Source organism: Melanostigma gelatinosum, assembly GCF_949748355.1.
Source record: "Melanostigma gelatinosum genome assembly, chromosome: 1".
Lineage (NCBI taxonomy): Eukaryota > Metazoa > Chordata > Actinopteri > Perciformes > Zoarcidae > Melanostigma > Melanostigma gelatinosum.
Window position 1 is genome coordinate 9,707,787 of NC_136634.1, and position 121,406 is coordinate 9,829,192.

A 121,406-nucleotide genomic window follows, 5' to 3' on the forward strand; every position below is an offset into this window, starting at 1 on the left:
ACATGCATACTGTCTTTTCAAAATAAACTTCCATCTTCACAGGAAACAACGAAGGTTTAGGCGATGAAACTACTTAGTTAGGTTTAGGAAAAGATCGTGGTTTGCGTTAAAATATCTACGGAAGTGGCGTTGCTTAAGTACGGAAGTCACGTCACAAATAAATCAACATTGGCTTCTCGTTTCACACACGGCACAAACTGCGGCCTCCTGGAGGAAACACCAGTGTTTGTTCGACCCATCCACCTCTCCTCATCCCACCCGTCCTGTGTGGAATTCTACTCATGTTGTCGCTCGCTAGCTATAGCATGTAGCATCCTGGGCATCACTGGGAATCAAAACGCCGCGGCCTTGAGAGCACTTGTTTGCAATTGCGCATTAACGTGATTAACCAATGATTTAACTTGCAAGCTAGGACAACTGATTCGCCAAACCTGCTTGCTTGCACCACAGTCCCCCGACGCTGTTCTCATGATTCATGTTTTTTCTAAAGATAGATTTGATTTTGTAGCGAGTAACGAAGGTTTCCGGGGAAATGTATCGGAGTAAAAGTATCAGTTTTCTTTGCAAAATGTAGTGAAGTAAAAGTCAACAGAAATATAAATAGCAAAGTACAGATATCCAAAAAAAACGACTTAAGTATAGTAACAAAGTATTTCTACTTCGTTACTATACACACCACTGGTCATTAATTCACATTATGTTAAGCATCACTTTACTGAAGCTGTAATTCCTGATGGAATTTCATGCAGACTGTCAAATTCACTGAGACTGATCACCACATTTTAGGCATTTGTTAATTCATGAAGCAGCCATACCTACAATCTGATAATATGAACGTTAATAATTTGCAATAACCCTGGTTTCAGTTTATTTACGTTTACTAACTAACCCAAAATACTTCAGGGATAAGGGCGTTCATTCATTTTACATCAATATCTCGATAAAAAAGTTGCTTGCTATGAGCAGCATGCCACTCTCACTTTTTAATCTTAAAAAAATAAATATTGCTCCCACCAAACCACAACTCAGAAATGAATAAGTTTCTGTTTCCTATTCTGTAAGCACAACAAAGGGCCGCATGCAATTTGAGAAAAGGAACATGCTTGACTGCCAAAGTATAAGCAAGTGAGTTCTCAATTTACATACACAAAGGTTCAACCGACAGTTTAAAATGCTATGCATCAGTTAGAAAAGCACACAATTCTTGTTTAAGTAGATAAATAAATGAACTAATCTTCCCCTCTCATGAAACAGGACATGGATAAAAAGTATACCATAATTAAAGCACACAGTGCAGTGTATCACCAACTGAAACATGAAATATGGCAGTTGACATTTAAAAGATTATTCTTACTACAGAATGTGTGTCAAAGTTTGTTAAAGATTAACACAAATAGAGCTATGGAGATTGAGAGTGAGAGTGATAGGATGCATTATGAAGCCGATGTACTGTATGAGGATGACATGTTGTCATAATCAACCTATTCATGGTCGTGATCTTAATGGAGACAAAAACCACAATGGTTGACACCCAAAACCCCTCCTTAACTGCAAACACCTAATGAAATATATAACATGACATTGGTAGTGCGGGACCAGTTAGCTCAACCATCCCTGTCAGGACAGGGACTACTCAAGGATCATGAGAACAGCCAGGATACCACTTGAATGGGTAATACCATGGCTCACCCTCTACCTTGGACTATCAGCAGCCAGCAGTGGTATGTACAGTCAATGGCATACAAAGAGAGCTGCATATATCAAATCCAACCTTATTGCGTAAACTGGATAATACTTTTGTCTGATATTATTGATAATGTGTCTTTCTTTTTTCAGGCATGAGTCAGATGGTTCCCACAATATCTGGATTTGAAGGTAATTTCTTTTTTCAAAGATAAAGGATAAAATACCAAAAAGTCATGTTTGAATACAGTTTGAACTACAGTGTAATGGATATTTATTTTTCTCCTTAATCAAGACGTGATACCCGCTCACAAGAACCAGATCTGCAGTACATGGGGAAACTATCACTTTAAGACTTTCGATGGAGATTTCTTCCAGCTTCCCTCTACTTGCAACTACATCCTTGCGTCCCATTGTAAAGGAAGCTATGAAAGTTTCGATATTCAGATCAAACGGCAGGAGATACATGGGACCAGCACAATTGAAAAGGTCACTCTGAAACTGGATGGGGCCTTTGTGGAATTAGTCAAGACTTCAATCAAAGTCAATGAAGAGATGTGAGTCTGTTTTTGCTTTTTTATGTCTTTTTTTATTTATGACAATATGTCACATTATAAGAACAGTGAGCAAAAAGCAAATAAGAAACAACAACTCAAACAAATATGAGGTAACGGGATGATCAGTAAATCAAGGCTAAGTTGCCAAATATAAAATAAAATAGAGCACATGGTACCTCAAATAATTATGAAAGATCTCTCTCATTAGTTAAATAAGCACACCACCGTTGTTCTCCCAATTGTGTTTTGAGTCGAATGGAGTCGGTCAACTGTTATAGATGTAGGTGTTTAATAATATTTACAAAAAGCCAGTATTTAGTCATGCCATTTTTGCTGCCAGCAAGACCTACAGGAGTTAGGTATCATCTTTGCTGAGCCCATCAGGGATTTGTCCAAGAAAGAGGGGTGTTAATGTCAAACTGATACTAAAACATAGGGGTTTTGAGATGATTTTTGCTAAATCCTTCCAGAAAGTCTTAATAGTGGGACAAGACCACAAAACATGAGCGTGATCAACCATAATTTCTCTATCGTACCTCCAGCAGCATATCTGAGTGCCAGTTTATTTGGACTTCTGTTTGAACGTGATATAAAAGTGAATACAGTTTTTCCATCAGAAGTCTTCCCAAGTTTTTTAAAACAATCTTGCATTATGGAAGTGATACCAGAATAGAGCCCTTGTCTGTGTCTATGATCTCGCATTGCTGAAGTAAAATTGGGGTCATATACCGGCTATCCAGGTAATTTAATCTCTTTTTGGAGTTGGAAAAAATTCACCACTTCCACCCATACTTTCAGTGAAAGCCGTTGACTCACCGTCTGCAATATTTCCTTCTCTGTACCAACACATGTATCCATTAAATATAACTCCATAGTCTTCCATTTGGCTACACAAGATGGGTTACACCCAGAGGTCTGAATTCTGTCGCATTGCTTGGGCCAGAGGTTTAATAACTGAGTCGGTGTTGATAATGTGACTTTTTATTACCAGCTGATGATCTGGTTCCAGTGATGGTTAATGTCTTATCCCCTCCCCTTCCCCCTCCCCCTCTCCCTATAGCATCACTATGCCATACAGCAAGGTTGGCATTTCGATTGAAAGAGTCGTGTCCTACGTGAAAATCGAGGCAAAGCTGGGTTTGGTCGTCATGTGGAATGAAGATGACTCCCTCTGGGTATGTGTATTCATTATGTCCTCGTACATTGCATGCACGTATAAATAATACCTCAAAATTGCTTTGTATTATTATTGTTGATAACTTACACTTATTTAGTTTTACTGCTGTTTGGGAGATTAGAGAATTGACTGTGGGGGCATAAAGATGAATCCATATTAAATCAAAGGGAAGTCATTTTGAAATAAAGTGCATAATATCAACAGTAGTTACGAGATTTCTTAATTAACTTATTTATTTGAACTCAAATTCTCACCTGGTTTTAAGGTTGAGCTGGATGCAAAATTCAAGAATCAGGTCTGTGGCCTGTGTGGTGACTACAATGGAGTCCGGGTTTACGACGAGTTCATCAAAGAAGGTGAATATATAATAAAGGCAAAAGAATCTGTGCTCAAAATCAGTCTTCACATACGCTAAAACCTCTTTCTCCTCTTGAAACAGGAGAGTCTGTAAGTCCTGAAGATTTTGGGAATCCTTGGATAGTCAATGGTCCTAATGAAGAGTGTGAAAGCATCCCCTCTCACGTCACAGAGACCTGTGGAAATCAAGTATGTAAAAATGGATCTGCCTTTCACATAATTCTATACATAACAACAGTCAAGGTACATTTTGAATACATCATATACTTTGCCCCGCAGAATGAACTCTGTGAAAACCTGCTGAAAGGAACTGCATTCCTCAGCTGTCAAACGCTGATTGATACTGACTCCTTTATCGAAGCCTGTCAGAAGGACCTGTGCCACTGTAGTAGCACCTCATGCTTGTGTTCAACCACATCAGAGTATTCTCGTCAGTGCGCTCATGCAGGCGGGGTACCACAGCAATGGAAGACAGCAAAACTGTGTGGTAAGAACATTAATGGTTGCGCTTAGACGTTTTTTACTGTAGTTGAATCAGAATCACTGTTTCTAAATGTTGCTTTTTTTATGTGTTGAATAGCAAAAACATGCCCTTCCAACATGCAGTATAAAGAATGTGGCAGTCCCTGTGGTGACACCTGCAGCAACCCCCAGAGAAGTCAAGTGTGTGAGGATCACTGCTTAGATGGATGCTTTTGTCCAACTGGTAAGTTTCCTGATATTAAAACCAGCTCAGATGATGTTTGTAGTCCAGTAGATATCAGAGGGTTTGCGTCCGTTCACACATGATTAATGTATGCTCTCTAATTACTTCATTTGTGCTCTTGACTTTTGAAATTAGTGTGCAAAATGAGGAATTCATGCTTTTAAATTACCATCAAGTTGTTATAACAACAGAAGCAGGAGTTATAGATTAGGCGGCAGGCTAGGACTTGTGTGTATTTAGTTGCCTACAAATACTGAATCAATTACGTCACGTTAATATAGTGAGTTTATCATTCATTACAGTTGTCCTTGTCCTCTCAACACTCTTCTTTGTACAGTTGAGATGCTACATTGTACATAACTTTGGCTGCAATCAGTTAGGTGCACTTATACAACTGTGTAGACTAATGTACCGCAAATGAATAGAGAAAGTTGTCAGGCCATGGACAATGAAATGTAAATGAGGTGCTTGCATTTTATGCAGTTTTGTGTTGATCTTGGATGCAGATAAACGATGTTGTTATCTTTTACATCCCTTAAATTTATGTTAAAATGGCAAAAATAAAGTTTATGTTGTTAATGCATATGCATAAATTATTAATGGGGTTAGCATTGTGTAGAACTGTTTACTTTACTAGACTAATCATGTCATTATGTTTCTCCCAAGGGACTGTCTTTGATGACATTACACAAAGGGGGTGTGTTGCTGCTGACACATGCTCCTGCTTACACAATGGCAAGCCATACAAACCAGGGGAATCATACTCGATGGCATGTCGAACTTGGTAATTACTCACTATGTTCAATATAATGTTCATAACATGTGCATTTAAGGTGATCTGTACATTTGGACTGACTGAACTCTGTTGACAGCACCTGTACCCAGACTCATTGGCGCTGTGAGAATATAGACTGTCCTGGTATCTGCTCCATGCTGGGAGGCTCCCACATCTCCACCTATGATGACAAAATGTATTCTTTCCATGGAGAGTGCTCTTACATTCTCTCCAAGGTGAGGCATTTCAAATTAAATTAATTCATCATGTAATCCACATACAGAGGTACAATGCTTGTTAATAAGCAAACTGTTTGTAATTAAGTGCATTTTTATCTTCTGGACTTTAGGATACTAACGGGACTTTCAGCATCCTTGGTGACCTGGCCAAATGTACAACTTCAGATAAGTCTATTTGTCTGACTGCAGTCACCCTACTACTGCCTAAATCCGTGGTAAATGAACAGTATATTATGGTTTTCTCTTAATAAAGAGAACTTTTTAGGATTTTCTCCATTTCACATCTGCTGGAAAGGTTTATAAGGTTTTTTGACATATTGTCCTTTTTCTCCCACTGCAGATGGTTGTAGTTGAAGCTAATGGACATGTTTTTCATAACAAACTGAACACTCCGCTGCCTATTATCACGGGTAAGTGGTTGGTTCTTTTTAGTGCTCATTCGCCGATGATATCGCAACATTTAATTGAGTTTGCTCAAATGAAATCTCTTTTTTCAATGTGAAAATATTTTCCCTTGCAGATGACATAAGAGTCTTCAGTCCATCGACATTCTTCATTGTAATCCACACCAACTATGGGCTTCTTCTCGAGATTCAGCTTTCCCCCATGATGCAGGTCTACATCAAAGCCAATGTTTCCAATAAGGGAAAACTCAGGGGTATGTTTCACTTCTTTTCATTATAGTGTAAATTATCCGCCTTTTGCAATAAGTATTGTAGAAAGTATTAAGTACCATTACCTTTATCCAGGTCTTTGTGGAAATTTTAATGATGTGGAAGTTGATGACTTCAAGACCACAAATGGACTGACTGAGGGAACGGCTAGGGCATTTGTCAACACATGGAAGACCAGACCAAGCTGCTCCGATGTGACAAACATACTTGGGGACCCCTGCATTTTGAACATAAACAAGGGTAGGTCACAGTCGTTGTACTTCATATCTTGATATCATTGTTTTTAACATTTTACCAATAGACATGTTTATTTGTCTTTGTAGAGAAATATGCCCAACACTGGTGTGGCTTGCTGTCAGACCCAAAAGCGATATTTGCAAAGTGCCATTCTGTAATAAGTCCAGAAGACTATGAAGCTGTAAGCAGTGATTTATTTTTGTATGCAGTATAATGTATGTGTGTATGTATTTGTGTTATTTTACCTATTTAACAATTTAACGTTTCACCTATTAATTGAGCTTGTTTCTGCTTCTCTCTACAGTCTTGTATTTATGACACCTGTGCCTGTGATAACAGCGAGAAGTGCATGTGTGCTGCTATATACTCTTATGTCCATGCATGTGCTGCTGAAGGTGTCTTATTGAATGGATGGAGGAACACTGTATGCAGTAAGTTAAACCTAAATTATCAAATGTAAAATAAATGAAGTCCATTTTCATTGATAATATTTAAACACGAAGTGAACCTGTTTCCTTTCAAAAGAGAAATACATGACTGGCTGCCCTTCTACATTTGTGTATGGCTACCAAATGACAAGCTGTGGTCGCACCTGCCGCTCTCTTAGTCAGTCAGACTCAACATGTGATATTGAGTTTACCCAGCTTGATGGCTGTGGCTGTGCTGAAGGAACGTACCTCAATGAGAATGGGCAGTGTGTGCCAGCCTTAAGCTGCTCCTGTTATATGGGAAACCAGCTGATACTCCCCGAGCATGGGATTAAAGTCAATGGAAAAACTTGGTGAGTTTTTCAATATTTCAAGTAAAATGTAAGCAGAACAATAGTTTTTAATGATTATTATTGGGTTATTTTAGACTTTTATTTGTCAGCTGATGAAAACGAGAAGAGAGAGAGATGGGTTATGACAGGGGTCTCAAACTCCCGGCCCGCCACGTTATTTTATGTGGCCCGCGAATCTGCCAGCAAAAAAAGTTTAAAAGATTTTTTATTTTTTTAAAGTTAGACTTGATAATAAAAATATCCCCATTGTCGGAATTATGAGATTGAAAGTCAAAATTATGAGATTGAAAGTCAAAAGTATGAGATTGAAAGTCAAAATTATGAGATAGAAAGTCAAAATGATGAGATACTTAAACACAGTCACAGAAGCAGCTCTTTGGCTGGTTACTGTACACTTGAAATGGAAATGTATTGTGAGTACATTGAAGACTACTTTAAACGTGGCTTTAAAACACATGAAATACTTCATGTGGGATTGTGCAAACGCACCCTTGAAAGGATTTTAAGCATTGAACAAAGTTATTGTAATAACTTGTGTTTGATATTTGTCTTTGATATTTTCTTTAATAGTTTGATCTTTGATAGAGTAATGTGGGTTTCTGAACCCTAAATTAAAAGGATTTAAGTTATAATAACAGAAATGTGCTGAAATATATTTTTACACTTGAATAAACAATAATCAAATGCAGAGAGTTATTTATCAATATGTTACGAGTAGTTACATTTACAACCGGCCCTTTGTGGGCGGCCATGATGCTGATGTGGCCCGGAGTGAAAATGAGTTTGAGACCCCTGGGTTATGACATGTATCAAAAGTCCAGAGCAGGAGGAGAACAGGGAATATTGCGGGTCATCGTAGGTGCCATCAGGGCTCCCCTGGAGCATTTCATTTTAAAATCATCCTGGATTAGTGGGTCTCAAGTGTGGGTCAACTTTGTCAACTTTTAAAGTGTAATGTTTATCTCGGACAGTGTTTTATTTTTATTTTGAAGTGCCGATTCCCACAAGTGGCTTCCCTTTGTTCATTTGTATTTTCATTTTAAAAGTGTGTCACATTGGTTCAGTGGACAGCAAAAAGGTTCTGGGTTTGACCTTCCGGATTATTTCCCAAGTATTAAGTGATTGGAATCAATAAACTGCCCACATGAATCTGTTTGCATGTGTGATAGACCAGTGATCAGTTTCAATGAATTGAAGAGAATTACAGATCTAAAAGCTACAAGTTGGGAGACACTGTCCACTGACCACTGTTTTTGCTTTGCAAGAAATTGAGCAGAAACGAGTAAGAATTAACCTTGCGTGTCTTTCTATGTGTTTCAGCTCATGCCATAGTGGAAAACTAGAATGTACAGGAACCCAAATAACTAAATGTAGGTACAAAGCACTCAGATCCTCATAGTAATCCTTCTATAACGAAGCACAGTAAAACCAACACCAAGCATACAGTGGTGTCCTTTGTAACACACTATCATTGTCATCAGCATGCACAGAGCCAATGATTTTCTTCGACTGCTCAAGCGCAAAGCCAGGTGTCACGGGGTCCGAGTGCCAGAAAAGCTGCCAAATACTGGACACAGAATGTGTAAGATTGAGAGACTGGTTCATAACTGTTGTTGAATATTCTATACATGTATATTAAAGCAGTATGTTGAATTATTTACTGTCACACTGTATAGGTCAGCACACAGTGTATATCAGGCTGCGTATGTCCTGCTGACCTGCTGTCTGATGGTGAAGGAGGCTGTATTAAGAAGGAGCACTGTCCCTGCACATATAATGGAGATTCCTATAATTCTGGACAGACTGTCACTGTAGACTGCAATACCTGGTAAGCCCTTTATTCTTCCCATACTAATGTAGGACTGTATCAGGTCACTGTTGTGTTTGTTGTTGTTTTTTTAGAGGATAACTGACTTGACATCACTTAATCTATTTAAATCCCAGCACCTGCAAAAGCATAAAATGGGAATGCACAGATCATGATTGTGGTGGAACCTGTAACATATATGGAGATGGGCATTACATCACTTTTGATGACAAGAAATTCTCCTTTAATGGGGACTGTGGCTACGTCTTCACTCAGGTATTGCATAGACTTATATACAGTAGACTTTGTGATTTGTCAAAAGTCAGTGTTGTAATACTGACATCAATATCTTGCAGGATTACTGCGAGGGTGATATGAAGGGTACCTTTCGGGTCCTGACTGAGCGCATCCCATGTGGAACAACTGAAAGCATCTGCTCCACTGCTATCAAACTCCACCTAGGGGTACAAAACACTATTATATGCATTTAGAATTACTTTTTTAATGCTGAAAATAATATTTCAGGGTTACAAATAAGCATGTTTTGTTTCTTTCAGAACAATGAAATTGTTCTTTCAGAGGAAAATGTGAGAGTTTTCAAACAAAGCAAAGGGCTGGACATACCCTTTAAAGTCCACACTATGGGCATATACCTTGTCATTGAGGCAAAGAATGGTCTTGTTCTCATTTGGAATAAGAAGACAACAATCATGATCAAACTCAAGTCCACATTCAAGGTGGGTGAGGAGATATACAGGCATTCAGATACATGTTAATAAGGTTGCCATTTTACAAATTAACTAGATCTCATTTCACCCCAGGGAAAAGTATGTGGTCTTTGTGGGAATTACGATGGAAATATCAGGAACGATTTTACCACCAGAAACAAAGAAGTTGTTGTTGAAGCCCTTGACTTTGGCAACAGCTGGAAAGTGTCACCTACCTGCCCTAATGCTAAAACACACAAAAATCCCTGCAGTCTGTACTCACACAGGCAAGCATGGGCATTTAAACACTGCAGCATTATCAATAGTGTAGCATTCGCTGGTTGCCATCCAAAGGTAAGAAATCTGCCAAATAACAGTCTACTCAATTACTGTCTGTATAATTAGCAATCAGAATATAATCCAGACTCTACTTGCATTTACAATGGTTTCTTTCAAAAAGGTGGATCCACAAAACTATTATAATACTTGTGTGAAAGACACTTGTTCCTGCAACACAGGAGGAGACTGTGAATGTTTCTGCTCGTCTGTAGCAGCCTACGCTGCAGCCTGTACTAAGGCCGGAGCCTGCGTGAAATGGAGGACTCCCACAATCTGCCGTGAGTGTTTTATTTGTGTTTCTTTCAGGACATAAACCAAAAAATGAATGTGATTGTAATCACCATCTGTCATTAGTCATTTCAAATATTGAATTTACAAAAAAAGTCTGACTTGCATTTTATTATGAAGATTTTATATATGAATAAGCAATCTTATGTTGTATATTTTTAATATTCCTTTCTTTTGTTTCATTAGCTCTGTTCTGTGATTTTTACAACCCTGATGGCAAGTGTGAATGGCACTATGAGCCCTGTGGAAAACCATGCATGAAGACATGCAGCAATCCCTCAGGAACATGCTACAATCACATTCCAGCACTAGAAGGTAGAAATTACATAAATGTAATAGTGTATGTATTTTTAAGATTTTTAATCAAAGAGTAAACCATGTTTGGTGTTTTCTAGTAAAGCACACTGGTTAAGCACAATTGTGCTTAATGTTAAAGATTTTTCTTTCACCGCACAGAGATTCTCACTTGATTTACACTAGACTTCCTGTCTGTACCCTTTGGGTGCTAGTTCTGCAATTTACAATAACATTTCATTTTTTAAGGTTGCTATCCAAATTGCCCGCCTGAACGACCTTATTTGGAAGAAGATACAATGCAGTGTGTGTCTCAGGAAAACTGTGGCTGCTATGATAACGAAGGGAAGCATTATAAAGAAGGGGCGCTCATGCCTCCTCAGGAAAACTGTCACAAGTGGTAGGTCACTTTTCATCTTAATAATTATATTCATATCATACAATATATACTATATTTGTGAAATAAATTAAGGTAATTGTGAAAAAAACAAATAAGACAATAACATAAGGGCAATCACTATTGCAAATGCAAATACATTTTATTCATCATCACAATCCATACAATAACCATTTACAGTTAAAAACGTGTTTGTTGCTAGTTGTACTCTATTTTTTATTTATGTTTGAGTTGGTCAGATTTCTTTGACATGGAAAAATAATTGCTGACAAGATGCAAAGAATTAGATGCTTAACCTTCATATTGCAACATAAGAATTAGTCTGGCAATGATCCTCTTTTGTTTCTGAGAACACCAACCTAAGGTTAACCATGAACAATCTATATGACATACAGTCACTAAAAAGGGCGTCATTGTAGGCTACCAGGAATGAAAGATGGCAGTATGTAATTTTTGTTCTTTCATCTGGCTGAAAAATGTAGACTAAAAGTGGAAACATAAGCAAAATGTGAAGACATTGGGTATTATATGAATGCACCTTCACCAAATTAAGTGGCCAAGATATTAGGGGCGCTTCTCCTCACACTTGGCGTAAAGCAATTTACTAAGATACCAAACCAGCACTGATAACAGATTACACAGAAATCCATCGTGTAAGTCTTCAAGTATTGCATGTTTGTCCAGCAAGCCAGTACATGGACCGATCAGCGTCCTGTGAGGAGCTCTGGAATAATGTAATATCATAATTCTAATTATTTACTCTATCGATAGATTGATCAACAACTAAAAAAGGCCCACTGTGTAATTGCTTTTAAATTTTCCCTCTCTTGTCTACCTTTTAGTTCTTGTTCTTCAACAAAGATGGAGTGCATCTCTGATATCCAATGTAAGTATGGTTATGACCATTTCTGTGATGTGATCATAACACACGGATTAATTAAAAGACAATAGAATGAATCTATGAAAAAAACGATGATTAATGATGATTTATTTTGCAGCTTGCACTTGTACATACATAGGAGATTTGTACAAGTATGGAGATACAGTCTATGACACACATGATGGAAATGGAAGCTGTATCACGGCTGTTTGTGGAGCAAAAGGAAATATTACAAGAACCATAGAGACTTGCTCTACAAGTGCACCCACCCAGATACCAACAACAACAGGCTTTATTTTTGTCACGACGGGTAAGAATAAAAAGCTATAAAAATGCAAAGGTGTGTCCGATTTCCAAAATACGCAGTGTCTGTGACAGTTTATTCTTTTTTTGACAATCATAGAGAGTCTGACCACAACAATCACACAAGAGTCCGCAACAACAGGAATGCCCACCATTTCAACAACAACCGAAAAGGCAACGACAATGATCACAGGACATCACATGACATCCCCAGTAAGAACCACAGAAAAGCCTACCAAACAGACAACCCAAACTCTAACAGAAACACCCACAATCACAGAAGAATCCACAACAACAACTACCATTACAGAAAAATCCACCACAATACCCGTAGGAACGCCCAGCACTACTGCTGCCACAACCACAGAAAAACCTACCACAACAGCCGCTGACTGCAATGTTTGTGAGTGGTCAGATTGGATAGACAATGATTACCCTGGTGATAAAGATGGTGGAGATTATGAACTCATTGAAAACATTACTCATCCGGATCTGAGTGTTTGCAGTAAACCTCTGGAAATAGAATGTCGAGCAAAACAATACAAGGAAATGTCTTTGAAGGACCTCGGTCAAATTGTAACATGCAACCCAACTGTTGGACTAATCTGTCTTGACAAAGATCAAGGTATACCTCCTGCATGTCATAACTATGAAATACGAGTGAAATGTTGCGTCAACCACTGTAAACCTTCAACCACAACTGCACCCTCAACAACAACTATAACAACCGAAGGAAGGTCTACTACAACCTCAACAAAAATCACAGAAAAACCCACCACAACAACTACAATCACAGAAAAACCCACCCCAGCAAAGAAACAAACTACAGCTGCCACAACAACTGAAGAACCCAGCACCCCAGTAAAAACCACAGAAAATCCCATTACTACTGCTGTTACAACAACTAAAAAGCCTGCCACAACAACCCCTAAAGTTGTAACAAATACAGTGTTTACAACAGCACCATCAACAGGACCCATGGTCACGATTACAACTACAAAAGCCACAGAAGAATCCACCACAATACCCTTAGGAACGCCCAGCACTACTGCTGCCACAACCACAGAAAAACCTACCACAACAGCCGCTGACTGCAATGTTTGTGAGTGGTCAGATTGGATAGACAATGATTACCCTGGTGATAAAGATGGTGGAGATTATGAACTCATTGAAAACATTACTCATCCGGATCTGAGTGTTTGCAGTAAACCTCTGGAAATAGAATGTCGAGCAAAACAATACAAGGAAATGTCTTTGAAGGACCTCGGTCAAATTGTAACATGCAACCCAACTGTTGGACTAATCTGTCTTGACAAAGATCAAGGTATACCTCCTGCATGTCATAACTATGAAATACGAGTGAAATGTTGCGTCAACCACTGTAAACCTTCAACCACAACTGCACCCTCAACAACAACTATAACAACCGAAGGAAGGTCTACTACAACCTCAACAAAAATCACAGAAAAACCCACCACAACAACTACAATCACAGAAAAACCCACCCCAGCAAAGAAACAAACTACAGCTGCCACAACAACTGAAGAACCCAGCACCCCAGTAAAAACCACAGAAAATCCCATTACTACTGCTGTTACAACAACTAAAAAGCCTGCCGCAACAACCCCTAAAGTTGTAACAAATACAGTGTTTACAACAGCACCATCAACAGGACCCATGGTCACGATTACAACTACAAAAGCCACAGAAGAATCCACCACAATACCCTTAGGAACGCCCAGCACTACTGCTGCCACAACCACAGAAAAACCTACCACAACAGCCGCTGACTGCAATGTTTGTGAGTGGTCAGATTGGATAGACAATGATTACCCTGGTGATAAAGATGGTGGAGATTATGAACTCATTGAAAACATTACTCATCCGGATCTGAGTGTTTGCAGTAAACCCCTGGAAATAGAATGTCGAGCAAAACAATACAAGGAAATGTCTTTGAAGGACCTCGGTCAAATTGTAACATGCAACCCAACTGTTGGACTAATCTGTCTTGACAAAGATCAAGGTATACCTCCTGCATGTCATAACTATGAAATACGAGTGAAATGTTGCGTCAACCACTGTAAACCTTCAACCACAACTGCACCCTCAACAACAACTACAACAACCGAAGGAAGGTCTACTACAACCTCAACAAAAATCACAGAAAAACCCACTACAACAACTACAATCACAGAAAAACCCACCCCAGCAAAGAAACAAACTACAGCTGCCACAACAACTGAAGAACCCAGCACCCCAGTAAAAACCACAGAAAATCCCATTACTACTGCTGTTACAACAACTAAAAAGCCTGCCACAACAACCCCTAAAGTTGTAACAAATACAGTGTTTACAACAGCACCATCAACAGGACCCATGGTCACGATTACAACTACAAAAGCCACAGAAGAATCCACCACAATACCCTTAGGAACGCCCAGCACTACTGCTGCCACAACCACAGAAAAACCTACCACAACAGCCGCTGACTGCAATGTTTGTGAGTGGTCAGATTGGATAGACAATGATTACCCTGGTGATAAAGATGGTGGAGATTATGAACTCATTGAAAACATTACTCATCCGGATCTGAGTGTTTGCAGTAAACCTCTGGAAATAGAATGTCGAGCAAAACAATACAAGGAAATGTCTTTGAAGGACCTCGGTCAAATTGTAACATGCAACCCAACTGTTGGACTAATCTGTCTTGACAAAGATCAAGGTATACCTCCTGCATGTCATAACTATGAAATACGAGTGAAATGTTGCGTCAACCACTGTAAACCTTCAACCACAACTGCACCCTCAACAACAACTATAACAACCGAAGGAAGGTCTACTACAACCTCAACAAAAATCACAGAAAAACCCACCACAACAACTACAATCACAGAAAAACCCACCCCAGCAAAGAAACAAACTACAGCTGCCACAACAACTGAAGAACCCAGCACCCCAGTAAAAACCACAGAAAATCCCATTACTACTGCTGTTACAACAACTAAAAAGCCTGCCACAACAACCCCTAAAGTTGTAACAAATACAGTGTTTACAACAGCACCATCAACAGGACCCATGGTCACGATTACAACTACAAAAGCCACAGAAGAATCCACCACAATACCCTTAGGAACGCCCAGCACTACTGCTGCCACAACAACAGAAAAACCTACCACAACAGCCGCTGACTGCAATGTTTGTGAGTGGTCAGATTGGATAGACAATGATTACCCTGGTGATAAAGATGGTGGAGATTATGAACTCATTGAAAACATTACTCATCCGGATCTGAGTGTTTGCAGTAAACCTCTGGAAATAGAATGTCGAGCAAAACAATACAAGGAAATGTCTTTGAAGGACCTCGGTCAAATTGTAACATGCAACCCAACTGTTGGACTAATCTGTCTTGACAAAGATCAAGGTATACCTCCTGCATGTCATAACTATGAAATACGAGTGAAATGTTGCGTCAACCACTGTAAACCTTCAACCACAACTGCACCCTCAACAACAACTACAACAACCGAAGGAAGGTCTACTACAACCTCAACAAAAATCACAGAAAAACCCACCACAACAACTACAATCACAGAAAAACCCACCCCAGCAAAGAAACAAACTACAGCTGCCACAACAACTGAAGAACCCAGCACCCCAGTAAAAACCACAGAAAATCCCATTACTACTGCTGTTACAACAACTAAAAAGCCTGCCGCAACAACCCCTAAAGTTGTAACAAATACAGTGTTTACAACAGCACCATCAACAGGACCCATGGTCACGATTACAACTACAAAAGCCACAGAAGAATCCACCACAATACCCGTAGGAACGCCCAGCACTACTGCTGCCACAACCACAGAAAAACCTACCACAACAGCCGCTGACTGCAATGTTTGTGAGTGGTCAGATTGGATAGACAATGATTACCCTGGTGATAAAGATGGTGGAGATTATGAACTCATTGAAAACATTATTCATCCGGATCTGAGTGTTTGCAGTAAACCTCTGGAAATAGAATGTCGAGCAAAACAATACAAGGAAATGTCTTTGAAGGACCTCGGTCAAATTGTAACATGCAACCCAACTGTTGGACTAATCTGTCTTGACAAAGATCAAGGTATACCTCCTGCATGTCATAACTATGAAATACGAGTGAAATGTTGCGTCAACCACTGTAAACCTTCAACCACAACTGCACCCTCAACAACAACTATAACAACCGAAGGAAGGTCTACTACAACCTCAACAAAAATCACAGAAAAACCCACCACAACAACTACAATCACAGAAAAACCCACCCCAGCAAAGAAACAAACTACAGCTGCCACAACAACTGAAGAACCCAGCACCCCAGTAAAAACCACAGAAAATCCCATTACTACTGCTGTTACAACAACTAAAAAGCCTGCCGCAACAACCCCTAAAGTTGTAACAAATACAGTGTTTACAACAGCACCATCAACAGGACCCATGGTCACGATTACAACTACAAAAGCCACAGAAGAATCCACCACAATACCCTTAGGAACGCCCAGCACTACTGCTGCCACAACAACAGAAAAACCTACCACAACAGCCGCTGACTGCAATGTTTGTGAGTGGTCAGATTGGATAGACAATGATTACCCTGGTGATAAAGATGGTGGAGATTATGAACTCATTGAAAACATTACTCATCCGGATCTGAGTGTTTGCAGTAAACCTCTGGAAATAGAATGTCGAGCAAAACAATACAAGGAAATGTCTTTGAAGGACCTCGGTCAAATTGTAACATGCAACCCAACTGTTGGACTAATCTGTCTTGACAAAGATCAAGGTATACCTCCTGCATGTCATAACTATGAAATACGAGTGAAATGTTGCGTCAACCACTGTAAACCTTCAACCACAACTGCACCCTCAACAACAACTACAACAACCGAAGGAAGGTCTACTACAACCTCAACAAAAATCACAGAAAAACCCACCACAACAACTACAATCACAGAAAAACCCACCCCAGCAAAGAAACAAACTACAGCTGCCACAACAACTGAAGAACCCAGCACCCCAGTAAAAACCACAGAAAATCCCATTACTACTGCTGTTACAACAACTAAAAAGCCTGCCGCAACAACCCCTAAAGTTGTAACAAATACAGTGTTTACAACAGCACCATCAACAGGACCCATGGTCACGATTACAACTACAAAAGCCACAGAAGAATCCACCACAATACCCGTAGGAACGCCCAGCACTACTGCTGCCACAACCACAGAAAAACCTACCACAACAGCCGCTGACTGCAATGTTTGTGAGTGGTCAGATTGGATAGACAATGATTACCCTGGTGATAAAGATGGTGGAGATTATGAACTCATTGAAAACATTATTCATCCGGATCTGAGTGTTTGCAGTAAACCTCTGGAAATAGAATGTCGAGCAAAACAATACAAGGAAATGTCTTTGAAGGACCTCGGTCAAATTGTAACATGCAACCCAACTGTTGGACTAATCTGTCTTGACAAAGATCAAGGTATACCTCCTGCATGTCATAACTATGAAATACGAGTGAAATGTTGCGTCAACCACTGTAAACCTTCAACCACAACTGCACCCTCAACAACAACTATAACAACCGAAGGAAGGTCTACTACAACCTCAACAAAAATCACAGAAAAACCCACCACAACAACTACAATCACAGAAAAACCCACCCCAGCAAAGAAACAAACTACAGCTGCCACAACAACTGAAGAACCCAGCACCCCAGTAAAAACCACAGAAAATCCCATTACTACTGCTGTTACAACAACTAAAAAGCCTGCCACAACAACCCCTAAAGTTGTAACAAATACAGTGTTTACAACAGCACCATCAACAGGAGGACCCTTGGTCACGATTACACCTACAAAAGCCACAGAAGAATCCACCACAATACCCTTAGGAACGCCCAGCACTACTGCTGCCACAACCACAGAAAAACCTACCACAACAGCCGCTGACTGCAATGTTTGTGAGTGGTCAGATTGGATAGACAATGATTACCCTGGTGATAAAGATGGTGGAGATTATGAACTCATTGAAAACATTACTCATCCGGATCTGAGTGTTTGCAGTAAACCTCTGGAAATAGAATGTCGAGCAAAACAATACAAGGAAATGTCTTTGAAGGACCTCGGTCAAATTGTAACATGCAACCCAACTGTTGGACTAATCTGTCTTGACAAAGATCAAGGTATACCTCCTGCATGTCATAACTATGAAATACGAGTGAAATGTTGCGTCAACCACTGTAAACCTTCAACCACAACTGCACCCTCAACAACAACTATAACAACCGAAGGAAGGTCTACTACAACCTCAACAAAAATCACAGAAAAACCCACCACAACAACTACAATCACAGAAAAACCCACCCCAGCAAAGAAACAAACTACAGCTGCCACAACAACTGAAGAACCCAGCACCCCAGTAAAAACCACAGAAAATCCCATTACTACTGCTGTTACAACAACTAAAAAGCCTGCCGCAACAACCCCTAAAGTTGTAACAAATACAGTGTTTACAACAGCACCATCAACAGGACCCATGGTCACGATTACAACTACAAAAGCCACAGAAGAATCCACCACAATACCCTTAGGAACGCCCAGCACTACTGCTGCCACAACAACAGAAAAACCTACCACAACAGCCGCTGACTGCAATGTTTGTGAGTGGTCAGATTGGATAGACAATGATTACCCTGGTGATAAAGATGGTGGAGATTATGAACTCATTGAAAATATTACTCATCCGGATCTGAGTGTTTGCAGTAAACCTCTGGAAATAGAATGTCGAGCAAAACAATACAAGGAAATGTCTTTGAAGGACCTCGGTCAAATTGTAACATGCAACCCAACTGTTGGACTAATCTGTCTTGACAAAGATCAAGGTATACCTCCTGCATGTCATAACTATGAAATACGAGTGAAATGTTGCGTCAACCACTGTAAACCTTCAACCACAACTGCACCCTCAACAACAACTACAACAACCGAAGGAAGGTCTACTACAACCTCAACAAAAATCACAGAAAAACCCACCACAACAACTACAATCACAGAAAAACCCACCCCAGCAAAGAAACAAACTACAGCTGCCACAACAACTGAAGAACCCAGCACCCCAGTAAAAACCACAGAAAATCCCATTACTACTGCTGTTACAACAACTAAAAAGCCTGCCGCAACAACCCCTAAAGTTGTAACAAATACAGTGTTTACAACAGCACCATCAACAGGACCCATGGTCACGATTACAACTACAAAAGCCACAGAAGAATCCACCACAATACCCTTAGGAACGCCCAGCACTACTGCTGCCACAACCACAGAAAAACCTACCACAACAGCCGCTGACTGCAATGTTTGTGAGTGGTCAGATTGGATAGACAATGATTACCCTGGTGATAAAGATGGTGGAGATTATGAACTCATTGAAAACATTACTCATCCGGATCTGAGTGTTTGCAGTAAACCTCTGGAAATAGAATGTCGAGCAAAACAATACAAGGAAATGTCTTTGAAGGACCTCGGTCAAATTGTAACATGCAACCCAACTGTTGGACTAATCTGTCTTGACAAAGATCAAGGTATACCTCCTGCATGTCATAACTATGAAATACGAGTGAAATGTTGCGTCAACCACTGTAAACCTTCAACCACAACTGCACCCTCAACAACAACTACAACAACCGAAGGAAGGTCTACTACAACCTCAACAAAAATCACAGAAAAACCCACCACAACAACTACAATCACAGAAAAACCCACCCCAGCAAAGAAACAAACTACAGCTGCCACAACAACTGAAGAACCCAGCACCCCAGTAAAAACCACAGAAAATCCCATTACTACTGCTGTTACAACAACTAAAAAGCCTGCCACAACAACCCCTAAAGTTGTAACAAATACAGTGTTTACAACAGCACCATCAACAGGACCCATGGTCACGATTACAACTACAAAAGCCACAGAAGAATCCACCACAATACCCGTAGGAACGCCCAGCACTACTGCTGCCACAACCACAGAAAAACCTACCACAACAGCCGCTGACTGCAATGTTTGTGAGTGGTCAGATTGGATAGACAATGATTACCCTGGTGATAAAGATGGTGGAGATTATGAACTCATTGAAAACATTACTCATCCGGATCTGAGTGTTTGCAGTAAACCTCTGGAAATAGAATGTCGAGCAAAACAATACAAGGAAATGTCTTTGAAGGACCTCGGTCAAATTGTAACATGCAACCCAACTGTTGGACTAATCTGTCTTGACAAAGATCAAGGTATACCTCCTGCATGTCATAACTATGAAATACGAGTGAAATGTTGCGTCAACCACTGTAAACCTTCAACCACAACTGCACCCTCAACAACAACTATAACAACCGAAGGAAGGTCTACTACAACCTCAACAAAAATCACAGAAAAACCCACCACAACAACTACAATCACAGAAAAACCCACCCCAGCAAAGAAACAAACTACAGCTGCCACAACAACTGAAGAACCCAGCACCCCAGTAAAAACCACAGAAAATCCCATTACTACTGCTGTTACAACAACTAAAAAGCCTGCCACAACAACCCCTAAAGTTGTAACAAATACAGTGTTTACAACAGCACCATCAACAGGACCCATGGTCACGATTACAACTACAAAAGCCACAGAAGAATCCACCACAATACCCTTAGGAACGCCCAGCACTACTGCTGCCACAACAACAGAAAAACCTACCACAACAGCCGCTGACTGCAATGTTTGTGAGTGGTCAGATTGGATAGACAATGATTACCCTGGTGATAAAGATGGTGGAGATTATGAACTCATTGAAAATATTACTCATCCGGATCTGAGTGTTTGCAGTAAACCTCTGGAAATAGAATGTCGAGCAAAACAATACAAGGAAATGTCTTTGAAGGACCTCGGTCAAATTGTAACATGCAACCCAACTGTTGGACTAATCTGTCTTGACAAAGATCAAGGTATACCTCCTGCATGTCATAACTATGAAATACGAGTGAAATGTTGCGTCAACCACTGTAAACCTTCAACCACAACTGCACCCTCAACAACAACTACAACAACCGAAGGAAGGTCTACTACAACCTCAACAAAAATCACAGAAAAACCCACCACAACAACTACAATCACAGAAAAACCCACCCCAGCAAAGAAACAAACTACAGCTGCCACAACAACTGAAGAACCCAGCACCCCAGTAAAAACCACAGAAAATCCCATTACTACTGCTGTTACAACAACTAAAAAGCCTGCCGCAACAACCCCTAAAGTTGTAACAAATACAGTGTTTACAACAGCACCATCAACAGGACCCATGGTCACGATTACAACTACAAAAGCCACAGAAGAATCCACCACAATACCCTTAGGAACGCCCAGCACTACTGCTGCCACAACCACAGAAAAACCTACCACAACAGCCGCTGACTGCAATGTTTGTGAGTGGTCAGATTGGATAGACAATGATTACCCTGGTGATAAAGATGGTGGAGATTATGAACTCATTGAAAACATTACTCATCCGGATCTGAGTGTTTGCAGTAAACCTCTGGAAATAGAATGTCGAGCAAAACAATACAAGGAAATGTCTTTGAAGGACCTCGGTCAAATTGTAACATGCAACCCAACTGTTGGACTAATCTGTCTTGACAAAGATCAAGGTATACCTCCTGCATGTCATAACTATGAAATACGAGTGAAATGTTGCGTCAACCACTGTAAACCTTCAACCACAACTGCACCCTCAACAACAACTACAACAACCGAAGGAAGGTCTACTACAACCTCAACAAAAATCACAGAAAAACCCACCACAACAACTACAATCACAGAAAAACCCACCCCAGCAAAGAAACAAACTACAGCTGCCACAACAACTGAAGAACCCAGCACCCCAGTAAAAACCACAGAAAATCCCATTACTACTGCTGTTACAACAACTAAAAAGCCTGCCGCAACAACCCCTAAAGTTGTAACAAATACAGTGTTTACAACAGCACCATCAACAGGACCCATGGTCACGATTACAACTACAAAAGCCACAGAAGAATCCACCACAATACCCTTAGGAACGCCCAGCACTACTGCTGCCACAACAACAGAAAAACCTACCACAACAGCCGCTGACTGCAATGTTTGTGAGTGGTCAGATTGGATAGACAATGATTACCCTGGTGATAAAGATGGTGGAGATTATGAACTCATTGAAAATATTACTCATCCGGATCTGAGTGTTTGCAGTAAACCTCTGGAAATAGAATGTCGAGCAAAACAATACAAGGAAATGTCTTTGAAGGACCTCGGTCAAATTGTAACATGCAACCCAACTGTTGGACTAATCTGTCTTGACAAAGATCAAGGTATACCTCCTGCATGTCATAACTATGAAATACGAGTGAAATGTTGCGTCAACCACTGTAAACCTTCAACCACAACTGCACCCTCAACAACAACTACAACAACCGAAGGAAGGTCTACTACAACCTCAACAAAAATCACAGAAAAACCCACCACAACAACTACAATCACAGAAAAACCCACCCCAGCAAAGAAACAAACTACAGCTGCCACAACAACTGAAGAACCCAGCACCCCAGTAAAAACCACAGAAAATCCCATTACTACTGCTGTTACAACAACTAAAAAGCCTGCCGCAACAACCCCTAAAGTTGTAACAAATACAGTGTTTACAACAGCACCATCAACAGGACCCATGGTCACGATTACAACTACAAAAGCCACAGAAGAATCCACCACAATACCCTTAGGAACGCCCAGCACTACTGCTGCCACAACCACAGAAAAACCTACCACAACAGCCGCTGACTGCAATGTTTGTGAGTGGTCAGATTGGATAGACAATGATTACCCTGGTGATAAAGATGGTGGAGATTATGAACTCATTGAAAACATTACTCATCCGGATCTGAGTGTTTGCAGTAAACCTCTGGAAATAGAATGTCGAGCAAAACAATACAAGGAAATGTCTTTGAAGGACCTCGGTCAAATTGTAACATGCAACCCAACTGTTGGACTAATCTGTCTTGACAAAGATCAAGGTATACCTCCTGCATGTCATAACTATGAAATACGAGTGAAATGTTGCGTCAACCACTGTAAACCTTCAACCACAACTGCACCCTCAACAACAACTACAACAACCGAAGGAAGGTCTACTACAACCTCAACAAAAATCACAGAAAAACCCACCACAACAACTACAATCACAGAAAAACCCACCCCAGCAAAGAAACAAACTACAGCTGCCACAACAACTGAAGAACCCAGCACCCCAGTAAAAACCACAGAAAATCCCATTACTACTGCTGTTACAACTAAAAAGCCTGCCGCAACAACCCCTAAAGTTGTAACAAATACAGTGTTTACAACAGCACCATCAACAGGACCCATGGTCACGATTACAACTACAAAAGCCACAGAAGAATCCACCACAATACCCTTAGGAACGCCCAGCACTACTGCTGCCACAACCACAGAAAAACCTACCACAACAGCCGCTGACTGCAATGTTTGTGAGTGGTCAGATTGGATAGACAATGATTACCCTGGTGATAAAGATGGTGGAGATTATGAACTCATTGAAAACATTACTCATCCGGATCTGAGTGTTTGCAGTAAACCTCTGGAAATAGAATGTCGAGCAAAACAATACAAGGAAATGTCTTTGAAGGACCTCGGTCAAATTGTAACATGCAACCCAACTGTTGGACTAATCTGTCTTGACAAAGATCAAGGTATACCTCCTGCATGTCATAACTATGAAATACGAGTGAAATGTTGCGTCAACCACTGTAAACCTTCAACCACAACTGCACCCTCAACAACAACTATAACAACCGAAGGAAGGTCTACTACAACCTCAACAAAAATCACAGAAAAACCCACCACAACAACTACAATCACAGAAAAACCCACCCCAGCAAAGAAACAAACTACAGCTGCCACAACAACTGAAGAACCCAGCACCCCAGTAAAAACCACAGAAAATCCCATTACTACTGCTGTTACAACAACTAAAAAGCCTGCCACAACAACCCCTAAAGTTGTAACAAATACAGTGTTTACAACAGCACCATCAACAGGACCCATGGTCACGATTACAACTACAAAAGCCACAGAAGAATCCACCACAATACCCTTAGGAACGCCCAGCACTACTGCTGCCACAACAACAGAAAAACCTACCACAACAGCCGCTGACTGCAATGTTTGTGAGTGGTCAGATTGGATAGACAATGATTACCCTGGTGATAAAGATGGTGGAGATTATGAACTCATTGAAAATATTACTCATCCGGATCTGAGTGTTTGCAGTAAACCTCTGGAAATAGAATGTCGAGCAAAACAATACAAGGAAATGTCTTTGAAGGACCTCGGTCAAATTGTAACATGCAACCCAACTGTTGGACTAATCTGTCTTGACAAAGATCAAGGTATACCTCCTGCATGTCATAACTATGAAATACGAGTGAAATGTTGCGTCAACCACTGTAAACCTTCAACCACAACTGCACCCTCAACAACAACTACAACAACCGAAGGAAGGTCTACTACAACCTCAACAAAAATCACAGAAAAACCCACCACAACAACTACAATCACAGAAAAACCCACCCCAGCAAAGAAACAAACTACAGCTGCCACAACAACTGAAGAACCCAGCACCCCAGTAAAAACCACAGAAAATCCCATTACTACTGCTGTTACAACAACTAAAAAGCCTGCCGCAACAACCCCTAAAGTTGTAACAAATACAGTGTTTACAACAGCACCATCAACAGGACCCATGGTCACGATTACAACTACAAAAGCCACAGAAGAATCCACCACAATACCCTTAGGAACGCCCAGCACTACTGCTGCCACAACAACAGAAAAACCTACCACAACAGCCGCTGACTGCAATGTTTGTGAGTGGTCAGATTGGATAGACAATGATTACCCTGGTGATAAAGATGGTGGAGATTATGAACTCATTGAAAACATTACTCATCCGGATCTGAGTGTTTGCAGTAAACCTCTGGAAATAGAATGTCGAGCAAAACAATACAAGGAAATGTCTTTGAAGGACCTCGGTCAAATTGTAACATGCAACCCAACTGTTGGACTAATCTGTCTTGACAAAGATCAAGGTATACCTCCTGCATGTCATAACTATGAAATACGAGTGAAATGTTGCGTCAACCACTGTAAACCTTCAACCACAACTGCACCCTCAACAACAACTATAACAACCGAAGGAAGGTCTACTACAACCTCAACAAAAATCACAGAAAAACCCACCACAACAACTACAATCACAGAAAAACCCACCCCAGCAAAGAAACAAACTACAGCTGCCACAACAACTGAAGAACCCAGCACCCCAGTAAAAACCACAGAAAATCCCATTACTACTGCTGTTACAACAACTAAAAAGCCTGCCACAACAACCCCTAAAGTTGTAACAAATACAGTGTTTACAACAGCACCATCAACAGGACCCATGGTCACGATTACAACTACAAAAGCCACAGAAGAATCCACCACAATACCCTTAGGAACGCCCAGCACTACTGCTGCCACAACCACAGAAAAACCTACCACAACAGCCGCTGACTGCAATGTTTGTGAGTGGTCAGATTGGATAGACAATGATTACCCTGGTGATAAAGATGGTGGAGATTATGAACTCATTGAAAACATTACTCATCCGGATCTGAGTGTTTGCAGTAAACCTCTGGAAATAGAATGTCGAGCAAAACAATACAAGGAAATGTCTTTGAAGGACCTCGGTCAAATTGTAACATGCAACCCAACTGTTGGACTAATCTGTCTTGACAAAGATCAAGGTATACCTCCTGCATGTCATAACTATGAAATACGAGTGAAATGTTGCGTCAACCACTGTAAACCTTCAACCACAACTGCACCCTCAACAACAACTACAACAACCGAAGGAAGGTCTACTACAACCTCAACAAAAATCACAGAAAAACCCACCACAACAACTACAATCACAGAAAAACCCACCCCAGCAAAGAAACAAACTACAGCTGCCACAACAACTGAAGAACCCAGCACCCCAGTAAAAACCACAGAAAATCCCATTACTACTGCTGTTACAACAACTAAAAAGCCTGCCGCAACAACCCCTAAAGTTGTAACAAATACAGTGTTTACAACAGCACCATCAACAGGACCCATGGTCACGATTACAACTACAAAAGCCACAGAAGAATCCACCACAATACCCTTAGGAACGCCCAGCACTACTGCTGCCACAACCACAGAAAAACCTACCACAACAGCCGCTGACTGCAATGTTTGTGAGTGGTCAGATTGGATAGACAATGATTACCCTGGTGATAAAGATGGTGGAGATTATGAACTCATTGAAAACATTACTCATCCGGATCTGAGTGTTTGCAGTAAACCTCTGGAAATAGAATGTCGAGCAAAACAATACAAGGAAATGTCTTTGAAGGACCTCGGTCAAATTGTAACATGCAACCCAACTGTTGGACTAATCTGTCTTGACAAAGATCAAGGTATACCTCCTGCATGTCATAACTATGAAATACGAGTGAAATGTTGCGTCAACCACTGTAAACCTTCAACCACAACTGCACCCTCAACAACAACTACAACAACCGAAGGAAGGTCTACTACAACCTCAACAAAAATCACAGAAAAACCCACCACAACAACTACAATCACAGAAAAACCCACCACAACAACTCCCATTACAGAAAAACCCACCACTTTAATTCTTCAGTCTTCAACAACAGGCGGAACAACGTTATGTTCCTGCAAGTACATGGAGCAATTGTTTTCTCCTGGTAAGCAATTGGTTATTGCCTCACTTGTTGTTCATTTTATCATTATTAATATTTTGGTCATGGTTACACCTGTCCTTAGAATGCAACTTGGCACATCTAATTCAAATTGCAGCCTAAACTCCAAGGTATTCATTCTCAAATCTTATTTGCATTGAGATCTATAATCATAATCCACAGTCTGATTTACCCTTCATCCCTTTTGGATCTTGTACAAAACGCGATTTGGTAAAATTGATGTACATAAGCGCAGTCCATGCGTTCCAAAAAAAAACCAATGCACTTTATTCTCTTCATGGAAGATGTTTTTCACCTTTTTCCATGCTTATAGTTGGGAATGGCACCTGCACAGTGAAGGGATAAGTTATCACTGAAACTGGAAAATTCAGTCACGACTACATTCCTACTGATGTCTATTGCCAAAATGGGGCAATTAGAACTATTGATGATAATGTACAATTAAGTTAGTTCTGATCATGGATCCAGACATGTACTTTATATTGTAGTGTCCATTTAGAAAACTTTAATGTGAATAGACTCGTATTCAGAAATGTTGCATTATAAAGACAGCTGTAACCCTGGCACTGTAACTTGTTTTTCTCACACATTAGTCATTTTGGATTTAACTGCCTTGGTTTTATTCTCATATAGGTAACTTCATGTACAATAAGACTGATGGAGAAGGCTGGTGTTTCACTGCATATTGCAATTTGACATGCAATGTCGAGAAGCTTGTTAGACCATGTCACCATACGACTCCACCAACTCCTACCACCACAACAAACTATGGCACTACAAAACAAATTGGCTCTACAACTGCTTCATCCACAGTGAAGCCTCGCAAAGACTGTTCATATCTGGAGCCATCTCGAGAGGTATTTGAATTTAGTTAAACAAGGAACAAATCATCTTAACTGGCATTGTTTACGGAGTGTCTATTCTGAGAGAGCGCCTGAAACGAGGTCTTTGATTCCTTTGGTATAAAAGAAAGGCATTTTAATGCATATTCTGCACACTCTCATTGGTATTTTAAGCTCTCAATGAAACCATAAACATGAAAGTGCAACCGTAGTCGATAAATTCCACATGCAATTACTGATTCATTTGAAAAGCCTCAAATACATCCATATTATTGATGGGTGCTTCTTTGTTGATTTTCACACCTTAGGTCTTCCCTGGAAAAAATCTCCAGTCGAGTAGAAGTATCTTATATCAATAGATATTTTCCCCCAGTAGTTGCAGAATATTGGAACAAAGGTCAATGGATTTTTAATATAATTTAATTCATTAGTGTCCCCATTAGCTCAATTAAAACAGAGGGTAATCTCTTTAGGGTCTTATCACAAACCACATTAACAAACAACATAAAAACACTTTCATACACACCATAAGACCAACTCACAACATACGAAACTAGAGAAACTAACATAATGAGATATTGACACATAAACAAAACAAATAGCACCATAAATAAAATGATTTACATATAAGTAATATAACTTTACTGTGTCGCTCATATATCACTACAGGTTACATCTACAAATAAATCCAACATAACAATTATTAAAGAATGTCAACCTATTAATGGGATTGATAATAACATCTACGCATATACTGTGTCTCATTAGCACTGATCAATGTAAAATCATAGGATAGTATTTATTTCACTGGTAGTAGATTACTAAAAGTATTACTTTGCCATTTACAGGATGGTGAGTCCTGGAGTTCAAACAACTGCACCACAGAAACATGTGACAATGGAAGAGTAACAACAGAATATGTGCCATGTGAACCAGTGACCATGCCTGTATGTGTAAATGGGCATCCACCAGTCAGGGTTTATGATGAAGGAGGCTGCTGTTTCCACTATGACTGCTTATGTAAGTGAAAACCTTTTAACATTTCATATTCAAGCAACATCTTTAAATACCACAATAAAACGTACAGTATAATTATTTTTCTTTTTTTGTAAAACTCAATGTTATTTCAATCTAATATTTGCAGGTGTTTGCAGTGGCTGGGGAGATCGTCATTATCTGACATTTGATGGCCAGCACTACAACTTCCAGAAAAACTGCACATACGTCCTTGTCAAAGAGATCGTTCCTCGACACAATTTTAAAATTCTTATCGACAACGAAAACTGTAATCCCGAAGGAACTGTGACCTGTGCTAAATCCTTGATCGTGTATTACAAAAACTATGAAGTTATTCTTAAACAGGAGAGACACCCAATTGTAAATAAGGTACATTACCACACAAAGTTAAACTTATTTAAATTACATTTTTCAAATATATTTAAATTATATGCAGTGCTAATGATGATGAAAATTGTTTAGGTATTCATCAACGGCAAGCTGGTAATCCCAACCTACTCCAATGATGACTTCATCATAACAACTACAGCAATTGAGATGCTTTTGAGAATTCCGGAAATCGAAGCCGTTGTGATGTTCAAATCGCTTTTTTTCAGCATTGACCTGTCGTTTTCCATTTTCCACCACAACACAGAGGGACAGTGTGGTAAGATGACAATCAATTTGTTGTTAGAATAACACAGAAAATGAGGCTGCATGTTACGTTCATAGAGGAAAATATGTAAACAGTCCTAGATTTAATATGTAAGTGCCAATGGATGTACCACATGTGGTAACACATGGGCTGTAATATCTGTCATTTTACTATTTACTTTCACAAGGTTACTGTGACAATAACAGGACAAATGACTGCAGATTACCAAATGGCCAGATTAATCCCGCATGCTCTCAAATGGCACAGTGGCGTATACTGGATAAGAATAAACCATATTGTGAGAACCCATCTCCTCCATCAACACCAAAACCAACAGCTACAGAAAAACCCTGCCACCCTGATATCTGTGAAATTCTGATCAGCAAGTAAGAATTTACAGAATAGATATGAACACAATATGTCAATTAATTCTTGAGTATCACTCTGATTAACAGCTGTCTTCCTTCTGATTTGTACATTAAGAGTGTTTGAGGAATGCCACAAAGTAATCCCACCAACACCATTTTACGAGAGCTGTAAATTGGATGTTTGCCACATGGAAAGTTCCACCATTGGTTGTTCCAGTATGGAGACGTATGCCATGATGTGTGCTGAAGTATCTGTCTGTACACCCTGGAGGAATGCTACAAACGGACAGTGTGGTAGGAGAGGTTCAGTTCAGTAGAAAGCTAACTCAATCTTTTCATAATTTTGATGTTTAAATCGATTTTTCTCTTGTCGTAGAACTTGAATGTCCACACAATATGGTATACAAGTCTTGCGGGCCAACTGTTGTTCCAACTTGCAATGCAAGGTACAGTAATCGCTCAGTTTTATTATCAATATCATGAGTCAAATAATGTCAGCAGCTTGTAATTTAACAAGACTTATTTTCTATAGCCATGCTAGCGACTCTGAGAGGCTGTAATTAGGCTGAACCAAATGCAAACATCAGCATGCATAACATGCACACAATGACAATGCAAACATGCTGATGTTAAGCAGTGATTTTTGCCATTATCACCATCTTAGTTTTGCGTGTCAGCCAGCTAGGGATGTAATTCGTTTTGCAGGTATTTGGTGATAAATCAAAACAAATAAAAATGTTGACTTGATGATAGGGGTCGATGAAAAGTGAATGGATTACCAAAGTCATTACAAACTAATCCTGAGGGGTTCTTGGATGTCTGTACCAAATGACACTGCAATCCACCCAATAGTTTTGATAGTTTTCACTTAAATCCACAAATGTCAACCTCGTGGTTGCTGTAGAGGGAAAGTCGGGATAAACAAAGGCATTAGGATTCATCCTCTGGGGACCATGAATGTCTGTACAACTGTTTAAAAGAGTTGTTGAAATATTTCAGTGTGGACCAAAGTGGTGGACCAACAGACCAACACTGCTATCTATAGAGCCATACCACTAGCATGGCAAAAAAACAAAACAATACTGCATTATACTCATCACTGATGCATTATTTATTAATTTATACTTTTATTTTTCTGAAATAATTATGTGGTTTTTTTCACCATCAATTGTCTTCACATTTAGAGCCAATGAGAGGCAAGCACAACAATGCCAGGAAAGAAATGGCCAAAAAAACGAAGCTTGTGATGGCATCATAGAGGGATGTTTCTGCCCAGAGGGGATGACCCTGTTCAGCACAAGTTCTGACCTCTGTGTCTCCTCCTGTAAGATCATTTTATTGTTGTGAAGAAAAATCGGATTCTTTGAGAATTAATTAATGTTTCGGAAAACTAATTGTTTTGTATTGTTAAAGGTTGCACAGGACCTGACGGCCAGCCTAAACAGGTAAATGCTACCATACGTGACTGATAATCATTATTCACAGAGTATTTGTTGCTGACACGTTACGAACTCTGTTCCGTCTTAAAACAGATTGGTGAGACTTGGCAGACCGACTGTATGCAGTGTACTTGTGATGAGGACACTCAGAGTGTTCAGTGTAAGCCTCTCACATGTCCCCCTGAAGAGCCAATAACCTGTACCGAGGAAGGTGAGGTGTTGGTGAAGAGCAAAGTGGACTGCTGCGATAGACAGACCTGTGGTGAGTGATTCAAAGTAACACACCTTCATCTGCCGACTATTTTCAATGGAAGGATCTTTAGATGATTTCGTGGGAACTTCACTCATTGTATACATAAATATCAGTTTTCTCATAATAAGGAGTACTACTCCTTATTATTAGTTTGTGAAAACAGTTGCAACTATCTTATTTCCTCTTCTGCATAATAGCTTTCCAAAGCCAGAGAAAATACACTCAGATGCCAGTTTATTGGGTTGTCTTTGCTAAACCGAATGCCGTCTAATACAACTATTCTGCTATAAATCCGAAATACCTCAATGTAGGTTAAAATGTTCAATGTTATGTTGTAACTGTTTCAGAGAGTTGATTGAATTTCATATGAACTGAATATACTGTATCAGTATCATACAGGATACTCAAAGTGCCTTATTAGTAGGTAACAGGAAGTAATCGTCTATTTTACAGGTGTACATTTTAATAGTTAATTTGTTTGTCATACTTACCAGCCTTTGAAAAGTCTTTCCTTTTAACCAACAGAATGTCATAGGGACCTCTGTTTGTTGCATGAACAGAAGTGCAAACTAGGATTTGAGTTGGAGGTCCAAACGTCAAGTGACAGTTGCTGCCCGTCTCACAGCTGTGGTAAGCTTTCCATATAAGTTTCAGTTCCATTTGCTTCGTGTTAGTGTGTGAAAGACTTCAAACTAAACTATGCATAAGCCTTTAATGTAATCATATTTGTCATTATTTTAATCTAGTACCCAAAGGCGTCTGTGTCTTCAATGATACTGAGTACAAGGTAAGGAATAATATTCTGTATATATCTTAAATGTGCACAAATAATACTTGTTTGTTAAAGTGTTACTAAAACACTGCAATCTTTAAATTAACTCTACGATAAATTAAGTATTATCTTAACAATAGTATTTAAGTTAAACATAGATGTTGTTAGACAATAGTGACATTTAATTTGCTGGCCTTTATATGAAATACAGCTAAGACTCTGCGTTTCATTGTTTACAGCCAGGTATGGATTTCTCCAAAGGCCCATGTGAATCATGCCACTGTACTACCCATCAGGATCCCACAAGCATGTTGAACAACCTTGAGTGTGCTGTGATGTACTGTGACCTATTTTGTCCAGAGGTACGTTTGTATGTAACTATCAGCAGCATTGCAGTTTTTAATTAAATAGGAAGTAAAGGTATATAGTCTACAAAAATGTTTACCATGAGAGCACATGCTTTTGTGTTGATGATCTGTTTACCATTTGCAGATGCATAGACTTTGCTCTTTATGTGCACATGACGACAGGTTTGAAGATGTGTTTTGTTCGAGTTTAAGAAAAAGAAAAAAACGAAACAAAACGACAAGATTTTTTTTTACTTATCCGTGTTATGTCTAGTCTCTAGTCATGCAAATGTTTCGGTCGTATTTGCACAGGTTTGAGACATCTGTCTCTGAGATTTCTGCCGCCTTCCAAATTTAAACAAAAGGGGAATGTAATGACAAAAAAATGTAGTGTTTTGAGCACCACAAACCAAACTACATTCACCCCAATTTGGGTGGCAGCAAGAATCTCAGAGATGGATATCTTAAACCTTTAACATCAGAATGGCTTGATATAACTTTTGGGGTAAGTGAGATACAAGTTCTTTATGTAATTTGGATGAACGAGACAGTATAGTAAATACTACTTATTAGTTATTATGTATACATTTAATTGAGTGGAAGTTGCACACTATTTTGATTTGTGCTTTTTTCCCTAATAGGGCTATGTGCATGAAAACCAACCTGGACAATGTTGTGGATTGTGTAAAAAAAACAGCTGTGTTGTGGAGGTCCCAAGCTTCACTTCTCCGATAATCATTAAAGTAAGTACAGTGTAATGGGAACATCTTCAGAAATCTGTCACCTTAAATTTTGGGACCAGTCAATGTTTATGTTCACTAATTGACCTCTTCTACACCTCTGACAGCCTTCTCAGTCTTGGTCACCGCCAAATGATAAGTGTGTCAAGTATGATTGCCAAAAGGTGAAGGATGACTTCATAACCTCTAAAAGTCTAACAACATGTCCTGCATTTCATCCAGAAAACTGCATTCCTGTGAGTATAATCCAGTCCTGAAACAAGCAGAAGTTCTTATTTCTGTCAGCTATAATCTTTGTAAATAACTCTGAACTGGTGCTGACTCATCCTACAGTGCACTTTACATCCAAACTGTAGAATATGGGGTTAGTTTAGCTATTTCTGTTGATGCATCAAGTACCATGCACAAAAAGGATTTCCATTTCTGATCGTAGACTTTTGGTAAATGGGATGAAATTAGATAAATGGGCAATGAGAAATATGAGAGACATCAATACACAAAATGTGCTGAAATACACAAATACAGAGTGAAGAAGAAATTGCATTATATATTGCACCAGCAATACTGTACACATTACTCATAAGAGACTCTATATCAGTCTGTGTTGTTTATCTGCATATTTTACAATACATAATGTTTATATTACAGGGAACTGAACAAATTGATGCCATCGGTTGTTGCATAACTTGTAAGTATGAGTCAATAAAATTAATTCAAATTACACAATATCACTGTCATCCTCTGTTACTCATAACGTGCGTCAACTGTGGTAAAAAAAATTATCCGAAGACTATTTTCACTATTGATTAATATGTTGATATTTTCTAAAAATGTTTATAATTCAGAAGCTGGATTCTTTTTCATTTGAATTAAAAGTAAACTCAAATGATTACTAGATTACCCATGATGCAGTTTTTGCATAAAAACAGAGCCTAAAACTCCACATATTAGAGGTTTTACTTTATTTTGCCACTGAAATGACACAATGTTTTGCAGCAAGATGAAGAAAATGTTCATGTGCCATTCACAGGTACTCCAAAAACCAACTGTCAAATGATCAGGAACACCATCTATCTGCAGACAAAGGACTGCAAGTCAGTTGTGCCAGTGGAAATCACAGCCTGTGCAGGATCTTGTGGAGCGTCCTCATCAATGTGAGATTTATAACAAAATATCTGAGAGACGTACACTACTTACTCAATCATGCTGAAATCACCTGCTCAGTGTTCATGTGTAGTTTCAAGATATATGTTTTGTTGACATTGAACAGCAAGTGACTGACACTGATCCCGTCTGAAACTGCCTCTATTTACAGGTACTCTGCGGAAAAAGAGCTTTTGATGCATTCATGCTCATGCTGTCAAGAAACGACCACCAGTAAGAAGGAGGTGGAGATGACCTGTATCGATGGCAGCAAGATAAAGCACTCCTACATTTCAGTTGACATGTGTGGTTGCCAAGTCGCTAAATGTCAGGACAACTCAGACTGATGTAAAAATTAAGCAAGACAACATTGAAAACTAAGCTTAGTTGAAGGAGAAAATTAACTAATATACTTACATAAACTTTAACAAATCCTCTCCAAAAACTATTAACGAGTCGAGACTCAATATGTGAAGACCCACACCTCTGTGTATTCAGCATGAGGGTAGATACGTTTCACCTTTTAAACAGCAGAGTTGTTGTGGTCGAACTTTTGTAAACCCCTGGAAGTTGTCCCTTTACACTCATCATCTTCTCATTTATTGGCAGGGAGGCAGGTCCACATAGTGTCCTGTCATGTCAGCACATATTTGTGTCCTGGTGTCTCTTTTAGCTTTTGAAGAGGATTTTCCTTTTATGGAAACTTAACAATGTGGTGTTTTTAATCTTAGAGGGTGTTTCTCTTAGCAATATTTTCTTTTGGGGAAAGGGATTATATTCGTGGTAAAATGTGAAAGCTTTGAAACATGGATTTGAATTTTATATTGTTGGTCATTATTTTAAGCAGCTCCATCTATGTTGATGACACAGGCTATCTTTGCCCTGCATCTTATGTGTCAAACTTCTGCAAATATGAATGTCTTTATTGTCATTAAAATCTAATGTTTACTCGCCATTCTGTGTTCTTGTTTTTGTTTTTTATATGGATTTGTCTTGAAGTGTTTGCATGATGCACTGTTGGTAGCGAGAAGAATATATTAATTTTGCCTATGGCAGTGTACCATCATTTATAGTTGTATATGTATTAAATAGTAATTGTATATGTAGTCAGTCACCATCAAACACATACTTTGAGTCACATTCATTTCAATAATGAATCAACTCAAGAAATATATTTTTTCCAAGTAATACTTCTAAAATAAAAAAGCATAACTTTTCCCCAACATACAGGAATCAAAACATTGTATTTACTCGTGTACTGTATTCTCTAGTAGGCTTAGCACTGGGTGCACAATCAAAACTTGGGGAGCATAGTTGTTGCTAACACATTGTGTTGTCTTGGTTGAATTAACAAGGTTGCTGTCAATACACTGGACTAGACTGACCATACACATGCACTTTACAAAAAGGCTCAGAGCAGACTCTATCTGCTGAGGAGTGCAGGGAGCACTCCTGAGGACCTTCTTGGACTCTGTGGTGGCATCAGCCATTTTTTATGGAGTGGTCTGCTGGGGCAGCAGCATCTCGACAGCTGACAGGAAGTGACTAAACAAACGTATCAAGAAGGCCAGCAGTGTGCTGGGCTGTCCACTGGATATGGTGGAAGTGGTGGGAAAAAGGAGGATGATGGCTAAGCAATGTGGCAGCTCGGTGCAGCTCCTTCAACCACCGGTTAATTCACCCCCGGTGTGTGGAGACTGGAGAGGTACTGCGGCTGTCAGGCTGCACAACCAGCTGTGCTCCCAGTAGACCACACAACACTAAAAATCTGTGCAATATAAATACACTGTGCAATACAAAATGCTGCTGTCTGTATATATCATATTTTTAGTTATATTTTAACTGTTGCGGATTTTTACTTTTTTACTGAGTTAATATTCTTTACTGTTTAATATTATTTACTTATTTATAATACTTGTTTTTACTATGTCCCTTGTTTGCACTATGCTGCTGTAATCCTGTAAATTTCGCCGCTGCGGGACTAATAAAGGATTATCTTATTTTATCTTATCTTATCCGTAAATTAAATAAACACAACTTTATTCAGGAATATACACCGAAATATAAACTAAAGTATAGACAGAAAACTATTTTGACAGAGTGCCCCTTACAAGTAAAGGGCCAAAAGATTATGTAATTTATACTCAATCGTAGAGTAACTAGACATTTACCTGGAATCAGTGGCAAGTATTGTATATTATCCAAATTTACCCCAACCTTTTTTCTGGCAGCGTCCAACCATTTGGAAGCAACAATAAATAAATTAAAATAATGAATTAATACTATATGAATTAATTAAATACAAAGGGAATACAATGCATGATATTACAATTTAATATTAATAAAGACTAATATTTATGCTTGCCGAATTATATTGCACCAAATTTTACCAATATAGGCTTTTTCAAACAAGTTTAACATCATCGTTTATTTTATTTTATTATTAGGAGAATTGGTTAAATTGTTCAATACATATACTTTTTGACGGAACTGATTATGATTTTTCCCGTTTTCCAATCGGTACGTTTTGAATGAAACACACCGCCTGGCAGTCATGTCGGCGGTGAAGTCGGGACGCTCGCTGTTAGAGTAGTCAAAATTCCGTTTGAAATAACTCATTCAGTTATTTTTATATTCAAGAATACATTAGTTTGAGATTACGTGTTGAAGAAAAGCGAAGTGTCCGTTGCAGTATCGATTTATTAACGTTAAAGTAAGTTTATTGCGGACTTCTCCGACAGGTTTCTTCTTCTTGATTGTTAACGTTAGCTAACGTGACGCTAGTTAGCTAAGTTAATATGATAAAACCGTCAACACATCAGTATGGGGTTGGATTACGTTACATGGCAGAAGGGCGCACGACATTTATTCAGGACGTTGTAGTGAAGTCAGCTAAAATAGTTCGTGCTTGCATCTCATACAAAGTGCTCGATATCTAAGTCATGGTAACGTTACTGTTACTGCAAGTCAAGTAACGACTAGGTCGGTTAGTCATAGCGGTAAATACTTTGTTAGTGAGGTAACATAGTTCTTTATCCTTTTATCAGTGAGATTAATTCGATTAGATCCGTATCTCTGTGCAGGACATGATTATTAATGATGAATAACTCCTTTCAGTTGGAGCCATGGCATCATTATCAGAGGAGGTGCTGCTGGTGCTGAAGAAGGTTCGCCAGAGGAAGCAGGATGGCACACTTTACCTGATGGCTGAACGGATAGCCTGGGGACCAGAGGGTAAAGACCGCTTCACAGTCAGCCACTTGTACGCCGATATTCGCTGTGAGTACTTGATACCATCCTATTACAATGAATGCTATAATAATGATGTGTTGGTCGAGCTTCACTTCATGTGTTCTCTGTACAGGTCAGAAGATCAGCCCAGATGGTAAATCTAAAATTCAGCTGCAGCTGGTGCTTCACACTGGCGAGAGTACCACATTCCACTTTTCCAATGACAGCAGTGCACTCAAAGATAGAGATGCCGCCAAGGAGCTGCTGCAGCAGCTGCTGCCCAAGTTCAAGAAGAAAGCCAACAAGGAACTGGAGGAGAAAAACAGGTGAGACAGAGGTGTTTCAATAGATCCTCCTTAAAGGATATGTCTGGCAATATTCTATGTCATTAAATTTCATTAAAGACAAAAACCAGCAACTAATGTATCATTCAGACAAGTGTTGTCTGTGTAACTGAAATAAAAAAAGTGTTATTGCGTGTGGAAAACACAGATGAGCCACACTGTTGCACTGGGTGATATGTCCCTTCATTGTAATTTATTTTGAGTCAGTCCCACTCACATGCATTGTTCGCCTGCATGTCTTACGCAATAGGCCACCAAATCTGACCACAACAAAAACACACTTTACTCCCTTTTGAGTGATTCAGAACAATTCATTTACATGCTCTGAACAAATAGACTTGGGTCTGAGAGCTCTAAACAGGGTGGGGGAGTCGGGAAGTATATGATGTTCAGGTTGTTGTAAATTGAGTATGAGAGTTCAATGTTGACTTTAGGGACTAAATGTGTGACTAATAATCTAAACTCAAGTTCCTCCTACTTGATGCTGTTTTTGAGAGGTGTTGATTCAACTTTTTTGTCATTTTGGAGGCTGCAGTTTGAGTTAAATCGAGGAGTGTTTCTAATATTCAGTCTCGTCTCATTGGTGTGAATGTAGTCGACAAAATACAGTTCAACAATATCACAAACTACAGCCTTTAAAATGACCATACAGTTAAGGCAATAATGAATATTAAAACCTTCTTGAGGTAGGAAATATTGCAGGACTGCTGTATTAGACTGCTTCAGAAACGTTCTGGGATTTCCTTTTTTGTATACTGTGATTAAGTATTTTCCTGGTCCTGGATGTGTTACAGTAAAGCAATACCTAACAGGAAGTTATAAATCAATGCCTTCCTCTTGATATCACCAATGAAGGTTTTAGGAATTTATTAATTACTAATGTATTAATCTATTCATTAATAATTTACTTCTTAAAATATTGTTATTGTGTTTTCCCCTGTAGGATGCTTCAAGAAGATCCAGTGCTTTTCCAGTTGTATAAAGATCTGGTTGTGAGTCAGGTGATCAATGCAGATGAATTCTGGGCGAACCGGTTAGGAGACACAAACCACGCAGACTCGTCTTTATCCAACAACAAACAGGAAGTTGGAATATCTGGAGCCTTTCTGGTGAGTACATCCACTCTGACACAACTAGACCTTACATTTTGAAAACAAATATCTTAAATTTCCCAATTGATTGAGCATTGACAACTTCCGCAGTAACAACATAGTTTTAAATGTAACTTTTGTGCATTACAGGCAGACATTAGACCTCAGACAGATGGCTGCAATGGCTTGAGATATAATCTGACTGCTGACATTATTGAATCCATCTTCAGAACATACCCTACAGGTAAACGATAACATCTTAAAGGAACAGTGTAGAGGATATAGGGGAATTTATTTGGCAGAAATATAATATAATATTTGGACCTGTGTTTTCATTAGTGTACAATGACCTCAAACTAAGAATTGTTATGTTTGCTGAGAAAGAGTCATTCATATCTAGAGTCATTCATATCTAAAGAGTCATTCATATCTAAAGAGTCATTCATATCTAAAGAGTCATTCATATCTACATAGTTAGAGGGGCGTCTTCCACAGAGTCCGCCATGTTTCTACAGCAGCCCAGAAGGGACAAACCAAACACTGGCTCGATCGAGAGCCTTTTGTGTTTTCATGTTACCTGAAGGGAGGAATGGGTACCAAAACCTGGTATTAAAGTGGACCCCGCTGCTGAATTATGAATTATAAATCCGGAGTATGGATAAGCTACGAAGTTGCCGCTTCTTTTTAATGTTTTGGTGTAATTTACTATCTCGCTGCAGCATGCATCTCCTCTGCTCTCTGGGTCGGGGCTGAGCTCCTCCAACCACACGCACGCACACACACACACACACACACACACACACACACACGGAGCAGAGAGGCCGAGGTGAACCAGGTGATGTGAAGAATACTCGAGTTAGTGACAACTACGCTCGTTAATGTTACTGTTTAATAAAACATGTGCAAGTAAAAAGCCAATATTGCAAGCAGTTATTAAGTCATGAAAAATAAATGATAAGACTATCGATTAAAGTAGCTCCTAGTAGAAATGATATCCTAATGATACTTCTAGGCCACCGTAGTTCAGCGACACGCTTGGAAAGGGAGGGCTGAGTGGAGGAGTATTCAGTTGGATGCGATCTGCCACCTCATCACTAGATGCCACTAAATCTTACACACTGATCCTTTATGTCAGCAAACTTACCGTAGTGATATTACCAGATGCAAAAGTATTGATAGACCAGGAAAAGGCTGCTGAAAGCTCAGATGTGTATTTCAACTAAGAAATACAACAGTGATTTCACTGCCAGAGAGGAGGAATTGTTTTGTGACATCAGCTGTTACCTCTTTAGATAAACAGTTCAGTGCATTCCTGGTCACCTCAGTCACTGATCCTAAATATGCAGCTAGTGCAAATACATTACAATATATTCATGTCGACTTACATTGTACTTGCAGTGAAACAGAAGTATTGTGAAAATGTGCCTCATAACCTGACGGAGAAGGAGTTCTGGACCCGCTTTTTCCAGTCCCATTATTTTCACAGAGACCGCATCAACACAGGAACACAGGATATCTTCTCCGAGTGTGCCAAGCAGGACGACCAGGGTAGGAGCTTTAAAGCGTTTTCACATGCAAATCTCCCATTTTCTAGCGATGTCAGTAAACCGCTAAGCCACAAATCTGTTTTCATATGTTTTTAAATCTGTCCCATGCAGGGTTAAGGGCTATGGTGGTTCAAGGAGTGAAGAATCCTTTGGTGGACCTCCTGTCGTTGGAGGATAAAACATTAGACGAGGTGAGTTTTAATGATTAGCCAATCACAGCGACGTCGTACTACTCAAACGTTATTTACTTGCACAGCTTTCTTTTCCGTCTTTCTCCTTGGACCTCAAGACTTGGTGTTTTTGTGACGCAGGGTTACGGAGTTTGTACAACATTTCCCTCAACTTCCAATTCGAACCGGACGGTGAAGGAGAGCAGCAACTCTGCCATCATCAAGCGCTTCAACCATCACAGTGCCATGGTGCTGGCAGCCGGCTCACGTAAGGGGTAAAGAAATAGCTTTAGAAAAAGTATAACTTGCTTTATCTCTTAATTTGTTTTGCTAACTGTGTCAGTTTTAAAGGGAAACACCAGCTGACCACGCCAGTGAGACCAGCAGTACAGATGGAAACTCGAGGGAGTCTGACTTCTTCCAGCCTCCTGTAAAGAAGGTGACGATGGCTCTGCAGCTTCAACAGACGCTTTCAAAATGTGTTACTTTGTAACAGACTGCGTCACTTTTTTTCTGTTGGCAAACCTCCGTAGGTTAAATTACAAGAAGCCATAGCATATGAAGATCTGCAAAGGGAAAACAGACCGAAAACAGTCGCGTTAAACCTCAAGAAGTCCGACAGGTACAGTTTGTGTTCTTTGTTCTTTGTTCCGTAGAGGGTGACTTCAAATTGTTGACTCTGAATGGCAGCGATTCATGAAACACTTTTTATAGATTTATATGTTCATCTAACACCTTTTAAAATCATACATTTACAGACGGTTCATCTTTAGAAACTGTTTGTTGTTTGACAAACTGTCACAAAAGTTAGTATTCAATTTATAATAGATGAAACTGAAAAAAGTAAACCGATTTTGTACATATTTTTGTCTTTTTATTTCATAATTCACTTTCAAAGAAGCAGTTAAAAATCAATTTTGTTTTGAATTTTCTTTCGATCAACGAAAGAGAGACTAAAAAAATCAATTGAGAAGTTGCTCCAGCCAGGCCTCTTATCTCATGAGACATTTTGAACTGATTCAAAATAGATATTTTATTTTACAGGTCAGATTTTTTGCTTCCACTGTGTTAAAGTTCCTGCCAGTGGCTATAACCCTAGAATGTCTCTTCAGCACATAAAGTGAATATATGAATTGTTTTGCAGCCCCAACTTCATGCTTTTAAACAGCCGAATTCGGGGTGACGTGTTTTAACATAATGCTTCTCTCGCCCTCTTTTTATTTATAAGGTATGCTCATGGTCCAGTGCCACTTCAGTCCCAACAGTATACGACAAGCCAGGATATCATCAACTCTGTCAACTACATCCGGCACGAGATGGCCAATTACAAACCCAACCTCACTCAGGTTAGATCCTACAGAACACACAGCCGTTGTTGTGAATCAACAATCACTGAGTTTTTCTCTATTTATTCACGGCTCACAAGTCCTCAGGTTAAGATCAGGAAGGCTGGTCCTCCAGTCAGATACCTGCAGGTTTCCCACTCCTTTAAAGCTTACAGCATTGATTGACATTTTGTTCGTGACTCCTCGGCTCTGATTGGTTGTTTTCTTGGGACGCGGTGCCATCGGGAGAACTCAAAGATGGTTCAGACTGGGACAAATTAGGATCTGCTGATTCTCACTCCATCATGACAATTTAACAAATATAGCAAACTGTTTTTAAAAATAATCCAGATTTTCAGTTTTCCGAAAAAGTCAAAGAATATGTAAAAACAACTATGAATGGTGCCTTCAAAGTGTTAAACACAGCAATACTCTCTGCAGGTGTTGTCCAACACAACCGCTAGTTCTGCCATTGCAGCACTTTCTTCAGGTGGCATCCTCATGCAGGCAGCAACACAGCAAGCCATAAATCGTAAGTGTGTCGTACAACTGTTAAATATCATTATTACATATTATGGACGTGGGTGAGTGTAGCACATCTGTAGTGTGTTTGATTGCATAAGACTGTCTTCTAATCTCTTAATTTGCTTAAACCGGAACCAATCGTGACAGATGTTCATTTAAACTAGCAGTACTTTATTTTGTATTCCATCTTTGTTTCTCTTTTCTTTTCAGAGATGGTACCTTCTGAGGTTCAAGGAGAGTTGAGGCATCTTTATGCAGCTGCTGGAGAGTTGCTGAGACACTTCTGGTCCTGTTTTCCTGTAAACACACCATTTTTGGAGGAGAAGGTGACTGATAATAACTTTATTGGAAGGATGTCACATTGTTATTGTCCCACACAGAAACGTATTCCCGCCTTCCCTGTCTTGACCACCAATGACTTTAACAACAACAACAAAGCACTTCTACTCCTCGTCTAATAGCACATACAAATTGAATTATTCACATTTATGTGTGGTTTAAAGGAATATAAAGCACAGCTGCCCATTACAGTGTGGGCAACAGAGAGTAAATTCATAATACAAAACATAATGTTGATCAAAGTATTCAAGCCCCTTGGATTCTGTCTTGTTTTATTGTTTTACAACATTGAATCAAAGTAGATGTCAGCAAAACTTTCCGGCACTAATCCCAGTGTTTTGTGGATACTTAATTTACATTAATTTATAGATAACCAAAGTGGCTGTCACTAATCAGTATCATAACTTAGTATAGTATATATCTGATGTATAGTTCCTCACCAACACTACAGGGGCCAGTCTCCCTTCATAGAAAGCAAGAAGGGTTTTTTTTTACCAGATTTTCCTGATGTGTTTTTTTCCTTCAGATTTGTTCTCATCACCTCATACTTTTTTCTAAATATATATATATAGGTGATGAAAATGAAGTCGAACCTCGAGAGATTCCAGATGACCAAGCTTTGTCCTTTTCAGGAGAAGATTCAGCGTCAGTACTTGAGTACAAATGTAAGTCTGACCTGTAAATGATGACACGGTGTCTTGTACCCGGTGGGCATTGTATTAACGTCTTTCACTCCCCCACAGCTCACAGGGCATTTGGAGGAGATGCTGCAGACAGCCTATAGCAAGTTCCACGTCTGGCAAACCCGTCGCATGTTGAGGAAAACCTGAGGTCCGGTGTTTTTGTCAAAGAGAGGACAATGAAGAGATCACAGGATATGGACAAGTGACCTGAGAGGGTTCTCTACTAAGAGAAGAGACCACAGATCACAGCCTGATGGGACGAGACTCACACGGGTTTGATGAGGATGTAGATGAACGCTGCTACATCCCAAACTGTTCAACCGACATCTCGGTCACAGATATCTATCATTTGTTTCTTTCTCTTTTGTTCGTATTTTCTCAACGGTTGAGAGATTGGTGCCAATAATGGTTAAAGGGGACTTTTTAAAACGGTGTAATATGACCAAATTTCAAATGGAAATTCGGAAAGGCCCGCTGGACGATGTGTGAAATGCAAGCAGAGGATTGCCAACATGCGTTTCATCAGTTTGCAGAGCAGAGAAAGAGAGCTCGGCCCGACAAGGAGCCCCTCGGAGCCCCGGGTCGATTTCGTAGGACCAAAGTTCCAGAAAATCCGAAGCAAAAAGGTGACGTGAATATAGCAATACTGTAAAGACATGTCGCACCGAGTGTATTAGTGTATGTGTGTGTGCCTCAAATCACACTGTCACTGGTTTGTAATGTCTGCACCTTTTTGTTTGCACTGAAGACAAAAATGTCACTGCATTAAAGTGAGCTTTTTGTTCATGCCACTTTCTTTTTGAAACTTCAGTATTTCATTAAGTCCATGAATTGGTTTTTATTTCAGGTTTTAGCGACAGATTTTCCGCCGTGGTGCTTTATAGACTACAAGAGAAGCGTCGGATGTTGCCTCTTCTAAATGCGTAGCTGCTTTGGAGAATATGGACGATATGTGTCGTTGTGTCAAAGTCAGGCATTCAGCCAGGAAGTGTCCTCACATCAGCTGAGTGGAGCCGTGACAGCTCGGCTAGCTGCCCGTCACAGAGACGGCGTGAGACGTACCGCAGACTTTCTCCACAAATATAAGTGAAGGGAACCAGCGATGTAAACCAACGGTTGGGTGTGGATTTGTAGTCGGTAAGTGTCACGCGACCATTTAGTGAGTTTTAATGGCTAAAACGAATAGTCAATGAAAACACCGCTGTCTTAGCTAGCTAGCATGATTGCTAACGTGTTGTAAACAGTGACACAGAGGCGCACTGAACTTCAGTCCATGATTCGAATTACCGTAATATATATTTAGCATACCCATGCCCTGCTACTATTGTCTTTAAAGGTTTCTGAGCTATAGTTTTGATAGAAACGCGAGCATCAGTGTCAGCTGACGGGTCTCGTGATGCAGACAGATTGAATCGCCCCTTTTAGCTTTAGAAACTTAATATTACTGATGTTAATGTGTATTTTCAACTAAAACTACAATCATGAAACTAAGGGCTTTAAAGGCTAAGCGCGAGAGACAGAATGTTTACGGTCATGACAGTTTACTTTGGGACCTTGTGGTAACTTAACGATTATTAAAACCTATGTTTTAGTACTTTTAACGCCACTCTGTATGTAGGATATGTATTGGGTACTTTCACTGGGTATTTCCATGTCGTGCCACTTTATACTTTTACTCGACTCCACCAACTACTTCTGACTGACGTATACATTTTGCTCATGTATTTTGACAAATCGAGTCACTTTAACGTGATACAATTTTACATATAGAAAACTCAATGAGTTTCTAAAATATGGTTTACACTCCAACAGTATGGAAAATAAGATTTAAAAAAGCTCCACTTAGATCTGCGAACTAAAACAATAAAACGCTCATTAAATGGTTTAACCCTCACATAAGTGGGTTTCCTGTATTGATTACTTTTGATACTTGATACATTTTTTTCAATGTGTTACTTCAACTTTTTACAACTGTAGTATTTGTACAATGTATTACTTCTACTTTTACTCTTAAGTAGGGGATCTGAATACTTCCTCACCACATTACAACCATAGATTACAACTACATGTTAAACCTGAGGGCTCTGACAGAGATAATCAGCAATAACCCACAAGAAGAAAGGCTTTCTTAGAGATCCTCAGGTTCAACATGTCATAATGTGATTAAGGGCAATTTTGTTTGTCAGAGAGCAAAATTCAAGCACAATCATTTGCAATAAACAGCCTTATGAGTGCCTTCCCATGTGCATGTGTGCCCTAGGTCTCTTCAGCAGGACAATTCAGCTGTGTTAACGTTCCTGTTGCAGTGGAGTGTTAACAAATAGAGGGAGAAGTCAGAGTTGACTGTTACTTCTTTTGAGATACTTGTGTCAAGTACTTTAAAGCTCAGGCGCAATTATGATCCGTCATTTAGTTTTAAAACATTTTTGTTGCACACACATTGATGTATTTTGCCAGCCGTATCTGATTATTCTAATGATCTGCTTAGTGTTGCTTCTGCTTCCTCATACTTTCACCTAAAACCAAAACAAGTAAATCAAAGACATGCTGCATGTTGAGCTGAATGGTGTCCTCCGGTCCTGTCGAAAAGGTCTTTCTGGATAAATGAAATGGCCGCTCTAGGACGAGAGGCATTTGAAAACCCGAATGGTACACTGGAGATGATAACATGTTTATTTTTTTAACCAGAGTGGAATGTGAAGTGAAGTCATGACTGGTCAATTTGAGAGGGTAGGTGAACTACTGAAAGTCATGTGATGCCACGCGGCTGAGGGCCGTAGTGTGTGAGGAAGCAGAGTGGGGACTCTCGACGTCTTAACGTTGCTGAATGCCGTTTCTCTCTCAGTTGTAGAGGATCACCAGTCAACATGCCTCTGATACCAGTCGTGCCAGAGAACCACAGTCACGTACTGGCAGAGTTTGACTGCCTCGATCCACTTCTGTCTGCTCTCCGTTTGGACTCGGGCCGGCTCAAGGTAGGTTTCACCATCACATGACGGAGTCGGCCTTGTAATTGAATCACACATGGATGATTTATATTAGCTTATTCTCTGATGTCTTTAAAGTACTTCAGAGTGAAAAAAATACTGACGTGTTACTATGAACAGTTATTGGGTCTGCACCTCTAAAAATGGATTAAACCAAAGAATGGTATAGCTACGTGAACAGATGATTAAATACTGTGTCCTCTGCGTTGCAGTGTACCTGTTTGGCAGTGTCAAGGAAGTGGCTCGCTTTAGGAACATCAGCAGGAGGGTTGCACCTGATCCAGAAGGAGGGCTGGAAGCAAAGGCTCATCCTCACTCACAAGGTATCATGTGACTATTGTGGTCTTCTATCCACCGATAAAGCTGCACATAGTAAGGGACACCCATCATGCACTCTTTTTCAGGAGGGATCTATCGCTCAGGTGGCTTGTTGCCCTCATGACGAAGACTTCATCGCTGTTGCAACAAGGTCAGAGTCTCTCCAATAAGTGAAGAAGTCTATCTGTGTGTTCGGTTTTGTTGCCCGTGTGTTCACGTCGTTGTCTGTGCTCCAGTCAGGGTCTGGTGGTGGTGTGGGAGCTGCAGCTGGAGCGACGGGGTCGTCCGGAGAGAGTCGGTGTGTCCTGGGAGCACAGAGGTCAGGCCATCACTGCACTCTGCTGGGACTCCAGCACGCTCAGAGTTTTTGCCGGGGACACGGGAGGCAAGGTGTCCTTCCTCCGTGCAGGATCCTCCAAGATGGGCAAGGTAGTGACTGCTGATTCAAAGTGGAGATAGTTTGTTTCCTAAATAATAATGTGCATATATACACAGTATGTATATGGCTTTTTGGTAATTACTGCATATTTGATGTTGTTTTCTTTGTGTCTAGGGGTCATCATTCGTTATCTTCCCCGTTCAGACCGTCACCACTGTGGACTCCAGAGTGGTTCAGCTCGGGTACCAAGATGGTCGCCTGCTGATATCTTCCCTGAGCCGCTGCTACCTCTGTGACACAGAGAGGTGAGTACTAGCTGGCTGCGTCTCTATAGGGGGAGAGACTCTCACAGGGCGGATTAATGCCCGCATACTGGTAAATATTGTCCCTGCTAAGGTGTTCTTTAGCGAGATAGTGAATCCATTTTCCAATTAAGGATTCCTCACTTTTAACAATTAAGTATTCTTATATATTTTCTTATTCAAAAGCTACAACTAACTTTGTGTAAGATATTAAATATGTGTCATTTGTACTCGTAATAATGAAAGGAGAAAATGTCAATTAAATCAAAATGTTCCCTGGACTACTCTCAGCAGTGGTGTATTTTTCCCTCTCTACCTGCCTTCAGGGAAAAGTTCTGGCGTGTTGGAAATAAGGAGCGTGATGGCGAGTATGGAGCATGTTTCTTCCCTCAGAACAGGGGATTATTAGTTGGTCAGCCCCCCCTGCTGTACTCCGCCCGGCCGGGGTCTCGAATATGGGAGGCCAGTTTCAATGGTGAGGTACTGAGCACCCATCAGTTCAAACAGCCACTGGCCTGTCCTCCTCTACCGCTCCTCACTTACAGGTACTGGTTGTTCCCACTTTTAAATGGTCGTCTTTAAAAGGCCAAACTCATAATTTGTCTTTTTTTTTCTTCTGTTACCTGCAGAGATGAGCCACAACATTACAACCCAGTGCCGAAGAGCCCCCAGTCAATCGCCTTCCAGAAACTGCTTTATTTTGGGTAATGTTAGTAATAATCTACGTCTTATTATTGTCAATCACTATATTAATCATATGCACATTATTGAATAAAAGGCTAATATTTTGTTTGCAAAAGACATCAATCAAAAAAAAGCATCCTTTCATTTTTATATGACATCTGCAAGCAGGCCTGTTTCTTGACGAACTGTACACTCTGTATTTTGATGTGTAGAGACCAGAACTTGCTGACCTGGACTGATTCAGCTATTTATATCTTCACACCTCAGAACGGACAAGTGCTTCTGTGGACTGAAGTCAAAGGTGTGTTTGTGCTGCTTCCTCCTGAAGCGGCCCTTTGGAGTACTGAAGCAAACATTTTATTCACAAACACACACAAGCTGTGAATATGTTGATATAGGACCACTGGTCAACAATAATGGCATGGAAAGGGTCATAATATCTAACCATTTTATCATTGCTCATGCAGCCCTTTTGTTCCCGTTTGATTTACTGTAAGTTGATCCAAACCGGCTCTCTGGTTTTGCAGACTTGGTTGACATCGCTGTCTACCGCAACGAGCTCTTCTGTCTCCACGGCAGTGGACGTCTGTCCCACCTCTCCCTGTTATCTGCTGAGCGCTGCGTTGAGCGTCTGCTCCGGAGGGAGTCCTGGCCTCTTGCTGCTCTGGTCTGCTGCATGTTCCAGCACACAATCACCACCAGCAGGGTAAGATGGCCACTGCCTCGCTAACTGGCCTCGGCTCTGTGGTACCGGACTTATCTGGGATATTCGTGTGAATTTCTGACTTCCTGTTTTTTTTAGGGATAAAGCACATCATGTACCTGTGATCCTGAGATGTTTCACCCTCAATGACCAAACCATAAAATGTGCAAGAGCTAGATATGGCTCCTGCTAACAGTATAATAGTTTCATTGCATAGGTAACAAGTGATTATCTCAGTACCTAACATCATGATCTTCTTAACACAGCAGGTACATAGCCTGACGTTATTGACCATAGTAGTTTGTGTTAAACATTTCTAGTTTGAAGTAAATAAAGTGTTTTAGAAATCAGGAACCTCAACTAGATTTCTCATGATCTTAGTAGGAGCTCCTCTGTGTTGAGCCTTGCTCATCATTCCTGTTTAATTCAGGCCAGGAAAGCAATTCCCATCGACCGCCTCGAACATCTCAGGTCCCAGCTCAGCTCCAGCACGCACCTGGAGCTGAGCGGCCAGCTGGAGGACGTCATCGCTAAACTGGAGCCTTTGGACTCTGCCTCCAGCAGCCGAAGAAGTAGCATCTCCTCACACGTAGGTTCAAGTAACTTTCTGGAGATAAATACATCGCGCTTTGAATACTGGTCATTCAATACATTTATGATTCTATGAGCCCGTTGTAACTTAAGCACACCGCTTCTGTAAATCCGCATTGTAACAAAAGAGTGTGTACTGATATCGGACATATCGTCATCCAGGAGAGCTTCAACGTCCTGGACTGTGGAATCTATCGTGTGATCAGCCGCAGAGGAAGTCAGTCAGATGAGGAGACGAGCTCCCTCATCAATCAGTCCATGTCAGAGGAGGAGCGGCTCAAAGAGTTCAGCTTTGTGCAGGACGACGATCCGGTGGATCCTGGTAAGAGATTATTAGCTGTTAAATGAACAAATGCTGTTCTTTAAAATTACTGCAATTCAAACATACACAATTATATTCCAAATTTTTTGGAAGGACTAATTTGAATTTGATGAATAAACATATGTGAATGTATTGATTACTTATAATAACTAGAAGTGGTATTAATATTATAATTACCAGATGGAATCAATTTTAATAGGGTGAGACTTTATTAATACGTTCATTTCTTAAGACATCACAGAGAAGAAATGTCTGCAGAAAGGCTGAATTATTAGGATATTTTTGCATATGAACAAATTTACATAAATAATAATGAAAAACACCTGTTTTGTACTATCTTCTTCTTAAAAACACTTTGTTTAATCTGCACACGAACAAATGAAACCCCAAAATGCTAAAACTGCGCCAATGCTAAAACAACAACTAAAGCCGAAATATACAAACCAGAAAATATTCAAACACGCTGTTGTTTCTTTCTTCACTCCTTGCTTTATGTGTGTGTGTGTGTGTGTGTGTGTGTGTGTGTGTGTGTGTGTGTGTGTGTGTGTGTGTGTGTGTGTGTGTGTGTGTGTGTGTGTGTGTGTGTGTGTGTGTGTGTGTGTGTGTGTGTGTGTGTGTGTGTGTGTGTCAGGAACAAACTCCTTTTCTGCCTCTTTTGAGTTCAGTGTGAAGAGAGAGTGACGTCATTTTCTATTTCATATCTCGCACTCTATAAAAATACCTGAACAATCAAAAACAAAACATGAAGAGGAGCGTCTATACATGTGACAATAACTTGACTCTTTATGTACTCTTCTTAATCTTTGCCTCTGTTGTCATACTGATCACATGTACCTGCTTCTGATACTGTCTTGTATGTTTGGCATTAAAATTAGTTTTTGATTTGAAAAACATGAAATCCTTTAATCCATAAAGTTGCAGCGCTGTATCAGTGGATTTGCTGTGAGAGCTGAATGATCACTCTGACGTGTGTTACGATCACAATTATCTCTTTGTCCCGCTGTTAATGTCAAGTTTCTTGTCTTTTTCATTGTATCACACGTATAATCACCATTTTGGTTCTGCTTTTTTTTGCATCGTGCAGCATTTAATTTACGTTGTCGCGATAGTGGTGTCTGGCACCTTTGCTCCATCTGCTTGCATTATGTCCTCTGCCTTTCATCGTTCCCCTCCAGTACTCCATCCATCTGTGTTTGTCCTCTGGCTCTTGCCCCCGTCTTTATTCAGATCCACAGAGCAGTGAGCGTGTGGAGGCTGAGCGATCTGAGCAAGGCCTGCCGTTCCACCTCCCCCTCTCATTCCGTCCCAAACCCCCCCGCATCGCTCTGCAGGCTGTCAAAGACAGGTGAACATCCAGAGACATAGAGGACAATACAAGAATGTGCCACAGCAGCCATACAGGCATGCCGCTGTCATCTTAGATAGCTTTGAGATTTATTCAACACAGATTGTGCTTCTTTTGTCCCGATGAAGATTGAAACTCCTCCAGTAACTATAATTGTTCAAGTGCAGCTGTGCGTTTAGACGGCTTACTTCCCCTTTCCACTGAAGATCTACATCTATTTTTTACCATGGCTTCACATTGTTCATCTGTGTAGACGCATGTGGCAGGTTTCATTTCCAAGCATCACATTCAGTCATTTGTCACATGCAAATGTTAATGGGTCTGTTTGCCTGTTCAGGTTGTTAGATCTAATGTGATGTCATTGGGGTTTCGATTTTTGTTTTTCTCAGCGTTTCTAGTTTTGTTAAGAAGACAACAGAGAAGATCAACACCCTCCAGATGAACTCTGAGCTCTGGCAACGACCTGAATTCAGGGACAGCGGACATTCGGAAATGTCAGCCTCAGCTTCCTACTCTGAGGAAATGGACAATGAGTAAGTACAGACCGGTGAAAGTGGACTAAAACCCCTTTTTACTGTCAACAGATTTTGGGCTAATATCTTGTTTTGAATCGACTATTAAAAGTAAATTAGATAAAAGTGAATTATATTTGTCGTCACAGAGTTTATGATGAATTGCCAAATTCAGAGGCCGACATGCAGGAACTTCGATCAGCGACAGAGCGAGCTATGTAAGTGCTGTGCACCGTTTTGATAGAATCCTGACTTCAAGATTTCACTGGCTATAGGAGCTGAAGTTATATTTACATTTTCCCAACATCAGCTCCCAGATCCAAGATCCTTTGGTGCTCCTGGATCCAGTCTGCCTGGGAGAAACTCTGCAGGACTGGCTGGCGGTGCTGGAGCGAATACTCGGACCTGTAGAGCACAGGTCAGCTGCTGCGGGTGATTCAAATGTGGATGAACCAGGAAAGGAGAGGTGGGATTATCTAAACTCCTGCTCAGAGCAACAAGAGGAGTCTTTGTTCTCGTCAGGAGAACCAACAGAGAGCATCGCAGAGGAGAAGAGAGAAGAGTCTCGTGAGCTGGAAGAGAAAGAGGACTCCACTGAGAAGAAGCCGGACGTTTCAAATGGGAGCCCTCCAGACCCTGTCCGAGTGGAGTTTCCCAAACCTGTACCATCGGATCTACTGGCAAATCTCACCCAGCTGGCAACATTATACACAGAGATGAGCTGCTTTAGAAACCAGGATAATAGAGTATTGGGTTGCACAACTTTCCTGCGCCCTTACTTCTTTCTGCTGGACCACGAGCGTGTGAGGAGAATGTGTCTACTGTGTTATCAGGATCAGCCGGAGGTGCAGAGCTCCTTCATCGAGGCCATGCTAGGTCAGAAGCTTCTCCTTAAATCTCTGTTCTCGTCTTTTTTTCCTGTATTTTGTTTTCAAGTATCCAACACAAATACTTGCATCTCATCTCGTAACTGTAATTTTAATCGGAGGTCCGTGCATCTCTGATACTCGTTTAATCTCTTGTCGTTGTCTGTAGGTCTCACTCAGTCCAGTAAGGTGGTGGAGGTTATTCAGAGAGGTGATTTACTGAGATCACTGCGCAGTCTGAGAGAGCTGCAGCCCTGGACTGCCCCGCCCCTCCTCGCTCACTTACACAGGTCAGTACACGCGTTTCTTTCTAACACGGTCAGCATACCGATATCACAGCTGTGATTGGACCTTGTGAAGTGAGTTTGCTATGTTATTATCCAGGCTGTATCAGAAGCACGGCGAGGCGGCTGTACGCTCGTTCACGCAGTTCTATCCTACGGTAACTCCTGCTGATGTGATGACCATGGCTCAACAAAGCCACTTCCTGGCGTACCTGGATAATCTGGTCCAATCACAAACTGAGGAGCACAGGTACATCCATACTTTCATCTATTTGTCAAGGACAGAAAGATTCTTTGAGCTCCTCGTGGTGCTGATTTTTACTTTCTTCATTCCTCCTCTAGGTTGTCATTTTTGCAGTCGCTTCTTGAACCAGAATCCCTGAGACAGGATTGGCTGGAGCTGGCACTTACCCACGATGCCCCTCAACGCTGTGATACGCTGAGCTCTGATGGACAGCCCAGGTCTGCAAAATGAGATTTATAATCCTTTTTAATTAATTTATTTTAAGGCCTAGAGAGTTTGAGGTTATAAAACTCAGTGTGTCTGAATAGATGTGAACTATCATGGGTACATTTCACCTCTGGATTCTGTATGGCCACAACGAGGTCAAATAATACGGTGAAAGTAAAGTATAAGAATAAATGTAACTGAATTCATGTGACTCCTGCTGCAGGTGGCATTCTCATTGTTTCAGTTGGGGTTATGGACGCCTCCTGTCTCTCCTGATTCGTCTTCCTGCTGACCTGTCCTCCAAGCAGAAAATGGCAGAAACTTGTCGCAGTCACGGGTACTTCTAAATTTGTCTGACTCTATTTTATTTTATTTTTTTCCTGTTTCTGTTTGTGAGCTCACATCTGTATATTGCGTGTGTGCAGGTATTGGACGGGCTACATCTACCTCTGCTGTGAGCTGCGGTGTCGCAAAGAAGCATTCGCCACCATCTGTCGGCTGGATGACATCAGTCTGATGGAGGAAGCTGATGGTAAAACCTTCAGGCAGAAGCAGAGTTTAAATCTCTTGTGTTCTCAGAGGAGAGTTTATAACAGTGATGTGATGCGAGTCAGGTGTTACTGAGGCAAATACTAAAACATTACATGTGTACGGCATGGAAATCCAAGGTGCACTGCTTAGTCCAAACAATGGTTCATCCTTTTTGTTTACACTCGGCGTGTAGTTAAACATCAGTAACATTCCATGATAATGATTTACCTTCGTGACGCTGTCTGCACTCACTGGAGTGGCCTGAATCACCTGAATGGAACACAATCAAACCAAATGACACTGGTTTTAAACATGTTTGCCAAAAAGAAAAAAACACACCATCATAGTCTCTGTACTGTCCCTTTGTTGGTGTCCAGGTGTTGTGCCTCAGACCTTGGAAGAGTGGAAGCTCTTGATCCAGTTATCTCAGCAATGCAGCAGTGCGGTCGACTCGGAGCAGGTCACAGGTGTGAATGGGAGCAGCTGGTCCAACGGCTCGGCAGATTGTGGTGGAAAGATCAGCCCAGAGAACCTGACCCTGATGCTGGCCCGAACAGCCGGGCCTGACCGCGCCATGGCCGTCCTGGAGGAGTGTGGAGTGCAGTTGGTCCTTTCCCCACACTCCAAACTGGTCTGTGAGCTTCTGAGAGTCACTGAGAAGAGGCAGAGGTGGGTCAGGGTGCCAATTGCCAAACGTCAATGAGAACACAAGTGTGGGAAGGAGTTCCCGCACTCCCATTACCAAACTGTTGTTATTATCTCCGCAAGGAGATAATGAGATCAATCGTGTGCACCTCTGCATTGGTTTAAATGAGTGTTTTTGTTGTGGGAGGGGCCAATAGTGGGTTGCATTCATTCAATCAAACATTACAGCAGTGTTTGCTGCAGACACACCATCTTCTGAGGAAACCCTTCTAGTTCAATACAAATCAACCAAACATTATCCTTCACAACCAAAATGTGTGAATGAAATCTGAAATGTCTTTTAAAATCAAAAATAATCGGTGCAATATGAATGGACTTCATTTGTAGGTGTTACAGTTCTATTGTGTCTTCTGTTTCAGAGCAATGATCCAGACGATGCTTGAGCGCTGTGATCGCTTCCTCTGGTCTCAGCACGCCTAAAGAAAGATCAGCTGCAGCTTCTCGACACTAAATAACATGACTAACACTGTATGTAAATCTGCCCAGTAGCTGCAACTGAAGTTGTGCACTGTATTATTTATAAAGCTTTCCAGTTTAAACTAAGGTACATATCCTTCCAGTGAAAACAGTATTATCTTATTAACTTTTACTTTTACTTAAATGTGTTTTTTGCATGTACAGGACCGAAATCAAGTATCAACAATTACAGTGAGATGTCCAACCAACCGATGTGTGAATAAAAGTTCTGTATTTTTATTTTTTGTTTGTTAAAAGAACTAAATGTTTCTGTTGGCATGATGATAGTCCAGCCTGGTAAATGTGTGTTTTCCCATCTATGCACGTCAATAAGATTGGGGAAACGTCCCCATAAAGAGCACCCAATAAACACAGTGGCTCTAATCCAACCTGCAGGTTCCTGAATATCTGTGTTTCTGTTTATTTCTGCACAGCAAAAACTTTGTCTTTACTTTAAATGATAATGTAATCCCATGTGTCCCTATCCAGTCATATAGATAGTTAGGGTTTATTTCTTAAGGGTTGTGAGAGCAACTAAAATAATCCACATAACTAGAAACCATTAAAGATAAGTTGGAAAGGCCGGTGAAATGGCCTTTTATCTTCCTGTATTTCAAGTATTTGCAATTTGCTTCAACAGGACGTTTTTGCGAACAAAACATTTCTACATTTCAGATCTTGAACGTCACATGAAGTGGATTTTGGGTAATGTGGTTTAGCAGAGATAATATTAATAACATCGTAATGAAATGGGACTGATGACTCATTTGATGGTATCGCACACCTGGAGCATCAAAGGGAAGACGCAGACAGCCTGGTGCTTCACGTGTGAGACACAACCAAACTTTATGAGTCACGTCCTCTACCCTGGTTGAACTGAGACCTTTCTGTTCCTTTTTTCATCCTCATCCCTGGTTCTTCAATCATTTCCCAGAATCCTCGTCTTCCAGCTCGCCCACCTGTCTGCATCACTGGCACGGGGACGATCAGATTGAAGATGTGGCAAAGACAGACACCCTTGTAATGAAAACGAAAGATGTACTTTACATGTCATTGTGAAATTCCATTTGGCTGCGAAATAACAATAAATGAGCTCGTCTTTTCAATCTGCTTTTAAAGTTTCCACTGCCTGTATTTGTTTGGTTGATTGTGTCCACTTCTACAATACTTCACGACAATATTCTGTCGAGGGATGGGTAGAATTGTTGATTTGATTGGAATTATCCAAATATGACAGAAGGTTGTCATCATGAGGGCAGAAGTAAATTTGATGTGCATGTTATTAAGTCGAGGCAGAGAGTCCAGTGTTTGATGTTGTGTTCCTGTCACCAGTAGGACAGATAAGGGGATTCTGCACATACCTGTTGGCTCTGCTGCCAGTGTATAAATGGCAACCTGGACGCTCGGGGACGAACACACACAGGTTGGCTGTCAAGATAAGTCATGGTCAGTGCAGTGGCAGAGTACTATGAGCGTGATTAGTTTTCTAAACCTGAAGTTAATCCTTTCTGCACGGATTGAACAGTTTGAATGTTCTAGATGGACGCAGCACTCATGGTGAGTTTCACTTGTTTTCCTTCTTATTGTAATCGAATAAAGAAGCACATTTCTTGAAATATTCAGTTAGGTGTGTTCTGGTTTTAGGTGTCCGTCTCTCTGCTTGGACTGGCTCTTGTCCTGCTCTCCTTCCCCGAGCATGCTTCTCTGAACAGGGTATTTGACAACACCTCAGGTAGGATTTCTGTTTGATTGTTACTGATGAGGCCAGACACTGAGGTTTTCTAACCGCATCCATGTTTTCCTTTGTGCCAATGTCAGGATCTGTGTATCCAGGATCTGTATTTGTAAGGGAGGCACTTCAGAGGGCGATTGAGCTGACGGATGCTGCTTACGCACGCACAAGTGAACGGTAAAGATGACTGGGTCACCATGGAGATATTTCAGACCCACTGCAAAAAATACACATCATCATTTTACATCTGGACAGCATTGTTGTACTAAACGCTATTAATGTTTCCAGGGTAAAGAAGTCTCTGTCTGAGGGCGCTCTGAGACCCAGTGACCTGCTGGCTCAGTTTAAACAGACTGAAGCCAAGACCAGGACTCAGATCAGGGCTGCAGAACTGTTGGACAACACAGTGGAGCTGATCAGAGAGATGGTCTACACGCACACAATGGTGCAGCCCGACCATCGGGGTACAGAGCAGCAGAAAAACACAACACACAGAGATGTTTCATCACCTTTAAGGATACTAGTTCTACAACTAGTACTTATCTTACATGCAAGGCCCGCCTTACATTGGCTTTCAGTGCGTTTCGGACTACAGATAGCCATCAGGTTTTTTTTATGCTGTCCTTTAATTTATCCTCATATAATGCAACAAACATGTTCCCAGATTCACTGTCGAAAAGCTAAATATTCGTAAAAGTGAGCAAAATGTAATAGTAAAATATTCAGAAGGTAAACGGTACAAATTCACAGAAAATGTCAGGAGCCCGTTGGTTCAAATAGGTTTGTCTTCTGACATAAGGCAAGAGCAAATGATCTGATCAACCACTCCAAACAAGTTAAAGCCAGCTGTTGTTTTTTCTTCTAAATATCATAGTTATTGTTTGTATGACTTAGATGTTGTGTTAACTGTATGTTCCAAAGTGCTGCTGAGTGAAAGAGACATGGAGAATCTGCTGCAGGTGACAGGCTGCTCCGCTGAGCTGCAGAGACCCAGCTGTGACACCGACTGTCTGTCTGAGCGCTACAGATCCATCACAGGAGAGTGCAACAACAGGTTATTGCTTACACAACAGAACACTTGTAGTCACAGAGCAGTGCTGACTTCCAATAGATTTAGTTGTTTTTTGATGACTGTGCTGTGTCTGTTGTGTTTTTTTGTCCTGTTAAGACATAATCCCAGATGGGGAGCTGCAAACATCCCATATTCCCGCTGGCTGCCTGCAGAGTACGAGGATGTGTGGGGGATGCCCAGAAGCTGGGACCCAGAGCACACCTACCATAACGCCAGTCTGCCTCCAGTAAGAGCCCTGCAGCAGCCCTCAGTCGGCCTCTGTCCCGTCATCTGCCGTCGTTTAAACCCTCCTGATTTTGTTTGGTGTCCAGGTGCGGCTGGTGTCTCAGGAAGTGCTGTTCACTCACAATGACAACATCTCCTTGGACTCCACTCTCTCCCAGCTGCTGGTGGAATGGGGTCAGTGGATTGACCACGACGTGGTCCTGACGCCTCAGAGCCCCAGCACGTCCGCATTCAGGACGGGAGCTGACTGCACACACACCTGCAGCCGGGACACGCCGTGCTTCCCCATACAGGTACACTCCTGCATCTTTGATTGTATTTGGTAATAGAACTTTTATTTGGTTTCAAAAACATGTGTGTACCTCAGACGCTCGATATACACACTAAAATAAATATTTAAAGAGTTTGAATTTTCCATACGCATAAAGTACATATACACATGCAATATATAGAGTGAAATAAAGGAAACATAAGAAGATAAATAAATTAAATGAAATAAAGGGAGGTACAAAGTACAAATGAAGGTGCATGACAAAAATGAACCACTTACAATGTTGTAAATCACAAGCAATGAATAACTTTGGTAAAAAGGTATTTTATCACAATATTATCATGAAAAAATATTTTACGAGTTAAAACAAGAATATTTGTTTTCCCCTCATCACCCACGATAAAAAACATATAACCTCTCTCTCCAGATCCCTCCGTCAGATCCTCGCAGTGGCGTCCAGAGTTGTATGCCTTTCTTCCGCTCTGCTCCCAGCTGTGTTGCTGGAGTCCCGACTCAGCGCCACCGAGAGCAGCTCAACGCCATCACCTCGTTTGTAGACGCCAGTATGGTGTACGGCAGCTCCACCGGTATGGCCTCGACTCTGAGAAACCGCTCATCTCCTCTGGGCTCAATGACCCTCAACTCCAAGCACTCAGACCAGGAGCTGGCCTACATGCCATATTTGCCACGCCAACAGCCTCACCTGGACCCCTGCGGCCCCCGAAACTCCATCACCTCAGAGGCATTGGAAAGATCCAGGCAGCAGGAGAACACCACATCCTGCTTTCAAGCTGGTGAGCGAGTAAATGTAATGAGTTGACTGTTCGCTGCAGGCTTCAGTGGAGCTTTCGTTCACGATTTGTGTTTCACAGGTGATTCAAGAGCTAATGAACATCTGGGTATGATCGCGCTGCACACACTCTTTCTGAGAGAGCACAACCGGCTGGTCAAAGAGCTGCACCTGCTCAACCCTCGCTGGAGCCCTGATACACTTTATCAGGAGGCCCGCAAGATCATGGGAGCCGTTCATCAGGTATCTCTAGCAGCTTCTGTCTGTTCACTACCTACATGAGCATACCAGGCACTCTGACATTCTTTTAATCTTTCCAGATCCTAACATGGGAGCACTACCTGCCGCGGGTCCTCGGTGAGAGTGCCATGTCTCGTCTGATGCCTTCTTATAAGGGGTATGATCCCGAGGTGGATCCCAGCATCGCTAACGTCTTTGCAGCTGCTGCGTTCCGTTTTGCCCACGTCACCGTGCAGCCAGTGGTGACCAGGCTGGGGCCAGGATACACCACCAACGCCCAGCATCCCCAGCTGCCTCTGCATCATTCCCTGTTTGCGTCTTGGAGGGTCGTGCAGGAAGGTAAAACTTCGAGGATGTCGTACATTTAACTCAAATTACATACAATTTACTAATATCTGCTTCCATCTCTCTCTTTTCTCCTGGTGTGTCAGGTGGTATAGACCCTGTGCTGCGCGGCCTGTTGCTGTCTCCGGCAAAGCTGCAGACTCCAGGTCAGATGATGGTGGAGGAGCTGACAGAGAGGCTGTTTCAGGCACAGGGAGGGATGCCTCTGGACCTCGGGGCCCTTAACCTCCAGAGGGGCCGTGATCACGGCCTGCCTGGTACCAGGTTTCCTTCTTCTGGCACAGTACAGTGTTTTACCATCACGGTAGCTTTTTACATTACATCTCAGTAATAACATGGTTATAGTGTAGTAATAGTTTGAATATAAAGAGGTAATAGTTAAGTAATACCATGTGATCACCAAAGTAAAAACTCGGTAATAGCAAGTATTTACAATTTGCATATCAAGGTAATATTGGACGGAAATGTATGTAACAGGTTACTAAGGGGCAAAAAAGTGTATTAATGGGGAACACATTTAAAGATGGCAAAACTATTTTGTAATAGTCTAGTGACATTTTGGTAACAATGTGGTAACCTGCTAGCAATAAAATGACTACATCAGTGTAGAATTTGGATTAAATATGGCAATATAGTGACAATAATGGGGTTATAACCTTATAATAATGAGGTAACATAGGTTGATGTTATGAGCGCAAGGCACATAGGTTCTATGTAATTACCATGAAGTATTGCTCAGCAACCTGTTTCTACTTAATTTCTGTTTCAAACTGAATTCACTAACTGTAATGTTTTAAAAGCTATTCGTCTTATAACATTTTAGAGGAAATGGTGCATAGTTGCAAAATCATTCCATAACACGTTAATAGCAGACCACCTCAAGGTGTCACTCAGAGAGAACCAGGACATTCTGATGTAGCATTTCTAAATGAAAGCCCTTCAAAATCTCATTCGTGAGCTAACTTCAAATCACAACATATGTCTCCTAAAGATTACATTTCATAAAGAGTACATTTCACAAACCTTTAATGCCACAATTTCCTTGACATTCCACCCTTTGATCATTTTTATTGTTGTTAAATGTAAGGCTGGTCAAACTCTGGCCTGCCACTGGTGATGCCTCTGATGCACATGTGGTTAAAATATGTGTTGGTCTCTTATCAGACCACAGCAGGAGAGGAAATACCACCAGGCAGATGATGATGATTAGACAGCAAAGGCTGTGTCTTGCATCATACCCTATTTTCCTGGATGTCCTCCATCTGGGCTCCATTCCCCAGGCTTTGTTGGGCTCAAAGGTTATCAGCACTTAATCCTTTTTGCCCTGAGAGTTCTCAGGGAGTGTGTGTTCCTGTACAATATCACATATTGTTATGGCACACTATAATGTGACTTTAATGACGTTTTTATTACACGAGTTACAATGAGTTTTTTTATGACAAACTACACTATGACATTTGTATGACATAATATGTGACTTTTTACACACTATACTATGATATTCATATGGCATTACAAATGTAATAAAAAGTCATAGTATGTGTTACGACATGTGGAACCACAGGAGAAAGTATGCAGAAGGTATCGGTAAAAACGTGGTCAAGGAAAAACAGGCAGAGATCACAGAAGCATAACAAGGAAAATCGCTGGAATGTTTGACACAGAGGATGAAGAACTGGCACACAGACTGTAACGCAGGGTTTAAATATACTGGGCAGTTGTGGGTGATTAGACACAGGTGGATTCAATCAGTCAGTCAGACAATCACAACAGCGGTAAAACACACAAAGGCCGGAAGTGAAGTTATCTGAAACGAGAGGAGAGGTAAGTCACACAAAATAAAACAGGAAATTCTGACAAAATGAAAAAATAAGAAAACAACTTAGGAGGCAGGACGATAAATGACAGTATGTCATACAAATATTATTAAAGTCGTGGTATATTATATTATAATAAAGTCATAGTATGTCATAAAATGTCATACTAATGTAGGCCTATGTCATAAAAAAGCCATCGTTTAATTTGACTTTATAACATATTATACCATGAAATTGTTAAGGCAAAATACACACATGTGTATGTCAAATATGATTTTAATGACATCTTAATGATTTACTTTACTGTGACATGTTTCATGTCATATAAAAATATCATAGTATGCAATAATTTCGTGTGTATGAGATACTATATAATGACATTAAAAAGTCATACTATGGTTTCTCATGAAATGTCAGTATTGTATGTCATAATAAATTAAATTTAGCATGTCATAAAATGTATTCGAAAAGTCATAGTATAGTCTGTCATAAAAAAAGTATTTAATAAAAATGTCATACTTTCGGATGTCATAAAACAGTCTGCCCTGACTTTGATTCATGAACCAGTTCCAGATGTAGGAATGTGTTTTAATTAGCGCTCCAGATCCCCACTAGTCCAGCAGTAGATGTTTGAATAAACATTGCTCGTCAGTTCAGACACAAGTTGTTGTTAAGAGTTCGCAGTCAGCCTGTAAATACAGTACACGGTGTTTGCTCAAGTAGAATGTTGAGTCTTTTGCACCTGGTTATCAGTGAACCGTGTTCATTTATTCGGATGCTCAGTAAAGGTACTTTTTGTCTCAGGTAATTGAAACCCGGTATTTAATGCTCCCCTTCACTTCCTGTCCCGTCTCGCCCCATAAGGATACGGCTCATGGAGAAAGTCCTGCAGCCTCTCTGTTCCCAATACTACATCAGAACTGGCCGAAATTCTGGCTAACTTCACTTTGGCTCACAAACTCCAGCTCCTCTACGGGACGCCACACAACATCGATGTGTGGGTCGGGGCCATCTCTGAGCCCGCTCTTCCAGGAGGCCGAGTCGGACCACTGCTGTCCTGCCTGCTGGCGAAACAGTTCATAGCGCTGAGAGACGGGGACAGGTGACACCAACTCCTCCGATGTAACATCATGGCCATTAAAATGCAAGAAGAGACATCTGAAACTGTCTTTGGTCTCCCCAGGTTTTGGTGGGAGAGAGAAGGAGTGTTCACTAGCACCCAGAGGAGACGCCTCCACGGCGTCTCTTTGTCTCGTATCATTTGTGACAACAGCCACATCACTCATGTCCCCGCTGACCCGTTCTCACGTACCGAGAGGCCAGAGGACATGCTGGCCTGTTCGCACCCGCTGATCTCCCACCTCAACCTCAGCCCCTGGAAAGAACCAGACACAGGTGAGGAAGTTGAAAAGAAAACAGTGCGATATCAGGTCTGTCTTGTGTTTTCACATGGACATGTCTGCCCTCTCTTACAGATCCCAACTGTGGTCCGATACCCAGGATTCAATCTGGCTACTCTCTGCTCTGTGACTCTGTGATTCTGTATCAGTGTCACTCTGGCTTCAAGCTGCTGGGATCGTCGTCTGTCAGCTGTGATCCAAACAGCCAGAAGTGGAGCCCCACACCCCCAACGTGTCAAGGTACGAAGACTAAACTAGGGCCTGGTGGCAAGGCTGGAGTAGATGAAGACCAGTGCAGCAAAATATGGTTTACGATGGTGATCTTGAGATTCAGATGTGAAGCAAAACGTTTCTAGATCTTGGAAAACATAATCAGCAAAACAATCTCCCAACAAGGTCCATTCGGTCTTCTGGAGCTTTTGATCTCATCACATGATCTTCCTTAGCAGATGGGAGTTTTCCCAGATGTAAAGAAATTGTAGCCGTTTCTATTTCTCTGAGCACTTTAATGGCTTGTTATCTACATGAAGTTAATTATTGACTTTGGAAACCGTCGTCGACTAAATAATCTCAACACATGATCAAGAGTGACGGTACAATCTCAACTTTAAAGCCAACATGTAGGAGACAACCTCAAATGCGATCAAAAGCTCCAGAAGAGCTTCTCAATTAATCTTGAGGTGAAATTGCTTCGTCAGCTATTACCGAACTATAATTCTTTTTGTGAGAAACCGGCGATTAGCTACAAAATGCACGTGTCATTCATATCAGTGTGTTTTCCTGACTGTTGCAGATATTAATGAATGTATAGAACAAACTTCTGTCTGCCCACTAAATCTGGAGTGTCTCAACATACCCGGTTCCTTTACTTGCTCAGGTTGGTTCAGAGTATTTGAAGATTCTTTTAGCACGTGTTCTTCCTGTTTGATATTTGGTGCCAAATGCTTTTGTTGTTCAGTATTTTGTAACTTGTTTTGAAAAGTAGATAAATCCGTCCTTACTTACATTGCTGAGAGTCATTTCAACATGCACAGCTTAAAACCATCTCTTACTTCTGATCCTGGACCTTCATGTTTGTGTTGCTGATGCAGAACCCTCCTCGCTGCCCGTCGTCTCCGTGGTCACTGCAGTGGTAGTAGTGATCGGTGGTGTGGCGGCTCTGCTGATGATCATGTTCTGTTGTCGAAGGTAAGACAGCGACGGTACAAATCGACGTAATGGGTCCAGGTGTTTTTGTTGCGTTATACAAATACTAAAGGATTGCCATTGCTACAAAGGAATTGTTGTACTTCGGTTTCCCTCGTCTTGAAACCAATGGGGTTTTTTTTAATGGGTTTTTGGTTAAATGCCTGAATGAAGGATTGTGGATAACTCAAGTTTAAGAAGTTTTTACAATTTGTTCTACGGTATGAAATAAGTCAGTAAATACTCCTCTTTGATGATATTGTAGGCTTGACTACAATCACAATGAGAATTTTGATAAATAATCATCGGTGATGTGGATATAATGACTAAGTGGGAAAAGGTAAATAATGTGACAATTTCAGCTGATCCGAAAGGGTTTTTAAAGAGTGAATTTAAAAGAAAAGGAACCCATGAAGGAAAACTTCTAATTACAAATTTGGAGATGTGGTTTTCACGACAGTGACAGTAAGAGCATGAAAAATTGTAATCTGAAAAGTAACCAATAACTGCAATTACGAGACAAATTCACTGGAGTAAAAAGTACAGAATTTGTCTCCGAGATATAATTGAGTAGAAGTGTAAAGTTGCATAAAAAGGTAAATTAAAGTACACATCCCTTGGATTTGTACTGTACTTACATGTAATTGTACTTAGTCACATTCCACCACTGCTAAAGTCACATATTTAGTAAATTGACATGTTCTATGAATTGTTAATTCGCCCCTGTAACATAAGTTAAGTTAAATGTGAATAACTAAATATCTCTGTTGCAGATATTTTCCAAAGAAAGAAGAGTTGGTCAATGCCGGATGTTGCCAGGGGAAAAGTTAAAAAGAGTTTGGGCAATGTTTGTTTTAATGTTCCTCTAAAGCATGTTATTTGATTATCTTACTGTCTTCATTATTTTAAGTTGCAAATGTATTGGTCTTTGCACTTTGTCTATATAGTAGTAGAATATTTTGTCTTGTTCATTTACAACATTAAGGCTAGACGAACGTTTTACATTAATAAGTATCCCTGTTGTAGATAACTACCTATAAAGCATGACCTGCTCATGTGATCACATGTTTTGTCCTCTGACTACACATTATGTCACTGACCAATCCAAGTCAAACGATTTATTCAGGTTGTAATCTGTATGATGAGGCCATGAAAACAGAATAACAAGTTTACCAAAGTCCTTTCAATCCGGAAACTCAAATCTCACTGGAATGTCTGCTCCAGAAACAGATTTTCATTGCATAAAGCCTCTCTGAGCGGGATATCGTCTCTGTATCCCCGTGCCTTATTCCTGCTTACAAACCCGTTGAGTAACTGTGTGTTTCGGAGCATTTGGTATCGGGGTAACCATGTTCCTAGTGACGAATCTAAAGCCAAGTCAGCGTCGTGCCCTGAGAGAAATAGGTCTCCGATTTAAAGTGAACTACAGCGATGCATCATCTTTCCGTAAACTTCACAAAAGGCCACAAAGAGCCGACATCACACCAGCGGATTCATTTATCTTCTGTTAGATTTTGCTCTGACGAGACCTATAAATCACACACACACTTCGAAGGTGATGTAGTGAGGCTACAATGCCTCGTCTTTAATGGAGCGTTTTAATTGTCAGTACACTGAGGTTAGGAACCTCGAAGCCCTAACGAAGGCTAAGAAGCAGTTATTGTCATGTTTACCTTCAACGGACCATTTCTGTACAAATTGGACATTAATAACAACAACAACTCTATACTATGAAGTACAACCAATATACACTGTATAATATGGCTATGTACTACATTCATGCAAAGTAATTTATGGCTTTAACATGTACATACTCTTCATTGCAAACATGCAAAACCACAGTTGTGCATATTGCAATCACTTCTATTGAAGCTGGTTCATTTTTTGACTATTGTAAAACAGTCACTATTTTAAGTGTGGAGGTGTCATAACTAAGTTATTAACATTATTTTGGATTATGACGTTCAGGTCAGGTCAGGCTAACATGAAGCCGTTTCATTGACGCGTTTGTACAAAGCATCTAGAACAAGTAGTGCAAGAATGCATCAACAAAATGAAGGCCATGCTGAGACACATGTCTGGTGTTTGAGCCGATAAATGAAAGTAACTAAGAGATGCTAGTGAGCATTATATTTATGTAAGAATGAAGAAAACAACCCACATAATTGTTCCGTGGAAACCACATGGATATCGTCAATCTCACAGGAGAACGATTACATTACATAGTTATACAAGTATGGAATACTTGAGGTAAGAGACCAACTAAAGTCTCTACACTGCTTTCATTCTTCGTGCTCATCTTTTCAACAGACTAACGCCTGGAACATGAAACTTGGAGTGTATTTGTATTAACATGAGACGTTGTGTATACTCCGCCGGGGAGGTTCAGAAAAAGTAACAATTCTCCTCACCGGTGGGGAGAATTACTGGAGGCCTGCAGTATAACAGAAAATATATTTTACATATCTGGGAATACCACCATCTTTAAAGTCATGTTATTTCACTTCTTTCTAGCTGTGCTGGTTTAACTCTGTCATATTGCATAGAAGTGGCACATGAACAGTTTCTACTTCCCTTGTTGATCAACCTCTGCTTGCAGCACTAATTCTGTACAATCCCTGCTACAAAAACTGATCCAAGAACAGTTAGTTACCACGGTTTAACCCTGACCTCGAATAATCAAGGTCCTGGATTGTAATAATGCTGTCCTTTCGGGTGTTTCAGTGGACTGTCGGGTCCTCTAGCCCTGGTCAGTGAGGTAGAAACCTAACTTGGCCACAGTCATCTCTCTGCGGAGACGCGTCACCTCCCAGAACATCTGCTCCGCTGGACGAAGGCAAAGAGACAACAACAAGAAAAGAGACAACACGTCAGCTGCCTGAACAAAACCCGTGTTGGCAAAGCAAGAGGCGAAGGAGGCAAAACAGAGTCATACATAGAAAATAACATGATATTTAAAACACACGTCAGTATTAACTTACCATCGTGTCTCACCAGGCCCTGCTGGATGTAGCGGATATAAGTAAAGAAATTGCAAACAGCTGTGATCTAGAAAGGCGAGATACGGACCAGGTCACATGTAGCAACACTTAATGTGCGTCTACCGAAGGTTGCAGAGACGAAGCGATAGTTACCCGTGCTCGGCTGGAAGGAGAGATGTAATAGTAGCTCCCCTTGTCACCAAGTTTAATGCGATGTCGGCAGAGGCGCGACATGCCGCTTAATGCACATTTTCTACAAACAGAGAGATCAGTTGTCAGACAATTACGGCTTCAACACGTGAATACACACTTGTCACTGTTTAAATCACAGCCAACACGAGTAAAATCCCTTCCGGCAGTGTTAACAACAAAACTTGTGCAACTTTGAATTAAGACCGAAGTGAAAACACATTCCAGACACAAACGTTTTAGAAGAGAAAGAGCAAAAAAGAATAGTCGTGCGCAATCAGAGAACGTTAGTCACTGGAAGAGGAAACGGTTCATGAATATATATTCACACACACACATGCAGAAGTCATTCATTTACAGATTTGTTTACAACCTTTCAGACGCCTGGATCGGTGGACTTCATGCTGTCGTAATTTGTGTTAGTGAAAAGCAAGTGATTGTTCCTGAGAGGACTTACGTCTCTATTCCTGCCCTAAAGCCACTGGAAAGAAAAGATGATCTTAAATCAGACAGTGATTAGAAATGTGCCTGTTCATTAAACCCCTCTCAGATACGTGGGAAGACAGTGAAACACCTTCTATGACCACTAATCATCAGGAGGAATCACAAAACCAAAGAACAGTGGATTGTCAGTGCTGATTCAGCCATTGTTTAGCAGTGAATGGTGAAAGAGAGGACACATTGGCAGACGACGCGTCGTCGTGATAACTCACTTCGGTCCGCCACACTCGATAGCGGCGGCTTTGACCACCGGCAACGCCGACATGGCCACCGGCTCGATCGTCAGAGAGTTGTTTTCCACTGCACTCTGCACCAGCTGCGACAGCTGTGAAGAACAGTTCTCAATCATGTTAACATGACTTTAAACTAGGAGTGTCGCAATATACCGGTACTTTGTTATTTAAAAAATGAAATATTAGTATCCTGTTAACAGTCTAATAAACATGTAATAATATTGTGTAAATAATCCAGTGCCTATTAAACGGTTACAGACTCTCTCCACATCCCTACACTCGCATTGAGTGGAGGCCTAATTGCAATGGTCTGTTATTCAGAGCAGCGTTCTGCTCTAACGAAGGAGGCAGGAGTGTAATAACGTGTAAGTAATCCACTCTCTCCCCACATCGCTACACAAAGACTTTGAGTGCAATTCATTTGCCAGAAAACAGACTAAACACACAATAAACAAAGAGTGATGGCATTCATTCGCATTGGGGGTTTTTAAAACTAATTTTCCGTGGCTATTGCAATAATATTGTTATCATGAATTCTTTAGACCACGACAATGGTGTAGTGAAAATGTGACAGCCCTACTTCAAACAATGAAATGTAACAACGGCAGTGGTGGATTCTGACCTCAGATCTGGTGAAGGAGAGGCAGGGTCCGATGTCTTCTCCGTAGATGCGACTCAAGAAGACAGAGGAGCGCTCTACACTTGGATTCTCCTTCCACAGCAAGAACTCTGCATACAGAACAGAGTCCACCTGGAGAAAGAAAACTCACTGAGTAGACCGCAGAAAAAGACAGCTTTGGTCGATGGGTCCTCATTTGACTTTTCAAAATCGAAACAAGGTTGAAGTAGTTTGGCACGCGTTTGGTGCGTGTACGACCATTTAAATCTATCGGTGTACTTAAGAATAACAGCGTCAGACGTTTTCAAGGAGTTTTCAAGGAGTTTTCAAGGCGGTTTCAAGGCATTTGGGCCCTTATGAGGCCTGGTCGAAGAGATGCAGTTACCTGTCTGCTGTCAGTGCACAGCCCCTCCCCCCGCTCCGAGTAAGGGTCAGTTGTCACACTGACAGATTGGCCAGGAACAAGGCAGAGTATCAGAGAAAGGAGAGCAGGAACAGCAGGCTGAGAGAGGAAGAGCGACCAGAGACAGAGAGGAAGAACAAGTCAGGAGAGGTTAGTACTGGGAGAAAAGAAAAAAGCCAAGAGAACTGGAAACAGAGATGAGGGAAACAGAGAAACGCACAAAGAAGAAGCAAATGCAAACGTCATTAAGGTTACCTCTCGGTCCTCTTTGGCCGCAATGGAAACTGAGGAAGGTTTTGGCTTTCCAGGTGAAGATGTAAAGGCACCGCTCGCGCTCTTATTGCGGACGTGGCGTGCCGCTCCCCTGGTTCCTGGCGGCTGCAGCTGTGGATGCAGCTGGCGGTTCGGTGAAGAAGGTGTCGATGTCAGCACCAGAGTCTTGAGTGCCGTCACCTCGGCTTGCAGAACATCAATCTGGGAGCCAGACGCAGTAAAAGTACAGTGGGAAAAAAAAGGAAACGGGGAAAGTGACAAAAGTCTGACGATGGAAGGAAAATCAATAACAGCAACTTTATTTTCTGACATCAAACGTATCTCAAAGAAACTTAAAATAGCAGCTGCCAATTTTTAAGACACATCAGTTCAATTAAAAAATGGTTCAGCTGCAATGAATGAATTTAAATGACACAGTTTGAGCTGCAGTACAGAAACAGAGACACGTCATCACACACCTTTCCCTGAGCCTCCTTCAGTTGTTTCTCCGCTGCTGCTTGTTTGACGTTAGCCTCATGCACCATCTTGTGTGCTTCCTGTTGCCATGAAGATTGTCACAAAGTTATCTGTTGTCCATTTATACTGTGGTTTTTGAAAAAGGATGTCTGAAATCCTTGATCGGGCATTGTTCTTGATAATTCACTAATTATGAACAGCAAATCTGTTAAAGCAGTAATAAGTGATGAAAACATCAAAGATATGACAACACAAAACAAGCTTTTGTTTACTTTAAAGTCATAACTGGGTATATGTAGGTGAAAGTACAAGTGAACGTCTGTGTACATTTCATATTTTAAAATACATAAATTGTTTTTGTGTAATGTGCAAGCAAATTAAATAAAACAAATATCCACCGTTTCCAGTGTCTCCAAATTGAGGATTTCTCGTTCTACAATTGTTAAATTAGAGTCCTATGATTTCTGCGATGTGGAAAACACAAATGCAATTGGGAAATTTGATGATACGCAAGCTAAGCTGCTTCTCTCCTTTACAACTTCTCACAGTTGGGCAACTGTGAGAAGTTTTTTCTCAAACAACATGATTAAACAACATGTGCTTAGATCATAAACAGATTGTATCGGGCCATATAAATTATGTCTGGGTTTCAGACAATCAGACAAAACTAGACACCTGGAAAATCTTGATGAACATTTCACTATTCTCTGACGTTTTAAGGATTACTTGATGATTGCATTTCTGAGGCAAGAAAACCAAAACTATGAACCACAAGAGGCTGAAACTTTCTGTCGAGCTGAGGTGAGCCGACGAGTTGATAATTGACGAGATGATTGTAATGCATCACAGCATCACATCACTTGATTGTTGCTTACTTCAAACAGACTGGCAGTCAGCTCTTCCAGCTCCTGCTCCAGTTGGTTCCTGACCTGCGACAGACGCTCACACTCCTTGTCCTTTAGTTTCAGTTCCTGAATTGTGTCAGAGAAAAGTTCACAATCACATTTAAGGAAGGACATTTGCATCGTCAACGTTTTTGTCAGGTCACACAATGCGTTGCGTGTCCATGTGCAATAGCATGAAGTAGGTTGCAACACCTTCTTTGCAGTGTCCAACTGTTCCCTGAGGATCTCCGAGCCCTTTTCTCGAATTTCTTTTTCTTTGATCTCCAGCGAGGAGCTACGAAGCCGGGAGAGGCCGCCATGGTCCCTGCCTGAGATGGGCCCAGCCTTGCCTCCTCCCTCCACTCTGGACTTGGGCTCTGGATCCAGATCTACCAACCTAACATGAAGAAACATAAAGATTTCATGTCCACTCCTGAAACTGAGTCGTTATAAAGACAGGGTACTATGACATTAGGTTGATGTCATGATAATGACCCACAATTCATCTTTCCTGTATGCTTTGCGTTGTAGGTCATTGTGTGTGTGTCTCAATTGTGGGTGCCAAGGAGCTGCAGATGTAAATCAATTTTTAGGGTTTTACTTTTAACTTTAAGATTTATTTTAAGATAACTGTTGTTAACATAACATTTCAACCTTATGCTATATATTGTACATTATGACTTTTAACTTAAAACCAGTTTAGTGTTGGAGTTTTCCATTCACACATGGATCAACAGAAAGTGACCCCAACAAAGAACATGAAACTATGAAGTCATCACTTTCATGTAGGACTGGGTGATCATCAGCAACAATAAAAGACTAATTGGTATTCATTCGGTACACCTGGCTAAAATAAATGAAATCCTTAACCTGACAGTAAGGTTATATTGTTCAGTTTTTGGGAGGCTGTACTTTAGTGTTTCTAATATTTTGTCTACCTCGTGTATAGCCAATGTTTCAACAAAAAGAAAATGATGCAATAGGAAAATGTCAGCCAGTTCATGAGCCCAGAGAATTATTGTTAATAGGATTTAATGCAAGGATGTTTTCGTTTTCAGCAAGGTAAACCTAACAAACCGAGAACTGCTAAACCTGTGAAATACACAATTTAAAATGTTTACAACAACAGCTTACATTACATGACAGTCATTTAGCAGACGCTTTTATCCAAATGTTGTACTGAACAACAACACTTTATAAAGTTCATTCAAATGTTTCCCACTTCAGGTTTCAAACACTGTTTTCTTATCATCAGTTTAAAATAGACAGCAGGATTGTGTCTGGCAACATAAACATATTTTCATTCACAGCTCTGATGAGGAATCATTTCCCCCCTGAGTCACTGTCAGTGGAAACACTTGAGACCTCTGCGAGACCCCGGACCACAGGTTTAGACCCTCTGCTAGTGCACGAGCAATCGCAACATTCAAACGTTTGAAAGCTTAAAGCTGCAAAAAAAACGACCTTGACCGACCCACAAACATTAACCGGGGCGTTCCGCTATAGTCGTTAGTTAACAGTTAACGCTGCAACTTTTTACAGCGGGTAGGTTTCCCTCAGTGGCCGCCCTTACCCTGTCAGTGTCCCGGGACCGCAGATCAATCGCCCACCCTGGCTGTGTGTCTGTCAGCGTCTCCCCTCCCGCGTCCTTCAGTTGTTGTTGTTGTTATTAAATTAACAAATACTGTAAAAACTGAGCGCACCTTAGAAACCGCAGCTGTTTTAAATCAGCGGAGGAATGCGGACGCTGACGTAGACGACCGACAAGAACAGCAGCGATCTGCTGAGAACAAAAGAAACGATTTTAAAGTGTAACGCAGACTTACAAAACACTTTTTCCAGCCGCGGCCGACACGGTTTCGCTTCTCATCCCCGCGTCCTTATTTACAGGAAGAATTTTTTTAAAAAGCGAGTGTCTCTCCACTCCTGTTCTGCCCTTTACGCACCGGTCACATGACAGCGCATCCACTCCCAACGCCCTCACCGACAAAACCCGGGCCGGTCCTCTGCCGGAGCACAACAGTGCGCACCGCGCAATAACCTCGAGCCAACATCCAGAGTAAACCAACACCTGATACGCGTACCTGTTTATCTGTAAGTGGGAGCACGTGCGGCTCTAACAGTTAACCCCTTCGGGAAACGAGGGGGGTGAAGCCCTAAACATTGTTCAGTAAACATAGAATCATTTCAAAGTGGAGTATCGTGGCCTGATTGTCCTGCTGAATCTCTAAGGAAAGAAATGTGGCGCTGCACCACTGTTTGTGCATTATGTACAGTTTTTCTTTACTTTCTATGCTGGAATACCTGGCGTCAAACCTGCTGTCTTTAAGTATGACACATATAAACAGAAGCACATTAGGCCTACTAAATAAAAAGGAAAATGACTGAGGGATAATCTTCAAGACAGGGGTCTAGATTGAGTAAAAAAGCAGGAGCAACTTTCAGGCCCTATCATTTCAGATGATATAATGTTGAATTAAAGCACAAATAACACACAGTGAAGCCCAAGTTTAGTTCCCAGCTTTGCACAATTGGAGGTCCAGCCTACAGAGTAAATGTATCGTTTAAAATAAATGGTTTCTATCGTTTCCATGTTTTATTTTTGCAAACTAATTCCTTGATAATACACATAAAATAAAAAAGATGTAGTGCAATCATGCAGCATCACTAAAACTAAAAGCACAAAATATATTATAATTTATCTGTTGCCTACAGCCAGAGGCCTTTGTTTCACATCATCCTTCATCTCGTTCTCGTGCCTCATTTCCTGTCAGCTCTCCACTGTACCCTCTAATAAAGCAACAAAAATACAATTGAAACAAATCCTGATCTGACCTGCAGGAGACCCACGGACTGAAAACCCGAATGTGTGCTGAACGTGCTGCATGGAGTCTGATGGCTGTAATGCAGAATAAGACTTCATGCGAAACAAGCCTTAGACGACATCATGTGTTGTTGGAGTTAAAGTAATAACTACATAGTTTACATATGTAGTCATTTGACTTCACCACATGGCTGCTACCTAAATGTGATGGGCACCATTCTAAAAGAATCAATCTTCACGATGTTCCACTTCACATCATGTCTAATTGAACCACATGTGGGAAGTTGTTTTTGTACTTGTTGGCTACATAAGATAATCATCTCGTCTGTAGCTAAAGGTGGTACCAACAAGGCAGAGAGGGAAACACTTGAATCCTTTACTGCCATTGTGCTCAGCTTTACAGGGAGCTCGTCAGAAGTGAAACGATCTAAAACGACGCTTAAAAAATACATTTTAAACCAATCGTGTTCCGCCCATACAGGTCAAATCAAACTCATCTTTTGACACTCACCGTCCGACCATGCAGCCTTCCTCCTCGGCTTCCCTGCTGTACTTGTGTCTGGCGGCTGGCGGTCCCAGGGCATCAGATGTGCCGAAGAACACTGCAGAGGAATACACTGCTATTCCAGATCTCCCTGCTCTGACGACTTCATATCCTGGACTGGCTGCCGTTGAAGACGGGGGAGAAGAGGAAATCTGGACGCTGTGAATTCCCTCAAAAGCATCCATGTCTCTCTCAGGCTCCTCGGGAACTTGTAGACGTCTCCACTGAGGTTACAATCAGTTTGTCAAATGCTTTTAGTGGTGTTTAGTGATCCTGATATACCTGCGGGTGCCAAGCACAGACAATTCAGAAGAGAAAGAGTTTCATCCTGGAATTTAGAATCACATGAAAACTAAAAAAGTTTCACTCAATAAACCTCACAGTCAAAGTCGTTCAGTAGCCAGTGGACGAGTCAAGACCTCTGCAGTGTTTGAATAACTTACACACGTGCCAGAGGAGCTCAGGCTCTTTTATTTGCCGGTTCTCATGCTCAAGGAATGTGTTTCTTTGTGAGATATCCAGTGTAAACATTACTTCAACTTAAGTTAGGACAGTATCATACACGAGAAGCTGCGAGAAACGTAATCCAGGATGATTTAAGGACAGCAAAAATGCACAGAACGTACTCACCAAAGTGTTCAAAATTGATGTCTAGTCGTTGCAGGAGCATCACAAATCTGTCAAAACAGCTGAAATCGTGCTTTAATAATCTCAAGATTGAACTCTGTCCGCACTTCTCTCTGCTTTTTGGTCTCCTGGTTAGACAGGAAGGGTTAATCACTAACACCCTCTGGCCAGTTAGAGTACAGCTGTACACATTTCTTCCAGCAGAGAGAGAGGGGGGGGGGGGGGGGGGGGGGGGGGATGACACACAGTCTCACCTGATCAAGAGGTTTCCATGAGGAAAAACCGAATGACACAAAATGAATCAATGTTCCCTGTATAGGTGTGAACTGAAATCAAGAAATGAGAATACGTTCAAACAGGTTGTGTGTTCACCAAAAGCCAGAGATAGTGAACTGGGTGTTCCACCTCGAGTAAACTGCTTTCATAGAGTTATATTTCCAAAATGTCAACACAACTACTCAGCACTCGTGCCTTTCAGCAACCAATTTGTGGCAGTGTGGGCGCTCTGCTGTCCTCAGATTTGTTGAGATTAACAGGACCTGGCCTCACAATGCAGCTTTGTTGCTGAAGCAGATTAACACATCAAGTGACCGGAGGTGTAGGAGTCCCCTGCTCTCTTTTTCTTTCCGGCTTCCTTTTTTTCCCCAACATCATTCCAACGAACGCTGCGGCTACACATCTCGGGCCACAGTGACTCCGATGGACAGACGTTTTCATGTTGCGTGGTAGGTAAAAACTTCACAGCTTTGTGTTTGAGGCCCTCGCATGTTGCATTTGCCTGTTGTAGCCCCGCGAACATCTCCTCAGATGTATTGGTGTGTTTCAGATCTATGAAATAAGGGAAAATATTATTTAAATGTGCAGAAAATGGAAAATCAGTATCAGTTTATTAAGAGAAACCAAACATGTGGATTAAAGAGTACGTAGAGAAAATATATGTTTTTTTTTTACTTTATCATTTTAGATTTGTGACCAAACTGGCCTTATGAGATCCAGGCTGATCGCTGACGTTGAGCTGAGACGAAGCACAGAGAACACAGCCACACTGGTTTGCTTCATGTCACAACACAGTCACCCAGCAAGTTGGCCAGCAAGCAGCAATGACTGTAACGTACTCTCACAGGGTTGCCGATGCAGGTCTGGGGACCTTCTTTCACCTGCTTCTGCGTTGGAAGGGCAGCATTTATAAACTGCTCTATAGAGAGCTCATCATCTTCACTCTTCTCTACTACTTCTTCAGCATTGTTTATAGGTACTCTCATAGCAGAACTTCAATCTTCTATATTTTTTTTTACCTAAACATCTTTGTTACGGGTCACTTAGATTTAGTTCATTGAAGAAGTGTGACCGAGGTACTAAGGAGGACATTCTGTAGTTGAAACTTCAAACTACGTAACAGAGACACGGTTTCTAAATAATTATTATTATTTCTTTGGCATTTCTGTACTGAAATTTTGTGTTACTTATCGGCCGATATATACGCCCGATATTGACGATAAGTATCGGCTAATATCAGAACCCGGACCGATTTATCCGCTCCAGTGGCAGCGTTACTTAAAGGCGCTATGTCTACGAGATTGAGAGCATTTCTGTTGCCTCTCAGCGGCTCTAAACATGGCTGAACAATGCAATGTTCTCATTTTAATTTTGAGATCCACGTCATGTTCTACACAAGAGTTTTTGAGTTTTTTATTAAATGGCTTTACTTTATTAAAACAGACAATTTTCTCATCTTGATAACATATGGAAGTCATTACAACATGCCTATGTTACAATGAGAACACATTTTTTGTTTTAATAGGATAAGTTGGTGTGTTATTTTAGCAGTAAATGTTTCTTGTTTGTGATACAACAACATACAAAAATTGATGTAATAAGAAAAGTTTTATGCAAAAAACGGATTCATTTGGGATGTTGTATGTTGGACCAGAAAGTGTCACAGGGCTCACCTCCCTGTGTTTTAGTTGTAATGGGCTCAATAGATGTTTCCTTCACCAGGTTTGTGCTTAACGATGACCAGAAGAGGCTGTTTGAGAAGCTGTCGATATACTGTGACCGCTATGCAGAGCTCATCCCGGTGTCTTTTGTGCTGGGTGAGTTGAGGCTGACTGTTTCATGGATCTACATCTCAATCTAAGACCATTCTCCTGGAAACGATCACAGGAGGTTGGCATGCACTTCTGTACTTGCAATGTTCTTTTTTTTTTTGCCAGGTTTCTATGTCACCTTGGTTGTGTCCCGTTGGTGGGGCCAGTTTGAGAATGTCCCCTGGCCGGACCGCTTGGCAGCATTAGTGGGTGGTCATGTTCGGGGAACAGACGAGGCCTCCAGGCTGACCCGACGGACTCTGATGCGATACGCCAACCTCTCTGGTGTGCTCATCTACCGCTCCGTCAGCACGGCCGTCTACAAGAGGTTCCCCACCATGGAGCATGTGGTGCGGGCAGGTACAACGTGGCCACGAAACCACCAAAACTCACTGTCGCTGGTACCAGTCATAAGACAACAACATCAAAATCTGCTGAATCTGTTTGCACTATTTAAAAGAAGAAGAAAAAAGAAGAAAACTGTGTAAGGTGGTCCAGCATGGAACCGGTTGAGACTCAGTGTATTTGTACTATTTGTATGCTACATGCTACTGATGTAACGGCTGAGTAAAGAACTACAAACATGGAAACAAACGTCTTAAATGCTTTGTCTCTTCGTGTCATTCCTTTATTTCCATGCCGTGTTTGTGTCTCTCAGGTTTGATGACGTCCGATGAGCTGAGGCACCTGGAGGACTTGCGCTCTCCTCACAACAAGTTCTGGGTTCCCTGCATGTGGTTCGTCAGCCTGGCTCTGAGGGCTCGGACTGAGGGTCGCATCAACAACGACGTGGCTCTCACAGCCATTCTCACTGTAGGTCATCAAGTGCATCTGTCCGCAGGCCGAAAGAGTTGAACATCATCACTGCTGTTCTGCTTTTTTCCCTCTGTTCAGGAGTTGAACAGTTTACGGGCAAAGTGCATGAAGCTGTATGGTTACGACTGGATCAGCCTGCCTCTTGTCTACACTCAGGTTTTGTTGATATACTGTGTTGTAACTGAAATGTAGTAGATGCATTTGCGATTGAACAAATTGAATGAACAGTTCTTGTGTTGTGATAAATGTGCAATGATTAGGTGTCTAAAAAGAGATAACACTGCTCATGGCGATGTAGAGCTTATATTAGGCTGCTGGTGGGCGATAGAGAATGACATTTAGTGTGTCACTCTAATCCGAATCATCGTGGACCTAAAATCATGAACTCAGTTTGTCAAATTAGAAATCTGACCAAGCAAAACACAATGAGTGCACAACAATAATGCAAAGACTTGACAAGAGACCGTTTCCTCAAAGGGAGTTGTGAAACACGCGTGACTCGTGTTTTTTAACCAGGTGGCCACAGTGGCGGTCTACAGCTTCTTCCTGGCTTGTCTGATCGGTCGTCAGTTCTTGGATCCAGCTCAAGGCTACTCCGGTCACGATCTGGACTTCTACCTGCCCGTGTTCACCCTGCTGCAGTTCTTCTTCTATGTTGGCTGGCTGAAGGTGAGGTTCAAGTCACGCTGATGCTGCACAAGAAATGCTCTTCATTTGTCCTGCCGAGCTGTATTGTGGTGTCTTTCTGCTCGTGGTCTCAGGTGGCTGAGCAACTCATCAATCCTTTTGGAGAAGACGACGACGACTTTGAAACCAACTGGCTCGTCGATCGCAATTTACAGGTTTGGATTCAAACTATTTGCCACTTTCACATCAGCCGCAGACAGAGGCGGTCTTATTCTTCCTGTTTTGATTTGTCTCTCAGGTGTCCTTGCTGTCGGTGGACGAGATGTACGACAGCCTGCCGCTGGTGGAGAGGGATATGTACTGGAATGAGTGTGAACCTCAGCCTCCCTACACTGCTGCCAGCGCTGAACATCGCAAACCCTCCTTCATGGGCTCAGCCCTGGATATCAGGTTCAGTAATGTTTTTACTTTCTGGCAGACAATTCTAAATACCGAGAAATACTCTCCCAACCATATAACCACCCATTTCATCTGAACTAGTGTTCCCAAGGAGCAGATGGAGTTTCAGTCCAATCTGGAGCAAATTAAAGAACACGAGGAAGCCAACTACTCCACCCCGCTGCTCGGAGGGCTGGGCCGTGTCCTCGGTGTCCAGTCCCCTAACTTTCCTCGCTCCTCCCGCGTCTCTCTGCTGCGCCGCCGCCCTGGAGCGCCACTGAGCCGCTTCCCTCTTTACCTGCACCCAGAGGCCTCATTGACTCCACCGCAAAGCCGCCAGCCTCTGAACCACGAGCGAGATCCAGACTATGCCTTCTCCACCATGCCCCTGAATGAGAGACCGGGTTTCTACAGCTGCCCACAAACACCCATCCACTGTGTGCCCCCCGCGGTGCCTCGCCCTCGACCTGCCCGGCGAACTCAGAACGAGTGGAACCGCAGCTGCAGCTCCCTGGCTCCTCAGATGGCGGGCTCACAGCCGCTGCCCCCCGACACCCCCAACCACGTCCCCCCACCGCCGTCCTCTGCTTTCCCCTGGCTGAGTGAGGATGGCGAGGTCCAGAGTGCCCCTATGTTCTCGTTCCCAGACCCTCCGCCTGAACTCAGACCTGAACACGGCGTGCTGTCTCGCCGCCCTCCACCACCGCGCCTTACTCTGGACACCCTCCCCTCAGCTGACAGCCAGCCCGGGCCCCCGAGTGCTCTGACTGCAGGAAGCGGAGGAGAACGGGTGTTCTCGTTCACTCCTCCTTCCCGAACAGCAGCTACAAATCCCCATAATCCCAACAGCAGCTCTGGCAGCATTAATGCAACAAGCACCAACGTGACGGGAAGTCTCTGCAACGGTACAAGTCACACTCATTTTAGTAGCCATGGGAATTTCAGCACCAACATGAGATCAAGCAACGGGAGCACCAATGGTGGGCTGAGCAACAACATGGACACCGTTTCCACTTCGGCGCCATCGCAGCAAGAAACCAATCAGCAACACTCGCCCAATGACTCAGGAATCTCATTGGCTGAAGGAGAGCTGCTGGGCGTTTTGGTGGACGGTGGCGTGAAGAAGGCGGCAGGAGGGAAGGAGCAAGAATGAGAACACAAGGTGTGACAGACCGTGGGTTTTGTATACATGTGGCATTCAAAGTATTTCACACAAACGTGCACAAATTCATGTTACATCTGAACCGTATTAGTCATCTGGAGCCCTACACACAATAGATACGCATGTGTTGCAAACAGTAGTTAATCTCTACTTTGTTAAGCTCTTATAGAACAATTAACCTACTTGTAAGAGATTTAACCCTCAACATGTGAAGGAAAAGTAAGAAACTAGTTACGTCTGAAACTCTACAGGAAAATGTGTATATTCTAGTCTTTTCAGCATTGTTTCCATCAGTGCACTCTTTAATAAATCATATGCATTTCATGTTTAGTTAATTTTTTTAATAAAAAAAAGTGTAGTCTTGAAATAAATTACTATTTTTATTGGATTATATAAGGAAACGATGTACACATAACAAATAGAGAACCGATGCATTTCTGCTGGAACAATATCGTTATGCATAAGCTAAATGTGGATCATATTTGAAAAATGCAAAAGTCAATAGCAGAGGACTTGGACTGTGTATGGAAGAACTTTACAAAATGTGGGAGGGATTTATCATCCCTATCGAAATAGAAAGCCTGTGAATCAAGACATTTTGTTTTAGTAATCTCCGAATTTAAAGGGACACAAAAAGCAGTGGGCCAAAAAAAAGAGCCAATCTGAATCAGGTAAAATAATGTGTAAGTGTGCACTGGCCTTTACAGCAAATAAAATGTGCTGCATAAGCTTTTATTCACAAATAATCAAATCTAAAAACCTACACAAGATTTTTTTTTTTGTTCAACCATTTTATTATAATTTACAGCCGGTAGCTTCACGCATTATACAAATGAAAGTTCTTGCTAATCATGTGGCAAAAACTTCCAAACGTTTACATCCCACTGAGTTATAAAACACACCCATGCAACCTCATGTCCAAACCCACGCATGAAGCACCAAGTCCACATACTAGAAAGAATATTTCCTAAAACATTGACAGCCTAAAAAAAATAATAATAATAATAAAAAAAAAGAAAACGTAAAACATAAACATCCAGAAAATGTTCACTTTATTAAAAAACAGACATTAAAACAAAGATTAAACTTTATACAGTAATATAATATGTGTATCTGCAGCAGTGTACAGACATCACTTGCCTCCAAAGGGAGGAGAGTGCCACACAGCCGAGCTGGTCCGTTTGAAATAACGAGGCTTGCTCTTGTAAAAGATATTTTCCAGTTTTGGTGGCGCAATTGTTCCAAAGAAAGAGTCTAGATCAGGAGGGTTGAAGTACTGCTTCATCATGTTGTGCTGCAGATTGCGAGCTGGAAGGGAACAAATTAAAGACAATGTTGTGATTTAAGACGACGCATGAGACTGACGTCACACTGTGCAAACCCAAAATAAGTCTGGTAAAAAGTATTAGTGGAATTAACTCAATTTGGAATAAGTCACAATATTACAATTGACTGACCTCAGCAGGCCTGCGGGGCCTAGCTATGGGTGCTAAACTATGATTGGACAACAGAGGACTTGGACAGTCAATTTCAGCTTCGTGCATTACAAAAAATATTACTAAAGTGAATTATAAACAACGCTACAGAAGGTGAGGTAAATAGGCTGATCATCATAATAAATGACCGTTATATTAAATCATGCCTACCCTCTGCCCAGGATGGAACGGGCTTCCTTGGGGCAGACTCGTCATCAGTGGAGTCGTCACTGTTTTGGTCCATCCCGTAATCGTCCAACGGTTTGTTGCCGGCCTTTGGAGTGATGGAGTAAGATTGTGGCGATCGCTGCAGAGGATAAAACACACGTTTCCATAGTGTTCAAAGACAGGAACCGATTCAAAACATCCGCCAAGAACACATTATTTAAACTTACCACAAAATCCACTGTCTTATTGAGGTCAGCACCTTTTCCTACAGGCGGGCCCATTACAGAGTGCTGCAAGAATTCGGAAAAGTGGTAAATATGCCCTTCACTGTTGCCTACAGGTTTCTTGCTGATTTTAGAATATTAAACGCTATAAAGCAGTTATTCAATGAGTGGGATCAAGTCCCAAATGTAGCCAGTGTAGATTCTTACCTCGATATCCACAGTCACATTCAGGCAAGAAGCCGCCTACAGAGGGGACAATCAAGAGGTACATGTGACTCCACTGGGGATAGAATCGATTCAAGTCTTTGTGTCAACGTTTGCAGGTGTACCTAAAGTAAAGTAAATGTCCCCCTGTTGGTTTACCTTTGCAGAAGCGGCCTTTTGAGCAGCAGCTTCCTGCTCTTCTGCAGCTTTCTCTTCTGCAGCTAATCGCCGCTCCTCCTAGTGGAACAGAAAGCTTTCAATTAACAGCCAAAACTAGTGGTGTCACGGATCAGTTTGGGAGCATTTTGGCTTCCCTGTAAATTATAATGACAGGGTAAGGGTGGTAGACAAAACCATTACGGTACATAGGCATTGTTTACAGAGAAAGCCATGCGAACACGGCAATACATCGAGCATGGCCACACATTTGAAGCGCCACCATCCTGGTCTATCAGCGACGGCGGGAAAGCCGCAGCAACAAGGTATCCTCGCAGCATTTAAGAAACCGTTTGTGGCAGAGTCACACCGGGCTAAAGCCATAACAGCATCAAGTGGGGTCTTTATTGCTGCGGACATGAGGCCATACTCAGTGGTAGAAAACAAAGGATTTCAGAATATGCTTAAAGTGCTTGAGCCACGTTACGAAGTCCCCTCACGCAACCACTTCAGTGGGAAGATCGTTCCAGGCCTATATGAAGACGAAAAGATCAAGACGAGTTATCCAAGGCATCCTTTGTTGCCATCACCACAGACGGGTGGACCTCCAGGTCAACGGAGAGCTACGTGACTGTGACCACTCACTTCATCACGGTGGAGTGGGAGATTCATCGTCCAGTGCTGCTGTGAGAGTCACACAGGCACAAACCTGGCACGAGTGCTGACAGAAGCAGAGTGGAAGCTAGACAGGCCCAAAAGCAATATTCCAGTCACCACAGATAATGCCAGGAACCAAACAAATGCAGTCATAGAAGCTGGACTGGGACCACAGATACCTTGTTTTGCACATGTGATCAATTTAGCATCACAAAGGGGAATCTCAGTGAACCAGATGGACCGCCTCCTTGGGAGAATCAGGAAAGTGGTTTCATTTTTCCACCGAAGCACAACAGCCACTCATGTGCTTCAGACCAAGCAAGAAATGCTACAGCTACCGTCCCACAAGCTCATACATGATGTCCCAACAAGATGGAACTACACTTATGACATGCTGGAGCGTTATCTTGAGCAGCAGGCAGCTATTTACTCTGCACTGACAGACAAGACGCTGAAGAAAAATATCAGAAACATCGTCACCTTGTCCGATGCTGACGTGAAAATTGCAGAGGAGGTCCTCCAGGTGCTCAAACTCCTCAAAACCATTACAACCCTATTGAGCACTGAAACTACACTGTGTCCATGATCCTACCTCTGAAAACCATCTGAAATCCATGGCCCCAAGTGAGGATGACTGCACAGTCACTAGAGATGTGAAGGCTGCCATTAGAGGGGACCTGAACCCGATACATGGCCCCCCTAATCTACAAGACTACCTTCATAGATCTACTGCACTAGATCCAAGGTTTAAGTCCCCGTCTCACCTAGACCCTGCCCTACGCTTGAGAACATACAATGATCTCTCCACTGAGATTATGGCCACTGAAGAGGGAACAAAAAAATGAATGAGAGCGATTTATTTCATTGTAGTCATCCCAATTATAGTTTCATGAAACATGAGATAGTTTTACAGATCAAGTAAGTTCAGGGTCAAGCCACAGAGCACACATTGACAGGACCAGACTCAGAGGCATCTCCTCCACAAAAGAAGTCGGCCATAGAGGAGCTTTTTGGAGAGACCTTTGCGAGCAAGGATGCTGACCGCCACACCTTTGCCAACACGATCACAGAGGAAGTGGCACTCTACAAGGCAGCAACTGCCATTCCAGTGGGGGGGGTGATCTGCTGGCATGGCGGAAAAGCAATCAGTGTAAATACCCTCACACTGCCATGATGGCAAGACGCTACCTCGCTGTACCTGGCACTTCAGTGCCTAGTGAGAGGGTGTTCTCCACAGCAGGGGACATAGTGACTGCATAAAGCTCTACCCTCTCCCCAGAGAATGTAGACAGTCTCATCTTTTTGAAGAAAAATTTTAAGTTGTAGATCATTTCATAGGAACGGTAGACATTCCACGTTTATTGCAGTGTATTTGAATGGAAGGAAGTAAATGGACAAATTGTTGCCTCGCAGTTCAGTTTAGTTAACAGTGTAAGCCAGCGACGGTCTGCTCTGCTTTCTTTTTCACGCTGTAGACATTTGCAGTTTTTTTTTTCTTTCAGTATTGACTAAAAGAAGAGGGTATCAAGTCAACATAATTCATGTTTCACTTAAACAGAATTGAGTTTTATTTATTTCATTTTGGATACCATCAATATTTTTGTTTTTATGAGAGGCTATAGCCCAAAGTTTTTTGCTTTCAGTGTTCTTGAACTTATCTACTTAATAAATGGAAAGCAAAGTCACATTTGACTCCTCCCCTTTTCTTTGCTGATCCGAAAAATTATCTGAACTCCTGAACCGTGATCCGAACCGAACGTGATCAGTGACACCCCTAGCCAAAACATTTGGCAAATTTCAAACAGTTTTTAATGTCATTGTGGGGTTTTCCAGGAATTAGATGTATTTTGACAATTAGCCTGCCGATGGCCAGATGTTTCAGCTGACATTTTCCATAACATCCGCTAGCTATTAAGGGCACCACTACTGCATTCTGTGCCCTTCTTTAATGCTGACACAGCACTGTGGAGATAGGCTAGAAATATCATGAAGAACATTTCGATAAGTAAAATGTATTGAGGAATCTTTCCAGATGTGAAGTTACCCTGACCAGAGACTTATACATTTCTACACTGTCTTGCTTTTAAAGCTCTTTTCTACCATCAGATTCTGTTGCTCTTTGGCAGTCAGTAGAACATCTGTTTTATTGGACAGTTCTCAGAAGTCAGTGTTTTCCATTTTGTTTGCAGGTGTACCTAAAGTAAAGTAAATGTCCCCCTGTTGGTTTACCTTTGCAGAAGCGGCCTTTTGAGCAGCAGCTTCTCGCTCTTTGGCAGCTTTCTCTTCTGCAGCTAATCTCCGCTCCTCCTCCTAGTGGAACAGAAGTCAGTGTTTTCCATTTTTTTTGGGCTGCTAAATCAAACACCGTTTGACACGCGTTTAAGACATTCAATTTCTCACCAGTCTTTTCAAACGTACCTTTCTTTTCTCCTCCAGTTCTCGCCTCTCTTTCGCTGCTCTCTCCACTTCCTGCTGCAGAGCAACAGCTTTTTCTTTTTCCACTCGCTCCCTGAAAAACAGACATTAAGTCAGGAACTGTTTTATTGCTTTCACCAATGCAGCTTTCATCCACCTTTACCGTGTTGAAAAGCTAATCAGATTACTTGGTGTATGAAGCAGCTGGTATGGTACTATTGATAGGAGTATTGAAGGCCACCAATAACCTTTCAGCAGCAGCTAGGCGCTCTCTCTCCAGCTCCAGCGCTCGGCGAGCTTCAGCCAGCTTACGAGCTCGCTGGTCCTCCTCCTCGGCCTTCTTAGCCAGTAACTCCTGCTGCCGCTTCTCTTCCTCCTGGAGTTAAAACAAAACGCATACAACATTTAAAAAAAAAAGGCTGATTGCAAACCGAAGATTACGTTACTTTATAAAAAAAGAAAATAAAAAAAAACGTCCCGCTACATGACAAGATGAAAACTTGTACTTTGGACACAAACTGAACATTTTGTTGCATCGTCTTGAAAAATGCACCTAAACGGTCACAATGCGACAGCCTGCTATGCGCCATGTAGTTCTCAGCTAAATTCTTTGCAGTCACACAGACTTGATATACGGCACCAAACTAAGCCCAACACAAATGACAGGAATAAATAAGACGGCGCCGTCTCACCGCTTGCTGAATCTTCTTCCTTTTAGAGTCTTCCTCCAACTTCCTCTTCTGCTCCAGGTCGTCTTGACGTTTAATGGCCTCCTTCTTTTTGGCCTTGTCGTCTGCCAGACGCTGCACCAAGAGGCCCAACACCAAATGTTAGATATGGGGTTCAATCTTCTTTGGAGGTGAACAAATAGAGTGAAGTTGCCAAATACCTTATCATTCTTCTCATCAATCTGAGCCATCTTTTGCTCAATCTTCTTTTTCTTCTCCACCTCCCGCTGCTCTTCTTTTACTTTGGCCTCAAACACTCTTCTCAGCCTCTCATCTCTCTTCCTGGACCACAAAAATTAAAAGTTGAAGCACAAGAACAAACTACGGTTCAGTCAGAGGGAGTAAAGATGTGGAGCGTTAACCTTTTGAGATCGTCTTGTTTCCTTTTCTTCTCCTCGTCCATTTTCTTCATCCTTTCTTCCTCCAGCTCCTGCTTCTTCTTAAGTGCTTCCAGTTTGTAACGCTCCTTCGTCTGAGAAAAGAGAAGACAAGGTTTAAGGAAATGTGTGTTGTCAGAAATCAACTAATTCTAACACATTGTTAATAGGCAGCAAATGTCAATGGAATACAAGGAGCAGGTGGAGCGCATGCATGTGGAAAAAGATCACCATACCAGTGAAGCAGAAATCCACCGTGACAGACTGATTTATTTCCACCGACTTAAAGAAGTTTGTGCTCACACTGCTGGACTGTGATCATTAGTCTCTGTGCAGACAATTCAACAGAGCAAGTGTAGAGAAAGACCGCGCTGGAAGTTGCCGTTAAAATAAGAAGCGCTCTTTAAAGACGGCTGTTAACGGATGAGTGATACACAAGAAGACAGATCTTGTGTCTATTTTTAAACAAGCTATATCACAAAGCAATAGTTTGCTACCATCATGTCTCCGGTTTCTATTTATTTAAATCATTAATTTGACACAAAGCAGAGAAACAGAGTCAGACACTCTGTACACTACGACAAGTGTAGCTGGATGTCATGTGATCACGAGAACAAATCATTTGTACAACAAGACCCAAACCCCAAAAAGTAGACAAAGACATTAATTCCAGTGTGATCTTCTCACCCAATAAATCACAATCCGCTGACACGAGTTTTAAGAACAAATAGTGTCACGGCGTCTGGTTCAGATGGATTTTTACTTCGGATTAAGTTAATTTTACAAAGTCAAACGGTGAAGCTACCAAAGCTGTTTTATAGGATTGTTGGTTCAAAAGTTCAGAGACACCATCGACTAACTAACACATGCCGTTTGGGTTGTTGAAAGCGGCTCGTCTAAGGTGCATGTTACATGAGGAGACATTGAATCAAGGTCCACGATGGGATGATATTAACACCACAGAATGCCCACAAACATTCAGTACTTCCACACTACACTTACCACTATACCAACGCTCAACTGAGGAGAGAAAACACATCCAAACAAAAGAGGATGTCAGCCACAATATTTCAAAAACAATTGCAATTCAATTTGTAACACGTTTTCCTAGTTTATTTGTCCAACAAGATTTGGGCTTCAGGAGACACAACTGAGATTGTAATTCAGTTCCCAAGGAGAGTTATGCACGTATAAAACAATTTGTTTTCAATTCACTGCAATACAACACGCGTGTTTAGCTAATGTGTTGACAGTAAGAGATGTGTCCGGTATCGCCGCAAATCCAGACACATTTTAATTACGACTGCAGTCAAAGATAATCTTAATCGACTGAAATTCTACCTACACCTCAACCAATCGATTGGGATCTGCATGTTAAAAAAAGCTATTAGAAATATTGATACCCCCACAACGCCGTCCCGCAGAGCACCCACCCTCCGGTTGCCCCTCTGGTAAACACCGTTAGCTACGAGCTCAGGCATCGCAGTCCTGAGAAGCATTGAGAGGCAGTCAAAATGCCCCCACTCTTGTATCCTGCGCCTTTAAAGTAAAACCAGTGATTGTTCGACCAAACAGAATTTGGTTGGACAAGATCATATCAGCCAAACAACGAGACAGTGTCGGCTCTAGTTTTAATGGATCGTATCGGCGATAATAAAGCAGATCAAAATCTGATGCTTTCTTCACTGAACTATAGTGTTTTGTCCAGCTCAGCCTGCTACCAGTGTATGACAGAGTTGAGGTGTACAGCTTACCTTGGGGTCAATCCTCAGAGGAGTGACTTGTCTAATGAAGGACTTCATGACAGCAGTCCGGCCGAGGGAAGTTGGAGTCATCATCAGCATCTGATTCCTCTGCACAGTGTGGAGAAAAGACTTCATGTTGGGTCTTATTGCCTATGTGTTCATAAGAAAAGAGAACAAGTTCCAACATTTGAGCCACTTATTATTTTAACACTTGGCAAAACCTCTTTTTTCTTCCATCTTACACTTTGACTTTTCTTGGGAGGAGAGGGCCTCTTTGTGGGACTTTCCTCGACAGTATCTGGTGCTTTGCGTTTGGTACTCTGGCGTGACCTTCTCACAGACACACAAGAATTGATTTAACAACAGGTTGACCAGTGCAGTTATTAAGTGCAACACACACACACACACACAGCACTCACATGCGACCTGACTGGGAAGTCAGCTGCTTCTCAATAACTGAAACACAAACAAACATGTATTTAGCACACACAAGTACCATTACATATCAATTCACGTTTATGTTAAACAACAATCAAACAAAATCGAATTCATCAAAAATATATATATGAAATGCTCAGTTTCCACACCTGTTCTCTTGTTGAGAGTGTTGACTGTTGACGGGGGGGCCAGTGTGGCAGAGTTTGCAGCCACAGATCGAGTGATGCGTCCAACAGATGGACGCAAGCTCTGGTTAATCTGGAGCTACATTTGTTTCACAAAAAATAAAAGCAAAACAAAGATATGAGTTGAATAACAAATACAAATTAAATGAGTTTCACACTTAAACAGACAAAGACATGTATTCATACCTCTGGCGTTTCCGTCCAGTCTTCAGCTGCAGCATTATCCTCAGAGTCTGCACTTACATCTACCGGTAACAAGCTACAGCAGTGAAGACATTTAAAAACATATAAAGAACATTCAATTCATGTACAGTCACGTGTGACTGAGTAATTAACCAGTCACCAATAGTTTAAATTATAGATTCAAACACATGATTTATTTTACCATTAAGACAATATAATCACCTATACACACACAGACAAATGTCAGTCATTACTCACACTGCTCTGTCCTCTGCAGAGTCCACACAAGAGTCATCTGCAACCACAAACATGATATCCAGATTAACAACAGAGTGTGATGTCTAATGGTTGGTATTTTGTTATTATAAACAAAATACGGGTCATTTCTCACCATCAACATTGCTGCTACATGTGGAGTTGCCCATGGGAGCCACCTTCCTCTTAAGCATGGAGCGGCGCGAGGCACGGCGCACAGACTCCTGAGTCCTACTGTGCCGTAGACCGGCCAGCGAGTGACGCAGCTTGAGGGAGCATCGCACGGAGCTTCTCCGCGAGCTTCGCGCTGCGCCAGCGATTGCAATTTTAGCAGCTGTGCGGCCGGGAGAAGGCAGCGGATCTTTAGCACACTCTGCAGCCAATTGGTCCGAGGAAGAGATTCTGACGACGATCCCGGGCGAGGGTATCGTGGGTGGGGACGGGGCGAGGTCCAGCTCGTCTTCTGCATCGTTCACCTTGTTATTTTTGGCCATCTCTTCCTCCTGTGGCTTCTTGTTCTGCTCCTCCACGGTCTTCAGACTTCCACATGACTGGCTCGCATCCTCTGCCGCCTCAGACACCGTTTGTTTGTTTTTACGGGTGGTGCGTTTGGGCCGTGCGGTAGAGCCGGCGTCAGAGGTGGACGCGTCGGGAACGGTCTCTTCCTCAGCGATGAAGTTCAGTGATTTGACAGAGGGGCCACGGAGGTTACTACGCCTTCCCTTTGAAGATCTGGACAGGAAGAGTCAGAAGCACACTTTAAAACCCCGTCACAATTAAAATGTGAAACTTTTACTTCCTAATGAAAGCAACAAACCTTCGTCTGGCTTGATGTTCTTCTTGATGCCCCGTGGACAGACGCTTCCTGCGCCTTTTCTGTGATGGTGTTTTTGGCATCAATTCTGGCTCAGCAACGAAATCTCTGAAATATAAAGAAACAGCTTCACTTGTAAAACCGTAAAGATAATTTTAGAGACAAAACTGATTTCTAAAGATGGAATCTTGTGGAAACAAATAATAGAGCAAAAATGTTTTATATTCCTTCAAACCTACCCTGAAAACATGCGGTTGGCCTCCTGTTGGATCTCCACAAGCCACACCATGTGGACAGTCTCGATCTCACTGGTGAACTCTTTTAATTTGCCATCTAATTGTTGCTTGAGGGACTGGACAGATGACCGGACGGTGTTCATGTTGACGGCTTGAGGGAAAGATTGCACTGTTAAACCAGGAGAAGCTGGATCAGACTTGAGATGGAGGTAAACTATGATTAATTGAAGCGTCGCCATAAAGACTCAACTAGCTGTCCATGTTTTAACAGTCTTTATTTTCCTTTTAGCATAACCATATCAGATACATTTTTCACTCGTCTGTGTAAAAGCAGCTAAATGGTGCACATGCGCAGTGTCTTCTATTCTCGCGGTCGAGTTGGGTTGCACAAAGTAGCTATTCAACAACAATTTGGCCCACAAAGGAAAACGCTTACAGTTTTGTTATTAAAATGAGCTGCGTGGTCAAATTAGCCCAACACAACCGTTAGCTTAGCTAACATGAAACATGAACAACGAACATGCAACACCAAAACGTGCTAACCTAACTTTTTTCACTGTGGTAACCACTAACGTACTGGAAGAGTTACGTTATTCAAACTTAGTTGGTAACAATGTTATAGTTCATAACTGCTTTGCAATGTTTTAAACGGCTCGTGCTACGATGTTAGTCAGCTAACGTTAATTTAGCTAACACTAGTCTTGGACGTCAAAATAAATGGCGTTACCTTCGATGTCTGAATCTCTGAAAGGGGAATCCGATGTTCGTTGCTCCGCTTGTTTTAACAGCTAAATCGATCGCATACTGAGGTGGAGGTAAATGTGCTAAAATAACGGAGTTATTATGTGTAAACTCTAAACAACCTGAACCTAACCGCAGTCCTCTGAGACTGACCCGCTGAAACCGTTTCAAACTTTATCAGCCGTAGCTCAGTGACGTTAGAGAGGGGTTGTTCGATTAGTTGTTTGGGATTATCCGCAAGGGCGGGCCCTGCGGATCGGAACAATAGAGAGCAATGGCTCGAGGCGGGTAAACCGCCAACATGTGAAGACAGATCGAGCGAACCCAAGGAAAATTTTAGGGCGGAGTTACAGCGTTGATCAGATTTAAATCAACCAACCGATATGTGGCAGGATTTGCGCCGCCCCGTCTGTGATACTCAAACACATGTTTGACAGCTTTATCTCCCGTTCTTTAGTCATTTCAGTTTGAGGGACACAAACAGTTTTTATGTAAGAAAAAAGAGTGTTTTTTTCTGTTCTTTGTCACACCCTCTCCTGCACACTGTAGGACTGCTAAACAAAGACACCGGATATCAGAATCAAACATGATATTTTAAGTCAAACAACAAAGGTTTTTTTAGATCCAGCTCACCAAGGTGAACATTCTCAAGAGATGGAAAGCAAAAGGGACAATTAAGCTTTGCACAAAATGTAGTTTTATTTGAATATAACTCATTTACAATACAACATTGGTTTTATAACACCGATGGCATATCATGAAAATAACACTAAAAATTTCATACATTTTGTCCATGATTACTAATGCTCGAGTGAATGGAAACATACAACTTAACGGCAGGTTAGATATGAAATAACTTGCTCAACATATTTTTAATTGCTGGTAAATGATGAGGAGGGTCATGGCCATTGTTTCAGAGAGGCCAACAGGAATACGCCGAGACCAGTTTACAAACACACCCGGGCCCTCGAGGAAAAGTAACCGGCTTCCCTGAAAATATAGATGTATATTAGTAAATCAATGATAATCTGTTACTGCATCAGTGCCATTTAAAAAATATGAGATCTGAAATCAAGGAGCAAAGTGAAGATAACACAGTACTAAATAAAATCACATGAGACTTAATGCAACATAATAATTAACAGAAAAATACATGCACATGAATTCAAACAAATAGGCTTGTAGAGGATTTGAGGATTTTTTAATATGCAGCACATTTAAGGATGAATATCCTTCTACTAAAAACTAAAATCTATCACGTCTTTGCTTGTGTGTGTGTGTGTGTGTATCACCTGGCGTTAGAGGGATTGTAGTTCCTGATGCCTTCAGGACAACCTGCAGATCACAGGACTTAGTGTTGCCAGCACTGTTGGCCTGTTCCCTCAGTATGATACAAACTTCATCTTTCCTCAGCAGCCAGTCCATCTGACTGCCCAGGTAGGTCACACCACGGACGCAGAGCTCGGAAATGTCATTGGGAAGAAGTGGGGAAAAGGCCAAGCATTCCTTCTGAACTCTAGAAGAAACACACAGCATGTCACTCTCTGTATCGCTGCCTACATGCTGTGTACATATTGAGGTGTTTTTCATTGTGAACTGACCTAAAGCCAGTATAACCAAACAGCACGGCTTGCAGGAATCCCCCCATCCCTGTGAGAAAGTTGACTGCACCAGAGCCATCTGCTGATTCACTCCATACCTGTGAGGGGAGACAATCACACATTCACAGGATATCCAGTAAACAGGCATTTACTAGCATTATGTGGCTGTGTGAGTCAGAAGGACACCTGGAACGGCCCCTGGATGTTTTTGTAGCACTTCTCAAGTAAACGTTGAGCTCTCTCAGCCTCGCCCAGTTCCAGCCAGCCGATTGCAAACATACCCTTACAATGGAAAGCAAAAGCATTGGTATAAACATACACTTATTAAGAAAGAAGTATCAGCAACAACAGGCTTTTAAATCCAATACAAGGAGACACTGTAAAACATATAATTATGTGCACTACAGGCAACTAATACAACTAAAAAACCAAACCAATTTACATGACAGCTGTTGATACTAGGTCATTTGCATTTGCGTAATTTGGTTTTACAAAATCTGTGATGAGCTATTAAAATAGTTGTTACAGATTAAAACACCAACAGTCTAAAGTAGACAAAAATGAACTCCACCTCTAGCAGTTATATTTGGTAATAATCAAATCCAATCCAATAAAATGCTGACGGATATGTACTTTGAGTACATTTTGCAGTAAATACTTGTACTTTAAAGCTGCATTTGTGTGTTTTTTTTGGATAAACACTGACATCATCACCTTATGAAGTTGATGTGACTAACGTGTTAGCAAACAGTTGCCTTTGTTCACATTCAGCATTTACAGAGCAACATTAGCATATTCACACTCTTTTATCTCCACCTTCACAAATATGTACTAATTTGAGCTTTAAGTAAGATTATGAATGCAAGACCTTCAATTGTGTATTTTTTACATTGTGGTTTGGCTACTCTTATATATACTTTAGTGAAGGATCTGAACACTTCTTTAAGTGCATTTGGCAATAAATCTCTGATACAGTCACATGCAACATGCTGTGTCTTACCCACGTCATGGCCGGACCATTAGGGTCTGTTACTGGTTCATACGCTTCCAGGTCATTTCTCCTGATCTCTGGGGACATCAGCAGTCCAAGAGGATAGCCCAACATCACCGTGTCTGCCTGTTTCACTGGATGACCTGTGAGAAGTACAAATTATATTCCCACATCGTGGACATGATTATCTTATGAAGGTCAGTGTCCAAAAGAAACAAAAAGTAACCTTTGACGTAGCCATCGAACTCAGGATGGTACTGGGATTCCTCGTCAAAAGGTATTTTGAGGTGTTCGGCCACTTCCTGCCATTCTTTCGGTGCCAGATGTTGTAAGAGGTCGGCCAAATCTACAGCGAACTGGAGACTGATGAATGAGAAACGTTCTGTGTTATTGGTAATCACCAGTTAATATCCACTGCAGGAAAATATTCAAATACCAGTACCTGAATTTGGCCATCGCGTTTGTGTACACAGAGTTGTTGACATCGTAGTAATACTCATCAGGTGGCATGACACCTGAACGGGAAAAAAGGGAAATGCTTCATGCTATTTTAGTTCTACTTTGTTACGTTTTGTGTGATTTGTGAGTTTTTCCGTGGAAGATGAGAGAGGTCAGATGTCTTTAATTTAACTTCTATTGACTCATTTGCCTGTTAATCATGTAAAGCTGAATGTATTCTGTATAATAATCCTTCTAATCATGTTCTTTTTACCTAAGAGGTGATACTTCTGGTCCTCGAGGTTCCATGATGCTCTAGAAACCCAGTAATCTGCCACACCGTAGATCACCTCTCTGCCCTGGCCCTCTGTGAACATGGACAGATCCTGCAACAAAGAGCTGAGTTGATATCCTCACACAGGCCCGGGTGAGACACTATGATGAGTGGGGATAAAAGAGTATACCTCAGTGAGGTAGAGATAGTGTTGGAAGGCCAGGGTGACATCTCCATTTATGTGAATCTCTTGTTGTCCATAAATGTCCTCTGGACACACCTCCCTCCCTGACACAGCACTCTCCCATGGGAACTTCAGTCCCTGTATTGATAACATCTTTTCTTTAGAAGACTCAGTCGCAGTTTCATGGTTATTGTTCAAATGTAGAACAAGAGCACGCAGAAAAAGAGTAACAGTATCAGCCCTAAATTATACACAACACTGTTACCACCAGTCTGTTTCCATCCCTCAGCAGCTTAACTGACACGAATATGATATCAAACAACAACGCTCTCGTTTACTCTTATCTGCAGATACTCTATTTGTTACAGCTATTAAAGACGCTTGAGGCTAAAGTGTTGCTAGTACAACATTCTAGGTAAAGTTAACTGTAAATGTTGAATTACTGTTGATGTAATGTAGCTCGTTTTGATCTTTTGTAGACTTTATTTTTTAGTTTTACAAGCATAATTATTTTTGTTGTATTTCCAATGGGGACTTAAAGGAAAAGTTTAACATTTGGGTAAAATACACTTTTTTTTGCCGAGATTTAGATCAGAAGATCGATACAACTCTCGTGTCTGTATGCTCATTTGAAGAATAGAGCTAGATGTTCAGCCTAGAATAAAGACCTGAAGCTAGTCTGGCTCTGTTCAAAGGTAACAAAATGCATGCATATACCGATAAAGCTTACTGATTCACATGTTGCATCTTGCCAGGTTAGCTCTTTCCCGCCTTGCTGCTCGTCTTTCGCTAAATGAAGCTGCTAAGCTAAGCTAACCTGTTCCTGGTTCTGCTTCTGGACAAAATTCATTGTTACAACACACATGCTCTAACTTTTGTGGATTGCATCGCATCCTTTTCTGATTTGTTACTACCATTGAGTTTCTCATGTGTTGTCCTAAAGTTTTCAGTTTCACATCTGCTCCCAGTAAAAAAAAAGCTACAAAGACCAAATGTTCTCTTCAACTTTGTTAGGAATGTGTTTAGCTCACTGCATAGCTGTGCACTCATAGTCAGTGAGGGAAGAAGAGCTGTGATGGTGATGGAGTATCCCACTGATGATCATACCTTGAAGCCCTGCTTTTGGGCATTGTCTTTTGCCCCATCCATAGTCCCCACCCGGTACTCCAGCACAGATCGGGCTAGCTTTGGATAGAAGAGGGCTATGGCAGGATACATCCAAATGTCCTGTCACAGGAAGGTGGGATCATTGTGTGATACATCATACAACCCAAACCAACAACATCCAAACAACATAGCTAGCCATCAACGGACACCATGCCTTACCTGGTCCCAGAAAATGTGTCCCCAGTAGTCCTGACCATCCCCACCATTAGACAGTCCTCCTGGACTGACTCCACCAAAGGAGCTGGAGGTGTCATGTATGGAGGGGAAGGCGCTAAGGAGGTAAAACATGCAGCCTATCAGAGCCTTGCAGAGGCCCTCTGACCCTGCCACCTCCACCTTGCTCTGCAGCCACAGTTCTTTCCAGGCCTTCTCGTGAGACGGACGCAGGTCACCAGAGGCTATCAGATTCAGGCCCTCGTCATAATTGGCCTCAGCTGTGTCTAAACTGTTGGCCACAACCAGGATGAAGGCCCAGCGAGCCTGGCTCTGTTCTGGAAGCAGTGTCAGGGTGGGGGGTTTGGGGGTCCAGATAAGGTGCACTGACGGACAGGAACCTCCTGGGAACTCAGCAGTGGTCACCTTTCCTTGGACGTGACTGAGGGAGAGTGGGATGTAGACTGTGTGAGGCATCATATTCATACTGCAGTTCAAAATGCGCATTTTACAGATGTTTTTGTGAAGCGTACCTTCCTCCTTTGTAATCAGGACCGGACTCGAAAACAATGTCTTTGCTTTGAGGTGTGAATGAGCTGACCAGATTCACAGTGATTGTCTCCTCTGAGGTCACCTGACGCACCATCAGAATCTCCATCACCATCAGGTTAGGGTAGTATCGGTGTGAATACAGAGACTGTGAGACCGTTACACTTGCTGAGCTCAGGCTGTGGGTGAAAATACCTGCATGAGAAAACGAGACAATTAGTCGTCATAATTCTTCACAACACAGATTCCTGCAATCAGACGGTCAAATACTGCAGAGACTACCTGTGTGGGTGTCCAGGCTGTAGGTGTGCTGGGCTGGTGCGTCCATCTCAACCTTCACAGCAAGAGGACAGGGGACATCCGCACGGTGACAACGTCCACCCTCCCCGTTATACACCCCCCCCATGTGCATGGTATTGTTGTACACCCTCCATCCCAGCAGCCCATTGGCTAGTGGAGGGAGGAAGCGGCGGTCAGTGGGTAGAGCGTCGGTGGTGAAGATGTAAGGGTCTTCATCATAGGACATGGTGGTGTTCAGTTGGAAATCTGGTTTCCCCAATGCAGTCAGGGTTCGTTGAGAGGGTCCCAGCTCTTCAACAGTGAATAATTATTTCACATAATACACGTTAGCGTGGTCTGACAACATCTATATTTTGAAATCAGTTCTCAATGGGAATAACACACTGCCTCATTGAGATTATTATGGTTATGTGCTGTATTTATGCAAGCTTACGAAACTAAAATATCTCAGTTTGCATGGGTATGAGGCACGAGATCACTGCTGGAAACGTTTATTGTGGAACCAAACACACACTCTTCACAGGTTCCTGCCTGCACAGGCTATTTGTGGAATGTGTACTTTGACACTTTTGTGTCACAAGACATGTGCCATCCTAAAACATCATGAAGCAATGATGTGAACAGAAAGTTTAAAAAGGAGCCACTCATCCAACAAAACAAAAACAGACTCAAATTCCTCAGTAATTAAGCATTGAAGTAGTAATTACATTGAAGGCAAATAAATAAACATACAATGTCAGAGCTTAAGCTAAACCACTCCTGAAAGTTAACCAAAGGTGTTGCATTCAACAGCCTGCATAAATAATACCCAGCATACATCCTTTCAACATACATTAAACGGGAAGAAGCATCTGTTTCTGCAACAAAGAGGAATGCTGAAAAAGCTGATTGAAGATAAAACCTGCAGAAGGTCCCAAAGCGCTCGTTCTTAACTATTTAACCAACAAAAAACAAAGAGCTCATGTGTTGCAGTTCCTTTTGGAGTCCATGTGAAAGCAAAGGACTCAAATGTTGTTGATAAAGTGGGTTGAAGTTAGTAGTGTCGTGCTGAGAACTGGAGGAGGCCATGCAGCCTTCTGTGCTGCAGAGAAAACCTGGACATGATTATGGGTCTGCTGGAAAACATGGCATGGATTTAATGTCGAGGATAAAGCAGAGTATGTGTAAACCCAGCAGTGCAGTTTTCACTGGATCAATATAGATCACCACTCGATTTTAACATGCTCATTAGATTTTCAGTGAATGTCAAGAACACAAGTATTTATGTTGTCAACTCCCAGCTTGAAGAAAAAGGTCTTAACGACATAAAGATACACTTTAGTTACAGTTGGTCAGTCTTGTTACAGGCTGTAACTACTGCCACATGTGCGCACATATTCACAATTAAAGCATCAGGACCACTTGGCTGAGACTGTGAAAATACTCTGAAGGTCACCGTTACAGTGTTTACATTTCCATCCCATCTCTTCCAAGAAGTATCACGTCACTCTCTCCAGACTAAATCATGCCATCTCCCCTCTGCTCACCAGTCGCTCTAAACTCCCTTCTTACTGTTCGCTCTTTTATTTTACATCTCTCTCAACCAATTTACACGATCATTTGCCAACCAAGAAATGCAACATCCTCTGTTTGCAGATGTAATTTCTCTCTTTACCCTCATTTCTCTCTTTACCCTCATTTCTCTACTGTAAAGGCAACAATTGTTCAGGAAATGATTATTGTTATTTGTAATGGGATAAAAGCCACGGTACAGCCTATTAAGAGACGTGGGCCCCTGGTAAACCTGCTAGAGGGTCTCTCTGATGAACACCACCCAGTATTCCTGGGACACTTCCGGCCCCAGGAGTTTGAGCGCTCTACCAATTTTACACATAAAAGCCAGTTTGTCAGTCAATTTGTGACAGAAAAGGATACAAAATATGAATGTGGTTTGAAAGATTAGTGCATCGAACAGACAAGAAAGGTTTAATAAAAGACTTGGTTGCATTGTGGGAATTGTAGGACCTGGCATTTGTAAGGCTTAGCACATACCGTTTCACCTTATGAGCGTTTCTCTTGATCCAACAAGATTTTCTGCCTCACTCTCAGCTCAGCTGTAGCATTTCACGAGTTTCACCACTTGGTTGGGCTGAGGAGCTGTTTGTGTAACATCTGGCAACATGCCGGGGGTCAGAGCCACAAACCCTGGGAAAAGAAGTGCTTTGTCCATATAAGGCTGCAATCCATCCGCTTCCCTTCCTCTGTCTTTCTCAGACCTGAGGGATATTTACAGAGAGAGCCTCGGCCAGCCTGCCCTTCCTTATTAGGAGCGCAGCTTGTTGTCAGTACTTGTACCCTGCAGGACAGTGGTCCATCTCTCTGCTCTCAGATGAGACAAACAGATGGATGACTGGTGTTAACTACACTTTAGTCCAAACGGACAAGAGCTCAAAACACAACGGGAGTCTCACAGCTTTTTACCCAGACGTCTACTGAGCACTCATCCAGCATTTCTATCATGCCAGTGAAGCAAGTGATGAACTGTCCACCTGGGAGCATCAGTAGATGAATGGACCAGTCCAAACATACTGTAAATACATCTGTGTTGCCCTGTTTCCTCTGCTATGCTCACTGTGTTGCAGCTGTTCTGTTCCTCTTCTTTTTTTTTCTCCCCAGTGATGAACATCTGGCTACCAGAACAACTGTAGGCAGGGACGATACAATGTGGGTGAAGCGGGAAAATCTGACGACTCCATCTGTCACAACACATTAATAATACGATGGGAATTAAAGTGGGATTCAGTGTTGTGGAGGGAAACACTGTTCAGGATACATCCTTGTCAAAGAGTAAAGTAACATTGAATGTCTGTGAACAAAGCAGTAGAGGTGAATCTGACATTCACGTGTACACAATAACCAGGAAGTTGCTACAAACACACTTGTTTTTATTAGGGTGCAGACATCCATTCAATATATTAGAAAACCAACATGTGAAGAAAAGCTACATGGAATTTGACTTCAAAGGGGGTATTATTCAAGACGAATATTTATACACATAATATACATCACCACGCTCCACTGCAAGAGAGAAATTGACAATGAAAAACTATGAAAATAATATCTTTATCGATGGTAATATTTAAAACCATCCATAGCATAATAGGCTTTGAGCTGTGGGTAACTTCTCCCTCCACTCACAAGCAAGAGGGTGCTGCTCTGAAACAGGTCCGTCTGTCTGGAGGACGGGCGAAGCGTCGCACATCTTTTATTGCTTTGCAGAGAGTAAAGTGCTGTGGTCGACTGACCTGCTTCTGCGGCCATTTTTTATTTATTTTTTTTAAGAGCATGAAGTGTGTTTGTGGTCACAAAAATAACAATGTATGTGAGGAAGTGCATAGGTGGAGAGGTAGGTGGGTTCAAACACTGGCATGTGGAGACCAAACAACCCAACAGAGTTCTGTGGACTGTCCCCGTCATCAGGACGATGTTGAATGTAGAGACAGAGCCTGAAACGTGAAAGAACTACAACAAAACCTTTACTGCTTGACAACACCTTCGATTTGAACTGTGAGTAGGGTAAATTCGTGAATTTGTGACATGAGTGTGTTCACAAAAAAAATAAATACAAAGTGGGAGCTTTAAGGCCAAAGCTGCCTTGTGCGCTCGTGGAATGTGCATGGAGGAAGTATGTGATGCACGCATAGGAATGTGTGTGCACGCTAGTGTTCCCCTGATGCACGGCCGTAGTCGATGTGTTGTACCAGCCGTGGGCATTGTGGCTGTTGTTGCTGCTGTGGGAGCCTCTGACCAAAGCCACAGGCCTTCATGCTGCAGGTCTTCCTGCGACAAACGGACTGTAAGGCACACAAAAGCCACTCCAGCTGTTCTCACAGAGGCATCACAATCCAAGTCAAGCTGTGGTGTTCATGTACAGAGGACATTCTGCTGCTTCTCTCCCTCTCTCTGGCACTTGGAGGAATGTGTGGAAGCAGGGAGGGATGGATGGAGGGAGGGGGAGGGGGGGGGGGGGGGTTCCCTGCTCTTCGTGTCTCTCTCTCTCTCTCTCCCCGTTTATTTGGAGAGTTTGCTGATGACACGGATCAGTGCTCCATTTTCATCTTTAAGACGCTGGTTGTCTGCTCTCAAATCAACCAGAACCTGGTGGTAAAAAAATGATGATTTTATTGCTTGTTTTCATGTCACTGGATTATGAGATATTGGATGTTTGGATTATATATTACAGCCAGTTTTCATTGTAGACAGTTTGACAATGTATTCATATCAATGCAATAAATGTTACTAACAAAACTGTCACCATAAAGTTTAAAAAGGAGGCCGGACACCTAATTCATGTAAGTGGAAGACAGATCAGTTGGTTAAAAAAAAAAAAAAAAACAGCCTAAAAAAGGAAGGTGGCAGAGAACTAGAAATAACAGCACAGAATTTATAAATTTTATTTAGAATAAATCTGTATGAATCCAAATATTTTTTGCATCCTAGAATCTAGGCATGTTAAACACTAACAAAAAGTTTGACATTTTAGAAAATATGTTCATCTGCTTTGTTGCTGAAATTTAGATGAGAAGATCAATACAACTCTCATTTCTGTACGGTAAATATGAATATCCAGGTGTGACCGATTGCTCCCTGTCATATTGGAGGCTTGCTAAACTATTTTGCAACCAGCAGAGACTTTAGTCAGGAGACTGAAGTTACCTTTAGACAGAGCCAGACGAGCCGTCTCCCCTTAATTCAAGTCTTTATGCTAAACTAAGCTAAGCTAGGCAGCTGCCGGCCAAGTGGTATCAAGAGCACATTCCCCAAAATACTGAAATATTCCTTAAGGACTTTACCTATTCATTCTGTATTACTGGAGACGTCAGACAATTATGAGACAAAATTGGGAGAGCGCAGAGATCAGATGGGTTCGAGGTAGTTGTTCGGTAGACAAACAGAAACATCCATTAATGTGGAAAACAACCAAATCAATGACATGTAACAGAAAACAATTATTACACCCCCTGAACAAACGCTGAGAGAAGGTGTATCAAACATCTCTACAGTGTACCTCCACAGCACTGCTGCCTGCACAAGCTAAAGCCAAGCTCATCAAGCAGAAGCGTGCAAAGTGTCCGCGGCCATGATAAACACTCGTCTCCTCACCTTTAGCTCTTCCTCCAGCTCTGCCATTCGCCGCTCCAACATCCTCCGGTCCTGATGCCATTGAAACGTGAGGGAGAGTGGGGGGGGCACAAAGGAGGTGATGTAGAGAGGAAGGAGGACCACAGAATGGGAGTGAAAACGGGTGAGAAAGTGGTTCAAGTGGGGAGAAGAGAGGAGAGAGCGTCAACAGATAGCAGGGGTGGCACTCGTGAGGCAGTCAAAGCAACTCAGTAAAGTGCAGATCTCCGCCAGGTATGTCTGCAACGACCACTGCTGTGCCGTGTGATTGAATGATTACAAACCCGCAATTGGCTAACCCCCCCCCCCCAGTCCAGACACCAATGGCCTGCCATAAAACACACTTCATGCTAAACTGCCCACGTAGCAGCAGCTGAGGTACAGCAGTGTGTACCAGTAGTTAGCCAAACACACCGCACAGAAAAATAAAAGTCAGCCAACTTACAACCAGTAATGTACGCAACCAATGGTTTCTTGAGTTGTAAAACACACTTCATTCAAACAAGCGGCGATGTATGCAAGCGAATGGCTCGAAGTCGTTGTATAAAACACTTCATAACATCTTGAATTGAACTCACCGAGCTGCCTGCCCGCGTAGCAGTGGCTGGTTTGTGGTCATGTGCTCAGTAGTATGCGTCTAGCTAGTTCCATAAGCTGTTAGCAGTTAGCCAAACACGTCGTCAAAACAATAAAAGTGAGCCGCGGAGCAGCGGCCGAGACGTAGGCAGCAGTGTGTGCACTGGTAGTTCCATGAGCTGTTAGCCAAACACACTGCAAACTGTTTTGTCCCCACACACACACACAGACACACACACACACACACAGTTAGCGCAGAGTGGCAGATGTCGGCGATGCACTCAGCTGTGTCATCACTAGTGGCCCCTATCGTCCCCGGTGGCTGGTTAATAGTAGTGAGTGAGGAGTCAGCGGGCAGTCAATGTCCGTATCAAACAATGAATACAAAGTGTGAGTCACCGCAACCACATGCGGCCTTAACTGGCCTCCAAACTAGTACGCAGTTTGCTAGTGGGGAATGCGAGATTAGCTGTGGACAGACACAGAGGTGCACGCTCACTCATTCACGGGCGCACACTCCTGATGATAACAGGTAAGACCATCAGTAGGGATGCATTACCTTTCTCTCCAGGTCCAGCAAGGCTGAACAGTCAGTGAAGCGCTCCTGTCTCTGTTGGATACAACAAATCAACAACATCATCACCACCTCCACCACAGTAGGATGTCCCTTTGCCAAGTCATATTTCCAATTAAAGCAAGACACCAACCACTACGTCCACAGTGACAGGATGATGGTGAAGGGTAAAACATGGTGTAATATTAGCACAAGTGGTCATGAAGTTGCCAAAGTCAGATCCACAGCATGAGTTCTGTTCGCCAACATTAGCTAACTTTAGCCACAATCAGCGACTGGTCATACCGGACTAAATGCTAAAGCATTCAACTTTTCATTTGTGAGAGGATGACTAGCTTTCTTCGAAAATATGTCACACAATAGAGATTAAACCAAGATCAAAGGCTTGAGCCGAACTAGAATTACTGCCTCACGGTTCATTTCTGTCCGGTAAATATGAGTCTTGGAGTCAAAGTTAACATTTGTGCAAAATTTGAAGAAATTCCCTCGATCCCTTCCAGAGATATTGCGTTCACAAGAATGGCATGACGTGCGTACGGACACACAACCCGGAAACATTAAAGGGACAAGGCTGTTGTTGGCACAGAGACAGATATTGTTTGTTTCCATCTTCAAAAAAAGTATTTGGGATAAACAATATAAAGTTTGAGGAGACATCATGACAAGTGACAGCCACCATAACTGAAAAAAGAAACTGGAATTCGAAGAAAAGAGACGTCGACACCGGCCTTTAACAACACTGTTCTATAACCCGATTACTGGTTCTACCACTTTATGACTTTGCATGCGGAAGATTACAATCACAGTTTGTTTTAGGATTAGGCTGGTAGCAGTTATGATTAGGGTTAGGATAAGTCTCCAGGAAAGGAATGTGTGTGTGTGTGTGTGTGTGTGTGGTCACCTGAGTGGCCTTTTCCAGATCCAACCTGGTCTGACTGATAATCCTCTGGGTGTCCTGCAGTTGAGACTGGAGCTGACTATTTTCTCTGGAGACATCCTCGAACAACTGACACACAAACAGACAGAGCAGTAAATAAGTGGGACAAACGAGAAAAAAAACGATTTTTCTGATTTCTGAATTTTCTCAGTATCAGTTCTGTCTGCTGACCTTCTTAAAATCCTTGCCGTCAGAGCCTCCTTCCTGGGTGCAGTCGTTAAAGGACCTGAGTAGATGAGCAGAGATCAGAGACGTCATTGAGACTTTGCTGACAGAACGAAGATAAGAGGGCAAATCAAACAGGCCAAAGGCTGAATTCATACCTGGAACTCAAGTGTTGGTTTGTCTGTAAACAGAGAAGATAAGAAAACAGGTTACGTCTTAGGTTACAGTCCACCGAAACCAAAAATAAACCTCCACACACACACACACACACCTGTGGATCCAGCCCACTGCCTGAGAACTCTTCCTCTCCACTGGGATCATTGTCATCACTCTGCAGATGACACAAACAACACAATGTGATATAAAATACTGAATTCAAGTTACATCATTACTGGTTTGTTTGTTTTTTAATTCCTGCATTCATTTTCCAGCTGAAAGGATGTTTGTGTCGTTTACCTCCCCGGTCCTCTGTGCCTTCCTTCTGGCCCGAGCTTGTCTCCTCTCCCTGCGTTCCCTGGCCCATCGCTCTGTCTCGCTCTCCCCTGTGCTGGCCTCCACATCTGGAATGAAGCCAGACAGCAGTCGTTTAAAAGCAAATCAAATGTTCCAGCAACACCCACATTGTCAAGCTCTACGTTTTTTTTGCTAGAAAGGGAAGTGGTGATGTGTACCTCTCCTGTCAGACGTCTGAGGGCGGGGAGTGCCAGCGGGCTGTGTGAGGCCCAGCAAGTCGGACTTCTGCAGACTGGCAATTCGAGACCTCCAGCTCACTTCCTGTAAACACAGTATCCCCTGCTATGTGACGTCACATGACATTATATAAGAGTAGCCAACGCAGGCCTGTAACTCTGATATATCGCTCTCACCCCCTCCTCTCCCTTCTTCGCTTTTGCCTCCTTCTCTTTCTCCTTCTCCTTCTCTTTCTCTTTCTCCTCCTCCTCGTCCTTCTTTTCTCTCCCTTTGTTGTCCGTCTTCATCGTCTTCTCTGCCTCCTGTAGATCTGTTAGCGTCACCCCCTTGATTTAAAAAGAGAGAGAGAGAGAGAACACCGTCTTATGTACCCGACTGACAAATACAAGTACCGGTACTCCTGTGAACATCTGACCGTATGTACCTGAGTGGAGCGGCGGGACTGCCGTGCATGCCTGGAGCGAGCCTTCCTCTGTGCCTCCGCTTCCTCGTCCCGCACTGGCGTCAGATATGACCTACGCAAGGCACGCACTTTTAGATTTAACGCAGCACCACAATTTACAAAAACATGAGCCCTTTGCCTGCCCCACACACACACACACACACACACACACACACACACACACACACACACACACACACACACACACACACACACACACACACACACACACACACACACACACACACACACACACACACACACACACACACACACACACACACACACACACACACACACACACGACTCACTTGCGCCTCTGCTTGACCTCCTGCTCTCCTGCGCTCGTGCTCCGAGAGTTGGAGGAGGTGGTGACAGCAGAGCGGTCCTTCTTCTCTGTCTGTTCCTGAGAAAGTCTTATGGAGAGAGGGGTAAGAGGTCACCGACACATCTTTCAGACAAGGGAGGAAAATGAATGTAAAAATGAAATACCTCTGGGACGAGACACTATTAAGGCGGCCGAGTCCGGTGCTCGCTGAGGTCACGGTGGGGTCATCCAGTCTCTTTCCATAAGATGAGCTAAAAAAAAAAAAAACAAGGCAAAGTCCATCGGAAACAAAGACATCTCTCACAGCCACACACAAGTTAGTATTCACTGCTGGGGGAATGCAATAAGCTGTGACACAGCAATAACAAAAATCACACACAAACAGGGGCGCAAACAAATACAAGACAGGCAGTGAGCAGCATGACTGACCTGTGAAGCAAAGAGGGGGTGGAACGAGTGAAATCATTCCCTGATTGACTATGAAGGCGCCGGGTGTAAGAGGAGCTACGACTTAGCAAACTGTGAGAGAGAGAGAGAGAGAGAGAGAGAGAGAGCGAGAGAGAGAGAGAGAGAGAGAGAGAAGGGCACATATGCAGTGACTCAGAAACACAGACTCCTGGTTTCACAAGTGCAGAGGCATACGAAAGCACCGGCCCACCTGTTGGAGTTGTCAGGGCTGCTGTCTGGAATACTGAAGAGTCTGCGTGTCGGGATGGGCGGTACCCGAGCGAGTCTCGGCTCCTGAGGACAAGAGTGGGGGGAGACGGGTTCATCAGTTGTTTTTATGCGACTCAGCGAATGGAAGCTGTGAAAGAAGCCTTTATTTGGAGTCACGTTAGATCTAGCGAACAATAACTGGTTTCATGGGTGTAGAAGTCCTTGAATCGTGCGAGTAGCTGTGGCGAGTACCTTGGCGTCGGCCTCAGAGCTGAGGCGGGGGCTGGAGGCAGAGCGGGTCATGCCCAGGACAGTCTCCGGAGGTCTGCTGGGGTCCTGGCTGGTGTCAGACAGTCCAGCTGAGCCCAGAGTCACCGAGCTGCCCGCCTTCCTCAGAGACGTCCTCCAGGAGCCCGGGGCCTCGGGGGCTGGGGGCTTGCCCGGGTCCGGCTACAGAGCCGGCAGAGGTCATCATCTCTATTGTTCAGTATTGTTGTCGTGCAGCTAAAGCACACACACTGGATGTCTACCTGCAATATCTCTGTATATTACCTTTTTCACTTGGCTGGCTGCAGTACTCGTTGGCATGGAGGTAGGAAGCAGGCTGGTGGTGTTGCGTTTGTTGTTCAAGTTGTTAATGATCTCTCTGTTTTTGGCTTTCTCTGCAAAGATCAGCAAGAGATAAACATGTCCGTCACTAACTTATCTCTTAAATATTATCAGCAATCACAACCCAAACCCCCTTCAAGATACAGGCAAGAGCAGCTCCTCTCACCCGACTCTGCGTCGCTCTCCGACTCGCTGTCCTCCTCCGAGCTGGAGCTGCTGGAGGCCTTCCCCTGGCTCTGAGGCTGGCTCGGTCCCGTCTGACCTTCCTCCTCCTCCTCGTCCTCGGCCGGGCTGCTCTGCAGGGCGGGAGGTGGGTGCTTCTCCCGCTCGTGGAGGCAGATCTTCTCCTTACTGCTCATACGAGAGATAGAAGTCCTGCAGGGGCGGGGCCAAGGTGGGGTGGAACAACAGGTGGCATGCAGGGAGCTGATCAGTGAGGGCAATCATTCCACATGCAGCCAATTAGAGCGAGCATGCGCTGATCAACACGTCAGTGGGTGAAACAGTGGGTCACTTCCTGTGATGTGCCGTCTTGTCACTAGAACGCCATTTAGCTTTCTGCAACTTAAACCTAAAACGTTTTTTTACTCCATTTTCTACAATCTTTCCTCGATGTATGCAAACTTTGCAGCATCTAAATGCTCTTAAACACATTAGTTTATTTGTAATTTGATTGTTCTTGTTTTAATCAAATTTCCTTTTATTCGTTTTTTTTCTTCCTTTCCTCATTATTCTTTGTGACGGCAGAGATGCATCAGCCAGATTACTGTTGTCTGTTGCAGTGTTGGACAAAAGTATCAGTTAAACACATGTTGAACTTTAGGTATATATATATATATATATATATATATATATATATATATATATATATATGTATATTTTCCCCCCTAAACTAACATTGAGTGTCGAGTATGAAACTGGGACTCATTGTGTCGCTGCCTGCTACATCTACCCAGAGTAATGTCAGAGGATAGATGCAGCAAGGTTCAAAGGAATGCTGGGACTGTTGACATCATACCTGCATGCAGACTACTGCTACTGGGATTACTGGGATTCAGCTGAGGAACAGCATAGCATGTGCCCACACACACACACAAACACATGCCCACACACTGGCACTGACCTGCGTGGACGAACTGGTACCATGGAGATTTGCGGGCTGGTCTCAATAACAGGAGTCTGTTTCTCTTTCTCGCTGCGTAACTGGAGAAATATAAACACATATAAACACAGAGAACATTTGCCGCTGTAAAACTATCAATCATATCAGGTTTATCTAACTTGGTGAGATAGTTGTGGCGCCTCGGGGGAAGGCAGACTCACTGCGTTCTGCTTCTTCTGCAGCTCCTCCAGAGCATCCGCGAGGTTCTCATCAGCAACATCTAGAGGTGTTTGGCCCTACATGGACATTCCCAAGGCATCATTAGTCACGCCGCAAATAAAGGCGTCAATTTACACAACAGCTTAAGCGGAGCAAAGGTTGTTGGTGTCGCGCTCACCACGATGTTGACGGCGGCCATATCGCACATGTTATCAGCCAGCAGGGAGCACACCTCCTCCTGCCCCCAGTGAGCTCCTGCATGCAGAGGGGTCCACCCGTCGATGTCCCTGCTGTCCACGTCCACCCCGCACTGCAACAGCACCCTGGGGAGAAGATGAGGAACATGCAGGAGGAGAGGCTTTTGAATGAAAGCCGTTTTCATTCTGGTGGGATACCAAATTTAGGAGAAAAGCTAACAAGCTTCTCAGTGCTGTGGTGCGTAGACTTGATTCTCACTTCAGGACTTCGATGTATCCTTTGGCAGCAGCGACGTGCAGAGCGGTCGCCTTGGTGTTTGGGTGAGGTGTGAGGGTGCCGCCTCCCGCCAGCACCGCCGTGGCGTCCTGGAGCATCACCCTCTCCTCCTCCTTCCGGGCCTTGTCCACGTCGATCGCTGTGATGCACATGTGGAACGCAGACACACAGACACACAAATCGGATGTTAGACCTTTGAAAACTCACTAGTGAGTTTATTCATAACACAGTGTAGGCTACGGACAAAAGACTAAATTGTCCTCATTGTCTTTGTCTTCTCTGAGCACGATGTGTGGTTTAAACGTAAAGATTTTTCAAGAACAGAAACAAACAGCAACTCTTAGAGCAGCATGAACCAGCGAATGTTTTGCGATGTGTCAACCGCACAAACAGGATGCAGCATTGGAAGTGTTGCCGTTGGTATGGCGCGGTTCCTCACCTTGTTTCTTGATTTCCCCTTTGAGGAGTCTCACCATGGCGTCTTCTGTGGCCACGTCCAGAGGAAGCTCTCCTTCACTGTTCACCGCCCCGACATGAGCGCCGTGTTCTATCAGGTACCTTCAAAGCAGATGGGAAGGTATAAAAACAAAAACACAGCCAGCAGACCGTGCGGAGCTGAGGATGAAACAGTTTAAATATAAATATTTTTGTGTATCTGTGTCTATGTATAAACACTGACATCAGCATTGTTTATACAATGTCCTGCAATATTATACATATTATTCACAAACACAGCATTTTAACCCCGACTCAACCTCGATGCAGGCCTAATACTTTGGGGTATTTTACAGTGCCTCGCAAAAGTATTCACCATCTTTGGTGTTTTTCCTATTTTCTAGCATTACAAACTAAAGTTTAAATTGATTTTTATTTGATGTAATGTGCCTACAAAAGATCATCAACATTGAATAAGAAAAAAATTACTTGAAAAATGTGTATTATATAAGAGCTGGTTCTACAAATTACCTTGAGAAGTCACATAATTAGTGAAATAAAGTCCACCTGTGTGTCAGTTTATACAGACACACACCTGTTCTGAAAGACCCCAGAGACTGCAACACCATGAAGGCCAACAACAACAACAACAACAACAGAACATCTCAGGGTTGGGTTAGAAACAAAGACCCTAAACTTTGAACATCCCACGCAGCACCATTAAATCCATCATTACAAAAAGAGACAGATAATAGTTCCATATAATTCCATAAGGCCCAAGACAGTCAGTGTGGAGTAAAACGGGGCTTAAAGTGGTCCTTTGGAAAGATACTCCAATCTCTGCTGTGGCGCTTCCCGGGTCCTTCAGGGTTACCCGTCTCTTTGATCTCTCTCATCAATGCCCTCCTGTGAGTGTCTCTCAGCAGGTTTGTTGTGGTGCCATATTTCCTTTCATTTTGTTATAATGGATTTAGTGGTGCTCTGTGGGATAATCAAGTTTTAGATATGTTTTGTTTAAATCCCAACCCTGATCTGGTCTTCTCCAGACCTTTGACCTGTTTGGAGAGAACCTTTGGTCTTCATGGTGTTGCAGACTTTGACAACAAGTTGCTTTTTTACAATTTGTTTTTGGTCCATTACATAGATTCAAGGTTGTGATGCAACTGAAATAAGAAAGGTCAACACTCACTTGGTGATCTGGATGAAGCCGCAGGAAGCCGAAGCGTGCAGAGGAGTCCAGCCCTCGTTGTCCCCTCTGTTCACGTCACTCCCGCTCTCCACCAGGAACTGCACCATCTCAGCATTCTCATCGATGCAGGCCTGTCAGAGGGCACACAACCACAGGACGGACTGCTGTCAAGTGAACCCCCCACTACGCACATTCAAAGATACAGAAACCAGACAACACAAGTCAGCCAGAGCTCAGGCCCACTTCATCTGGGTTTGTTGTGAAAGTCAAAACTGCAGACACTTCCAGAGATCTATGAAATGTATCTGAAGCACTGGGGCTGAAGCGGTGACTACTGTATACTTGTAATGACTGTCTGTTAAGTGGGCGGCTCAAAGCCCTCAAGTACTTTCCAAAACAGTCATTTTTTGGCGCGAGTGAAACATTTAGCTGCTTCTCCTGAAGCAACGTCGCGCTGAGATCCCGTTGTGATAGAACACGAGCCCCGAGATGAATCCCATGAGAAGCTCGCGGGATTATGGTGTGATACACTGGTTTGATTTCAGCTGAAAGATGAGATAACATCTGCTCATACAAAGACGTTTCAAGACACCAGTTCACTCTGCAGGACTTCACAGCAGCAAGTGTCTGTAGTCACACAGGACCGGCTTTTAAGCCTCCTAAGAGGTTTTGCTTTTGGGCCAATCAACTAATCACGAAGCTGCAACAAGTGTCCACCCTCCTCTCCTAATATAAGATAATTAGCCGGCCAGAAACGTGGCTGTTTTAAGAGCTCGTAGTACAACGCATAGCCAAAAGCAGCAGAGGAAGGGATCCCTCTGAACAAGTGGGCGCTCCGGGCTGGATGAATGAACAGAGGGCACTTCTCGCACCCTCTGCGCCAAGAAGGGTGGACACACACACACACACACACAGCCTCCCAGAAGACTCCTTCACTGGGTCATCAAGTGACTCATTGTGGAAATCGCCTTTGACAACAGCGGTTTGAGGAATGTTTTCCATTTCTTCATCCGAAAATCCCAAAAGTCCCCACATGGGGAATTGGCAAAGGGGGGGGGGGGGGGGGGGGAGAAAGGAAGGCAGAGAAGAAGGAGAAGAGGAGGAGGAGGGGCGAAGCATAGTGAGGAAGACAGAAAGGCTTTGGATGGAGAGGACGGAAAGTTTGGAGAGTGTGGGCCTATATTTAATTCTGGCTGCCAGGCAACCAACAAGCAACAGGGGGGAGGAAAGGGATGGAGGGCAAGAGAAGGGACCACACCGGGTGATGGTGGTCCAACATGTGGATCAACCAAAGGAGGGCAGGAACATGCTCACCTCGTCATCTGAACCGGTTATGGGAAAGTAACTTCATCACACACACACACACACACACACACACACACACACACACACACACACACACACACACACACACACACACACACACACACACACACACACACACACACACACACACACACACACACACACACACACACACGGCTTTAAGGGAAAGCACCAATCATCTCTAAGCCTGACGTCACTGCGAACACACAGCTGAACCACAGTTTTAGCTCCAGTGGGCAGGAAAATTAGAAGCACAACATCTTTTTATGTTGCCATGCTTGCATGGATGTCAAAAGTGAAATCCATGTGACTGCGAGTTCAAAATGTAGAGACAAGCGGTGTGTCATGGCATCATAAAAAAAAAAAGCAGAGGAAACACTGCATCAACAAAGGGCTTGTGTGACAGTGATGTTGTCCAGCCTGTTCCTCTGTGTTATTACTGAAGAGGAGGGAGGGACCTGAAGGCTGAGCTGCTTTAAGACTGTATAGCATGCTGAGAAGAGGAAGCGCGGCCACTGTGGGACACGCGAAGGCAACAAAAGTGAAGGTTAAATCCTCTTTCATCCTGCCATAGATGCCCTGTTAAGAGTGACAGTCAACAGGCTTCAATTTTAAGGAAAAAAACAGTAAAGACCTGTTGATTAGATGATGAAAATGACCTAATAGTTACCTACTATTTCACTGAGACTCCAGTGAGTCACAAGCCTGCCAGTCAGAGCCTATACGGGCTATAAACGATCCCACAGGTTTTTATCCGTCTCCACATCTCTGCATTGAATGCTGGAGAAAGAAGCCTGTAAGTCACTAAACAGAGCAGATGGCCCAGCCGACCAACTGGATAATGAACTCACACACAGGCCAGGAAATGCTGCTGCTGGGACCTATAAACAAGTCTAACGTTAGAGAGGATTAAGTGATGAGTTCCGTTTAACGTTAAAGAAACGGGAACAATTGGCTTTATTTTTTTTAAACGTTAACTCCACGTAAGTTAAGTTGACTTAATGCTTCATCGCTGCGAGGATAATTAACGGATAAACCGCCACCGCTACTTGAGCGACAGTTAGCAGCCATTAACTCGTAAACACGTTAAATCCACACAGCCGTTAACTGCTCGAGAGTAACGTGAACCGTCCTACCTGATGAAGCGCTGTCAGTCCATCTATGTTGGCGTGGTTGATGTCGGCTCCCTGCCGGAGTAGCACCGCCACCTCCTCCCGGTCTCCGGCGGAGCAGGCGGCCATGAACACGGCTCCTTGGGCGAACCGGACTTTCGCCCGCCGCGTCCCGGTGGAACCGCTCAAAGTCTCCCGGGTCTCCCGTTCCGTCTGGTCCGTCTCTGAGCCCAGCCATCGCTGCAGCTGATCCTGCCGTCGCTGTTTGGCAGCTTCGGACCGGGAATGGTCAGTGGCCGCCATCTTCCCTGGTCTGTCCCGGACAGATTCCGCTCATGGTACGAGGTAGAAGCTGAGTGCTTTGGTTTGTGTTGAGCCTGCCCCCGACTGCGCCCCCTGGTGGAGACACACTGGAAATTAATCCGTGAACTTCACAGCGAACTTCTGAGTGGCAGTCTTATGCTGCCTTCAAGGGCGAGTCGGAAATTCCTGCATCAGTGGGAGGGACCGTGTATTTTCGTCATAAAACACGTCTAAATCAATATCAGAATACATATTATAAGAGTCATTTTCTCATGGACTAGGTCATGACTTAGAATAGAATGATGATAGAATCCCTCGCCGGATAAAAAAACAAAACATTAAAGTGCAGACAAATAAGCCCAATAAATGATTGATAATAATAGTAGGCCTACTGTAGTATATTTCATTTTAGCTCTATGCTATTTAAGGACCCAACTTCTCAATATCTTGCGATTTTAACATAACGTTTTAAATAGTTTTGAAGTTATTTTCCTATGTTGTATTTACAATGTGATCACGTGATTTGTGTTTTTTGTGTAGTGCTTACCGATGACTCTGCGTCTACTTGTCACACCACTGTCACTTTAACCTTAGTTTATGTCTTTAGTTGCTCTTACATTTCGGTTTATCTGTACTTGTTTTTGTCTGTGTGCTGCTGCAACAACCAAACGGTCCCAGTGGACACCAATAAAGGCTTATCTGATCTGATCTTATCTTGTGCATTTTTTCAATATCTTTCCAACATTACTAAATTCACAAAAGCAAAATTGTCAGTGATTACTACAGTTGTGGCTTTTATAGTTGCAGCTTCTCCATTTTCAAAGGAGACTTTTATGAACAAAATAATATAAAATGTAACAGCAAAATTAATCAGGAACTAAATTCATATAAATATATATTGTTTTACATTCCACAGTTACTCCTTCTGACCTGCAGTTGTTGAAAGAGCCACCGTATTCCTGTGCTTTACACTCACAAGTTAGGGATCAGCTGTGACTATTTGTCATTTTGCTGGGAACATTTGCATCTGGAAGCCTCCCAAGAAGTTCCCCAGCCCTTGATTAACTGTTTTGTTACGTTACTGATGTGTACTGTTCCCTGCTCTGTACGCACTTTTCACCGTAAGTCACAGCTTTTTCCAGGAAACGATCATTGTTGTTCAACTAAGTTCAAACCAATGCAACACAGCACACATGACCTGCCGTTAATGTTAAACAATACCAGTTTATTTTATGATCACATAAATATTATTCCCTGCGACATTTTGACAATGTGCTAGATTCACCTGGCAATTATTTCAGTGAAGTTCAAGGCACAACAGTTATAATTTATTGCAGTACACAGTATAAGAAAGGTTTTCGTAGGTTAATACCTCAGAAACTCAGAAAGTGCAATTCAGATTATATTCTTTGATGATAAAAATATCTTTTTTTAATTCACTGTTTGAATTAAATGTAAAATGTGTTATTTTTAAGCAGAAATGCAATACTGCGTAGATTTAAAATGAAATCTAAGAGTTGAAACACTTTTCTATGATTAGGGAAACAGAGCAGAGCTGTGTTTTTCATACAAATACCTGTAAATTCATACAAACCAATGTTTTTTCCTCACAATACTGCATTGACACTTGCATCAATAAATGGAGTAACTACCTAACAAACTACCTAAACAGATTGGTGCATCAACTGTTGGTCAGAAGTGACTCAGAGCTCATAACGGGATGCAGGAGGAATGCTGTGTCTGACTACATTCCACAAAAACATTAACATTCAATTGTTTTAAAAATGCTACTTCAAGTGTACATTTATGTTTGTAACGTCCTGGAATTCAAGTTTGTACATGTTTGAGCACATATGCTGCGTTGAAATGCACATCTGTAGACCGCCAGACACACTGCGTCTGTGGGCTTGCCTGGTTATAATGTAGCTAAAGACTTAAAATACTTAACACACTAAGTGTACATATGGTAAATTATTACCATTTACATCAACGACACAAAGGGGCTCTTCGATTACAAATGTCTTCCTGGCATCTTAAAACAAACAAAAAAAAAAATTACTGGGTGTAAACAAATGTTAACGTCTGATTTAAATTCTTTAAAAATGTTCCTGGGTCTAGAATAAGTACATCTGAACATCAGTGCTGAAGCATCTTCAGCAGAAACCCGCCAGAGGCTCTTAGGAGCTGCTGATGGTGTCGACGGAGTCGACAGCAGGTGGAATATCAACCACAACCATTGTGAGGCCTTCAGGGGACAAGGCGGAGGGAGGGCTCTTATCTGGTGACATCGGCCCTGTTTTGAAGGAGCCTTGCAGGTCCATGTTGATGCGCAGCGCTCCAGACAGCAGCTGCCTCTTGTACTGTTCAAGACGCATGAAGATGTCCATAACTGAAGAACTGCTTTCATTAACCCAGTTAGGAAACAGGTTGGTGGAGCTGAAGTGGGATGGAAGGGACTGGTAGTGGTGCAGCTCCAGCTGCCAGTAAAACCTAGAGCAAGACATGGTAAAGGAGTCAGCTGTAAGTATTTCACTTATTGTTATTAGAGCGGCTATAATCAATTATTTTACAACTATGTATCAAGTGAGAATGATACAAGTGGTCAACCACGTTCACATACTCTAGATTACAGCTAGATCCATCATGGAGCACATAGACCTGACAATTAATGTATTCTGACATGATTCGTTGTTAAGAATTGCCCTAAAAAAAACTGCGCCGTCTCTGTTCACATATAACATACAAGTTATGTGTTTGTGCAACTGAACTGTCACCTACCTGGCAGATACATTCTGGGAAATGCTTTTGGAGGTCTGGCGAAGAATATGCTGTATGACTTTTAGCAGCTGATCTCGAATCCATCCAACATCTTCTTGCACATCTGGCAGCCACTCCAGAAGTCTACACATGGGATATGTCGCTGTCAGTCGATTGGCACAGAAGGCAAGTCCAGTATTGCTCTGCTGTTTTAATGCCTTTATAGCCACAATAATATTGGCCGCATAATGCGCAATAACCTTTGCTGCACACAACTGCACATATAAGACCCAGGTACACATAGAAAAAGTAGTACTGTACTGTTGTGATTAAGTCCTACTGCACCTGAGAGTCAAGGACAAAGCAGACTCCAGAGGGAGAGTGTAGGGGAGCATCATGGCTGAGGCCATCCTGAAAGGAAGCAGGTTGCTTAGCGACTGCATCAGGCTCCTCCTCTCCATGCAGGCCTCAACTAGAGCTGCAGAGGGAGGCAAAGATGACCACAACAGTGACCTCAAGCTATTCACAGACGTAACCTGCTTTATTCAGCACTGTTCATGAGCTAAACACCGACATCAAAATTAGAATGTCAGCACAATGAACATAATCATCTTCTATTAATTACCATTCCCTGCCTATAAAGTGGAATAAAATGCCTTTCAAGACTTTCAACAAGCTGTGAATGTAGTCATATAAAGTACAGCGTAGCTGTCCTTGTACCATGTATCTCAGAAATTCCGTTGTTTAAGGGTTAATGAAAGTATCTTACTTCTAAAGATAAATACTTTTAAAACCCATTTAATTATCTGAAAAATGCACGTTCACAAGGCTCACGCAGGGCTGTTTTGTATTCCTTCTGTCATTGTTACCTTTGTGCAGAATGGGTGGAAGGTGTTCGAAGATATGATCCTCTATTAAGGAACTGCAATGAACCATGACTGCTCCCTCTTCCACGTGTGGCTTTCCCTCCTCTTCATCACTTTTGTCGTCATCCTCCTCCTCATTGCAATCCTCATTTTCTTCACCATGAGCCAGCAGAGGCAGCTCTCTGTGAGGTCCGTTGAAATTAAGCAATCCTGCAAAAACAGAACCAAAACGTGAAAGTAGTATTTTTTTTTTCTTATCTTTGATCAATGGTGGGTTCATTTCTTAATAATTAAATTACTCAACGCATTTATAATAATCTAGTTAGAATAATGTTAATGCCAAAAACATAAAACCAATAAACAAACAAATAAGTAGCCATAAGGAGGAACAGAAGTCTAATCACGAGCAAAAGCAGCCTATTGATTTGTTGGCATGTGCCCGTTGTGATAGCGTATCAGGATGATACTGTGTCGTCATACTAGCATGAGGACAGAAAATCAATTAGGGCTTGTTATTACTCATCCAATTTATATTCTGTTCATTCTACGAAACACGTCTCTGTCCAAATATCGGGAATGAATCTTTGTGCCCTTAATAAATTCTAAACCATATATGAGGGTCGTTAAGTTTATATGTCCCGGGGTGTAAGTCCCCAAGGCCACGCCTTCTGGGCAGGGCAGAGCATGATTTTGAGAATGTTAGAAAAAAAAGAAAGAAGTAAATCAATGTTTCTTACCGTTCCTCTTTAAAAAGTGCAGAGCGTCTTTATAGCCCTGTTTACACATGGTTTTCATAACCTGCACTCGAAAACAAACACATACAAGAGGTCCAATGAGTTCACTCCTGTTCAATTAATCAGTGTGTGTGTGTGTGTGCATCAGCAGGGTTGTAATCAGGTGACCTACCATTGGGTCTGGAGGGAACAGTGCCCTGGAGACTCTGTAGAGGTTGGTGAGAGTGAACTGGATGCTTGTGTTGGTGAAGCGCAGCTCGTGTATGTTGGCCGAGGTGTCTCTGGGGCAGATGTCGCTCTCTCCGGAGAACGGGGACACAGTGATGGTATTTTTCAGCTCATACTGAGGCAGGTTGTCTGAGATTCCTCCGTCGACATATCGCTGGACAATAAAGAAGATAAATATCAGCGTCAGAACAAACAGAAAGCGATCACGGATTAACTGTCGATCGTATTTGGCCACAGAGCAATCAGCACACGGGATATCACGGTGACATCATATCCTGTGTATTGGTTGAAGTTTGTTTTTATTGAAGCTGGTGAACTTTTAAACTAAGAGGTGGGCGGCATGAAGTGTGTGTCACTGCGAGTCTGAGAGGACAGAACATTGATGCCTGAGCCAACTCACATTGTGGCCCTGCACACACGCACACACACACGCACACACACACACACGTGTAAGCTCCTAAAACCAAACGGCCACAGAGGGAGGGTGGGAGCGCTGGTATTACTCAATCATATTGCCCAGAAGACCTTTGCTCTAGAAATGTCCAGCAAAAAAATAAATAAATGACAAGTTGTGCTTAAAATACAAGTTCTGCTTTCCCCTTTAGTTCTGAGATCTCTGACAAACACGGACTCCTGAGGAATTGCATGATCGTCGCTTCCACACGCGTGTCATTCAGAACAAACACATTCTTGGGGGAAGTGGGGAGTTACAGATGAAGAAAGTGCCAAATGCAACAACAAGAAAATACAACGAGAGGAAATAAACGACACGCAGCATGGTAGAGTGGCCAGTAAACCTCTCCGACAGCAATAACGTGAAGGAATTAAGCTCATTTCTTTTCATTAGACTAAATATAGGACATCGACGACATAAGGACCCTGCACACATACTGAGTAATTTGAATCTACTTACCACTCCTTGCAGTGTGGGGGGAATGAGGCCACAATACACCGGGATGTAGGCACTGCAGACGCATGCCTGGTTAGCAAAAGAGACGATACAAGAAACGTGTTGGAGGTGGAATTACAGTTGGCTGATACACTGATATTATATGGCGTGAGACTATGAATGTCATGATATAACTTCACTTTGCTGTCTTTTTCTGATTTAAAGGACGCATTACAGTTAAATTTCCTTATTACTTAGTCACTACATATCATCAGAAGTGCAACTAACAATTATTTTCACGATTGATTAGTCTGCAGATTAACTGTTTTGTCTATAAATTGTCAGAAAATAGTGAAAAATGTTATACATTTCCAGAGCATTATAATGTTTTGTCCAACCAACAGTCAAACACACAAAGGTGTTCAGTTTACAATTAAGTGAAACAAGAAAAACAGCGAAAACCTCAGATTTGAGAAGCTGAAATCAGTGACTTACTTACTTACTTGATCGATTAAATTGACAAAATCGTGTCAGATCTAAAATCAACAATCACATCCATATTTCTCATGATCACTTCTCAAAAGGTGCTGCCATGTAAATGGCTTAAATACTAAAACACTGTCACATTATCAGTATAGACATAATAAAACCCACTCTATCCTGACATTTGACTTCCTAAATATACTCAGGCTTAATTCCCACCTGCACCACCTCCTCCTTGTTGTTGAAGTGAGACACCAGGACATTTTCTCCATCTGACACTCGGGTGAGAGAGATTCCTAACCGCCCGTTGGCCTCGCGGTGGCACTCAGCTGGCAGAGTACGCCGCAGCATGTTACGCATAATCTTCACCAGGTTAAAGGACGGATGCATGGCTCCGAGGAACCGCTTCCTTGCCTCTTTGGAAACATCGATGATCCCTGCACCGGTCTCACCTGTGAAGGCGTTGTTGATGTTAATGATTACATGAAGTTATTCATGCAACTGTACATTGTCTACATTATAAAATCGGGAATTCAGTTGAGTAGATGTTTTATAAGCTATTGCACTCAACTATATTTGCAGAATCAATAATAGCCTGCAGTTATTCTGTGCCAGAACAATCAGGATGATATTTTGTTCCTCCGTGTGAAGCAATCTTTAAGAATGTGTCTATGACAAGAAGATGGTTGTCACTTTGTCCATTCAAAAGGGATGAGTTGGTATATTTGACATGATCAAGATGCCATGTTAGAAACTAACTACGTTTTGAAGTTCTTTACTTGAGTATTTCCATTGTACGGCACTTTATTATTTCACTCTGCTACAAATCAGAAGGACATATAATTATTATAATTATCTGCAGCTACTAGTTACCGTACTTTGCAGGTGAACATACTGTAAAAAAAACACCTGTCACATTGTTAAAGATTAAACCATTGTTATAGTCGCTAAAGTATCTGTTAATTCCAGTACTACAAATACTTTATGAAGTTAAGACTTTTACTTGTAACAGTTTGCAGTGTACCCTGAATACTAGGCATATTTTAAAACAGCTACAGTTGTACTTGTAATTCAGCAGTTTATATATATATACATACATATAAATCAATATATATATTTATATAATCTTTACTTAACTAGGAAGTCACATTGAGATTAAAACCTCTCTTACAAGTTTATAGCACAACAATGTTAAACTAAAGTTGTTGTCTTTTTTTAATTTATTTTGTAACAGCTTCCCTTCCAGTTGAAACAGCCGAGAGACACCTACCAAGACAGACCCCGGTGACCAGAGCGGTGGCGGTGAGAGCTCCAGCGGACGCTCCATAAATGTGTCTGGCGTTTTGCACCAGAAAAGGAGCCTGTTCCAGCAGACAGCTGGCGACACCGACGTGGTAGATACCGAGGAAGCCACAACCTGCAAACGAGATGTTCCACGGCGAGTCTAAAGGAAACATACCGGGGACCGGCCGCTGCTGTGGAAAGTGGGGCGAAGGTCACAGGCAAACTCTCAGATATCAACGGAAACAAAAATAACTACAACTGTCTTGTTGAAGCTGACCGGTCCATCGTATTGTATTGATGAAGCCTCTTCACACGCTGTCTTTAGGATGAAGGACTTTGTCTGCTAACTGTTTTTAGGTTTCTAATTAACGGTAGAACTCAGCTTTCCGGTGCAGGTAACGTACAAAACTCCTTTAAGCAGCAGCTAAAACCCGATGTGATAAATAAAAACAGCCCTACGACGCTTAAATAGTAACGTGTCCGGTGAGTTGTTATTACCTCACTCTGTTGGTGTATTTAGAGGAGGGCTCCGAGTAAACTCGGCTTGTCCAATCACAATTGACACCGCCAGACAAAAGTGACCAATCACAATAGACATAGTTGATCAGGTGGCCAATCAGAAACCCCCCCGCTGTGACGTCAATGAGCGCCGACAGCTGTCAAATGTTTGTCCCTATGTTGGAACAAAGCGTTTTTTTTAACCTTCATAAATTGATATGCCTGCTTGTGTTGACATGTTTTGTCTATTCATATCTACAAGGTTATATTGAGACTTTCCTTCGCAATAGTTGCTATCAGTAGAAAGAATGTGTGTTGATTTCCGACTATGCAATTTTGGCTAGTTGAACCTATTGATTACAATCGATTAAAAACATCTGCGACAGTGGTTGTCTGTTCTTGTTTTACTTGTGTTCGTGGTGATTTTACAAAGTAACAAACGCTGTCATAACGATTCACACATTGTGTTAGCTTTGCAACATCCTGCTTACAAATCAGCACAAGATAGTAGGGTTTCCCAAGAAATAGGAATGAAATCACAAGTGTCTTGCACTTGAAGTGTATCAACAATAACAGTCAAATGTTTTTTTTTTGTGGATCACTTCCTTGAAT

At 42.1% G+C, this 121,406-nt stretch overlaps 12 protein-coding genes across 20 annotated transcripts; 7 read left to right on the plus strand and 5 right to left on the minus strand.

Moving 5' to 3' along the window:
• Positions 1 to 1,642: 1,642 nt before the first annotated feature.
• LOC306783874 (mucin-2) lies at positions 1,643 to 12,593 on the plus strand (the record flags this gene model as incomplete). The annotated part of the gene is made up of 23 exons (XM_079277703.1): positions 1,643 to 1,721; positions 1,837 to 1,875; positions 1,979 to 2,240; positions 3,301 to 3,415; positions 3,683 to 3,773; positions 3,857 to 3,963; positions 4,196 to 4,261; positions 5,366 to 5,491; positions 5,605 to 5,709; positions 5,835 to 5,904; positions 6,015 to 6,152; positions 6,244 to 6,408; positions 8,668 to 8,768; positions 8,863 to 9,014; positions 9,131 to 9,269; positions 9,350 to 9,457; positions 9,551 to 9,730; positions 9,815 to 10,054; positions 10,161 to 10,317; positions 10,514 to 10,642; positions 10,871 to 11,021; positions 11,861 to 11,908; positions 12,302 to 12,593. 23 exons carry the CDS (start codon positions 1,643 to 1,645, stop codon positions 12,591 to 12,593), a joined length of 3,060 nt encoding a protein of 1,019 aa, XP_079133829.1.
• A 17-nt stretch (positions 12,594 to 12,610) lies between these two features.
• On the plus strand, positions 12,611 to 16,035 carry LOC306783896 (mucin-5AC-like; the record flags this gene model as incomplete). Its single annotated transcript, XM_079277736.1, has 1 exon — positions 12,611 to 16,035. A coding segment is annotated over exon 1 (3,285 nt), but the record flags the coding sequence as incomplete, so codon positions are not given.
• Positions 16,036 to 20,240: 4,205 nt separating this feature from the next.
• On the plus strand, positions 20,241 to 35,622 carry LOC306779931 (uncharacterized protein). Its single transcript, XM_079272036.1, has 19 exons — positions 20,241 to 27,097; positions 27,746 to 27,969; positions 28,803 to 28,974; positions 29,099 to 29,340; positions 29,434 to 29,617; positions 29,793 to 29,991; positions 30,089 to 30,267; positions 30,350 to 30,419; positions 31,158 to 31,297; positions 31,387 to 31,418; positions 31,506 to 31,674; positions 32,191 to 32,295; positions 32,412 to 32,452; positions 32,677 to 32,799; positions 33,426 to 33,527; positions 33,632 to 33,760; positions 34,173 to 34,212; positions 34,555 to 34,678; positions 34,840 to 35,622. Exons 1-19 carry the CDS (start codon positions 20,443 to 20,445, stop codon positions 35,012 to 35,014), a joined length of 9,105 nt encoding a protein of 3,034 aa, XP_079128162.1. The 5' UTR covers positions 20,241 to 20,442; the 3' UTR covers positions 35,015 to 35,622.
• A 1,620-nt stretch (positions 35,623 to 37,242) lies between these two features.
• gtf2h1 (general transcription factor IIH, polypeptide 1) lies at positions 37,243 to 44,708 on the plus strand. The gene is made up of 15 exons (XM_079297165.1): positions 37,243 to 37,380; positions 37,785 to 37,946; positions 38,032 to 38,224; positions 39,186 to 39,351; positions 39,484 to 39,577; positions 40,732 to 40,881; positions 40,992 to 41,071; positions 41,192 to 41,325; positions 41,402 to 41,489; positions 41,584 to 41,672; positions 42,279 to 42,396; positions 42,817 to 42,907; positions 43,111 to 43,226; positions 43,812 to 43,904; positions 43,983 to 44,708. The coding sequence occupies exons 2-15, from the start codon at positions 37,793 to 37,795 to the stop codon at positions 44,067 to 44,069; spliced, it is 1,653 nt and encodes a 550-aa protein (XP_079153291.1). The 5' UTR covers positions 37,243 to 37,380; positions 37,785 to 37,792; the 3' UTR covers positions 44,070 to 44,708.
• A 217-nt stretch (positions 44,709 to 44,925) lies between these two features.
• On the plus strand, positions 44,926 to 55,801 carry hps5 (HPS5 biogenesis of lysosomal organelles complex 2 subunit 2). The gene is made up of 23 exons (XM_079266118.1): positions 44,926 to 45,059; positions 46,768 to 46,897; positions 47,122 to 47,232; positions 47,314 to 47,378; positions 47,464 to 47,656; positions 47,781 to 47,911; positions 48,235 to 48,453; positions 48,538 to 48,612; positions 48,805 to 48,893; positions 49,120 to 49,298; positions 49,726 to 49,884; positions 50,049 to 50,208; positions 51,436 to 51,553; positions 51,943 to 52,086; positions 52,215 to 52,283; positions 52,376 to 52,941; positions 53,101 to 53,221; positions 53,316 to 53,465; positions 53,558 to 53,677; positions 53,890 to 54,003; positions 54,092 to 54,198; positions 54,575 to 54,866; positions 55,262 to 55,801. The coding sequence occupies exons 2-23, from the start codon at positions 46,790 to 46,792 to the stop codon at positions 55,320 to 55,322; spliced, it is 3,351 nt and encodes a 1,116-aa protein (XP_079122244.1). The 5' UTR covers positions 44,926 to 45,059; positions 46,768 to 46,789; the 3' UTR covers positions 55,323 to 55,801.
• Positions 55,802 to 56,897: 1,096 nt separating this feature from the next.
• Positions 56,898 to 65,266, plus strand: epx (eosinophil peroxidase; the record flags this gene model as incomplete). The annotated part of the gene is made up of 17 exons (XM_079277751.1): positions 56,898 to 56,915; positions 57,003 to 57,090; positions 57,177 to 57,267; positions 57,379 to 57,554; positions 58,012 to 58,144; positions 58,259 to 58,388; positions 58,474 to 58,680; positions 59,086 to 59,452; positions 59,531 to 59,691; positions 59,769 to 60,027; positions 60,120 to 60,290; positions 62,715 to 62,952; positions 63,034 to 63,245; positions 63,326 to 63,490; positions 64,044 to 64,127; positions 64,342 to 64,438; positions 65,209 to 65,266. 17 exons carry the CDS (start codon positions 56,898 to 56,900, stop codon positions 65,264 to 65,266), a joined length of 2,655 nt encoding a protein of 884 aa, XP_079133877.1.
• Positions 65,267 to 65,991: 725 nt separating this feature from the next.
• Positions 65,992 to 72,905, minus strand: rab3il1 (RAB3A interacting protein (rabin3)-like 1). Of its 2 annotated transcripts, XM_079275848.1 has the most exons (11): positions 72,801 to 72,905; positions 71,188 to 71,371; positions 70,966 to 71,061; positions 70,093 to 70,170; positions 69,617 to 69,835; positions 68,962 to 69,090; positions 68,319 to 68,431; positions 68,063 to 68,086; positions 67,570 to 67,669; positions 67,417 to 67,483; positions 65,992 to 67,261 (listed from the first exon to the last, which is right to left on the minus strand). In XM_079275848.1, exons 1-11 carry the CDS (start codon positions 72,842 to 72,844, stop codon positions 67,176 to 67,178), a joined length of 1,140 nt encoding a protein of 379 aa, XP_079131974.1. In that variant the 5' UTR covers positions 72,845 to 72,905; the 3' UTR covers positions 65,992 to 67,175. The 2 variants fall into 2 exon arrangements, with proteins under 2 accessions (XP_079131974.1, XP_079131975.1); XM_079275849.1 differs by lacking the exon at positions 68,063 to 68,086.
• Positions 72,906 to 76,069: 3,164 nt separating this feature from the next.
• On the plus strand, positions 76,070 to 80,090 carry best1 (bestrophin 1; the record flags this gene model as incomplete). Its single annotated transcript, XM_079267882.1, has 9 exons — positions 76,070 to 76,221; positions 76,968 to 77,062; positions 77,183 to 77,416; positions 77,715 to 77,869; positions 77,951 to 78,028; positions 78,389 to 78,541; positions 78,634 to 78,714; positions 78,798 to 78,949; positions 79,040 to 80,090. The coding sequence occupies 9 exons, from the start codon at positions 76,070 to 76,072 to the stop codon at positions 80,088 to 80,090; spliced, it is 2,151 nt and encodes a 716-aa protein (XP_079124008.1).
• Positions 80,091 to 80,672: 582 nt separating this feature from the next.
• incenp (inner centromere protein) lies at positions 80,673 to 91,232 on the minus strand. Of its 4 annotated transcripts, none has more exons than XM_079266181.1 (22): positions 91,087 to 91,232; positions 90,363 to 90,528; positions 90,127 to 90,231; positions 89,446 to 90,041; positions 89,313 to 89,349; positions 89,058 to 89,130; positions 88,836 to 88,950; positions 88,668 to 88,704; positions 88,491 to 88,578; positions 88,258 to 88,398; positions 87,506 to 87,523; positions 86,489 to 86,598; positions 86,288 to 86,408; positions 86,091 to 86,201; positions 85,647 to 85,774; positions 85,384 to 85,492; positions 85,213 to 85,293; positions 82,330 to 82,407; positions 82,174 to 82,209; positions 81,970 to 82,032; positions 81,746 to 81,881; positions 80,673 to 81,407 (listed from the first exon to the last, which is right to left on the minus strand). In XM_079266181.1, the coding sequence occupies exons 2-22, from the start codon at positions 90,500 to 90,502 to the stop codon at positions 81,232 to 81,234; spliced, it is 2,499 nt and encodes an 832-aa protein (XP_079122307.1). In that variant the 5' UTR covers positions 90,503 to 90,528; positions 91,087 to 91,232; the 3' UTR covers positions 80,673 to 81,231. The 4 variants fall into 4 exon arrangements, with proteins under 4 accessions (XP_079122307.1, XP_079122309.1, XP_079122306.1 ...); XM_079266183.1 differs by having other exon boundaries at positions 80,675 to 81,407; positions 85,402 to 85,492; positions 90,363 to 90,510; XM_079266180.1 differs by having other exon boundaries at positions 80,675 to 81,407; positions 90,363 to 90,510.
• Positions 91,233 to 91,774: 542 nt separating this feature from the next.
• Positions 91,775 to 97,722, minus strand: pgghg (protein-glucosylgalactosylhydroxylysine glucosidase). Its single transcript, XM_079266372.1, has 14 exons — positions 97,590 to 97,722; positions 96,740 to 97,048; positions 96,442 to 96,652; positions 95,915 to 96,350; positions 95,696 to 95,815; positions 94,595 to 94,726; positions 94,405 to 94,516; positions 94,135 to 94,207; positions 93,919 to 94,055; positions 93,702 to 93,835; positions 92,888 to 92,983; positions 92,702 to 92,799; positions 92,393 to 92,616; positions 91,775 to 92,090 (listed from the first exon to the last, which is right to left on the minus strand). The coding sequence occupies exons 2-14, from the start codon at positions 96,981 to 96,983 to the stop codon at positions 92,014 to 92,016; spliced, it is 2,094 nt and encodes a 697-aa protein (XP_079122498.1). The 5' UTR covers positions 96,984 to 97,048; positions 97,590 to 97,722; the 3' UTR covers positions 91,775 to 92,013.
• Positions 97,723 to 99,693: 1,971 nt separating this feature from the next.
• On the minus strand, positions 99,694 to 113,070 carry LOC306775628 (protein phosphatase 1 regulatory subunit 12A). Of its 4 annotated transcripts, XM_079266090.1 has the most exons (26): positions 112,777 to 112,871; positions 112,315 to 112,420; positions 110,315 to 110,445; positions 109,130 to 109,248; positions 108,673 to 108,829; positions 108,395 to 108,539; positions 108,219 to 108,293; positions 108,019 to 108,098; positions 107,062 to 107,270; positions 106,839 to 106,948; positions 106,539 to 106,736; positions 106,288 to 106,370; positions 106,059 to 106,148; positions 105,794 to 105,880; positions 105,613 to 105,717; positions 105,284 to 105,374; positions 105,036 to 105,185; positions 104,841 to 104,943; positions 104,626 to 104,729; positions 104,441 to 104,500; positions 104,328 to 104,350; positions 104,176 to 104,230; positions 103,969 to 104,073; positions 103,053 to 103,103; positions 101,900 to 101,950; positions 99,694 to 100,894 (listed from the first exon to the last, which is right to left on the minus strand). In XM_079266090.1, the coding sequence occupies exons 3-26, from the start codon at positions 110,419 to 110,421 to the stop codon at positions 100,808 to 100,810; spliced, it is 2,445 nt and encodes an 814-aa protein (XP_079122216.1). In that variant the 5' UTR covers positions 110,422 to 110,445; positions 112,315 to 112,420; positions 112,777 to 112,871; the 3' UTR covers positions 99,694 to 100,807. The 4 variants fall into 4 exon arrangements, with proteins under 4 accessions (XP_079122216.1, XP_079122214.1, XP_079122213.1 ...); XM_079266088.1 differs by lacking the exon at positions 112,315 to 112,420 and having other exon boundaries at positions 107,062 to 107,246; positions 112,777 to 113,070; XM_079266087.1 differs by lacking the exon at positions 112,315 to 112,420 and having other exon boundaries at positions 112,777 to 113,070.
• Positions 113,071 to 114,265: 1,195 nt separating this feature from the next.
• pnpla2 (patatin-like phospholipase domain containing 2) lies at positions 114,266 to 120,740 on the minus strand. Of its 2 annotated transcripts, XM_079280812.1 has the most exons (10): positions 120,574 to 120,740; positions 120,283 to 120,487; positions 119,232 to 119,464; positions 118,554 to 118,619; positions 117,585 to 117,794; positions 117,416 to 117,476; positions 116,682 to 116,888; positions 116,158 to 116,290; positions 115,834 to 115,956; positions 114,266 to 115,545 (listed from the first exon to the last, which is right to left on the minus strand). In XM_079280812.1, exons 2-10 carry the CDS (start codon positions 120,467 to 120,469, stop codon positions 115,233 to 115,235), a joined length of 1,533 nt encoding a protein of 510 aa, XP_079136938.1. In that variant the 5' UTR covers positions 120,470 to 120,487; positions 120,574 to 120,740; the 3' UTR covers positions 114,266 to 115,232. The 2 variants fall into 2 exon arrangements, with proteins under 2 accessions (XP_079136938.1, XP_079136937.1); XM_079280811.1 differs by having other exon boundaries at positions 120,283 to 120,740.
• Between the last annotated feature and the right edge of the window lie 666 nt (positions 120,741 to 121,406).

Bases quoted from the DNA above. Each gene is read 5' to 3' on its own strand.
- LOC306779931 (XM_079272036.1), top strand. From the start codon at position 20,443: ATGTCTTTGAAGGACCTCGGTCAAATTGTAACATGCAACCCAACTGTT. The intron at 32,296-32,411 runs GTAAGCTTTCCA...ATTTTAATCTAG, and splicing joins CTGCCCGTCTCACAGCTGTG to TACCCAAAGGCGTCTGTGTC. The intron at 34,213-34,554 runs GTAAGTATGAGT...TGCCATTCACAG, and splicing joins CATCGGTTGTTGCATAACTT to GTACTCCAAAAACCAACTGT.
- gtf2h1 (XM_079297165.1), top strand. From the start codon at position 37,793: ATGGCATCATTATCAGAGGAGGTGCTGCTGGTGCTGAAGAAGGTTCGC. The intron at 39,578-40,731 runs GTAAACGATAAC...TTGTACTTGCAG, and splicing joins CTTCAGAACATACCCTACAG to TGAAACAGAAGTATTGTGAA. The intron at 42,397-42,816 runs GTTAGATCCTAC...TACTCTCTGCAG, and splicing joins ACAAACCCAACCTCACTCAG to GTGTTGTCCAACACAACCGC.
- hps5 (XM_079266118.1), top strand. From the start codon at position 46,790: ATGCCTCTGATACCAGTCGTGCCAGAGAACCACAGTCACGTACTGGCA. The intron at 52,284-52,375 runs GTAAGTGCTGTG...TCCCAACATCAG, and splicing joins TCAGCGACAGAGCGAGCTAT to CTCCCAGATCCAAGATCCTT. The intron at 53,222-53,315 runs GTCAGTACACGC...GTTATTATCCAG, and splicing joins CTCCTCGCTCACTTACACAG to GCTGTATCAGAAGCACGGCG.
- rab3il1 (XM_079275848.1), bottom strand. From the start codon at position 72,844: ATGAGAAGCGAAACCGTGTCGGCCGCGGCTGGAAAAAGTGTTTT. The intron at 69,091-69,616 runs GTAACCTTAATG...TTCTTTCTCCAG, and splicing joins CGGCCAAAGAGGACCGAGAG to GTGGACTCTGTTCTGTATGC. The intron at 68,432-68,961 runs GTCAGAATCCAC...TGTTCTTCACAG, and splicing joins TCTCCTTCACCAGATCTGAG to CTGTCGCAGCTGGTGCAGAG.
- incenp (XM_079266181.1), bottom strand. From the start codon at position 90,502: ATGAACACCGTCCGGTCATCTGTCCAGTCCCTCAAGCAACAATTAGAT. The intron at 89,350-89,445 runs GTGAGAAATGAC...TTGTGGTTGCAG, and splicing joins ATGTAGCAGCAATGTTGATG to ATGACTCTTGTGTGGACTCT. The intron at 88,579-88,667 runs GTGAGTGCTGTG...GTCTGTGAGAAG, and splicing joins ACTTCCCAGTCAGGTCGCAT to GTCACGCCAGAGTACCAAAC.
- pgghg (XM_079266372.1), bottom strand. From the start codon at position 96,983: ATGTCCTATGATGAAGACCCTTACATCTTCACCACCGACGCTCTACCC. The intron at 94,727-95,695 runs GTATGATCATCA...TTATCAATACAG, and splicing joins CCCAAAAGCAGGGCTTCAAG to GGACTGAAGTTCCCATGGGA. The intron at 92,091-92,392 runs GTGATACACACA...CTATATTTTCAG, and splicing joins TACAATCCCTCTAACGCCAG to GGAAGCCGGTTACTTTTCCT.
- LOC306775628 (XM_079266087.1), bottom strand. From the start codon at position 113,055: ATGGCGGCCACTGACCATTCCCGGTCCGAAGCTGCCAAACAGCGACGG. The intron at 106,371-106,538 runs GTACTCGCCACA...TCTTGTCCTCAG, and splicing joins GCTCTGAGGCCGACGCCAAG to GAGCCGAGACTCGCTCGGGT. The intron at 104,351-104,440 runs GTGTGTGTGTGT...CTCTGTTTACAG, and splicing joins GCAGTGGGCTGGATCCACAG to ACAAACCAACACTTGAGTTC.
- pnpla2 (XM_079280812.1), bottom strand. From the start codon at position 120,469: ATGTTTCCTTTAGACTCGCCGTGGAACATCTCGTTTGCAGGTTGTGGC. The intron at 117,477-117,584 runs GTAGGTCACCTG...TTTCGAGTGCAG, and splicing joins TGTTCCCTCCAGACCCAATG to GTTATGAAAACCATGTGTAA. The intron at 115,546-115,833 runs GTAGGTGACAGT...GTCTTGCTCTAG, and splicing joins TCCCAGAATGTATCTGCCAG to GTTTTACTGGCAGCTGGAGC.